Here is a 144,179-nt window from a genome sequence, read left to right as displayed (position 1 = left end):
ATATTCTGCCCTGGACATTTGTTGAGGGGCCAGTGTAAAATGATGTCATGTTCTCATTCTGCTTTCTAGAGTACGGAAGCCTGCAATACTAATACCACTCAGCACAGTCAGCTTTTTTGATGGCAGCCTGAAAGCATACATGGTGACTGAGCTGTCCTTTGATTTTGTGAGCCCAGACTCAAAGCATGGCTGCTGAGTGGTGCAGGGAAGATGGTACTGGTACTGCCTGTGCTGTCAGCCCGGCACCTTTCACCACCTTGTAACACTAAATTCACTTGTTCTGAGGCAGGGGGAAAATGCCTTTCTGAAAGCTTTCCTGCAGTCATACCAGGCAGCTCCACAGAGATCCATGAGTTATATTTCTGCTGATGGAGATGGTTTCAGTCTAGGTGCCTGACAATTTATTTTTTTAATTGTAACAAATGTGGGCTGATAAACAACAATAATTACAATTGCTACAGATTATCGTGGTTGAGCATTTTTCCCAGTCTTTTAAAATAAGAAACGTCTTTTGGAAGAATATTTATACTCAATTTGGTCTAAAACCCCTTTTCCCTCCTTACTGTTACTAACCACTAAAAAGAGGACCTGATAATGGTATCACATGAATTGTGTCACTGGAGATATACATCAAAAAATATTCCAGTTTACAGAAATTATCTACAAGCAGCTGAAGGGTACAAAGCAAAGGAAGGAGAAAAGAAAATGGTATTTTGTAGTTGTATCAGAAAAAGAAGGGGAATAAACAATTAAACATAGATAGGGAAAGAGAGGACTTCCAGGGCACCTATACAAGTGCAGTGAGGCTGCTCCAATGTGCTGTAATTACAGTGCGTTGGAGAAGACTCGATTGAGTCTGCTAAAGCGTGGTAATTACTGCACTCCAGCAGACTCCAGTGTCTTGTGTATCAACATCCCTGCACTGAAAAATGGTGATGGGCATTTTAACTAAAGCTCATTCAACGAGCTCTAGTTAAAGTGCCTCTGCCATCATTTTTCAGTGCAGGGGCACTAATACACATGACGCCCTGGGTGCTTTAATTAGAGCTCATTGAATGAGCTTTAGTTAAAATGCCCCTGTCACCATTTTTCAGTGCAGGGATGTTGATACACGTGCCCAGTTACACAATAGACAGTCCAGTCCTGCAAACTCCTATATAAGTTGTAATGTCCCAGGCTAAAAGTTAAGCACACATGTAGCGTTTGTAGGATTAGTACCCAGGAGACCTTGTAGGGAAAGGTAAGTGCAGAAAGAAGCAGAAAAGGTAGAAGGAGACAAAAGAAACTTCAAGACAGGTGCCAGATTTAAAAGAACAGCTGAAGCTCAGGCACTGAGAAAGAAAGCTAATGGCAGGAGTCTTACTGTGGACAAGGCTCCTGAAGACACTGAATTATTAGCACCTTGTCATTTAAACCTGTACAATCATATCCAGGAGTTTTATCTGCACTTAACCTCTTTATGGTTAAGGGCACTGGTGCTAGTTAGCTAGAGCAGAAATCTTTGTCCAGAAATCCTGCTAGTACAGACAAGACTTTAGTATAAAGTCACTTGTGAGAATGGTGTTCAAACTGCAGCAGAGGTAGCATGCTACTACCTACTGCCAGGGATCACTGAACTCCCATGAAATTAATGTTGCAGCACTTCCTCCTCCTCTGAAACAGTGCTAGGGAAAAAAACTGCAATCCAGGGCTTCCAATCAGCACTGCTTCCAGCAAATCCCAGACACAGGCAGAGACATGGGCCTCCACCCATTTCGTAAGGAGGAGGTGGATTTAAATAAGTCAGAAAGAGGAATTTCTCTGGCAGTGATACGCAGCCACAAGGGCAAGAACTGGAATTTACTTAGCAGCGTGCGAGAGAGAGAGAGAGAGAGTGTGTGTGTGTGTGTGTGTGTGTGTGCGTGCGCGCGCGCACGTGTAAAGCAAGCAATGGAGTTCAGGCTAATACAAAGCACAGCTCATTCTCGCCTGTGATTGACTATAGCAGTCAGTAGGCAGGCTCCTTTTCTCCTCCTCCTTCTTTATGTGTTCTCCTCCTTGCATCAGGAAAGGGGCTCCACAAAATGAGCCAGCAGCAGTGCTTAGAGTAAGGAGCCTCCTCCGCGGGTCCTGCTGCTGTCACTGCTACTGGTTCCACTGCTTCTGCCCGTCACCACTACAGCTGCAAGGAGGGAGTCTCAGGGAGGGATATCATGACGCACCCTATTGGTATTAGAATACTTCACCTTCTATTTATAGACACTGCACCGACCGCAGAACACTCTCTGTCTCTCCCTCGCTGGCTCTGGCTCAGCACGGGAGGGAAAAATAGAAATGCTGTAAAGAAAGCAGTTTTCCAAGTGGATTTCTGAGCCTCTGCTCCCAATTATACAACACAGTTTACCCCAGAGAAATCCCTGAAATGCTCCATCAGGGATGTTCCACTCCCCCCCACCTCCCCCACCCCTTTCCCTTGCTGTAGTTGGTTTTCCTTTTTACAGCTCCATTTCTAGACAGTTTAACTTTCCAGTTCTCAGGCATGAGGGCAAGGTTGTTTGAGTTCTTAAACATGGTGAAATAAAACCGGCGTTACTGAATGTGGGAAGGGGAAATGGAAACCTCTCTGTTTTCAGTTAGGTTTGGTAGCTCTTTTGGATGGCTTCTCTTTTTGATTCCGTCCACCCATCCTCTGTACACGCTCAGGTTTCTTGTCTTCCAGTCAAAGATGCTTCTTTTCATCCTGGGCTTTTCTGGTCTCTTATCACATTGACCCCTGAGTCTCACAGAGGTCAGCCTCAGTTGTGAGCTTCTCACCCTCTCTGCCTTCAGATTCCCTCTCAAAGCCTACCTCTGTTACAACACCCATAAGCTAACTGACAATAGTTAGTCTGGGTTACAGATGAACGTGGACAATACATCAACATTTTATAGTGATTTAACTAAGAATGTGTCTATTAAATGTATAGACCAACTAAATCAAAGATATACAGCCTAAACTTCGTGAGCCAAAGCTCACTTCATCAGATTCTGTGAAAGGACATGAACAAAGGCTCTGAGCTCAGGCTTGGGCTCATGAAAGCTTAGGCTATACATCTCAGATTTAGTTAGTCTACAAAGTGCAAATCTACCCTGCTTTCCACCTGACTTCAGACTAACACAGCGAACTACCAATAAAATTTGTGACACATGTTTATTTCCCCTTTTTTCCACCCAGGTATACATCTCTCTGCTCCCACAGATCCCTGCACTCATGCAAAAATCCAGCGAGGAAAATGGGGCTTGCTTTTTGATAGGTGAATAAAATATTAAAGCAGAAATGTACAATGTGTGTGAAAGAAAAAAAGTGATTAGCATTATCCACCAAAAAGGAGAAGCTAAACAACTTTTAATTACTCAAATGAGGTGAAAAATTGATAATTAAAGGCTTCTGTATTTTTGTTTGTCCTCTATATATTTAAGGAAAGGATACTGATTTTCAAGATATTGTCTATAAGAATCATGGCTGTGTCAGCAGGAGACCCGTCAAATACTAATAATTGTGAAGGAAGACAGCTGTCTTGCCCTTCTACCCAGATTCAGTCTATTGAAAATTGCTAGGCCTTTTTTTGTTATATTTTATTATATTAGCCATTGGTTTACTTGAAACAATTTATGCATCATAGCATCTTTGCCCATGCAGAAGTAAGGCAATCTAAAAGACCAACTTTGGTCTGGGATTTATGATGTCTGCAGTTCTAGCCTTTGCTCAGCCACTATCCCACAGCGTGACCTTAACTAATCATTGCACTTCACTGAAGCAATATTCTGTAGCACTCTTTGTCGTTCCATTTAAATTATAAAGTCCAAGGACTGTCTTTTGCTCTCTGTTTGTACAGTGCCCAGTGCAATGATACTCCAGTGGTAGTCAGAACCACTACTCTCTACTTCGGTAAAAATAACTTTTTTTTTCACATATGCCCCTTCTGAGAAAAAAAAGAGTAAGAATGAATAAATACTACTGTATTTTCTCATACACAACACATGCTGGAATATAATGCACAACTTTGTTTTTGAAAGGGAAAATAGGCTTTTCCAGAGCTATGGCTGCATAGAACAGGGGCAGAATCTATCATTTGTCTCCTCTTATCCAGTCTCCTCTTTTTTAAGAGGAGACTGGATAGGCATCTGGCTGGGGTCTTATGACCCCTCCTACCCCCAGTGCTCCTTCCTGCCCATGGCAGGGGGTTGGACTAGATGATCTGTCTAGGTCCCTTCTGACTCATTGATTCTATGATTTGAGCTAGGGACAGACATTCAAAAAGCCTGATCCTGAATTGATTCAATATTTGCATGTTAGTTTAACCTGGCTAGGCTAAACTGGTTTGTAACCGTACAGACATCCCCCCGGACGGAAGAAATGCAGGCACTAGAGCAGCCCTCCCTTCCATTCAACGGTGCTGAGCTGAGGAGGGCGTGACCAGGTCCCAGGAGGGTGGGCTGATTAGGGAGGGGTTCTCCACCTCACTGTTGATAACAGAGCATTGAGTTACACAGCAGAGAGTTTCATAGTGAATTGTTAGCATTTATCACCCCATCAGCAAACCAACAGGCCCTCTCATTAATTTAATCTCTTCGTAAACAACTTTTTCCGAGTGAGGAAGGCAGGGACATTGTCAGCTACCTGTTGATTAGCTCCAAAAAGCCCTAAGCTGACATTGTCCTGTCTGCCTTTATCCTGTCTCCCACAGCATGAACCATAGCCAGCATGTGGTATGCTAGCTAATGCTGAGAGGTGTCTGTGTATGGCAGAGGGAAAGGGGGAATCCTGTTTCAGCAGGGAGTGGGGCAGAAAGAAGCCAGGCAGATGCTGCTGTACCTGCAGTCTCTGCCAGAGCTACAACCAGGGAGCAGAGGGGAGGGGCTAGCCCTGCTGGGCTAGAGCAGCAAATAGAGCCCCTACCAGAGTTGCAAAGCATTTGTGATGCTGGAGGACTCAGATTTAACTTAAACCAGGAAGGGGTCTGGGACAGACATTGCATAGACTGATTTCATAGATTCATAGACATTAGGGCTGGAAGGGACCTCAGAATATCATTGAGTCCAGGCCCCTGTCCCAGGGGCAGGAAGTCAGCAGGGATCATAGGATCCCAGCAAGATTTCATAGACTTCATAGACATTTGGGCCAGAAGGGGCCTCGGAAGATCATCGAGTCCAGCCCCCCGCCCAAAGGGCAGGAAGTCAGCTGGGGTCATAGGATCCCAGCAAGATAACCATCCAATTTGCTCTTGAAGGTGTTCAACGTAGGTGCTTAAACCATCTCTGGTGGCAGGCTCTTCCAGACCTTGGGGGCTCAGACACTAAAGAAATTCTTCCTTATGTCCAGCCTGAAACAGTTTTGCAGGAGTTTATAACTGTTCGATCTCGTCTTCCCTTGGGGCGCTCTGGTGAACAAACGTTCCCCCAGATCCTGGTGGTCACCCCGATAAACTTATAGGTGGCCATCAGATCACCCCTGAGCCTGCACTTTTGCAGGCTGAAGAGCCCCATGCCTCTCAGCCTGTCATCGTAAGGTTTGTTTTCCTGACCTCTGATCATGTGCGTGGCTCTTCTCTGGACTCTCTCAAGCTTCTCCACATCCTTTTTGAACTGTGGAGCCCAAAACTGGACGCAGACCTCCAGCTGCAGCTTCGCCAAGGCCGAGAACAAGGGGAGAATGACGTCCCAGGATTTGCTTGAGAAGCATCTATGGATGCAAGCCAGTGTTTTGGTCGCTTTACTAGCTGCATCATTACATCGCAGGCTCATGTTCATCTTGTGGTCAAGGATGACCCCCAAGTCTCTTTCTTCTATAGTGCTAGCCAGCGTAGCACTGCTGAGCCTATAAAAATGCTGCAGGTTTTTCTTCCCAAGGTGGAGAACCTTGCATTTTTCGGTGTTAAACACCATCAGGTTCTCATCCGCCCATTTGCTGAGCCTGTCCAGGTCAGCCTGGATCACCCGCCTGACTTCTGGTGTGGATGCTTTGTCCCAAAGTTTGGTATCATCAGTGAACTTGGCCAGTCTGCTCCTGACTCCGATGTTCACATCATTAATGAAGATGTTGAACAATATGGATCCAAGCACAGAGCCTTGGGGGACCCCACTGGTCATAGAACACCATGATGAGTGACTTCCATCAATTACTACCCTCTGGGTCCGACCATGGAGCCAATTTCCGAGCCAGCGGATCATGGTGGACCCAAGGCCACAATTGGCCAGTTTTGCCAAGAGGTGACCATGGGATACCAGATGGAAGGCTTTTTTGAAGTCAAGATATATGACATCAATCTCTTCTCCCTTGTCCAGGTGATAGGTCACCTGGTCGTAGAAGGAAATGAGATTGGTCAAGCAAGACCTACCCGCAACAAACCCGTGCTGGCTATCCCTCAGGATGTTGGCATCAGTCAGTCCATTAAGGATGGCCTCTTTAATAAACTTTTCTAAGATCTTCCCTGGGATAGAAGTCAGGCTGATGGGCCTATGGTTAGCCGGATCCACTTTCCTCCCTTTCTTGAAGATAGGCACCACATTGGCCTTCTTCCAAATAAACATCCAAATGTCTCTTGAAGGCTTTCAATGTAGGTGCTTGAACCACCTCCAGTGGGAGTCTATTCCAAACCTTGGGGGCTCAGCAGTAATGAAATTCTTCCTTATGTCCAGCCTGAAACAGTCATGGAGGAGTTTGTGACTGTTCGACCTTGTCATCCCTTGGGGCACTCTGGTGAACAGACGTTCCCCCAGATCCTGGTGAACAACCCTCATAAACTTATAGGTGGCCACCAGATCACCCCTAAGCCTGTGCCTTTCCAGGCTGAAGAGTCCCATGGCTCTCAGCCTCTCATGATAAGGTCTGTTTTCCTGACTTCTGATCGTGTGTGTGGCTCTTCTCTGGACTCTCTCAAGCTTCTCCACGTCCTTTTTGAATTGTGGAGCCCAAAACTGGATGCAGTACTCCAGCTGCAGCCTCACCAAGGCCGAGTACAAGGGGTGAATGATGTCCCGGGATTTGCTTGAGAAGCATCTATGAATGCAAGCCAGCATTTTGGTCGATTTACTAGCTGCAGCATCGCATTGCAGGCTCATGTTCATCTTGTGGTCAGTCGTGACCCCCAAGTCCCTTTCGTCTCTAGTGCTAGCCAGTGTACCACTGCTGAGCCTATAAGCATGTTGCAGATTTTTCTTCCCAAAGTGGAGAACCTTGCACTTTTCAGTGAGAAACACCACCAGGTTCTCATCCACCCATTTCCTCATCCTGTCCAGGTCAGACTGGATCACAATCCTGTCCTCAGGTGTGGACGCTTTACTCCACAAAATGGTGTCATCAGTGAACTTGGCCAGTCCACTTCTAACACCAATGTTCAACATTAATTAAGGTGTTGAATAGTATCTGTCCAAGGACAGAGTCTTGAGGGACCCCACTGGTCACAGGGCATCACGATGATTGACTTCCATCAACCACCACCCTCTGGGTCAGACCAAGGAGCCAGTTCCCCAGCCAGGAGATCATGGTGAGGCCAAGGCTGCAGTTAGCTAGCTTTGCCAAGAGGTGATCATGGGATACCAGATCGAAGACTTTTTTGAAGTCAAGATATATGATATCAGTCTCTTCCCCCTTGTCCAGGCAATAGGTCACCTGGTCATAAAAGGAAATAAAATTGGTCAAGCAAGACCTACCTGCAACAAACCCATGCTGGCTATCCTTCAGGATGTTGCCATCAGCCAGTCTGTTAAGAATGGCCTCTTTGATAATCTTTTCTAAGACCTTCCCTGGGATAGAGGTCAGGTTGATGGGCCTGTATTTTGCTGGATCCACTTTCCTCTCTTTCTTGAAGATAGGCACCACATTGCCTTCTTCCAGTCTTTGGGCACTTCACCAGAGTGCCAGGAGATCTCAAAGATCCGTGCCAGGGGCTGAGCTATGATGCTTGCCAGCTCCTTGAGTACCCTGGGGTGTAAACTGTCAGGGTCGGCTGACTTTAAGGTATCCAGCTTCCCAAGGTGTTCCTTTATGAGGTCAGCATTGATGGAGGGTAAGGAATCTCCCTCACTCAGGCCTTCCTGTCCTGTAATGGGCAGGGGCATCTCATGGGACTGGTGAAAAACCAACACAAAGTACCCATTTAGCAAGTTGACTTTTTCCTGGATGTTGGTTGTCAGTTGCCCCATCTGGTTTAGCAGGGGTCCAGTATTGCCTTTGCTTTTCCTCCGGCTCCCCACATATCTAAAAAAGGAGTTTTTATTGTCCTTGATATTTGTAGCTAGCTGGAGTTCCATCACAGCCTTGGCTTTCCTGGTTTGCTCCCTGCAGGTCCAGACCAGTGCAGAGTATTCCTCCTTGGAGGTGGACCCAGTCCTCCATCCTTTGTAGGTCTTTCTTTTCAGATGCAGGAGGTCCGCTAGTTCCCTGCAGAGCCAAGCGGGCTGCTGTTCCCTTTTGCTGCCTTTCCTCCAAGACGGAATAGACTTTGCTTGTGCATCCAGGATCACTGCTTCGAGGAACAACCACTTGTTATGAACTCCCCTCCCCTTTGGGTCGTGGCCCTTTAGGGCCTCACTGACAAGCCTCCTGAGCTTGTCAAAGTCAGCTTTCCTGAAGGTGAGAACTTCTGTATTGCTGACTGACTTGCCAGCTTTACGGCGGATGGTGAAGGTGATCAGCTCATGGTCACTGTCGCCCAGCTTCCCCTCAATTATTATGTTGCTGATTAGGTCATCCCCCATTGCCAGAACCAGGTTGAGCAGCACTTTACCTCTCGTCAGCCTGGAGACTTCCTGCATCAGATAGAACTCATCCATGCACAAGAGAAAACTTTGCAACGGCTCAGATTTGGCCAAGGACTCTTCCCATGAGATGTCTGGGTAGCTGAAGACTACCAACCATGCACCAGGAGTGTGCGGCCTCAGCCAATTCTCTGGTAAACTCCTGGTCAAGCTCTTGATCCTAGGTAGGAGGTCTGTTGTAGACTCCCACCCTTGTGTCCCGTGTGCCGTGTCCCCCACAGATTTTGACCCAGAGGTTCTCCAGCCCTCCACCCTGGGCACCAATGTTGGCTTGCAGGGATGCATAGCTTTCCTTGACATACAGCACTATATTCCCACCCCTTTTGTCCATTCGATCCCTCCTGTACAGGGTATTGCCATCTATACCTGTGGTCCAGTCATGGGTGGAGTCCCACCAGATCTCTGTTATCCCTATGACATCATAATAATTTGTGTTAAGTAGGAGGACAAGTTCCTCCTGTTTATGCCCCAAGCTCCTGGCATTTGTGTACAGGCAGGCAAGCGTCCCTTTGGGGGCCTTGCCTTGCCCACAGCACGCTCCAGGGCTGAGGCAGGGGTGGAGTCCCTTAAGTGCCTTGGCCTGCTGGTTTTGCACGGGTTGCTCAGCAGGCCAGCAGTGGCAGCAGCCCCGCCATCCCCCAGCGGACTTAGTTTAAAGCCCAGTGGAGCAGGTCAGCCAGTCTGGCTGAGAAGAGCCTCCTCTCCAGTGGAGAGAGGTGGAGGTCGTCCCTTCCCAGCAGCTCAATGCCTCTCTCACCAAACAGCGGACTGTGGTCATGGAAGCCGAAGCCTTCCCAATGACACCAACGCTGCACTCTTTGGTTTACTACCTCAATCCTCCTCTCCCTCCTCAGCCCATGGCCTGAAACTGGGAGGATCAATAAAAACACCACCTGCACCCCCAACCCCTTAAGCCCCACTTCCAAATCTCTGTGGCACTTCATAACCTGGCTGGGGGCACCCCAAGCCGTGTCACTGGTGCTCACATGGATGAGAAGCATGAGATAATGGTCAGTGGGCTGAAGGAGCTCAGGGATCTTCTCCGCAATGTCTTAGATACAGGCTCCTGGGAAGCAGCAGACTTCCTGGGCTAAGGGATAGGGGTGGCAGATTGCCCCCTCAGTCTCCCTCAGGATGAAGTCTCCTATGACAAACACTTTGCATTTAGTTTTAGGGAGAGCAGGGGCGGTAGCTGCAGTTGAGCCAGCAGGAGCTGGAAACTCAGCAGGCTCTTCTGGGGCTGCAAGGGGTTCATACCTGTTGCAAAGCTCCAGCGGGGTGGGGACCTTGGTGCGGTGGGCCTTGACCACCTTGGCCCAGCCCCTTGGTGCAGCGGGCCTTGATCACCTTGGTCCAGCATGGGAGGTCCCTGAGTCCTCCCTTTTCCTGGAGGGTGACTGTGTTCTACCTTCTGCCTCCAGGGGAAGAAGGGCCTGTCAGGAGGAGTCTATCTCCCACTCACCATCCCTGATGGCACACAGTCTCTGGACTGTGGCCTGGAGCTCCTCCACCTGGCACACCAGAGACCCCAAGAGAGAGCAGATCTCACAAGCCCAGACTCCCAGACCCCAGAGCCTGAAAAAGTGTCAGGCAGCCCCCACAGTTGAGAGCCAGAGGCTCCATCTGCATGGAGCCTGGAACCATGGGCTCCATCTGAGTGGAGGCCTCTGAGGTGCAGGAGGGGGGCCGCAGACCCCGAGGGGACCCTTGGGTTGTGGCACGTGCCCATCCACATTGTGTCGCTGGTAGGCCAGCCACGGCTGGGACTGCCTACCCTAGGGGGCTCACAGGTAGGGCTGCAGGCCCTTCCGCTCATGCCCCTGCACAAACTCCCACACTAACTCATGTGCTGGGCCCAGAAGCACGCCTGTTTGAGCGGCCTGTTCGCGAGGCTCCAGTTGCTCAGCTCCCTGGGGGAATGGGCGAAGTAGGAGCCAGGGGGGCGGGGTGGTGACCGTCCTCGTCTCCACTCATCCGCCTCCCAGCTGGCTACATCCCTCCCACCACAGGCTCCTACTTACCTGCAGGCAGGCCGGGGCTCATCAGGGGTCCTGGGGGTCATGGGGTCTCATCTGGGGGTTCCTGGGCTTATGGGGGCACAGTGGGCTTTCACCCATGTGTCTTGCTCCGGAGCTGGGACCCTATTGCAGCTTCTGCTGTTGAGGCAAATCAGTTAAGCCAGGTTTAGCTCGAGCTGGTTTCAGCCATTTTCAAACTGGTTTATGTGCAGTGAACGTCTACTCTGTTACAGGTTTAAAGCAGTTTCTGATCACTTAAACTGGTTTATGTGTAATGTCTGTCCCCAGCCCAACTGATTCACTCTCCCTCTTCTGCTTAAAGTCAAACCCTAGCTGTTGCTGAAGACTGGTCTCTGAAGGTAGAACTAAGATTTTGAAAAGGGCTAGAGTCTCCAAGGCTGTAAAATAAGAGGAGAAAAGGACATGGCGCAGCTAGCAGGCAGCAAAATTTTCCCCCAAAATCTTGATTAGTGAAACATCACGACCATTGCATAGGAGAGACCATCATTAACATCCTGTAGAGTGAAAAACAAGGAGCCATTAAGTCAATTGACCTCAGCAGCCATAATAGTAATATAACAGTTGCTGCACTGTGTAGCAGGTATCAAAGCAGGGTGCTTCTATCCCAGGCTGAAAATCAGTTTCCCCACTTAATATACACACTCCAATTTTGTTGGCTGTTTTAAGAGGAAAAGCTATATGTTGTATATGAAAAAAATACAGGTATTTTATACAGCACAGAGCTGATGTCCAGATATCATTCCAATGTTTGCTACAGAAGCATAATATCAGCAAAAAGATATTATTTCATTAAGCATAGAATTTAAATCTGGAAACATTTCTTAATCTGTATTCTCAGAAACCAGGCCCCTTTAGCTTTTCTTACAAGCTTTCCTCTTTACAAACTGGTCATCTTTATTTTTAGACTTCCAAGGGTAAGGTCACCTCATAGACAACTTTCCCAGCCTGCTTTTCTCATTACTGGTCCTGTAAATGTATAGACAGACTGCTATAGCCCAAAAAGAGATGATTTAGCTCAGCTTGGTGTCTTTTTTCATTTAAGCTAGTTAGTTTTCTACTGCACTGTACTCTGTTGTTCTATCTTTTTGCATATCACTGAGCAACTGATCCTTGCTATAGGTTGTGTAAAAGGAGAACAGTTAAGGAATTCCCCTTCATTGTTATGCAGCTCTTTGAAGGCCTCTCATAATTATGGTGTCTGCGTTCAGGGAGTGTAGGGCCTGTGGTTGAGTTGCTCACCAAAAATCTGGCTGAAAATGGGTGAGAAGGGCCAAGAGAGAGAGTGAACATATATGGCTAACTGGCTACGTTGAGCGGAATATATTGTAATACTTAAAGAAGTCAGGTAAAATGTAGGGCAGTGTGGCACCTTAAGGTAAAAACAGAGGTTGGGTTTATCCTAGGTCTGATTGTCCAGGCCTTTGATTGATCAAAACAGGGCAAGGGGTAGACAATCATCATCATATCATCGTCATCATCAGTGGCAATCCCTTGCAGTCAGGAAGGATTGTCTTCCATGATTGGCTTATCTGTGGGTCTGAAAATGGCTGACAAGGGCTATCTGGGATTGACAGACTTTAGTAGTGGATGGCTCTGGGTTCTTGATTTGGTCTGCAGCATACTGTTTCTGCTGTTCCCACTTTTCTGTCTCCTGTTGTTGTTGTAAAGTTTCAAAGTACTAAGATCCTTGCAGCAGACTTCCTCCATTTGGAGCAGTCCTGGGCCTTGACTGAGCTAAAACTTGCTTTGGGAATCTGGAGTTGGACATCTGGATGACATGGCCAGCCCAGTGAAGTTGATGTTGGATGATCATTGCCTTGTTGCTCATAGTATTTGCTTGTGAGAGGATGTTAATGTTGGTGCATCTGTCTTCCCACAGGTAGTGTTGTCCTCCAGTGGCTTGTGATGTCTTCTGTATCTTGTCCACATCTCATCTCCATATAGTAAGGTTGGGATCACAACTGCTTGATAAACTATGAGCTTGGTTTCAGATATGATATCACAATCTTCGAATACCCATTTCCTCAGGCATCTGAAAGCTGCACTTGCATATCTGAGGCAATGTTGGATTTCTTCGTTAATGTCAGCCTTCTGCTAGCAATGGCTTCCCAGGTACAGAAATACTCAGTGTTTTCCAGAGTCTCACCATGAATCTGAATTACCAGAGCTGGGGACTTCACATTAAGAGCTTGTTGATGGAGGACCTTAGTTTTTTTTAATGTTAAGCATCAGTCCTATTTTTCTTGTATGCCTCAGTAAAGATGCCAACAATTCCTTGAAAGTCTGCTTCTGAGTGAACACAGACTACAGAATCACCAGCATGCTGAACCTTGATTATTAAGACCAGGGTGGTCTTAGTTTTAGCTCAGAGTCAGCAGAGATTAAACAGTTTACCATCCATATGGCACCTCAGAGACAGCCACCGAGATGGAGCCCATGGTTCTGGGCTGCACATGGACAGAGCCCCTGGCTCTCGGCTGTGGGGGCTGCCAGTCCCCTTTTCAGGCTCTGGGGCCCAGGAGCATGGCTACCTCCCCTTGTGGGGTCTGCTCCCTTTTGGGGTCTCTGGTACGCCAGTTGGAGGAGCTCCAGGCCACAGTCCACAGACTGCATGCCATCAGGAACTGTGAGGAGGAGATAGACACTTACTGCCAGGCCCTTCTCCCCCGGGAACCAGAGGTAGACCAGAGTCTCCCTCTAGGACAAGGGAGGACTTGGGGACCTCCCATTCTGTCCAGTCAAGGGATGGATCGAGGTGGTCAAGGGCCACAGGGACCGCCACACCAAGGCCCCTGCCCCACCAGAGCTTAGCAACAGGTACACACCTCTTGCAGCCCCAGAAGAGCCTGCTGAGTTGCCAGCTCCCTCAGGCATCACAAGCTCAACTGCAGCTACCACCTCCACTCTCCCCAAGACAAAATGTAAAGTGATTGTTGTGGGAGACTCCATCCTGAGGGGGACTGAGCGTGTAATCTGCCGCCCCAGCCCCTTAGCCCAGGAAGTCTGCTGCTTCCCAGAGACCCGCATCCAAGACATTGCAGAGAAGATCCCCAAGTTCAGCCAGCCCACAGACCACTATCCCACGCTCCTTATCTACTTGGGCACCAATGACATGGCTTGGAGCGCTCCCAGTTGGGTCATGAAGCACTACAGGGATTTGGGAGTGCGGCTAACGAGTCTGAGGGCACAGGTGGTGTTTTCTTCAATCCTCCCAATCTCAGGCCATGGGCTGAGGAGCAAGAGGAGGATTGAGGTAGTAAACCAAAGACTGCAGTGCTGGTGTCATTGGGAATGCTTTGGCTTCCATAACCACAGTCTGCTTTTTGGCGAGGGAGGCAGTAAGCTGCTGGGAAGAGATGGCCTCCACCTCTCTCCACTGGAGAGGAGGCTCTTCTCAGCCAGACTGGCTGACCTGCTCCACCAGGCTTTAAACTACGCGTGCTGGGGGATGGGAGGACCACCGCCATTGCTGGCCCACTGAGCAATCCTTGCAAAGCCAGCAGGCCAAGGCACTTAAGGGAGCCCACCCCTGCCCCAGCCCTGGAAAAATCTGTGGGCAAGGCAAGGGCCCCCAAGGAGACACTTGTGTGCCTATACACAAATGCCAGGAGCTTGGGGAATAAACAGGAGGAACTCGTCCTCCTGCATAACACAAATAATTAGGACGTCATAGGGATAACGGAGATCTGGTGGGACTCCACCCACGACTGGACCATGGGTATAGATGGCTATACCCTGTACAGGAACGATTGAGTAGATAAAAGGGGTGAGGATGATAAAAGGTGGACAACTAGAGACCCTCTGGGTTAAAATCCATGGGGAACACGGCACAGGGGACACAACGGTGGGAGTCTACTACAGACCTCCCAGCCAAAGTTAAGAGCTTGACCAGGAGTTCACCTGGGAATTGGCTGAGGATCCATGCTCCAGGACCATGGTTATCACGGGTGACTTCAACTACCCAGACATCTCATGGGAGGATCACTCAGCAAAATCCAAGCAGTTGCAAAGCTTACTCTCGTGCATGGATGACCTCTACCTGACTCAAGAAGTCTACGGGCCAACGAGAGGTAAAGAGACTCAATACGGGCTACTGGGGATGACCTAATTGGTGACCTAGTGATCAATGGGAAGCTGGGTGACAGTGACCATGAGCTGATCACCTTCACCATCTGCCATAAAGCTGGCAAGTCAGTCAGCAACATGGAAGTCCTTGACTTAAGGAAAGCCGACACTGACAAGGCTCAGGAGCCTTGTCAGTGAGGACCTAAGGGACCACGACCCCAGGGGGAGGGGAGTTCAGGAAGACTGGTTGCTCCTCAAGGGAGCGATCCTCAGGGCACAAGCTAATTCTATTCCATCTCAGAGAAAAGGCAGCAAGAGGGCACAGCAGTCCCCCTGGCTCTCCAGGGATCTAGCAGTCCTTCTGAGGCTAAAAAGAAAGACCTACAAAGGACGGAGGCTGGGATTCACCTCCAAGGAGGAATATTCTGCACTGGTCCAGTCCTGCAGGGAGCAAACCAGGAAAGCCAAGGCTGCAACTGAACTCCAACTAGCTTCGAGCATCAAGGACAATAAAAAGTCCTTTTTCAGATATGTGGGGAGCCAGAGGAAAAGCAAGGGCAACAGTGGACCCCTGCTAAACCAGATGGGACAACTGACACCCAGGAAAAAGCCAACCTATTAAATGGGTAATTTGCGTCGTTCTTTCATAAGTCCCATGGGACACCCATGCCCACTATGGGATAGGGAGGTCCGGGTGAGGGAGATCCCGTACCCTCCATCAATGCTGACCTTGTGAAGGAACACCTTGAGAGGCTGGATACCTTCAAGTCAGCCGGCCCTGACAATCTACACCACAGGGTATTCAAGGAGCTGGCAAGCATCATAGCCCAGCCCCTGGCATGGATCTTTGAAAACTCATGGCGCTCTGGTGTAGTGACTAAAGACTGGAAGAAGGTCAATGTGGTGCCTATCTTCAAGAAAGGAAGGAAAGTGGATCTGGCAAACTATAGGCCTATCAGCCTAACTTCTATCCCGGGGAAGATCTTAGAAAAGTTTATTAAAGAGGCCATCCTTAATGGACTGGCCAATACCAACATTCTGAGGGATAGCCAGCACGGGTTTGTTGCAGGTAGATCTTGCTTGACCAATCTCATTTCCTTCTATGACCAGGTGACTTATCACCTGGACAAGGGAGAAGAGACTGATGTCATATATCTTGACTTCAAAAAAGCCTTCGATCTGGTATCCCATGATCACCTCTTGGCGAAACTAGCCAGTTGTGGCCTTGGGTCCACCATGATCCGCTGGCTGGGAAATTGGCTCTGTGGTTGGACCCAGAGGGTGGTAATTGATGGAAGTCAATCACCATGGTGTCCTGTGACCAATAACGCTCTGTCCTTGGACCCATATTGTTCAACATCTTCATTAATGATGTGGACATTAGAGTCAGAAGCAGACTGGCCAAGTTCACCGATGACACCAAACTTTGGGGCAAAGCATCCACACCAGAAGATAGGCAGGTGATCCAGGCTGACCTGGACAGGCTCAGCAAATGGGCGGATGAGAACCTGATGGTGTTTAACACCAAAAAATGCAAGGTTCTCCACCTTGGGAAGAAAAACCTGCAATATCCTTATAGACTCGGCAGTGCTACGCTGACCAGCACTATGGAAGAAAAAGACTTGGAGGTCATCATTGACCACAAGATGAACATGAGCCTTCAATGTAATGCTGCAGCTAGTAAAGTGACCAAAATGCTGGCTTGCATCCATAGATGCTTCTCAAGCAAATCCTGGGACGTCATTCTCCCCTTGTACTCAGCCTTGATGAGGCCACAGCTGGAGGTCTGCGTCCAGTTTTGGGCTCCACAATTCAAAAAGGATGTGGAGAAGCTTGAGAGAGTCCAGAGACAAGCCACGTGCATGATCAGAGGTCAGGAAAACAGACCTTATGATGACAGGCTGAGAGCCATGGGGCTCTTCAGCCTGGAAAAGTGCAGGCTCAGGGGTGATCTGATGGCCACCTGTAAGTTTATTGGGGTGACCATCAGTATCTGGGAAAACATTTGTTCACAAGAGCGCCCCAAGGAATGACGAGGCCCAATGGTTATAAACTCCTGCAAGACCATTTCAGGCTGGACATAAGGAAGAATTTCTTTATTGTCCGAGCCCCCAAGGTCTGGAACAGCCTGCTATCGAAGGTGGTTCAGGCACCTACACTGAACACCTTCAAGAGAAATTTGGATGGTTATCTTGCTGGGATCCTATGACCACAGCTGACTACCGCCTTTGGGCAGGGGGCTGGACTCGATGATCTTCTGAGGTCCCTTCCAGCCCTAATGTCTATGAATCTTAGCTCCACTCTGACTCCACTCTCCAACCTTTTTATGGTGAAGATCACTTTTTGTAAGTAAAGGGCACCCCAGGATCTACCATCCCTGTGCCCCCGCCCCAACAAGTCACCCAGGCTCTGGCCCCACTCACTCAGCCTGGCCCAGGCATGGTGGCTCAGTCCAGCCACATGCATCCTGCCGCTCTTGACTGTGGAACCTTTGACGATTGAGATTGACTGTCGACCGACTGATCAACTGATCCACAATCAACCAGTCGATTGAGATCAATGGGTTGGTGACCACTGGACTAGAAGTTTGTTGGTGGTCAGATGTAGCATCACAGTAAGGAATGTCAAGAAGAGTGTTAGAGTGATGATGCAGCCTTGTATGACTTCTACCTTAACCAAAGGGATCTATGATAGATCCATAATTGAAAATCACCACTCGTATACCATTATGGACCAGACAAAGAATGGTGACAAATTTCAGTGGGCAGCCATACTTCAGAAAGATCCTTTACAGTACTTCTTGGTTGACAAAGTCAAAGGGGAGGACAATCATTTATACATATGGTTTGAATGGCAATTAATTGGAATTTGCTCCAAATGTTGGGGGTTAGGGTGTGTTGGATGTTCCACAGGCACTTAAATTGGGACAATGCACTTGTGTGTCTATAGAAGTAAAAACAGACCTTGGATTTCTCCTGGAACAAAGCCTTTTATTATGGGATCCATCAGAAGTGCAAGCCCACTAGACCACATTAAGTACCTGTTAAGTACCGAGGTAACATATTTTCCTAAAATAATTTGGGTCTTTAAACTGCTTGTTTACAGGGCTGCCCCATGCCTGTTTTGACGCCAGTCAAAGCCCAGGAAAATCAGCCCCATGATAAACCCCATGTCTGCTTTTAGCCCTGCAGACCACAAATCTATTGTCCTATAAATTATCTGAGAACACTTTTTTCCCCAGGGCAATCACAGCTTATTTGAGTTAACTAGCATTCATTCTAGGGACAAACTGTATGCCACTCCCAGCTTTTGACTTTAATCCAGCAGAACCAACTCAAATGTAACTTCTGATTTTAATCAAGGATCCTAGAATAAAAACTTTTGTCCTGGGACAAATCTACCCACTGTTTTCACCCTAACTGGTTCAAAGAGACATGAGCATTTGTAAGTAACAGCTTATTTTGCCAGATGTTATGAATGACTTGCAGAAAGAAGGGGTTTTTAGTAGAAAGTAATTTTAAATATAAGGGAAAGGGAGCGGGGGAGAGGGTGCTGCTGCCAGAGGTCAGGCTGAATAGATCAATAGGGCAGTTAACAAGGTAGTTAACACATTAAGGGACATGGGAGTTAACAGCTAGTCTAGGTAATGGGATAAGAATGCATAGTCCTTGTTGAGACCATGATTAAGACAGTCCAGTCTATGGATGATTTCTTGTTCAAGTTGGTTTTTAAAGTGTATTTGTTTAAGGACAGGTACTCTGAGATCAGTGATTGAATGTCTAGGGAGGTTAAAGGGTTCTGCTATGGGCTTCTACATGCTTCTGGAATTGATTCAAAATTGATGCACAGTCTTTTCTGTAGCGATTTCCTGCACCCTCCGCCGCCACTGTCTTGTGCGCTTGTGTGGGCTCCCCTTCCCCACTGCTACCACAGCCACTTGTGGGTGTTTTCCGCCCCCCCTCCCCCCCTTGTTCCATCCTGCTGAAGCACATGCCCACATGGGCACCCCCACACTGCTGTACTTTGCAGCCCTGGCCTCACCCTGAGTGCCCTGCATGATGCTGCACTACCACCTGGGATGGAGGGGGAACCCAGAGACTCCAGTTGCTGTGGCAGCCAGAGTGATGGCAGAGTCACAGCTGGACGGGAGCCTGGGGGCCACAACTTAACCCCTCAGGGGCCACCAGTTGGAAATGGACAGCCCTGGTGTACATGATGTTGGTGAAGGAGGAGGAGAACAAACTCTGGATGTTATAATTCATGTGGTTAAGTCCAGCAATGATGTGGTCTGTGTGGATGACAGGGCGCAACTAGCATCTGCATCTGTAGCAAAGCCTGTTAGTTTGAGGAGAATTGGAAATTTGGAGAACTGGGGCTTTCCAGCAACTGGTAGTCTGTTGCTGGAGAGACAGCTTTAAGGAGTGTAATACATTGTGCTCAGTCCAGAGAACTGGAAAGCCCCAGCAGGCACTGTTGGAGGCAAAGCAATGCTTCCTCCAGGGGATGACAGTCCTCATCAAGGCCATGACTAAATGCTGAAACTTACACATGCTCACACTCATGTGTGTTTTTACATCTTCATCAAGATGGAGGGTCCCAGTTCTGCAGAGAGAACCGTGTGATTCACCTCTGCAGTTCCCAATGCTGGGTCAGGTCCTAAGCAAGCAGGCATGGGGTTGGAACATAAAAACTTCATAATGTCTTTTTTAAGACTGTTTTAAACCAGATATGGAACCCAGGATCTCTGAAGGAAAGCCTCCTTTTGTTCTTTGAATTCTTAGTTCCTTTGTTTTGGAGAGATTAATATATAAACTATTTATAAAAGCAAATTATCCATCCATCTACACAGATCCAAATTTGACCTTTCCACAACATAATTAAGATAAAAAATGGCTTCACCTAGGCCGACCTATGCTTGATATCATTCCTTTCATTTATGTCCCACTTTCTAATTCCAGTGTATAAGTAATTGGTGGTAGCAGCTCCAGTTAGAGGCCTGATGGCTTTCCTTTTATAAAATCCTGCTTCTGAGGGATTTGTGGTGAAAGCTGAGCAAATAAATTATCTGCTATGAAATATCTCACAAATTTAGCCTGTTTGTTTGTTCACAGACAGCTTACAATTTGCTTGAAATTTTTATATTTGAACATTTTTGCCAAGTATTTTATATATCTAACCCTTTGCCTGTGGATCAAACAAGAGCATCCAAACGATGAATACTCAGTGTTTGAAGAGATGAGGCATGCTAGATGTGCTCATTTATTACCATTCTGTTAGTGTCTTCATTGTGCATAGCACAAGAGGAGCCTCAGCCCCAAATAGCTTGCAGGTAAAATACAGAAAAAAGGGGTGAACATATATGTGATCCAACTGTAACTGGCTACAACTTGGTTAAGATCATGTTGGTTCTTTGTTACAGTTGGATCATGTCCAAGTCTAACCTTGCTATAACCAGGTAATATTTATGGATATCATAATACATGTTGTGTTTCAAACAGAATTTGAATAAAAAGGCTAGAAGGTTTATGTTCCGGGGCTCAGACTGTGATCTGTGGAGGTGGGCTGCTGTAAGTTTAAGGTGAGATCTGGCTCAGCTTGGGGAAGGAATTCCATGCACAGAGGGCAAGGTGGAAAGTGTGAAGTAACAAATAAAGTGTGGAAGCTGGCATTACTGGTTCAGGGGGAGGGGGAGAGAAGTCTTAACCTGCCTAGCTTTCTTCACTCTGGTGGCAGTAGTAGCATGGGCTTGGTCTAGGAGACAGGCAGCACTACAAGCTTCTTGGGGGCTGCTCCTGGTGCCCACTTGCTCCCTCTTCCCTTGCCCCCTTTCCTTCCCCAGGCTGTGCCCCCTGTGGCAAAGCCTCCCAGGTGAAGTATCATTCCACCCCCTGCCACCAAGATACACTACTGAGCTTGGGGTTGTGCCTGTCCAGCTATTATAACTGTGTGGCACAGGGTTTCCCTGCCATGGTAAAGACTTAGGGACAGCTCCTGGGGGAGGGGGGAGACCACGCATCTGTGGGAGATTGGGGGGGATAAGTGAGACAAGTGGAATATGAGCCCTCCACCCCCAGGCTTTGCTGTGGGAGGCTCCACCCTGTATCTGGAAGCATATTGGAGGGAGGAGGAGCTAATGGGCCACGAGGAATGGCCTTCAGGAAGTCTGTGCCAGCTGGGCTGCTGTACTAGGAAGCACATACCTCAGCTCCAGAAGCCAAGCTCTCACTGCTACATCAGGAGCTCCGCCTGTGGCCCGCCCCCCCGCGGTGATTAGCATAATACTCCTCCCACTTCTGCCCCAAGTGCTGAAATATCTCACTATGCCTCCGTCACAAACTACCCTGATTGGAAAGCTGCGCTTCTGTTCACCACTGCCTCCATCCTGCTTTTATACCTTCTGCAGGAGTAAGAATGGAAACTTTGGAGCAAAGAAGCTGGGGGCAGTGAGGCCAAAACTTAGATGTGCAATCTTCCTTCAAAGTTTAAACCACACCCAAGTTGTGGCTAGCAAGTTACTGAGCTTCCAAGTCAGAAATCAGAGCTATCTGTTGAACTGTTTCAAAGTTTTACTGGCTTAATTTAAAACATTTTTTAACTAGCCTAGTAAAACTGATGCAAACCTCAGCACAGTACAAAAATGCTTCTTTTGCTTCAGGAGTAGCTTATTTCAGTTTCCCTTAAGCAAATTCTTAATTGACTTGTTACGCACGCACACCATTTCCAAACCAAAGTAAGAGTGTTTACAAGATGGTTTGTGCTGGTTGAGTACAGTTATGCTGTGGTTTCAAGCTTTTGTCTCTGCCACTATGAGAGAAGATTTTTTTTTTTTAAACTAATCCCCACCCCCCAACCCTGATATTCTCATATAGTCTTTTTCCTCCAGGTACAGGGCTTTAAGGAAAAACGCCACAATTTGTGAGGCTTACAATCAAATCTCCAGAGTTGGCAGTGTTGCAATGATCATGTGTTTATAAGTGCTTAATTTGGGATTATGCATCTGAAACCCACTTGTCAGTGGCAGCATGCAGAATGGCTGCTGAAGGGCTTTCACTCACTGAAGTGATTAGTGAACTGCATTAACTGCTTGTATTCCAGCAGATGTACCTAAGGGGCTTGCTAGGAAAGTACAGAACTAATCATGCTGGAGGATCTGTCCCATGGCTATAACTGCGTGTAATCAATAGTTCACGTTGCTATGTTTTGTTTTAAAAATTTGAATAAAACCAAGATCTTTAAAACAAGAAACGCTGCTGATTCAGCATCTGCTGTTAGTCTTGAGAAGAAAGGAGGTTTGGTTTTCTCCACCAAAGGTATGTAAATATGGAATGGTGTTCTCTGTAATGTACTTGGATTACGTTTGTCTTTTGAACTTGGTTTTCTCTCTCTCTCTCTCTCATTGCAGTTAGTAGAGTTTCACCAGAGTCCAACTGGTACAACCAAATAACCTGACCCCAACTTTCCCTCCTCTAGTTATTTGAAGGGGTTTTTCCATACATGGAGGGTAGTCTTTCGCCTTTATGGTGTTAAGCATGTTTTATGCATCACCCAGAAATGTTTGAGCTTGAAAAGCCATACAAATATTGTTAAAAGTCTTAGTCATGAGGGGGTCAGAATTCTTAATAATATCAAATTCCTTGAAATTGACTTTTATCATTTTATGATTGATTGTATTACAATTTACCAAGAAATTTAGGTTTTTCAAGCTTAAAAGTAAACTTTTTAATCAGTATAAATTGCCCCTTTTTTGAACAAAATGGGCCCGATCCAAGCAAAATGTCTACTAATTTCTGCCCTCCCCCAATACATACACACTCTTTAATGAGAAAAATAGTCATTTAAAAGAGTATCAGAAATGGATGTGGATGAAATTAAATTAAATGAGATAATGATAGGGTGATTTTGATCTAGGATTTTGGTTTTGTTTAATCCTGTATTATCTGAAGCAGTACTTTCCGTACCAGATTGTACAGCTACAGAACTGTTTCATATTTCTTATGTATTACAAAAGAAATAGAAATATTTCTGAATGAACACTAACTTCACTTGGGCTTCACAAGGTTTCACTCAGATGCCAGTTAAGGTTTGTAGGCAAAGATTTGGGGAAAATTCTGCTTTGTGTTGTCAGGTTTTTCCATGCAGGGGTAGAGTGTCATCAGCAAAAGGTCAATGTTACTGGTATAACTGCATCTACATTAGAAATTTTGCTAGGCCAGCCACTAATCACACCTAATTATTCCTGACTGCCACAACTGTGTGGGGAAAACCAGGCACAGGCCTGGCCTTATTGTCTAGCTTTCATGACTATGAAAACTCAAGTGTGAACTGAGTTTAACTAATACAAGGATGCTTTTCAGGATCCACAGACAGATTAATTTGCATATAAAAATGGAAGCGGGGGAGAGATAGAGATCAAGAGTTGTCTTAAGGAAAGAAATGCAATTGGAAGTAAAGAGGGAGACTGTGGCAGGGCGCCCTCTAGGGGTGCCGTGTCCTCCCCTAGCACCCCTACCTACTGTGCCAAATTGGGTCTTGAATGCACCCTCTCTCGCCCGCCACGTCTTGTTGGTATATCATCAATGGGAGGCTGCCTTCCTTGGCACAGGGTCTTACTGTACCGGAGCTGCGCCCTCACAGGTGCCCCCTCGCTTCTCCCGCGGCCCTTGCCGCACCAGGGCCTCCCTCCCGTGTTCTCGTAACCTGGGCTGGGGCCTTGCCCTTCTACCGCCACCCACTCTGGGCCTTGCCTCTATACACGTGCCTTCTTCCCAGGGCCTGCTCAATAGGCTCCCCGCCCGCACTGGGGCCCATGCCTCACGCTTCTCATGCTCCCCGCCCACACTGGGGCCTGTGCCTCACGCTTCTCGCACTCCCCACGGTCAGGACTCAGGCAGCCGCAGCCTTACCTGGCCCCAGATCCCTTCTAGGGTCCTACTCCCACTGGGCTTCTGCCTACACCAAGCTCTTCCCAAAGCTGCCCACACTGGGCTGGGGTCAGGACACCCCCAAAATGCAGCACCCTCTGTGGTGCTAGGAACTCCCTCCTTCTACCAGGGAGCTCCCTTGAGGCCTCTTCCACCCCTACAGCCTCACCCGGTCCTCCGGTCTCTCACTCCAGGGCTTCTCACTGCCCCCTATCAAAGTTGCACCCTCTACGGCACCAGGACCCCCTCCCATGCTACTGCGGGGTCCCTATGAGGCCTCCTCCACCCCTTATAGTCTCACCCAGTCCTCTAGTTGTAACAATAACACAAATCCAAAATCTCCCCTTCCTGGGTTACAACATAACTCCCAAGCAAACCTGGCTCCCTCTCACATCTCCTCATCAGGGTTTCCTCCACCCGGTACTGTCAAGCCAGCACTCTCCAGCCATCAGGCTTCTATATTATGCTCTGCTCTGACAAAACTCCCTCTTCCTCTTAGGCTGCCAGCAGGAAAACTACCTCTGGCCTTAGCCTCCTCTGTTTATAAAGGCCAGGCCCTGCCCCCCGGCAGTCAGCTGACCCACTCTGTTGCCATAGCAACTCCCACCTGCTGCCCTGGTGTGTGGCAGCTAAGCCCATTTACTACTATTCAGTAGCAGGTACCCTAGTGCCCTGCTACAGAGACTAACAAACATAAGTAACTTAAGTTAGCGCTGTATGGGTCTGTGTACCCTTCTGCTTGCTATACTATGTAGAGGAGTTTAATTTGGCTGTTATATTTGAGCTCACAAATCTCATCCTCTAATTCAAACTACAGTGTCTCATTTTTTCATCTCAAAGTTCAGGCTTAATCTTTGAAATGTGCAGTGTTTCAAGTACAGGACTGGCATAAGTTACACAGGGGAGAGGGAAAAACAGTGAGAGAATGATGATACAGAAAAGAAAGCATAAAAATACTAGTGGCCTAAGAAGAATGCATTTTCTCTCACTAAGGCTCCAGATATATGAACGGGTAATCAATAAAATTTAGTTAGGAACATGGGGTGTGTACAGAAGTTGTTTTTTTTCCTCTACCTAAAGTGCTTTATTGCCAAGACTTAACAGACGTGCACAGCTTTACAGCCCTTTAGAAATGGGTACAGTGCTTTAAACTAATCCTTGTTATATGAGGTTTATAACATTTGCAATGCTGTATTTTATAGCACTTTGGCAACCTACAGCACCTCAATAACTTTGTACACTGAAGCCTGCCCAGAGCTGCTTCTCTGCAGAGCGCCCCCTACCCCCTAACCTGGAAAGTGCACTTCTGTCATGTTTAAGAGTGCTGTAACTTTATAATGCTATGAAAACTGCTGTAAATTACAGCACTGTAAAATGTACTTGGAGCACTTCTGTACACACCCATGGTTTGAAAAGTGAGGTTGGGTTGAACTGGGCATTGGAAGGGTGGGATGCTCTTCCTTGTCAGAGGTAAGAGAGTGAAAAGGGGTGTGTCCACACATGCCGGCACATGCGCTTGCAATAGCTGAGATAGGAACAGAACAAATTTGTTCTGGAGATTTGTGCCTCAGCACACATGCCTGAGCATGCACTTTGGTGTGGGGCAAATTGTATCACTTGGGGCAAACTGACCCTGCCCAGCTCCTCCCAGATGTTCAGTCAGGGGGAGCCAGAGGCTGAGGCCAGCACCTGTGAGGTTTGCAGGGGTTAGGTTTGTGGGGCTGATGTGGGGTTTGTGGCTGGGTATGTGAGTGGGGGGGGTTGTGGGGGAGTTTGTGGCTGTGGGGGGACTGTGTGGGGGTGTGTAGGATTGCTCGGCAGGGGTGGAACTTGTCCGACCCCCCACAGCCCGCGTGCCCCACCCCCCCAGCAGGAGCAATACTGGCTGTTGGGGCATTCATGTTTGCTCCTGGAAGGGCCTGCACCTGGCCCACTGGTGCCTGCCCTCAAACAGAACCAGGCCACTCTTGCTGTCACTCAGGGTCCCAGCACTGCAGGCAGAAGCTGCATGTCCTCAAGCTGAGCCAGGTCCTGCCTCCACGTGCCCCGTGTGCCTTCGGGCCAGGCTGGCTCCATGCCAACAGGGATTTTTCAGGATCAAATTTAGAGCCCCCACTGCAAATATGCAGTGCAAGGAACATTATTTCATTCTTAGGGTGCCTCTTGTGGCATTTAAAACTGCTTTGAGGCACTGCAAGAGCCGTGTGCTCACTTGTCTGGATGAGGCCAGGGAGTGTATGATTTCTGAATTTGGGTTTTTTTGTGGGGGGCAAGTTTGTTCTGTGGACTGTGTTTTGTTTTGTTTTTATTGTAAGTTGCCCTGAGCCTTTTTGGGAAGAGCAGCATATAAATGAAATAAGTACTGGTAATATGCTTCCACTGTGGAAACATCCCATTAACATTTGTGTGCATTCCACCATAGACTGAGGAGAGCAAGTTATTGTAAATGCAAAACACAGCTCATAAGTTGCTTTTAAAAATGAAGTTTCACCGTCTCCAAAGAGTCTGATAATGCCAGCTGCTTTGGTTAGTCTAAGAGTGGTTTAAACTCAAGGAACCCCTGGACAGACTTGAGGCACCCCTCAGAAAATGCCAGCTCTTTTTACATTTTTTTTTTTACTGAAGAAACATACAGCAATTTTTCTGTTGCAAAGAACTCAGATCACAACTATGGATTTCTACTTGAAATATCAGGATTTATCTTGTGAAACATGTTTGTAAATGTAACAGTGCTAGCAATGTGTGGCCTCCTGCGTCACCCTGTTTCGAGGCTATGGCACCCTGTTTTGAGAATCACTGGTTTATAAGGTGCCTATCTAACTGCTTTCTGCTTGACTTCAGACTAACCTGGCTAATTACATCTCTACCCCAGGTGGCATGCTTTGTACATACGAACATTTGGGACAAACTCTGAAATGATACTTGACATGGTCAAGGAACCAAAAAACCTCCTAAAATTCTGGAACCAAGAACTGATTCTATAGATCAGCACTATCAGCACTCCACAATGTTAAATGCTGTTGCTAAGAGTGAGGGGAGGTAAGTGAGACTGAAAATATGTAGCAATGGAGTCAAGAGGTTTCTACAATAAGTTCTGAAATAAAATTATAATACTGCCATTCTTTGTGGCTCTTTATTTCTTGTACAATTAAAATGGCCTGAACACACACACGCACAATTTCCTTTTTTTAAAATTTTGCTTACTCTGTGTTTCTTGGAAGGTACTATGAATGACTGGAGAACTAGCAGGTTGATATCTCAAAAACCAAGACACAAAACATTTTGGTTGAAGAGCATTTTGCAGTTCACTGTCTCTGCTCCTTCAGCTGAAATATCCTACTTCAAATACCAGTCCCTAGTAAAAAAGCAAGGAAGAAATCTTATTCCACCTAGAGCTAAGGTAAAAACAAGCAGAATCTATTACAGTGGGTTTTATATTTATCAGACTTCCTTTTATTGTGTTGGAGAAAGGGCAGAAATGCCATATCCTCTCTGGTATATAACAGTTAAGACTCTTTCAGTCTTGAAGCAAGCCAGGATGGTTCCTTGCTGGTTGTCTTGTATAAGATCACATCACAGCTCTAACGGTTGTCTTATACAGCTGCTACAGCCGTAGTTCTCAACCTTTTTTTAGACTCAAGGCACAACTTGTGTGAATTGAGCTGCACCTCAGTTAAAAATCAAACTGATTACAATGCTCACCTCCTTGCAGAGGGGCTGGGAAGTGGGGGTAGGGTAGCAGCCAGGGAGTACAAGCCTAAACCTGATCTTATTCACTTCCTCACGCCTCAGGGGTAACCTTGAATGGATCTTGTAGCACCCTAGGATGCCCCATCACCCTGGCTGAGAATTCCTGACCTACAGAAATGAACCCTCACTGTTTTCCACAATTTCGAGGAGTCCAGGTGAGTGTCTGTGCTCTTTGGGGCTTGAGGAAAATTAGCCCAAGTACCCAGGAATGCCAGCAGCAGTTGATATTACACAGGGACTATTTGCCCGGGATGACCCAGCCATGTACTGGCAACAAGTGAAGCAGGACCAGGTACAGACATTACCCTTTTACTGGTACAAGTGACTGGAAACTGGTCTATACCCATAACAGAACAGAAGTTCGGCACACGGAGTCTGGTTTAAAAATGGTGGAACCCCGTCTAATATTTGCCCAAAAAGGGCAAATGTATGTATGGTTCACTACCAATCAAAACTATGCTGCTTACAGCAAACATTGTAACTTCGATTGCTTCCAACTTGGGCTTTTTGAACGTCTGTACCTAATCCAGGAGAGTGTGCCGTGTGTGGGGAAGGGGAGGGGACCCCTGTAAGAGAAAAACCCCGAGCCCTGGGAAGCCTGAGTCTCCTGGCAGGTGTTGGATGCAATAAAGTGTGTGCATGCGCATGCGCGCGCGCGCACACACACACACACACACACATACACACACACACACGTGTTTCCATGTCCACTACACACACACAAGTGTAAGCGCAATGTGCGCACGCAGATGTGTGAACACGAACAATGCGTGCACACGCAGACACACAGGTGACTGCACACATGCGTGTGCGCCCCCACTCGGGGGTTTGCGTGTGTCCCCCCGCGCGCCAGCGCAGCCTGCGCCCGTCACGCTCTCCCCCCGCTTCAGAGCAGGAAAACACTAGATTCCCCCGCAACCCGCCCCTCCGCCTCCGCCTGGCCTCTGATTGGCTGGCAGCGCTATGCCCATCAACCCCCAAGCCCTCACCGGATTGGCCAGGCTGCCACGGGAGGCTTTTCCCTCTTTCCCCCCACCGAGGGCTCTCCTCTCCCCCTCCGCCTTCACTTCGCGGCAGTGTCCTCAGAAGACTCATTGGGCGAAGGGGCTGCTCCAGCCTTGGGTGAGAGCTGCCCGGGCATTGGCTGGCAGCGCTGTCACTCCATCAAGCCGGCGTGCGCATAGGCTCCCAGGAGCAGGGTGGGCGGGGCGATCCCCCTCCTGTGGCTAACTAAAGTCTGTGAGTCACTGCACAACCCATCAATCCCATTAAATGCCTTGTGCAGGCAGGCGGTGCTGCTGCCTCTGCTGCTCCCCGGGCTGCCCCAGCCCCTGTGCATGGGCTGCCGCCGCCTCCTCCTCCTCCTTCTCCTCCTCCTCCTCTGATACATGGCTGGCTGGCTGTACTTGTTACAGTGTCATATCCTCCCTACCAGCTGCAACACCAACTTCCCCCCCAGCTAGTCTCCTCCTGCCCAGGGCTACTGCCAAGTGATGGGATAGAGCAAAGCCACTCCAGTACCTGGGCGCCTACTCGTTGCAGCCTGTCTCCTCTTTTTTATTATTATTCTTATTATTCATTCTTTTTTCCCCTCCTTCCCCTCTTTCCCTTCCCTCCCCTCCCCCTTTTTTAAAAAATTTTATTCCTGCTTCCTTCCTCCCTCTCCCCTTCCCCTTGTCTCGGAGCCTGGATTATTGAGCCCTTCTGGAAAAGGGTGAGTACAAGACATGGCCTTTCTGCCTTAAGATGCGTGGAGTCATGGGTCACTTTTTGGGGGGTGGTGAAAGAAAAACAAGAAGTCTCCTTTTGGCTTGAGTAGCCCAGGGTACTTCTTCAGTGGGCGAAAGGAGAAAGAAAATGGGGAGAAATGGTGTAATGTGACCAGTGTCCCTTAGTACTGCAACACGCCGAATGGATCATGGATCGGCTGTGTCTGGTGACTGTCAAGTGTCCAGAAGTTGAGCTGGTTTCCTTCACGTGAAGCCTGTCATGAGCAAAGATGATACTTTTTCTTACTCTCTTTTCCATTTTTTCTTTCTTTCCTTTTTTTTTTACTCCACCTCCACCTTGCTTGTCTAGACTTCTACTTTTTTGTTTATCTGATATTGGTGATAACTAAGTGTAAAATTGCTAATGATGCTTCATTCACTGTTTTGGACTAAAACTGCTTCTTTGGACATTGTGGGTTGGGGGGGAATGATTGAATATAAGAGAGCTAATTCTTGAAAGCCTTTTATATTTCTCAATGTATTTTGATGGAGCAGTAGACAAGTCACAAGTCCAAACTATACTGCAGAGCAGCTCTTTGAAAGCTTACCTTCATGTCCTTCTTTTATTAGTATGCAACCCTTAAATAACTTTAGTGTTTGAACCCAAATTCATCTGTTCATCTGATGCTCCATCCTTTAGCACAACCTGCTGTGCCTAGGTATTTCACCACACATGGAATGCAAGACACCCATTACTGAATAACAGGAAAATGAGTATATCAGATGAGAGCTTTAGCCTTCACTTGGAATGTCCTTTTGGTGGACTGAGCATAGATTTGCAATACTAGTGTGACATGGTGATGCCTCTGTCATTCATATTAATTTGTTTCGTAGAGCATTTTAAAAACTAAAAAAAAACAAATATATGGTTTAAATTACATTTTTTGCAATGTATAGTTAAAGCAATTAACATAAAACAAAGAAAACTCCAACAAGTAGTTACATTGTATCTTCTGAAGATGCTTTTACAGTCTCAGTACCATGTCATTTTATAGTCCTTTTCTTTTCAACCTAGTGGGCTATTAAGTCACAGAAGTTAAGTAGGGAAAACAAAGTAGCTCTTTAATTGTGGGCTTTGGTTGTTAACTATGCGCTCTTGCAACATTCCAACCTTGTCTCTTTCTCATCAGTAGCTGAAAAACAGCCAAAAGAAATTTCCACTAAACTTTGGTAAAAGAAATTCTTTGTACCACATCAAGATCTTGCACCTAAATTTCAGCCAAACCTGTATAAAACGTATTTGTAAACAAGATGGAAGGAGCCATGTTTTCTTTAGTCAATGACTATGAAAAGGAAACAGTAATTTTTAAGTGGTTCTCCAGGGAAAATCAAACTTACAGGTGAGAAAAACCTTAGGTTGTCACTGTTGCGTTTAAAAAGGGGGAGAAATTTTAGATGGATGAAATACTAAGTTAAGAAAATGCTTGTTATTCATAGGTAGTAAATGATTTGGTTATTTTATTTTACTTTTCATGTCAATTGGTCCCTTGCTTAAAGCACTATAACCAATGTCCTTGCAATACAGATGAAGTTGCCCAATATATGTTAACTTTTTCTGAATACTTGTTATGGTTGCATTCATGGAACCCCTTTAGCTAAGATTTGTTGAGCCAACATTACACAGGCTACCTCCTCTGTTATTGTAACTCCAAAAAGTTTAATTAAGTTAACTCCTTCGTATCTGTGTGACAAGTGATTAGAATCCCATGATTCCAAAAGCCCCCAGATAGTGACACAACAATCTGTGATTTCAGCCATCATCAGGCCTTTACTCATGCTGAGTGGCATTTAACTACATGAGTAAGCCCTTTGATTTCAGTGTGATTATCCTCATACTAACATACCCACCAATAAGAGAAAGAGAGAGAGGCAGGATCAGGCCTTAAAAATATTTAATATTTTTTCCCCTTGATATAAGAATATGATGGCCAACTATTTTTTTCTTAAAGTCACCAAAAGCTTTTCTGAAAATAAAGGTACACATGCTCTAGTGAATGATAGGAATACATTATTACATCAGAAACAGCTGTTGGAGTTGATAATTTTTATGCAACAATTTTTTTAAATACGTTTTTTGTATGTTTAGGTATCTTCTATTGCTGTGGAAGGCAGAGAGAAGATTGTTGTGAAATTCATTATCTTATACCAAAGTTCTTGTAGACCTAAGGGGAGGCTGGCAATGCTACCTAAATGCAGTGTTCATGGTGTGTGTGCGTGTGTATATTTTGAAACAATATGATATGAAGAATTTAAAGTTAAATTCAGTGGGGGGTAGAATCAGACTCTTAGTCCGTTTCCTAGAGTTGTTCATAGTAGCTCGGATCTGATGTTGTAGGAAGATAGTATTATCTGGAGCGTCCACAGTTCTTGGCCTCTGACTTATTACTGTCTCAGTGGAAAGCTCTGTACTAAACAGACTGTCTAGAAAACATGTCTAGCCAGGTGGTATTGTTCCTTGCCTTAATGTATTAGGTGCACTTTTTGTCTTTTGAAACTTGTTCTTGAAACTCCCTCAGAAAGAGAAACAAGTATTTCATGTTTGTTTCATGTTTTCACTTCCTTGTATGACTGTGTTCATTGCTAAGCTTTTGTGTCACTGATTGAGATGTTGTTGTAATTAACATTAATTATGCAAACTAGACTTGTTTTTAGAGGCTTTCCAATTCTATTGATACTGTCAACTTGTGTGGTATTTATTAAAACAAACATTTCAAGAGTTATATCTGCTCATCACAGAATAGGTACATGTGAGAAACCAAAGCAAAACTTCAGCTTCTAGCTCAAACACTACGTCAGATTTTTATTTAGTAGTGTTGGTGAGTAATATAGTTGGATCTGAAATACCAAGACATAGTAAACAGGAGAACAAAAAAGGGAAGTAGGTAGTCACTCAGGGTATTTAGACTGTAGTGTTCCTCCACATTTTTTCCAGATAGACAGAACTACATTAATTGGTCCAAAATATGTGGGTCTTAATTGAACAAAGTTCCCATTAAAATAAATTTAAAGAATCACAGAATTTGGCTAGTAGTAAATTGTCCAGACAAACTAATGAAATAATCAAATTAAGCAAAAATTGTCTAATACCATTTATTTTGTTTTCAAGAGCAATTGTTTTGGAGGAACTTAAAAGCCCTTCTTAAATTTTTGTTTAAAAAGTGATTATTTGTGTGTGTCTCTTCTGAAGAACGACTGAGAAACAGCAATAGTGAGATCAGATTAATTTCTCCAAATGAATTATGGTGAAATTCTTAGACACTTTCATCTCGGGTTGAATTACCCCTCTAAAATGTTTGATATACGAGGAAGATTTTTTTTCTCTATAGAAATCATAATTGCTGTAGCGTATGGTCTGTTTTTATTTATGTTCACAACATGCTTACGACAGGAAAACCTGGAGGAGGGATTAGTTAATCCGAGATCTTTGACACCATATCAAAATTCTGAAATGTTGGGGTGTCTGCATCTTGTAAGACACTAGGAAATTATTTTGTTCTAAGAAGATTTAAGTCCCTTTGATTTCCTATATGAAAGATACAGGAATTTGTTTGCAATTTTGGGCAGTTAAGTAGTTGGGGGGTGGGGTGACAGCTTTTGTGCCAGACTTTCATTACAGTGGCCCTTTGGAAAGTTAAGAACAGTACCCTCGACAAGGAAGGGCATATAATTAAATGGGAAGATTCCCTAGCATCAGAAAATTACCATTTAGCAATCTAGTGACTTTAAGCCCCAGAGATGATGATTATGAAAATCAATAAAAATGCTGATTTCTTTTTTGCTATTGCAGATTCCATGTTAAAAGAAAAAGAGACTAGTTGGCTGCATTTCATGTTGGCATGCTAAACAGTTGATTTTAAAAAGCCATGTTCTTCAGTTCAGACAACCCATGTATAGATGAAGAAAAACAATTTTTGAATCTATATTAGATTGTCTTCCAGAAATTACACTAGCATCCTGGCTGCAAGTAGGTTCAGTGTCTGTGTTTGTCAGCAGAATCAAGAGTGAAGGTCACTCATTTTTTCTGATGATGTGCTGGTGTAACGTTGTTTCTTATCATCCAAATGCTGTATGTTCTTTACTTCAAATCAAGAGCTGGGATGTAACCCCGGTGTAAGGTTTCCAGTATATTCAGATATATGTCAGACCCAATGGGAAACTTAAAAAAAATTGTGACCTTAACTATTTTAGGGTGGGAGATTATATTGATCTCAGTAGGATCCCTAATACAGGTTAGCCTTCATTTCCTCGTCTCAAAGGGTCATCTGTTCCCTTACGAAACAACTAACTAGACCATCTATCACATTAAGCACTTAGGGAGAAAAAATGATGAATTGACAGCCTCACACTGAGCTCTCTGTAGCATGTGCATAGCAATAAGTGACCTACATGAAACATTTTTTAATTGGAAGAAACTGGGAACTGTTATCTCTTAATTTAGGGGGATTTTGGTTTTTGTTTTGCAGCTGAAATCAAAATTAACTTCATGAAGTAGGGGGATTTGTCTAAAACCTCTATACTGTTATGAATCTTCTTGAGATACTCCAAGACATGTATTCAAGCAAAACAACACCTTAAGCCTTCTTTTTGGGAGCCAGGAAACTTGCCTTTCTTGGTTGGATACTATGTAACTGATGGATACCCATGGGTTCAAGTGGAGCTAAGGAACTCCAAGTTGGCTGCTTCATGAGAAATCTTACTATAAAGTGTACTTCATAACACATGTGAACACTATCCCTACTGAGTTTGGATACTTTGGGGCTTACAAAGCTTGTTCTTGTATGAACAGAAACTGTTCAAAATGCCAGATTTATGATGCATGCACCAGTAAAGGTCACCAACTTGGAAAATTAATAATATGGTTTATGTTGACATTTGAGGGAATGCTGATTGGGGGTGTGGCACCCTCCAATCTGTTCTCATTCCTGTGGTTCCAATGGACATGGAATTTTGATGCATTGAAAAACACAAAACAAGCAGTATTGCCTTTTTTCCTGCCCCAGTCAAATCCTTTTTCCAAGAAAGGAAAAAAATTATTGTAATTTACTCTGTTTTGTTGTCTGTTGTTTATCTCTAATTAAACAGAACCAGCGAGGGTCAGCATGGTAGGGCATGTCTACATGTGTCGCTATAGTGATGTTGTTACTGCACCATGATTTAGTACTTCCTCTTGAAAGTACTCGATCACGATGCAGTAATAGCCCGTACCGCAACATGCATGCGGTGCACAGGTCTTTTTAGCAGCTACTTTGCCGTAGCAGTGCGCTATGCCAGGAGAGCACGTCGCTACGGCAAAGTAGCTGCTGGTCACATGTAGATGCCCCTGGACACTATGTTGCCATAGCATGTTGCTACGTCACTGTAGCGTCGCATGTAGGTGCACCTGTACTCTTAGTCTTTGGATGGATATTGATACTGTTTTTAGAACCTGTGTTTATCTTCTGGTGCCTATGGACATGTTGGATCCCAGAAAGACCAAGGGAGTACAAATTAGTAGATACTAGAAGTAAACTCCAGATTCTCCAAAATACTGTCTGGGGTTATTTTAAAAGGAATAGTGTTATGATTCTGCAGCCTTGGCTACCTTTTTTTTTTTGAGTGCTGTTGGAATCAGCTTAAGGATAATTTTAAGAACAAAGAAGTGAAAACTAAGGATAAAGAAATCCTAAGTGAACCAGGACAAACCTTTTTAACTCTAGCAGCATGAAACTAAAATCTCAAGGGAGCACATCTACACATTCATTAATGCACCTTAATTATGGTGCATTAAGTTAGTACCTGTAATTACTAACTTATTACAGGTACTAACTTAATGCACTGTAATCGGTGCTACTGCGCATTAGCACCAGTGCATGCTTTTTTGGTGACGCCTAATGTGCAATAGATTAATTCTACTGCACATTAGTACAGGTTTTACCTGCTGTGCTAATGCGCAGTAAAATTAGTCTACTGTGCTAGAAGTATCTCGTAGGTGTGCTCAAGCAGTATCACAAGATGTTGGTTTTCCTAATGGAATCATTATAGTAGTGACAATGGTACAAAAACATGAGGCATCTAAATGGAGAGGAAATTGTAGTTACACTGTTGTTCCTGCCTTGTAAACTATTCAGCCATTAACCACTAGGTAAAAGAGAATTAATTTTGAGGTCAAATTGCTTGTGAATTTTCTTTTGCATTTTCATATAGATTTCAAAGCACTTGTGTAATTGGGATTTGGTTTTTCAGGAATTTTCACCCCTTGGTGAAGATCTGAACCCCTGTTTTTATTAAAATAAAATGCAGCACATTCATATATTTTCTTATCTCTCTCTCCTGTCTTGTCTATCTTCAATTTCCTCCTCTTTCTCTTGAACCCTGATTTTTTTCCTTGTGTCTTTTTCTTATCAAGTTCTATTCCTTCCATCCTTCTTTCCTCCATTAGTTTTTATTTCTTTCCCCCTCTTGGTTACATTAATTATTATATGAAGAAGGATGTCTTGCATTTGAAAGCTTTTCTGACTATCCCAACTATACAGCTGATCCAATAAAAGATACCACCCAAAGAAATCCTTGCCTCTCACATAATTCCTGGATAGCCACTGCTACAACATCACTCTTAACACTCACATAATTATTTTTATTAGTATCAGTTATTGAATTATATTAGCATCTGGAGAGTCAGAATTGTGGTCATCTTGGGCTGAGCTCCAAACAAACACATAGTATGGGTGATGCCCCAAAGAGTTTCAATTGAAACGGACAAGATAAGATGCACAAAGGAAGGGAAGCCTAGGCAGAGAGATGGGACGTGACTTGTCCAGGGTCACGTAGGTTAGAACAGATGTGTCAAACTCATCTGGGGTCCCAGCCTGGACTCAGACTGCAAGGCTCCTCATGGGCAATATCCAGCCTGGGGCATGAGGACAGCTGTCATGGCCACCACAGCAGTGTTAGTACTGAGGTTTCCAGCAGCACCTGCAGTAGGTTCGAAGAAAGGGTCTGGGTGAGGGACAAAAATCCATGGCCATCAGCAGCAAACTTGGCCAGTGGGGCAAGTGACCCCCAAATTCTGTGGCTGGACATGCCCCCAATTTTTGGTGGCTTGCTGGTAGCCTGGCAGTTCATATATGGCTTAGGCCATATGTTTAACACCCTTGGACTAGGAGAACTAGGCACAGGACATGGCTACCATACTTCCTGTCCAGTTCAAGTAACTGCCTTACAGCTCTTTTGTATTCTTTCTCTCTTCTCTTTACTTTTATGATTATCTCACCTTTCTGTTCTTAGTACATGGAAGTACTAGCAACTTTTCAGATTGCTTTCTGAGACTCCAAAATTTTAAATAAAAATTATGCTTTCATCTTGCATCTAGTGGTGTAAACATTAGTGATTTCAAATGCCGTGTCACCTCATTTTATAAAAGCCTAAAAGAGATCAAAATGAAGCCCTTCAGCTCTCTATACCAGGGATGACCTCTGTGGGAACTACCAAAATACAAAAGGGTTTGTAGTCAGGGAAAAGGTCCCTATATGGGGCACTGCAGGTTGGAAATTAGGACATGTAAGAAAATAGACTTCTCAGTAATACTTTCAAGGTAGAAGGTATGTCTTCTCCCACTAATCCTTCTTAAAAGAATGCAGGAACCTTTCTGCTGAGCCTAATAGTCTGAAAAATTGAAAGCTAAGCAGTACTTTTCACCATGATGAGTAACATATTTGAGAATAAACTTTCTAAATAGACTTGACACATCTAAGTCTCCTGCTAGTGGTGGTCATCTTTTTTTACAATGACCCTAGTAGTATAGGACTAGGAAGCCACTGCAATAGACAGTTAAATCAGTTATGAAAGCAGGTTGCAAACTGACATTCAGAGAGAGGAAAAATGTAAAATAAGCAGTTTTTTCTTCTTTTCCTCCCTCTGAAACTGAAACAATTTTTTTCATAAAACTCAGAGAATATTTCAACAACTCATTAATTTGAAATGCAATAAATATTTTTCCCTATATTCCAATATTTTTCTGGGAAAGTTCTTTCTTTACCGTTTTCTGATTGCTGGGTGTGGCAAAATGGCACTTAAAAAAAATCCTCCCCCCCCCCCCAAAAAAAAATCACAGGCATTTATTTCCCTCCCTTCTGGTCCCCATTCTGCCTAGTTTATTTGAAATGTAGATGAGATGACGTCTTTTTTCAGGGTTGAGCCCAATTGGATTCCTTGGCCTTCTACATGCCTGGATGAAATGGCTTGTTACTAACATGCTTCATTATTTTGCAGGAGGAGGTTCATGTTATTCAGGCATACTGTTTTACCCCATACACAATTATGCTGCCATGCCATTGAGGCTAGAAGTTTTAACTAACAGTACAGGAAGTGTAGTTATGGCTCTTCTAGCCATTGATAGCTTGTGTGTCTTGTGTACAAACAACAGTAGTCGGTATTACTGTACCTTATGACCATTGCTGTCCATGTACTTTGCTGCCCTGGGCTACCTTGGAGATCTGATAATTTGCCTACATCTAATTGATATCTGCTTCTCGCTTACACTTCAAACTCAGTCATCTTTTCTTTTCTTATCTTAGGTCAAGAAACCCACTTTAGCCTTGTAGAGCGCTACGGCCTCTGTGTGTGTGCTTCCCAAGGTAGCACAGCAATGACTGTCATACAAGTGACTCTCAGAAAGTGCTTGTTTCCCATTGTTACTTGAGGCTTCTTCAGGTACTGCAGGATGGACTCTTGAGCAAGTACTTTTTTCCTTATCGCCTGAGGAGGAGAAGAACCCTAGCTAGTAATTCTGATACTTTTTCCTCCTCTATTTTCTTTTCTCCACTTGCACCTATTGGAATCATGTGGAGCGGGGGGGAGGGATCACCCAGTCTAGCTCTCCTGCTGCTTCCTCAAGACCAGCTGTTGGGATGGTAGACAGTGATCTCTTATGGGATTAGTCAATGAATGTTCGCTTTTGCTCTGAAATCAGATCCCTCTGGTTCCAAGAGGGAGGGGAAGGAGGATTTTACTCCTACATCCCTTCCTCTGGCCTCTGGTGAGAGGACAGTGAAAACTCCTCCTTCGAGGGCATAAGGGGAAAGAAAAAGGATACTAATACCAACCCCTATGCAAGAGCAACCAAAGATGAGGGCCAGAAGGGGTTGGGGTTATGCATCTGGACTAAATTCTCCCAGGTTGTGTGCTTGCCTTTCACACAAGAGGGTTCTCTTTTAAGTAAAGAAACTAGACAGTTTTTGTGTGTGGTTTCCATGTGCCTTTTTTTTTTTTTTTTAAATGGGTATGCTGGATTTTTGCCATGCCACAAAACTGATTAGAATAATTATAATAAAAAGCAGGCAATTGATCACTTTAGAGACTGGTAATGAGGTTGGGGTGGGGAAGGTACTCAGAATGTTGTTTTGGTTTTCTTGGTGTTTTTTATAATCCCTGGATTAAATCAAGTAATGTAGCTTCTTCATCTTGCCTGCTAGAAACTAGCTGTCCCCCTCCTTTTTGTCACATTTGACAGGCATAGAGCTGTCTTCATGTATCTTGGGCATATAAATGTGCTTCTCTAATTTAATTGTAATAGCACTTGGGTCCCCAGCACTCTTCAAACTCATAAGAATTGTTCCTACTCCAGGGAGATCACAGTTTAAAGACAGAGGTTGGGGAAGGAAAATAACAATGGGCAATTTATACACAGCTTGTATACAAATCGACAAGACTTGCTGTAAGCATCATGGCAGAGGTGAACCTCTATTAAGTAGGGTAACCCTACATCCCAGTTTGGCTAGGGCAGTCCCATATTTTGTAGGCCAGTCCCAGCCAGTTAGAGAAAATTAAAACATAAGTCCTGGAATCACAAGGGCGCAGGGCACAGTTTGATAGGAAGGTGGAGCAGCATGGTGAGCCAGGCAGACAGGTGGGCAGACGCTGCAGTACAGTATCACTGATTTGGGGGGTTGGGGGGGAACAACAGGACAGGACACTCTCCCAGATTTTCTTAAAAGTAATATAGTCACCCTAAGAGCCTCTAACTCAGTTACATATACTGAAGGTAAGTGTCACAGAATTGTGATGCAACATGTGTAGGGGGCTAGTGAAAGCACAGATGATATTGTGAAAATCTGATGAAACTGGTAACAAGAATGGTAAATAGAGGCTAAAACAGTGGAGAAGTTGGAGGAAGGTGACGGGAAGCTTACATTTAAATTTTTTATGTTGATTGGGGAGCCAGTGAGAGGATTCAAAAAGAGAGGGGTTGAGTAACAGTGTACAAGCCTCAGTGTAGGTGGATTATTCAATGAGCACTTCTACATTTAACCTTACATTAAAACAAATACTATAACGTTTTCTTTTGTGGCTAATTTACCAGGCTTTCTAGAAGCAGTAAAATGTGGTGATTGGGTGCATGGCATTGTTTATTTCAAATGGCCTTTGGGCTGATAAAAATCATGAGAAACATCTGTACAAAGAGGAACTTTCCCAGAAAAATGTAACTGCCTGTAAACTAGGATTAAGACTGTAAACTCTTTGGGGCAAGAAATGTCTGTCTTGGTTTGTTTCTGTAGCACTTGTGGATCTGTAGCATTACTGCTGTACAAATTTTTTTTTTTAAATCCTCTTCAGCCTTGTTTCTACCATAACTTTTGTGTGTGTGAATCATCTTTCTTCCATCTGGAAGGGTGAGATTTGGAACTTTTTCTACAAAAAGTATCTTGTGGCAGCCAGTATGTTGTAGGGTTACACCAAGGATGTCAAATGTACAGCCACCAGCCAGATGCTGCCCACAGAGCTGGATCATCCAGCCCACAGCCTTGATGGGGGACCTTTCTGCAGTAGCAGCAAAGCGCCTGGGCAAGACGCATGGCTCCGAAGCCCCAGCAGTACTACAGCTCCTTCCCGTGGAGGCAGACAAGTGTCCAGGCAAAGGCCGCATTGCTGGAGCCCCAACAGCACTGTGGGAGAAAGCCCAGCACAGTGGCTTGTTCCCGTGACTGTAGCCAAGCGCCTATGATGCTAGGCTTTGTCCTGCTGGGTCCTGGGCTGGCCAGAGTAGGAGCTGGCTGGATCCAGTGTGGGAAGGGGCATTCTGCGAGTCCAGTATGGCCCTTGGGACTGGCCCTGTGCCATCCGTCTGACCCATGGATTGGTGCTGTGCCATTATTCTGGCCCCCAGAAGCAAAAGAGTTTGGCACTCTTGGGTTACACCAAGTGGCTGGCAGTTTTCCCATGTGTTTTGCCAGTGGAAACCTAATACCTTTGCAACCTGCTTATTCTTCAGGCTGCAGAGCCAATTCTGGAAACGTGTGAACAGTATGGTTGCATATGGCATGCTTTTATTCTGTGCTGCCTTTTCAGCCACTGCAGAATGGGGGATGAAAGCCATAATGAGCTATGGGAGGGGTGGGAACAGGAGGAGTCTCACTTTGGGGCATATGTTGGAATAACCTGGGGTGAGTAAAAAAGGGAACCAGCGTCTGTGATTGTCAGTGACGGGATTGCAGTGGATGTAGAATTGGATCACTTTTAGCCCTATATGACTTGCGTAAAGCAAACTAATACCAAGATATCACCATGTGCATTGATGGAGTGACTTAATTCGAAGTGATTTAGATCACTAGTTTAAATCTCAGTTGTTGTTTGGTTTTTTTAATCATTAATTTCGATCTGGTCATGGGTTTTAAAACTAATGCATTTTGTGCTATAATAGCAGTAGATTATTATTTAACCAATTATACATTCCAGTTGGTGTGGGGGCTTTTTGTTTAGGGTTTTTTTGGGAGGGGGTTATATATAAATGTTGCTACTGCTAACTGCTTTGGTATAATCTTTGACTTACAAAATGACTAGAGGCTAAAATCAGAATATTAGAAATTAAAACCTTGATCCTGAAAATGTGTGAACATGTTGTTTTTTTAGCTTATCCACAGGATTGTTTATCCCATTGAGCAGCTGAAATTGTATTTTTATTATTAAACATTTTTCCATGAGTGGTACAACTCCTCTGTCATCTCAATATTTTTGCTTCAGTGTTAAGAATTAAATGTTGTTTAGACTTCAGTTATCAAATTCTTAAACTTTTTTTATGGACAAGCCAAATCTTTTTTAAAAATATAAGAGCTTCCTATGTAGACAGTTTAGTGACTTATGAGGACAAAATCAATTGATTTCAAACTGCAAACCCTGGTGGAGGCAAAAAGCCTGGTCAAAGCATTTCCTATATATCGAACTTCCACAAGTCAAGAAAGCTGAAGCGAGCCTTAATTACAAATATAATGTGGGCAATTTGCTTATCAATCTGGTACCTGAATATGTAGTGTCTAATGAGACCCTGCACTTGTCTCTTTTTTAGCAGAGATGAATGTGAACCTTCCTAGTAGAGTTTCATAGAATACCTAGCTATTTGTTTCTCTTGGTCATTATAGTTAGCTGAATGCCTTCCAGATAGGAAGTCTTGGATGCCTTTGTCTGATCTCCCAAAAACTTTTATGCTGGAGGCTTTGAGGGGCTATGTTTGATTCTCGTGTCCAAGAGGAATCAAAGTGAGTTAAATTGCTGGGTTTTGATGATCATTTAAATAAACAATCAGGAAATCTTAATTTAAATAATTTAATTTTAATCTTGAGTTTGTCTTTTTTAGTTACTCTCCTAAAGAAATTTTTAATTCTTGCTGGTTGATATAACCATTAAATCATGTTGATTTGTTAAATATTAGCCTTTACATTAAATTTAGTATTTCTTGCCAACCAAAAAGATACACTCCACCTGCATATACGTAAGCAGATGAATGGCTCAAAAAAATTAATTGGATTCTTAATAATGATTTCCTTATAATGCTAAACATTGGTTACTAACACTTCTGATTTTCTTGATTTATGTTTTTTACTCATGATCTGCACCAAATCAGATCCGCCTAATAAAGAATAAATGTGTTGGATGCGCATTACTATATATTAGATATTGTTAGGAAGCAAGCTCATCAAAAAACATTTTGCATTTTAAACTAGCCAATTTTATTTAATAAAGGAAGTGTTATCAACAGTTAGTGAACTAATAGGTGGGTCCATGGTGACCAAGAATAGGCTTTCAGATGTATTTTGGTACTGAAAGTGCTTAAAGCAGAGCAGGTACTTTTGAAAACCTACTTTGAAATCTGCTTGCATCTTTTTTGATTTACTTAAATACCTTTGAACACTTGATTCATATTTAAGTTTTTAGATTTAGTAGATCTTGTTCATTCCCACCACATCTTTGTTCACAGATTGGGAAAAAATTATTTATTCCCCCCCCCCAAAACTATTTCCCCCCTCCCCCTGCAAAATACCAAGTCAGTTTCTCAAACTTGAATGAATTAATCCAAATTAAGAAAATATTCTCTCTGTATCTTCTAGCTAAGATGAAACGAAAGTTATTAGGCAAAAAACTATTCTGCTTAACAGGTTTCTTTTCACTTGGAAGAATATAAATACCAACCTCACTCTACTGAAAAGGCTGAAAACAATATGGGTATGAATGCAATGCATTCGGACTTAACTTGAACAGTTGGAAATTATTTTTTCAGCCAATTGTACATGATAATAATAAAAGTCTTTAACTTGTTAAAATTTGAGAAAACATTAATGAGGCATGTTCTTATTTATTTAAATGACAGATGGATTTCTATTTAGTCCTTTAACATGGGTTGTCATAACACAAATGAGTGCAAGCTGATTTTAAATGCACTTAAATGTAAATACATTTTTCTTTTTCTTTTTTTTTAAATAGAATTCTACCTTTAGCAATTTTTTTAATGTGTTAGATCTTATCCACTCTCCTGCTCACTTGGCCACATTCAGATCTGTTTGCTATGTTTCGTTTCATTCTCAGAGGTCAAGGATTTCACTAAGTTAATAGGAGGTTTGTGAGTTTACATTAGGTAGAGCAGCACTTTTTATCCCTGCTGTATAGGTGAGGAAACTGAGGTATAGGAATGTTGTGATTTGCTCAAGACTACCCAGAACCTGTTGTAACAAGTACTAACAACAAGATCCAATGCTTTTCAATCCTCTGTTTTAATCACAACTCCATCATCTACCCACTTACTAAACAAACTGCTGCTTAAATTGTTAACCTCTTCTTTTTCCTTCTTTTTTTTTTCGAATGCCAGGGCCCTGTGCTGAATACAGTAGGTGATGATACAATAATTTATTTTGTACTTTGGTTACAATGTTTCTTATTTCATAAGCTATACCACATTACAAAAAGGTTTTATTCATCCATCTTTGATCTGATGCACTGTGATTGCATATTTGTTTTCTCACATTGTTTCTAAGCTGTTGAAGGGACTGAATTGTATATGGAGGCAAATCCTCTCTTTTGCTTCTGAGCACGGAAAGAAAGAAATGTGTGCGTCTACCAGAAAAAGGTGGCCCAGAAGCATGTGATGGAAGGAGTAGCTAGTGTGCTTGCTGGAGCTGTGGGATCACTAGGTTTAGTTTCTCTACCACTGCAAACTTTCTGTATAAATCTGATTTGCCTGAGCAAATCATTTAGGACCCAATCCAATAAAAGACTTGCATGGTGTTTAGGTACCTAAACTGAGCTTGAAAACCCCTGCTCAGCTGCTGCCTAATCGTGCAGGTATCTATAGCCCTTGGAGACACCTAAACCCCAGAGGCATAATTTTTGACCTTCTTTTCCAGAGCCTTAATAATGTGTGACCAAAAAGGTCCCAGTCTTTTCTGGGCTGTGCAACTTAGAACCAACATTGCCAAGTCTCGCAAGAAACTCCCCCCAAAAACCAGCACTGCCTTTAAAAACAACCCAGAACAAGTCCACCCATTTTAAAGAGAGGTGAGTGGGGATGTTTATGAACCCGCAACTCAAAAAAATTAACGCAACTTAAAAAAACCCAAACAAGCCCAATTCTGCTTATTAGAAGCTGACTTGGCAACACTGCTTAGAGATTGGCTTATGCATAAGCTGAATTAGATGGAGAAATGCCTGAGTCTGCTGGGAGGTTGATCTAATAGTCCCCATTCTCTGAATGTGCTAAGCATATACAGTGGCAGAATCGGGCTCCTTACAAGATAGAGGGGGGCAGGGGGAGAGGAATCCACTGACTCTTTTTAGAACAGGGGTGGCCAACCTGAGACATGTTGGCACGAGCAGCCTCTATGTGTGGTTTATGGCAGATTGGACAGGCAGCACAGTGGCAGATTGGACAGGGAGCAGAGATCAGGACAGCACATCAGACTGGGGAAGGGGATAAGAGTGGCCCTTGAGAGAGTGCAGGACTAATTTGTGGCATGCCTGCCAAAAAGGTTGGCCTCCAATGTTTTAAAACATGATCGAGGAGTTGATAGTCTGCTAGGGGTGAAAGCCCTGTCCTGCTCAGGAGCAGAGCTTCAATCCAAGTCATTGAAAATGCAGACACCCAGCCTAAGCCCATAGCTTAGTGGTTAAGGCACTGCTGGAAGGTAAACGGTGTTGGTTGAAGTCATTTTGGATCGTCTCCTACATCCCAGGTGAATGTTAGAATTACTTGGCTAATGTATGAGAAGGAAGCAGGGCTCCATCTTTTTGTTTTTTTGTTTTTTAAAGAGCATTACCAAAATCTCCCCTAAGGAGAGGGTTACAGGCTGTGGAGCCCAACTGGATTAAAGTACCTCCTTGAAAGCATTGAGGAAGGGGCAAGATTTAAGAGAAGCCCCTGCCCTCAGCATTTCCTATGGGCTATCCTTGAGGCAGCTGGATGTGCTGCCTGCAGTTGGGTCACTGTGCAGTGTGCCAGCTTTCTTGGATGCCAATTCTGGGGTGCCTGACTGTCCTCCTGGGTTGTCTTAAGAGCCTAGGTGCTTCTCTCCAGAGTCCTGATTCCATTTTGGAAGCAAGGCTTTTCCTTGGGGGACTGGGTTTTAGTTAAAGCCAAGGCTGGAGATTTTGACTGGGCTGTCCCAGTGCCCCTGTTGGGACTTAGAGCTGGAGGTTCCTGGCTGGGGTTCTTGCCTTTTACTCGGGGTCAGACCAGTTGCCATAGTTAGGGTGAGGAAGGAATCTTATCCCATGGTCAGATTAGTACAAACTGTGTGGGGGGGTTTGCTTTCTGTTGTGGGGGGGGGCATGGCCCTCTACTTGGGATCTCTTGAGTGTATATTAACAGCCTTCTATAGTGTATAATATTAACAGTGTATATACTATATATTACAGCATATAATTAACAGCCTTTTTTAGAAGCAGGACATGGGCTGCCCTGGTTCCCCTGCTTTACATGCGTCAGTTTAGGATGTTAGATCGTGTGTTGCGCTGTGTGATGGTAGTTTTACAAAGAGTTAGATTATGGATTTGTATAGGATGGTTTGGATAGCGAGGGAATTGGACTTAATGACCTGTGGAGGTCCCTGCCAGCCCTTTTTCCTTATGATTCTGTGAAAGTCAGATATTCCAGCACCTGACTTTTGGGGACCTAAGTCTTTCTTTGAGTGAGTTGCCCCTTAAGGTCTTTATGCCTGAGAGATGCATTGTGACATGAATAATGTATCTCCAGCTCACAGCACTGTTGCAGAGCTAGACATTGCAAGGCCCTTACATACTGCAGTGATTGAGGGCCAGGACTCTAGCTGGATCATGAAAGTAGAGTCAACAGCAGTCTGTCTTTACACAGAAGCTCCTTTTGTTACTACATACATACATACTATCTGAATATCACTTTCTTGAATAGGTGTGTGGGTGAAAGCACTTGGTGTAGTAGGTCCACAGCAAAACAAATTTGCAAGTTAATACCATGTATTCATTAATTTTCATAATAAAGAACTTCTCCTACTTTGACCTCTTTTGTCGTATAACTGCTCAGAAAATACTCTTGAGGACAGGGACATTGTGCTGTGGTGTTTGTATAGTGCCTAGCATTACAGGGCCTCATTCTTGGTTGGTTCTTAGCCTTACCAAAATAAACATGATTACTGATGTTGATTTATTTTGGTCAGCATATAGATATAGGTAAAGTATTACATATGTGTACTTGAGGAATTGCCCGTCATTGTACCTGTGTTTTTTGAAATGAAATACACTGACAATAAGGAAATGTTTTCCCATGTGCAGACATTTCAGTGAGCTGATTCTGCTTAATGGGAGGGCAGCAACAAGGACAAGGCATGAAGTGCAAACTGGCTTCTTTAAAGCTAACTTCCGGTTGCTGCATGCTGTAGATCGGAGGTTCTCAAACTGTGGTCCGTGGACCACCACTGGTCCGCGAGCTCCATTCAGGTGGTCCGCAGAAAGGTTGCGGAACAATCAAGAATATCTGTACTGGTAAGGTAAGACTACTAATATTAAAATATGAGTTGTGTGCTTTTATATGTAGAACCAAAAAAAATGTATTAAGTGGTCTGCTGAGACCCTGAGCAATTTTTAAGTGGTCAACAGCAACAAAAAGTTTGAGAACCACTGCTCTAGATGGTTGTTCTGGTTCTCATGTATTCCCAGCCAGTCTTAACCCTCCTTATGTTGTGCATGTGTCAAGGCTTGATTTGCAAGAGACACTCCATTTATACGGATTCCATGCTGCATTTCCTATGAGAGGGGTCAGAGTCCAAAGTACCGGCACCTCTGAGGCACAAAGTAGTCTTAAGTACTTCAGATGACATATTGAGTACCCGAGATGCCATATTTCTCATGCGGCATGCTCCACCCCTTTTGGCTTGAATCAGTGTTGCGATCTTTCCGCTTTGGCCTCTGAAAAGCCTGTATCTTCTTTCATAATATTAATTATTGCTTTTTAAGCATCTGAAATTCTGAAGCTTTTGAAGAGCTGCCTAGCCCAGTGCCATAGTTCTTCACTTTTGTCAGATGGTTCCCTTCTATGGCCCTAGTCTTTTGCCAGCCCACGTGGAGTATTTGAAGTCCCAGACCTGTTCTGTTTTAATATTTTGCAAGACCCACAGGCTGAGTGAGGGGTGCTGTCGCTGTATAATTTGGCTAATGAACAGGCCTTTTATTTCATTACTTTTTCACAGTGGTAGGGGAGGGTGAAAGACTGAGGACTATTATGGAGTGTGTACATACCTTCCCCTGCCTTTCCCCCTTTTTTTATATCCCTTCTTCTATTGAAGACTTGCATCTCCACTGCCACCTTTTTAGTTAAGGTAGACTGGACAGAACGCTTTGTAACCTGTCGACGCAAGAAGAATCAGTCTTGAAGAAGCATTTATCTTGGCATGCTTCCTTTGCTGTGTTCCCGGCCTTGTTGGCTTGTAGAGGAAGAAGGCAGGAATGAACCTCTGGTCCTACCCATAGCTGTGAAGAGTCAAATCTCTGTGTCTTCTGGCCCTGGTAATCTCCAGTTCACTATTATACTTGCTTTTCTCCTTTTGGAGGAAATGTGACTTGATAATAATGACGGATACATCAGCTTGAGTAATTTCTGTTTGAAGATATTAAGCACTGTGAATACTGAAGAATATCATATCCTCAGATTTTGAATGGTTCTATCCATAATTCAGTATGCTGTTGGAATGATTTGTTTCAACTGTGGGGCTAGTTTAAATGGAACCATTTAAGCATGTGTAGCTGTTTCTCATACATCAGAAAGTGAAGTTCAGTGAATGAGTTATCACGGGGTGCCGTAATGAGATAAGCACTCATCATAGCTTTGAACTAAATGATAATTTCATTAAAGGCAAGAAAAGGACATTTTGTCTATAAACTTAATAACAAGAACTAAAAGTCCTGAGCAGAGATTTTTTTTTTTAAACATGCATTTAGGTTGGAATGAGTCTTAAAGCAGTGAATTTTGCTGGGGGAGAGATGGTGAAAATTTTGCTCTGTGCTTGAGCCATGTGTGTATGTAATAGACATTTTTCCTACCACATGTACAGTTTTCATATATGTGTTTATAATGCCTGATAATGCTTGTAGCCTAGTCCTCAAGGAAAGAGTTGTCAGATATGTAATGCAATTCCTTATTATTGAACCAATTACAAAAGTGCAGTAATTGTCATTAAAAGTTGACATTTGACAACAGAATTGCTTCTAGCAAAATTTTAATATTTTTCTCTTGGAAATTGCTGTATATTGCTTACAAAATTGATGTTTGCTAAAGACATCTCTAAGGTAGAGTTCAAGGAATAGCCCTAAAAAGCAGAATCTTACTATCATACTCATTTACATTCCATTCCAGTTAATTAACACCCACGAATGAAATTGGTTTCTTTGATTGGAAATCATACTAAATTTAAAGTAATAGTGAGACAAGAGTGTGACATTGAGAACAGGATCATAGGAAAGTAGAGTTGATGGGGACCTTATAAGATCATCTATTCTAGCCCCCCTCCTCAAGACAGGGTCATCCTTGATTAAACCATCCCAGTCAAGTATCTGTCTAACCTGCTGTTAAAATTTTTCAGTGAGGAAGGTTCCACATTAATGTCTCTAGGCAGGCTATTCCAGTGCTTCACCACCCTTATAGCCAGCCTCTTCTCTAGGCTAAATAACCCTAGTTTCAAGATGAGGAAACAGGACCTTTTGAGGTTCAAATGCTCATTCTCTCATTGGCTTCTTCAACCTAACCAAGTTACTTAAACCTAAATATCCCTATCTCTGGAAAGTATGGAAAATAATTACCTACCACAGAGCTGTTTATAAGGGCTGAGCCTTTGACGCTTGTGAAAACATTTTGAAGAAGACCATCCTGGGTCTTAACTGTTGGTGCTAGTAATTGAGAAGCCTCTTTCTGCCCGTCCTTGATAGGTCTGCTGGAAAAGCTATGTTTGCAGATGCCTTTGTGGTATGGCAGGCTCCTGCTGTGAGTGGACAATATGCAATGACCCTTTATGGCAGCAATTGAATACGAAGAGGTGTTCTGGGGTTTTTTGTTTGGTTTAAATTTCTGTTTTCATGAGAGGCATGATCCTCCATGCCCCTGCTGTTCTTACCCTTCCCAAGAACATTGCCTGCTACAGAGATCTGAGCAAGCAATGCTGGCTATAGGAAGGAATCGGGAACAATAGTGTGGGTGGGGGTGAGGGAATATATACATATATGTATTTTGTCAGTTGTTTTAGGGGGCTGGGAGTGAGAGGTGTAACTGTCTTCTCACTGGAAGTTGTTTCTGGTATAGGTATATGGGGAAGTTGTTGCTGGGGTAGTATATGGTGCTTTTCCTCTCTTCCCATAAGCTGGTTAGTACTGACAGAGTTGGGGACCCAGTTATGTGATGATGGGCCTGTTGCATACTTAAAAGTTCAAGGAAGTAGTATCTGGTTTATGGAGAGGATCGGGTGAAACCACCCCCCAGTGCACAGCTGCAGATAAGGCAGAGGATGGACCACAGTTCCAGCACTAACAGCTTGAATCACAACTCCTACTCAGTTAAAAGGCAAAAAACACTGTCTATATCTCTGGAATATTTAGTGCATTAGTGCATTCAACATAACCAGTAATTTGGACTAATTGTTTCCAGTCACTCCTGCTTGTCAGTCATGCAGAATGAACCAGTAGGAATGAAGAGGTTCTGGGACTGGCCTGACTTGTTTCTCTGGCTTTCTCTAGACAGCCCGTTTCTATTCTGCCACCAAGCAGCACAATGGCAACCCGCTCCACCGCTATTGTTCGGTACACCTGAGACTCCTCAACAAAAGCTTCAGTGATAGCTTGGAAAAGAGACAGCAAAGGAGAGTTCTAGCCCTCTGCCAGCTCTTTCTGTACCTCTTTATTATTACGGTTTTCCACGCTGTAAAAAAGATGTAGCAGCTGGGGCTTTCGAATCACCGGGCTTTCCCTCAGCCCTAGAGAATTAAACAGTCTCCAGCCCTGGAAGCCTGACAAGGCCCAGACAGGATAAGCTGTGTGCAAGGCCAACCCTAGCTACGTGCCAAGTGTGCAGCCTGCCACAGGCCCGCAGCTTAGGGCTTCAGCTCCATCCTCCCACCTTCTCCTCTGCCTGTTGGCCCAGTCACCTCGCAACAGCAGGAGCTTGCAAACCCCAGTGCCTTGAATCCCTCTTTCACTGGATATTGATTCAGGTTCCTAAGTCCAAGAGGAACTGGAGCCTCAGAAAGTACCTAGTATACAAATCTCTTTTAACTTAAGGGTGCTCAGACTGGGATTGCCGGCGGGGAGGGCTGGGTTACATTTCCTGCAGCATTTCTTCTTGATTTAAGAGGAAGTCTTAGGAGTGCAGTGGGAAAGGGGGAAGGGAAATCTGCAGGGTTTGTGGACTTGCTGTTTTGTTTCACTTGTTTGTGTCATTGCTCTGAAAAATGCTTAGGGCCTTTTTGTTTCTTAGCCTTTGAGGGCAGGAAAGGCTGTTAGTCTCAGCCCAGACTAAGAAGTCCTGGCAGGCTTTTGGAAACGGCAGGCTAGTTTAAAATGATGTGGAGTCCTTTGGCAACCCTTTGGTTTTGATGCTTGTGTAATGAGGGCTCGGGACTGTTTGGTTTGTGTTCGGTTGTTCTGGTGCTGAGTCTTTATTTTCCTGTTTCCGGATTGAGGTGGGAGGATGAGAGTGCAGAGCCTGAAGTTTGCTGTGGTCATGGGAGGCAGTCTTGTGAGAGGAACCCCCCTGCGTGTTACTGACCTCAGCCCCTCCCCTGCTGTATACGGGCCCTAGAGAATGCAAGGTGTCTTGATGAAGTCCTTTATCCAAGATCTTTTGCCTGTTTCCTCTAGGGCAGGGGGGCAGCCCGCAGAACCATGTCATCTGGCCTATGGGGTTTCCCCCAGGTCTAGAAGTTTTGGAAGTAGGGGAGCAGCAGCCATTGATTTGGCCACCCTCCCCCCTACCAGATTCCTAAGACCTGTGCATACCCTATTCCCCCACCAGACTGATTCATGACTTCCCCTCTGGCTTCTGTATTGGAGCTGGGCAATGCCCCCTTTTCTCTCTGCACAGCTGGAGTAGGGCAGGTCACAGCCCACTTTGCCTAAGGAACCAGATTAGGGCTGGGTCACGTCCCCTCCCCACCCATGTAAAGTTAGGTCAAGCTCCTTTTCACTGTGGGGCCACGTTCAGGCTGACCTGCCCCCCCATGCCTATGCTCACAGCCAGATGGTGCCTGCACACCCATCCCTAGGGGTTGGATCAGAATCGCCAGCTAGATCCGGCTCACAGATAGATCAGTCACTACTGATATGGCCCACTGGGCGAGAAGGTTGGACATTGCTGCTGTAGGGGAAAATTGTTCCTCAGTCTTCCTTGGACTCCCTGATCAGATGTGGACCTGTGGGAGTCTGTCCATGGGTGCTATTCTTGCTTCAGAAACAACAAGGCCTCTAAACCCTTTACACCAACTTTCTAAATGCCAGTGTGTGCCTGACTACAAAGGATATAGTGGTTGTGCTCATCCATTATGGACTTGAGCCCTCACTAGTACTGCTTCAAGTCACTGACTAGCCTTCCTCCATGTTTGAAGGGCTGAGGAATAATTGATACCCTGGTAGCTTGGGTGGCCTACAGGAACCACTTGAAGAGTCTTAAATGCCATCCAGTGCTACCTCCTTGATCCTTGGCATAGGGTAGGAGGATAGTCGCACAAATGCTGGTGTCCTCACTGATACTAACACCACCAGTATGAAAGAGTTGATTATTCAGCATTGGCTACAGTGGACAGGCCACTGTGTCCATATGCCTGATGCATGTTTATCAAATCACCTGTTGTACTCCTAACTTGGCCAAGGGTAAAGGACACACAGGGACCAAAGAAAATGCTTCAGGGACATCCTGGGGGAAAGCTGGGACCTGAGCAGTGCCAGGACTGGGGGAGTTCCCTGTCCCTTGAGGGCCCCTCGTGTTGGGACTGACCAAGAGCAAACTTGCTGCCGATCAGTGTCTACACATCCACTACTGCACAGTGGATATACTGTTTTTAGGCAGTAGACTAACTTACTGCCCAGTAAATGGTGTGCACATGTAGATGGTGATGCTTTACTGTGCAGTAGATTAGTCTACTGCACAATAAAGAGTCTTATATGTTCACATTGTCTGAGTGTTAGATGCTCTTATTACATAGTATTGATTATAAACAAAATGCTTGACAAAAATCAAGCGAATGATGTTGCCTGCATTATCCAGTCTGCAAGGGAGTCTGGCTGAGTGGAGGAGATGAATGCAGCCCTGACAAATTTTTCAGGGACAAGTGGCAACATAGAGGAATTGGAAAGTCACATTGGTTCTGACTCTGTCTCATGTAGAAATTGAGATTTAAAAACCGGTTCCAGTGAGAGCACAGTGGAGGGGCCCATAAACTGTTAGAAAGTCATTAAAATACTTCATTTCATCCTTGAAATCCTACAAGAATGTTACTTGGGAAAGGTAAACTTTACAAGAGCTAGCTGACAAGTGAGACCTATCTACCATAACATTACATACTTCTGTAAAACTAAGCTATGTGAACTTTAAGCATTTAGCAGATGGATGACACTGAATTATTCCTGTTACAACTGATAAGAGCTGTAGGGAAAATTGGTTATTCAGTTCAGCGGCAAAACCAAAAATCTGAAATGGAGGTTTTATTTTGTTGAAATTTTTTTAGTTGTGGATCTATCTGGAACCAACCCTTTCTTGCTTCCTCACACATAGATTGTTTTTTGTTTGTTTGTTTTGGGAGGGGAGTCAAATACTTGGAAAATCTCAGCAAAAGATTTAAATATTTTTGGGGTTTTTTTCTTTCTTGTCTAAAAATATTCACTGAATTACAGTTGGATTCTTGAATAGGTTTTGGTTTCCCCAAACTGAACTGTGATACAACTGTTCACCAAAATATCTTGTCCATGTCTGATTACTAGGTGAAAATTTATTATCATAAGGAATAGGTTAGAAATGGTTGTGTATAGCTAGTGAAAATTATTTTCCCAGTAGAAAATATAATGAAAGACCTTGGTAGCCAAAGAAAAATCTAACCATAAAGACAGAATGGAAAGGTAAATGAATGGCAGAAATCAGAATTGCCTGTAACAAATGCAGAGGCAACTGTAATGTAAAGCCATGGGGTCCAGGATAAGGGTGTGTGTGTGTTGATATGTGACTATTTGGCAAAAGTCTGTCGTCACTCAGCTTAAGCTCCAAGTACCAAAGCAAAATACATACAAGAACATACAACCAGAGAATGCATCTCCACTCAAGATAAGCAGCAGTATTTTGCAGTTAAATAAAATAATTGATCAGAGTTATTCAGCAGATCAGGTACTAATAGGTTCTGGAGCTGAGTGCAATGAAATCCAAGCAAGCAGGAAGATTACAAGCTTGTTAAAATAAGACTAAGCTAGTTTTCATGTGGCTGGCACAAAATGAGTCCATGTGGCAAAGCCACACTGGCATATCTCTAAGAGCAGATTCTGCTCAGCAGTGCTTAGTATAAGAATCTCCTGTGACTGGTTGAAAAACAGGTTGCAAATGAAGATGATCCAGTTGGTGCACTGACCAGGATGTAAAAGATTCTTGGAAGGATGTGATAAAGTGTTTTGTCATCAGGGAGGAAATAAAGGAATGATATTATAAGGCATTAAAAGAAGTCCAAAGTGTAGCACCAATGTACATGCGTCAGGCGACACATTTCTACAATGGGGGGGGAGGTGAAGCACAAGCCGAAAATGGCCAAATAGTAAAATTGATGTTGCTTCTGACTGAATACTGATATCAACTGAGTTAATAGTGCATGATTATAGACAAAATGTGTGATTTATCTGCTTTGTATATGTATATAGAAGACCTGACTAAGGCAGTGGTGGGCAAAGTCTGGCTCGTGGCTGGCAGTGGACTCCATTTCCCAGCAGCCCCTGCCTGCGTGGCTGGGGCCAGTCTTCATGGAGACCCCAGCCGCACCTGTGCTGTGATAGCGCAAGCTGGGGTTGCCATGGAGACCGGCCCCAGCCGCTGGCAAGGCATGCAGCAGGTCAGGTGGCTGTTTCAGAGCCACTGGGATCTTGTGGTGGGGGCAGCTTGGTCTAGGACCAGGGCAGAGCTACGATCTGCAGCCCGCATGCTCCAGGCAGGGGTGCACAAGCGGTGGATTGTGGCTCCGACTCTGCTTGGGACGGCCCCAGCCATGCAGGCAGGGGCTGTTAGGAAACATAGTTTGGTTGCCGGCTGGCTCTGCCATTTTGCCCACCCCTGGACTAAGGCCATCACTCAGGCATGAGAGTTCTGTCCCATGTCATCAGATGAGGAAGTTATAGCTCATGCCAGTTTTCAGTTTTGTTTTGGATGAAAATATTCTGTCCGCAATGTAACATATTAGAGCAGGGGTGCTCAACCTCTGGTTTATGGGCAAATGATTCCTGCAGAGCCTTGGAATCTGGCCCATGGGGTTCCCCATGTGTCAGGGAAATTTTGGCAGCAGGGGAGCAGTGCCCATTCATATGACCAACTTCCCCCTTCTTAAACCCTAAGAGGGATGTGCCACCACCTTCCTGTGGGGCTGGGCCACACCCTGTTTTTTCCCCTGAAGGGCCAAGTCATGCCCTTCTCCCCCATGGGAATGGGTGGAGGCTGGGCTGCCCCCTACCCCTCTCTGGATGGTGCCTACCATTCCTGCCCTGGGTGCCGGATCAGGACCACCGGCAGATTTGGGCAGCATCCCATCTGTCCACAGGCCATCTGGCCCCCAGGGGAAAAAGGTTGAGCGACCACTGTTTTAGAGCATAGCAAAGAAAAGAACCTTTCATTGAACAGAGCAGCACAGACTGAGGTTGAATATAGAGAAGTTTGACCAGGCTCCAAAAAGATGGAAGCATTCATACTATTGGAAAGACCATAAATCAAAGAATCCTGGGCATGCTAATATGACTAAATAAACTGGTTCCTAATCTGAATTAAGTATTCTACTTAGATTGCTGTTTCAAGACTGTACAGAACAGCAATTGCTTTGTTGGTCAGATGAACAACTTTAAATTTTCAGAAGCATAAATATTGAAGTGTTTTGAAACTAACAGACTTAGATTCTGAGTCAATAGAAATTCACCTAGATTAATGGATATCTTTCTGCAAAATGATTACACAGGAGCACACACTTCTAAATCATGGATTTAAACAAAATTTACTAAGTCTGAAAAATAAAACGCAGGCAGTTTGGTTTTAGTCACAAATCTTTATTGGCACAAATCAAGCACATCTAGATTTTGGACAAAGCTAATGAAATTATAATGTATGGGATAGATAAGAAACTTTTGCTAGCAGACAGATGTCAAAGGGTATATAAAATAACGAAAGCAAAAAACTGCAAAAAGTTTTAAAGTAAGTGTGGCTTGAGAATCACCTCTTCTTAACAAAATTTGACCAGCTGAAATGAGACTACGAGTGAGGTAGTTTTGTAAGAGCTTGAATGATTGTGATTTGACAGGAAAAAAACCTTGGATATCTTGGAGTATAAACATACATTGGAGCCATAGATATGAAATTGATGCAGATGATGAATTTCTATATAAAGGAAGTTATAATTCCGCAGTAGGAGGTAGTAAATGCAAACACAATATGGGTACAGAGAAGTGCGAGAACAGAGGCTGGAATGTCCTGTTCTGACCAAGTATTCATGCTGCCATTGAAGATAAGTTTGAAGTCTGAAATAAATGCATGAGGCAAAATGCAAAAACACCGCATTAAAATTTCCAGTTGGATTTGGTCCACAGTTTGCTGAGATCTAGCTGAATTAAAGAGGCAATGTTACTTTGTATGAAGAGAGTGCCACTTTTTTCTTTCTTTTTTTTTGCTTGCTATAGCACAGCAAGTAATAGTGCAGTGACATGCAGACTATGTAACTTGTTCATCATTCATTTCCACCTGAGCTAATGATGGATAATGGCATGCTATTCATGACTGACTCATTTTGGAAATCCTTTTTGAGGTACGTATTCAGTCTCCCACATCATGCCCTGACTATGCACTGTTCAGTGGGTCTGGTCTTTTACCAGAATATCTGGTGTGTTACACATTCATTACGTGGATCTTTTACTGATTGATGCTGCAAGAATTAACTGAAAGGTTCCAAGCAATGAATGGAAGGGATCATTGTCCGGAAACTCCACAGTATTTGATACTTACAGGGCTTGTCTACATGTGTGCTGCCACTTAGTATTTCGTTTTGGAAGTACTAAATAACAGTGTAGTAACAGCCTGTACTGCATCATGGGAGGGAGCGCACTACTACGGCGATGTAGATGTGGCATCACAGTTTGTGCCTGCCAAAGCAACACGCTATGGAGACTTAGCAATGGCAAGGTAGCATCACGTGTCGACATGCCCAGAAAGTTTCACACCTTTCCAGTTGACAGGTGCAAGACCCAGAAGTGGGAATCTTGTCCAGTTGGTATTATTAAAAAGGTAGCATTTGTGGTTGGTGAAAGGGTTTTTGTTAGCCTTCAAAGAAAATCTAATAATTAAATACTTTTTTAAAAGTATATTGGAATCCCTTGTGCTAGCCTATCCAATCTGTTTTGAAGTATTTTGGGGGCAAAAAAGCCATTATTGACTTTTGGGCAATGAGGATGTAGACTCTTGTGGAAGAAAGCTGTTGGGTGGTGTTGTGTTATGGAGATCTGTCCATGCCATCTCCAAACTTTGTGCTAAAGGTTAGACTACTGGTTCTCAACCTTTTTAAACTCAAGGCACCCCTCAGAAAGTGTCAGCTTCTAGTTTTCACTCATTATTTTCTTCTAATTGATGAAAAGTAATAGAGCAATTCTTCTATTGCAAGGAACTCAGAAAGACCAGAGTAGAAGTGTTAATTCTATGGGCTTATCATGTGAATAGGGCTTATCTCTGGGCTTATGTGAATCATGTTTGCATACCTAACAGTGCTAAAATTGTGGGTGCCCTGTGAGACACCCTTGAAAGAATCTCAAGGCACCCCGTGGTGCCATGTCACCCTTATTGAGAATCACTGGGCTAAACATTTTGGGTTTTTTCCCTTGTTGTGTTTTCCCCATAGGCTTGGAAGAGAGATGCTGGTTCTCATTTTGTTTAGACCAGTGGTGCACAACCTTCTGACCTTGTGGGCTGGATAAGTGGCATGGGGTCAGTCTGCAGGCCAGATCCTGTACCAAGTTAGCATGTGGATCAATCTGTGTTCCTAACCCACAAGTGCTGGATCCAGCCATGTACTGGCACAATCTTCTATGCAGAGCCATATTATCTGTCCTGGGGGAGCTCCCCACAGGTCCAGAAACTTGGCAGCTGGGGAGCAGTAATGAATGCTGCTATTGCTCTCCTGCTACCAAACTTCTGGACTTGTGGGAAGCCTTCGGATGACGTGGTTTGTGGACCGGAGGTTGAGTGTCACTGTTTTAGGCCAGTGGTGCTTAACTTTTTCCTCCTGGGGGCCAGATCTAGCTGATCATCTCCTGATCTAGCACCCGGGCAGCAGCGGTAGGCACCACCTGGCCACGGACGTGGGTGGAGGGAATCCTGGCCACAGCCTGGTCCCATGGAGGAAAAGTGGCATGGTTTGGGCCTGCAGGAGAAAAGCTTGGCCTGGGGGGGGCAAGGGAGCAGAAGGGATGGCCTGGCCTCAATCCAGATGTGGAGAGAGGGGATGTGGTCTGGCCCTGAAGGGGAAGGGTGGCCACATTAATGGGTACTGTTCCCCCACCACCAAATTTCCCTACTTGTAGGGAGCCCTGCAGGGTGGATTCAAAGGCTCTGTGAGTCATATTTGACCTGCAGACAAGAGGTTGAACACCCCTGGTTTAGGCAGATTAATAGACCTCTCAAATGTAGAACATTAAGCTTTCTGCTCATCAGCTCCAATTTCATATATTGAAACATGGTCCTTGCCCATGGTTCAGATCTACAGAATTTACAAGACTACCCGTTGTGTCCATTGTATTATAGCTAGTAGGTGGAGAAGCCTGAACTCCAACTTTTCTCCTTCTTTTCAAGAAAATACTGTTGGCTCCCAAACTGCAGCAAAGAGAGATCCCATGGTCCACAGAGCCCTCCTTGATGGTCTTCTTGTTGAAACCCTTTGAGAATATTTGGAAACCTTAAAAGAGAAGATGTATCAGAAGATAAAATAGTGTGGAATTAATACGTATGTGTCTGTGAAAAGGTGCCTTATGAAAGGAGAGGAATGAAAGAATTGGAGAGCCATAAATTTAGGGGGAAACGGTCAAAAGCAAGTTGAAGTGGAACAAAAAATTCTTCAGTGCTGTACATTTGTTTCTGTCAGCCACATGGTAGCATGTTCCTCAGGACTTGAGTGTGAATCCAAGAGATGTCACTTAGAGACAAACAATGGTCACATTTTGACTGTACTGAAACTTTTCTGTTTCTAAGAAGAAACTAAATTATGATAAGGATATCCTGAACCTGATACGGATATCTGAAGCTATGTTTAAAAAAAAAAAGTAGGTATAATAAGAAATAAATGCCTAAAGACTTGGCTTGATATTGTCCCTGTTTTACTCCAGACACATTTTCAGTAGTGCGTTTCTTACTAACAAGATACTTTTTTTTTTTTTCTCTTAACTGTAGATTTGAGAATCAACTTCTCTAGTGAATTCTGCTTGACTGTTAGCACTGGCAAGGGACTTTCCTCATTTTAGAAGAGGAAGGAACTGTAGCTACTCTGAAAATGAGGTGCTTCCTGTAAAGCTTTCCCCTTTGGTGTAAAGTTCTGGATATTCAAATATAATCTTAATACTTGATTAGTGGACAGGCATAGTTTTGGTGAAGTTTCTCTAGCGTCAGTAAGAAGAACCCCAAATTGTCTTGCTTCTCTTTCTGGTTTTGATCTGTTTCTTGTCATACTAATATCTGTCCTGAAGACAGAGCCAAGTTTGTTTTGTTTGGGGGGGGGGGCATTATTTGCAATCTGGCAACAAATCGTTGCTATTGCAGAGAGGAGGCTGTGTGAGAAGTGTGTGCCTGTTTGTTCTTGTGTCCTAGTGGAGGATAAAAACAAGCTGCATTTTTGCTCCGTGTGCACACACATGCATATCTGCATGTGCACTCGCCCTCTCCCACGTGCACGCACACACAAAAGGAGTTTGTTCTTGCTTGTGTTCAGCCAAAAGAGGCCGGACACTGCTGTCTTCAGCTCAGCAAAATTGGCAGGATCCCATCTCCTGTAAACAACAGTCTGACGTCAGCTCAGGCAGTGGTGATAGCCATACAACTTGAGAGATTTTTCAGCTAGCCAAGCTGTTGAAAGCCTGTCATTGGCTTTGATAATCTCTGGCTACACTTTAGAGGACTCTGCAAAAAAATAGATTGGTTAATGACAGAAATAATAAAGCAATAAAGCAATACCTGATAACTTCACAGGCAGTGGAGAGGTGGCTTTAAGTACCATATTATAGGGTATTTTGATTCTGATCTCAGCATACATAGTACTTTCTGTTGTGAATCTAGGCTCTCAAATATTTACTGCTATTTAGAATCCATGTTGTTGGTGTAGAGATTGGAGCACAGTTAAAGTACTGTATAACAATTAATCCAGCAGATGACGAAATTTGACTTTTCCATTGTGTCAAATTAAGCTCTTTCATTATGGCTTTTTTTTTTCTTTTAATGTTTGTTTTACTTAGTCCAGATGTAGTTCAAAGAACTGAGCCTGGCATAACTAAGCTTCTTACTAGGATGTAGATGTTATTTTCTGTTACCAGAATATAAAGACTCTTTCTTCCAGCTTGGATGTTCTGCTTTGCTCGTACCCAAAATTAATACACCAATGCTCTGCTGAGGCTTTAATCTTACATACGTTGAATGAATTAAATGTCAAATAGGCACTAGAGATGTTAAGTTCCAGAGAAACTCCAACTGTATGCAGTATTAAAAAAAAAAAACCCAGATCATCCTACACTTAAATCAGTTCTCTTTAAAATAGAAAAATGTAAATAGTTACCATAGTGTAACACTAAAAATGCTTTTCCCATACAATTAATTGAGCCTCCCTTATACTTCTAATATAAAGCCACTGATTAAAATGTATTACAAGATAGTTCTCCTCATAACCAGATATTTAAAGAGACTTTTCTATTGTTCAGATTTTTACCACTGAAAACACACTTCTATTATGAACTTACAATGTTCCTATGCCAAAATCAACAGTTAAAAATGAATGGTTTGTTGAGCTGGTAACAGCAGGAGAGTCCAAACAAACATGAAAACCTCTGTGCTGGTTGACAGAAAATCAGGACTGTTACAGCAAAAAATTAACAAATCTGCTAAAACAACTTTTCAGGATTAAAATGTTTCCCACCAAATGATTTGCAGAATATGTTTAAGGTATTTGTTTTGTGTAAAATACCAGGTTTCCCTCTCTTCCTTGTGGTGCAGTAGAGACAGATGAAAAGTATGTATTCCTTGCAGGTCCTCTAGTGAGGGATTTGTGGAATCTGTAAAATCCCGGAAGGCAATGAGGATAATGGCCAACGTCATAGTTTTTTGAGCTAAACATGCTTAATCTTTTGGGGGGGGTGGTTTCACAACCATTGGGGCATAGGGTTGTTGATTTAATTCATAAATAAATCACTTGGCATGTACTGAAAACAAACATTTGAGTATATCCATACATTTTATTGAAAGAGTGGAAGATAGGAATAGTTTAGGCCTTGAAGATGGGAGAATAGTGTCTGAAGAGTGGAAGAGTCTGAAGTAGCTATAAGCCAAGTTGTCCCTTCAAACCACTGTGGGTAGAAGATGGTCAGGTCTCACCTGAGGTGCTTGCCATGAGCAGGATATGTCCATTTTTTACACAAGTCAAAACTTCTGATCTTTTAGATACAAGTGGAATAAGCAAAATAGCCTTTGTTGTAGCATGCTGGCAAGCGAAAGGTGGTTGAAAAATACCTAGAAAAATCCACGCTGCTAGCTGTCTAAATCCCAAATATTCAAGTTTTTTGTGACTGGAATATAGAGTATCTTTCCTCCTTTCCATCAACCCAGAGCAAGTGAACTGGCTTTATTTTTTTGCACAGACCCTCTGTCAGCTAAGAAAGGGATGGTGGGGCATGCTGGGTATGAGAGGTCTGCATTAGTTGGATCATGTGGCATCTGCCCTGTTGTATTCTGTAGGGCCAACACCTGGCTCCTTCCTGATGTTTAAGCTGCACAAAGCCCTGTCGGGGCCCTCCCCCACTCTCCATCTTAAACAGTCCAGTTGAATGAGACCGCATTGGTCCCCAGTTGCCAATGTTATAAACGTGTAGGAAAAAGACATTTGGAAGCAGGTTGCCCCATGGTATGAAGCTATCTTTGACATCTGTCAACTCTCTCCCTGAGTTGCCGGGGGGGGGAGGGGAGGGGGAGGTGCAAATGTGTGTTCACTTATGCCCTCCACCTATGCACATCCACAGAGGGTGAAATCCTGACCCTGCTGCAATCAATAAGGGTATTGCTGCCAACACTAGTGGGTTCAGAATACTGCCCAGTGCCTATGTGGGAGACTTAAGCAATGTGAGGAGCCTCGGGGTAGACCCTGTGCACCATGGATAAACTCCTGGCCCCTGGGAAGAACCCCACCAGCTAGCAACCCAGGAGTTTTGGTTCTACATGACAGTCTCGCCAAAGATCAGATCTTGTACTCTGCTTTGTAAGAGTAGGAGAAAGGAAGGATTCTGTCCTTCTCCTTTCCATGGATAAATAAACGATGCTGTCTCTTCATGCCCGAGTAACCGGCCAGTGTGGCACGGTTTTACAGGCATATGGGCTGCTTGCCAAGAAGTGTGCCCAGCCTTCCCTCCCCTCTCTGTGGGTAGATATGGCACGTATGTTGTCAGTGGTGAATGCTGGCCAGTCACCAAATAGCAGTCCTGCTCCAAGGAACACAAAAAGACAGTAAATTCTGTTACTGCTTTAGCAGCAAGGCATAGGAGGATAAAAGTGCCTTTGCATCAGCTGCTGGGGTTTTCTGGAGATTGCTCTGCCCCCTGTTCTGGGAGAGCAGAATAAGGACAGGGCAACTCTCGTGCGGTCTTTGTGGCCTCTTTCTGCCCAACGGCTGCCTCTTTCTGTAATAAAATAATTTGCTTGCAAATATCTAGTTGGTCTAATAAATGAGATCACCTCTTCCACAAGTTTTGATTCCTTTTGCCTCTAGACCAGTACAGCTACAACCTGGATACCTCCCTACCCCTTTCTGCCTGATGACTTGTAGAAAAAGATAATTATTTTGTGGTTTCTTAGTTGGTCTAATAAAAGGTATAATTTCTGAACCAACAGTTCTAGAGTTTTGCATTTCTTTTTATCTCGGACCAACATGGCTACCAAATACATACCTGCCTACCCCTGTGGCCCTTTTAATTGTGCATTTGTCCTTAGTAATTGGGATTGCCTTCGTACTGGGCGACATGCCTTACTGAAGGAGGGCAGCAAAGGAGTCTATTGCACATCTAGGGGACTGTCCTTTCGGCTGGCAGTCAGTCTTGTCCTTGATGTTGCCCTCAATCTGGAAAGGATCTCCTTCTTGCTTGCCTCCTGCTTTATCCTTTTAAGGGCAGTGTCAGGCACAGGAAATATACTGATCTCCCCATGAGGGGAAGCCACAGAAGTCAGACAGGGAGGAAGAAGTCAGGAAGGCACATGAGAGGGTGGGGAAACTCATGAGCTGAAGGGAATGGCATCTTGTGGATTTATGCTGCCTGAACAGGAATGTGGGTGTCATTGACAGCCAGGTGAGTTACGTGGCTGCTCGTACAGCTGTATATGCCTGCTATCCATGGTGCCCTGCGTCTGTCTGTCAGAGTGGACAGAAGGCACTGATTTCAGGCTGACCAGCAGCATGTAAAAAACAAACAAAAAAACCCCTCTTGTTTTCAGCTGAGTCTTGTCACCTTCACAGAGAAGCACTTATTTCTGTTGTAAAAAACCTCAATCGCTTTGATTTTAAAATGGACAAAACCTGTTTTGTTTTGGGGTTTGGTGTTTTTTTTTTTAATAATGAATACATTTGAGTAAAGGCAGGACTTTCAACCAGCGCCTTAACAAAGGCAATTTGCATGAATAATAGATCTGAGGCCAAAAAAAAAAAAAAAGCTTCCACAAAGAAAGCAAGTTGCTGCCTCTTCAACATTTTTCTTTCCCTTTCTGTGAGTGACAGGGAGTAAGCGGCAGTAACAGCTGCTGGCCAAAGCTGACTTCCTTTCCGCAGTACTGGGAGAGGGCCCTGCTGAGGGAGCCAGAAACAGCACATGCATCGTGCCAAGCGGAGGGTGTGGCTTCGCACGACCAAGACTTCAGCAGACAGCAACAGAACTGCATCTGTGATAACAGCACAGCCACGCTGCGCTGCTCCTGGGCCCTTTTATTTTGTCCAGAAGTGGCTTCTTAGCTCTTCCAACATGTTGAACAGAAAGGGGTTAAAAACCTGTCGGACAAACATGGGGATTTTTAAAGAGGGTTTTCAATTTTAAAAAACGCCAAACAAACCAATCTTGGTTGTAAAAAATACTAAAAGTGAAAGATCAGAGGGATTCCCCCCACCCCCAAATGTGTGTTGTGCATTTTGTAAGCACATGGTGTGTAGCTAGTTCCAGTTTTGCTGTGTCCAGTAGCATTGCTTGTGTTTGTTGTTTTTTTTAATGCAGCAATTTACAACCAGATTGTTTGGTTTGTTTGTTTGTTTTTTTATTTAGAAATATTGTGATAGTAAAACCACCAAAATTGACAGGTGACCATCTGGGCAGCTGCAGAACCTAAAAGTAGGGGGGAGGGGGTATGTGACCTACATCTCACCCATTTAACTCCTGGTAAAAAAGTGTCTATTTGTTTTGGCATAAGGATCCAGCCTTTTCAGCTATATCCTGAGGCTTGACTTGCTTTTTTTTTTTTTTTTTAATTGCATTATTTTCCTTTAAAAAAAATAAATATACAGACCTGATCATTTAACGTTGTAAAATTTCAAGCTGGTAGGAGGTAGTAGTGCACATCTGAGGGCAGAATTTATCCCAGGCTTGTTAATCTCCGTACTGGTTTTACTGCCCAGCCTCTTGCATTGAAAATGCCAGGGGAGCATTGTGCTTCAACCCCTGATGTATTAACTTGTATGATCTTGGATGAATTTTTTTGTAAGTGTGTGTGTGCTTGCTTGTTTTTTATCATTTATTGTACAAAGGCAGCTTTTTCTCAAACTGTGCCAGAATTTTAGTCATCTCTCCTCCTGCCCCTATATTTTGCCAAAATTACCTCTGTACAATAATTCAGTTATCCCTTTCTTTCTAAACACGGGCAGACCATGAGTGTGACAATGATTGGGGACCTACAGTTTTATGCAGGAGGGTTGTGGATGAGGGAACTGACTGGGTTTGATTCCGTTTCTGGTTCCTCATCCCCCATCTTACCCCGTCCCCCATATTCTCATGGGTCATGTGTTGTAGCAGGGTAAGTTCTTTGATAGACTGTTTGCTGCACGACCAGTGGAAAGTGAAACTGGAGTTTCTTACAGTGCTCTTTATCACTAGTTCTGATAGTCTAAGAAGGAAAACAAGCCAGCAGACTGAAAAATTGAAAACGTTAATTGATAAAGTCACAGATAATGAAAATCTGAAGTATATCCGCAGGAAATAGTAATGAAGGAGAAGCTAAGTCTTATGTGAATCCCCTCCCTCCCTGCCCCCAAGTGGAACATGAAATATAGTTGCTTTGAGTCATGTAGGAGTAACTCTCTGAACACTGCTGACTAGCTGAAAGTGCAAAGATTAGAAGTCAAGTTGTTATCACTGCTCTGTGTTTCTCTTTGGATGCTCTCTGTAAATGTTTAATGATCAATGTTTAATGTTGCCTCCCTGAGGGAGTCCCATTATTAAAGCTTTGTGACTATGAAATCATTTTGCCTCCATGAGGTAGATGCTTGAGAGTTGTTTGGGGGTTTAGTTATCTGATGCTCAGTAGCTGCTAAAACCCTTGGAAACTTCTTGTAAATGGATTGCAAGTATATATACTGCATCGCAGTTCAAGAAGATTTTACAAGGAATATAGAAATGAACATGTGTACCCTAACATGTTCTATAAGCATGACCATTTTACTAGACACTCAGGACTCCCATAAATAAAATAATTAGCTTTTGCAGCAAGTTTTAGATCTTGTAAACAAACCAGAGCTGGTGAATTACCTTGGATGTTGTATTTGTCTAGTTTACAGCCACCTGATTCTGTTGCTTGTAGGTGAGTTATGTTGGTAACTTTTTAATGCAGGTATCTCAACAGTAGTACACGCTTGTGATTTGAGTTCATCAGGAAGGATCCTATTGCACTTTGTAAACTATTAACATACAGAAAGTTTTGCTTACTGACAAAACGTATTCACATTTAGGCTGGAACATAACTTTTATTTTACAACACAATTACACGAGATTAGGACAGGAAGCGGGAAAGATTACTGTATCTGTTTGAAATGAGGAGGAAAGTAAGTAAATAAGTAATCCAAAATGGAAGGCAGTCAGAATACCAGAGCTCACTCTTCTGCAAAGACCCTTCAATGGTCAGATGGTTGAGACATATATATTTTAAAATGAGATATAAAAAAAAGACTGTCAGTCGCTGAATAATAATGACTTGGGTTTTGGCTATAGAGGGAGAGTTCACGTGCAGAAGCCAGAGTGTGAATTGACAGTGTTCTGATTACAGTGTGCCTTCACTAATTCCCCATGTGGATGCATTTAGTGGGTAGTAAGGGCGAGATAGCTAACTCCCCACTTCAAAAAGGGAAGCAAGGCCTTTGAGTGAACGTTGAGTGTCCATATGGAGAGCTGTTGCAGGTTCCCTAATGTCCTGTAAATTCACACCCTAGCTTACTGTGCGGTGATGTCCCTTGAAGACAAGTTGGCAAAGAGGAACGTGTTACTACTGTATCACTATTAGTTCCACTTCCTGCAACACCTGAAATTTTTCCCTGGGGTCTCTCCCTGGTGTATTGACTCAATCTGACCCTGTTTAGCTTGCAGAGCTGACTAGATCATAGCCCAAGATGGTATGACTGTAGGCCACAAAATGTACGGTCTGATTTGATTGTATCAGTGAGTGAGCGAGGTTTTATATGTTACATGCACTTTTAATAAATGCTGCAGCCAAACCTTCCCCCTTCCCTTTTCATCTATTATCAGTAAAACATATTTATTTTGAATGCAGTTGGTTTTTAAATGACTGTGAAAGGAGCCAGATTAACCAACTGCTCTGAGCCTGAAGCCCTCTGCTTACTCACAGAAGAGGTGTGACAGCCCGCAGTTGTGCAGACTGCCCCATGGTGTTTTGCCAGCAGACCTCTACCTTGAACTGAAGCAGCTGTCTCTAGGGATGAGAGTAGCTTAGCCTTCAAATCCATTCATGCCTTGGTCCCTCTGTTGTTTACAGAGCTGGCAAGACTGGCTGTTACTGCCAATTGGAAAAGTAAATTTTGAAAAGCTCATGGGGACCAAAGTTTACTTTGAATATCCAAAGATAAAGCCAGCATCTAGTGTTTGTCCTGAGTCTGTCTTGGATTTAAACAGGTGATGCAGTGCTCTGTAATGCATCCTGGTCCCCTGACTTAGATAACCCCTTGGGCTTAGTTTACGTTTCAGCTTTGTAGTTGTTTGAACTTTGCAGATTGGATCAAATTCTACTCTTGGTTAAAGCTGTGCTATATTGGTGGGGCTGTTTTGGATGTAACCGAAGGCACAGGTTGGTCCTTTTGATTTCCATTTAGACATGGTCCAAACCAGGGGTGTCGGACCTTCAGCCCATGGTCCCGATCTGATCTGCGGAACCCTGCCATCTGGCCCGTGGAGCTGCCCCTGGGTCTGGTCAGACACGCATGGATCACGGTGCAGAGCTGATCCACGGGCCAGATTGGGCCCACTGAACACCTTCCCCTCTGCCTCCCGCAGCATGCCTTTCCTGGAGGCTGCTTCAGCAAGTCTGGAACCTGTGCTGCCTCCAGCATGGATTGTGGAGTGGTCAGAATGAGTGTCCCATGTGGTGCAGTCCAGATGCAGCAGCAGCCATGCTGCATTATGGAGGCCACCCCAACCAGACTGTGCAGCACAGACTGCCTGCTCATGGATGTTCTACATGGTGCCCCCTCCAGCCTGTCCAGGACCTGTACTGTATGTGGCGCTCACAGGTGCTGCCTGCAGTGCAGGCCCCAGACTGGCTGGAGCAGGTGCTGTGTGGCACAGATTCTGGAGTGGCTGAAACAAGTTTTGTGTGCAGTGCAATCTGGTCTGGGCAGCCTCTGTATATGGCAGCTGCCACTCCAGCCAGACTGCCATGCTTGGCACCTATTCCAGCTACTCCAGGATCTGTGCCATACATGATGTGGGTCCCAGACCAGCTGGAGTGGCCACCAGATCCAGTATGCTGGGGGATGCAGAAGGGAAGGAGGTCTGTGGATTGGCCCCATGCCACGCCACACCAGTCGTCTGGCCTGCACTGCTAGATGTTTGACACCCCAGTGTAGATCTGTGGTTTTCAAGCAGGGTGCAATGAATGCCTTAAGATTCTTTCAAGGGTGTTGTGGGGTGCCACACAGTGTTAGCTCAGTTAAGTTTGCAAATATGTTTCACAAGATTTCAAATAAGAATCCATAGTGTTAAAAACATTCTGACCTTTTGCAGTTGATGACCCAAACTGCTTTGTAAAATTCCAGCCTCATGAATGCTTCTTTGCAACAGAAAAAATTGCTTCATTATCTTTTTTTGACTAAAGAGAGTGAAAGCTAAGGGTTAGCATCTAATGAGGGGTGCCTTGAGTCCAAAAAGCTTGAGAACTACTGATGCAGACACAAGAATATTTTTAGTGATCTATATGCCCACTTGAAAAGGCACAGTCTCTATAAAACACTTAATTGAAGATTAAGTGTTTTATAGATTTTAACAAAACCTAAATGGAACACATTCTGTTGCAAAACCTTTTGCTTCTCTTGGAGTTAGAGAGTGACATGGGGAGCTTTGGCAGTGACTTGAGTGAACCTGTGGTTAAACAGTGTCCAGTGTCAGACCAAAACCAAGCAAAATTCAGCTCTGCATTCAGGTTTTGGCTCCTCTGAGCTTGCAGGCCAAAGCAATCTTTGGTTTTTCCTGAAATTTTAGTGCATTTTGGGCAACCTTTGAAATATGAGCTTCCCCTAAACATGATGAAATGTATAGCAATGTTTCTGGGGGTGGGTCAAAGACAGGGTGAAATCCAGTCCCCTTAGAAATCTGTTTGACTGTTTCACTGAAGCCAGGATTTCACTCAATTTTTGCAATGCCTGGAAAGGTGCACTCCTTTAGGGGTGTCTGACTGCAGTGCTGCTGCTTCCTGAAGGCAGTGACTTGGGATAATTATCCAGGAATGCCAAGACGGAGAGAGAACATTGAGGCCCTACCTATACAGAATAGTATGCAAACAATATTGCAATGAACTGGTAATTCTTGTTACAGGTAGTGACTCTGCTGGTTTTGCATGGTAGAAACCAAGTTTACCGAGGTGTGTTAAGTTACAACTCCAATCCATAGTTTTCCATGCACCTTCCAGATAAATAGGAAAACAATAAATTTTACGTATTAAATAGCAGATTTTAAGGAGGGGGTTAAACTGGATTCTTCTATCCTTGAGTTGCTTTGAAACCACAGCATAAAGGGTGCTTTTACTGTGTGCCTGTGAAGGCAATTTTACAATTTTATAAGACTGTCACCAAGTACCTGCATTCTGCTAATTCTTGTCAAAGGGTATTCACTTAGTTGGAAAGTTAGAGAAGCAAGTGAAATCCTACATGTGTTGCATCTGATAGTCAAACCTGCTGTGTAAGCAGCAACTTGTAGTAGCCTTTTGCATTAAGACTATGTTATTGTTTCCAAGAAACTCCCGTAAGAAACAAATCTCTGAAAAATAGCACTTCTTCATTAGGGGGTGCTCTAAGGGGTATTAAACTCAGCAGACACCATGGGCCACATAAGACGCGTGGTGCTGGAGTGGGCCCACAGACTGACCCTGTGTGCTGGATCCAGCATGGGCATCGCATGCAGTGCGTGTTCTGGATCCACTCTATGCACCACATGCAGCGCATATGCCAGTTCCAGTACCATGTGTAGCATGTGCCAGGATGGCTCCATGTGCTATGTGCAGGGCTGAGGCCAGCACTTGCTGCATGTGGCATGCAGGGCTGGTCCAGGGTGCACTCATTGTATAGTCCAGAATCTCAAGCAGCGCTGTGGGCTAGATGATAGAGCTCTGGTGGCTGGATCCAGCCAGTGGGCCATATCGTTGACACCCTTGCCCTAAGATATACCCACAGCATCCTTTTATAATTGTAAATTCTTGATGGATGGATTTATCCTGGGGTTAAAGGACCCCTAGGTTGAAGAGCCTAATTACTTGGTAAAATTCCAGCCTCGTGAATGCTTCCAGGCCTACCTGTCTGTGAGCTAACCTCTGACCTGGCTGGCCCACTAACCTCACTAATGGTAATTGCTTTCTGTATGGTATTTTGCACAAACTGTTGTGCAGTATTTAAAGTTGCTGGTCTCTCAGCAAGAAGCACTGGGTGTTGATTACAATATGCCTTCAGATCTGAGACGTTCTTAGGCTTGTTTTAAACTAAACATACAATATTTAATGCTTAGTATGTAAGTTTGTTTCTACAAAGGGCAGTGTCCTTTTGATGTTCCACATCGTACTGAATTGTAGATTACTCTCCATGAGTTGCTTTCTCTTCAACACTGTATATGCTGACATCTTTATTTTTATTGTCTAAAACATATATATCTTGATAGATAATAATAGTTATGTAGGCAGAAGGCTGGGAAGTACAGTTTCTTTGCTTTCAAGTAAGACTCTTTTAAGGGAGAAATTACCTTTTGTTAGTTTTTACAACATCCAGAACAGGCACCTCACAGCAGAAATGAGAGAATTGGCCCTTGCCTACAGGAACATATGTAATCTGACTGAGAAAATAGAGAGGAATGATGGTCATTTACTTGCTGGCAAAGGGACTATCCTTGGTCTGGGTCTCTAATGACTTGAAGTCAATTCCTGCCCTGCAACGTATTTGCTGGATGTTCTTGAGCAAATTATTCAATTTCTCTATTTCAGTTTTTCTACATTAACGTTCCCTTTTTCTGATCCTTGGCCTTAAACACACGGATTAAGTTGTTTGGGGTAGGGCTTGTGCTTCAGCCTGTGTCTGTACCGAGCTCTGTATAGTAAATAAGACACTGAATCTGAGAAATATGAGGGAGGATGGGGAGAAGACGAATGCAATGAGAACAGGATTCTGCAGATACTGCGATTGTGTTTGCATGTTGGACATTCCACGGTATGCTGCCTGCCTGCCTGCCTTTAAGATAACCGCTCATTTTGGGAACTAGAAAATACACTCCATGATAAGTTGCTGCAAAAATATATTCTTGGATTGCGTAGCTTCCTTTTATCTTCCTTTTACTCCTTGGGTGCTCTGTGTCTTGTTTCTGGCTGCTATTACACATGCATTTGAACTTAGGAGGGGGTGATCTCTGTGTGTAGTAAATACTGGGCCTCAGAGGTACTTTCTGGATTGCAGCTTTCTGATGGGAGTTCTCGGGACGTGCTGAGGCACCAGAATCAAAATAGCACAATGTCCACCACCCTCCTCTGCTTTATTGCTTTCTCAAAAAATACTTTCCCCTTTTGAGGTGAGGTGTTACTTCATTCTCCCTTGCTAAAGGGCTGTTTAGTAGGTAACTTGCTTGCTGCAATACTTTACTGGTTGCTGTCTTTTCTGGAAAACTAAACCTCTACTGGACATCCACTATTTCCAATGTATTGCTGTTAGCAGGGTGTTTTCTTTTTTCCTTTCTCATCTTTTCTGTCTCTCTCTTTCTTAACTTCCAGAGTTCTGTATATATCAACAATATGTACCTTTTAGTTCTCATTTTCCTTTACCCACTGTCACCAAAACCCATATTACATGATACCTAAGCATGAGGTGCGGTGAAGCGACACTAGTCCCAGCCTTGGTAGCTGGCAATTGTCCCCTTTTTACAGCTCTGATAATGAGAACAGATTAGCATGGGAAGTAGACTGCACACCGCTTTGTGTCGGTTTACTCTTATGCACTTCTGTTTTCCACGAGCCTTGCCAAGAGAGTTTCCTGGCGGTGGCCATGTCATTCACCGTTCTCCCCCTTCCCATCCCCACCCATTTCCTGACATCACTTTTATTTTAAGTCCCTTGGTAGTACTGGTCAACTTCTGTTGGGCATGCTCCACCCAGGGTCCCCAAGTGTTCTTCCGAATCCAGTTAATCTTTTTGACCAATGTGGATTTGTAGGCTGTGAAGGCCTATGACATCTCCATAACTTTGTGTTGTGCTTTTTTTGTTTCTTTTAGGTATTTTTCCTAATGAACTGTGATTGAAATGACACATTTGAACAGTGTTCTCAAATCCTGTAGCCTTCACATAGTGGTGTTTGGTTTTAAAAAAATATATATGACTTTTTGTTAGTTTTGGGTTCCTTCAGTATTCCTCTCCCCATCCCCTGTCCTAAACGGTGTAGCATAAATGGAATTCACATTGTTTTAAAGGTGGTCTGCTTGTGGTTACTATCTCCATGACTTCTGCAGTGCTTTCTCTGTCAGGCCTCTGATGTGGAAGGTGCCTCATTCCAATATTAGAGTTGTTCAAGTGCGTGCATTTGGTGTGTGACACCTGTGATTATACTGACAATCTTCACCCTGTCTCTCCCAGGCTTTATATGCCAGTTACTAGAGCTGGGGGCCACTACTGTTGTCACCAAGACCCAGTGACCTGAGTTCTCGTGACTTTCATGTCAGTCATAGGGTGCTCTCTCATGTGCGACTGATTTCTAATCATATAAGCAAATATAGTTTGGATCTGATTTTCCTGTGGGTGCTGGGAATATCAAGAAATGTAACACTTCTTCCAGCTTAGGGTAAATGCCTTCCCATCCTTCTGATCAGGCAAAGAATTTACAGGGGTGTTCTGCAGTTGGAAATGGATGGATCCTATGGCATTAGATCTGGTTGTATTGTCTGGCCCAGTGCATCTATTAATCTATTAATCTATTAATCCTGGAGCATCTATTGTCCACAACTATTCCTTGTCTCCAATGGGCCTCTTGCTCCTTTATCATCTTATCAGCTCCAAACAAGTTACCAATTAATGGTGACAGATGAAGGGGAAAAAAAAGAATGGTTGGAGGCCAGGTATTGCAGACCAGGATACTTTTGCTATCATGTGTCATGAAAGTATGCTTGTTTGAAAAGTTCTGCAGGATTCAGCTTTGCCATCTCTGTTATACATACATGAGGCTCTTATGAGAGAGAGAGAGAGAGAGAGAGAGAGCGAGCACAAGTAGTGAGGTCTGTGTTGTTTCTATACTGATGATATTCATCTGTCTCCTTCCCATCAGACTCAAGTTCAGTTTTTCTTTGTTCCCCTAATGTCTGTCTGGAGCACCTGCCATAATAGTGTGGTATCACAATGCTGGGAATAATGCTGAAGATCTGGTGGGAGTTGACTTGCATAAACCCAGTTGGCTTTGGCGTGTCCTGGAAAAAGGGAATTGAGGACTGTTGGCAGTGGAAGAAGTGTTGAAGAATCTGCAGGGTCATTTGAGGGAGGCCTATTCCTACAGGTGAGGTCTTTGCCTGCCTGCAGAGTAGATCAATTTTGTTCTTTTGGTTTTACCCTCCATAGTGACCTGCAAAACATCCCTTTTCATCTTTGGTTTGCCAAGGTTTTACCTCTCTTCTGTCACACACAGTCACCACTTCCTTTTTCAAGACTAGCCAGAGTTAAATCTAGCCCTGAATTATCATTCTTATTGTAGAACACACCTGTCCACCTTGAAAAGAGGGCATATTGGCTAGAGCATGTTATACCTGTCTTCTGTGCTTTCCTTTGGCTGCCAAATTACTTCTGGGGGAGAAATGCAAGGTAGGGTTGTTCATGGTCAGCAAAGTGTTAGTAGTTTATAACCTAGCTGTCTCACAGACAGTCTTTCCCACTGTCCCTATCCCAGAACCTGTGCTTAGGGATATTTCTGCTGTGTCCGTTCCAAGATAAATGCTCACAGAAGCTGGGCACGGGGTGTTCTCAGCAGTAGGCTCTTATTAGAAATCCATTTGAAGCCAATTTTGACTGCATTTAAAGAGTGGCAGTGTCCTGCATAGGAATTTTGTGATTGCTGTCTATCCCCTCCTCTCCTTTTGTCTTGTGGTGTCTGGCCCTGTAAGTACAGATGGACATGAAAAAGGGAGTACATGCTCTGTTATGGTGGGAATGTCTCCTTGGTCTAAATGATGTAAAATGGGTCTGGATACCATGGTGATGGGCATACCTTTTTATCATTCTGTGTAATAGCAATAGTCTCATCACACACACTCATGCTGAATAACCTTGAGAGCAGCCTCTCTAGCTGCTCCATGAATGTTCACTTTAGAAGAGCAGTGTTTGCTCTAATAGGAGATTAGATTCCTGGCTACTGATGCAGGGAAGTGCAAGATGCAGATTCAAATCACACTAGGAGGTAAGTCTATTTCCTTCACATCCTTGCAGGCAGGGAACAAGAGCATTTGGGTGACTCTGTGCTAGAGGCAACCGTTCTGTTTCAGACTTACTTGGGCCTTACTGCAAAGATGTAAGGGGCCTTACTGCCCCTTCAGTGTAATCAGGAGCTCTGGAGAGCTCTCGTCCCATACTCCTAGTGAAAAAGCTTTTGCACAGTTTGGAACACATCTTTTAAGAGTTTGCTTTCTGGACTATCTCTCCCCTGTCCCCCTGTTCATGTCGTGACTACAGTACTTGTCCAAGTGGTAAAGTACGATAATGTAGGAAAGGGTATTTCTTTAGTAGCTGTAACAAGGGGTCTGCCTAAGGCCGACTCTTTTTTTTTTTTTTTTTTTTTCCCCTGCGGCCCGCCCACCTGTTTCTGGGCTAACCGCCCACTTCACCTGGCATGCCTTACTGTTAATTAATTAATGTTAATTAAGTGGGAGGCTGCTTATTTCTTGCCCTGATGTCAAGGGGTGCTATTTGCGGCTCTGTTCCTCCCTTACACCGCAGCCCAAGCCTCACAGATGGCATCCAGTTGTGGTCAGTATCACTGGCCCCCACTCTGGGCCCCAGAATCCTGCTCTTTGAACCCCACCTGGATCCCTCCATTCAGGCAGCCTATTCCGCCTTCATTCTGGGCAGCAGAGCTCCCTGAACCGCTTCCCCTTTGGGTGTGGTTCCCCTGGGATCTTTGGCTCACTAGCCCTGGCCCCCCTTCAGGCCAGTCGGAGCCCCAGGCCCTCGGCTCTGGGTGTTGCTTGCGGTGGGCCCCGGCCCTTCAACCCTTCCAGTCCTGGCCCCAGCATGGACCAGTCAGAGGATGTCAAGACAGGTTGAGTCTATGGCCCCGCTCTCTCTCTGGGGTCCCGTTTCCAGACCCTACAAGGGGGTATCCCACCCAGTTGTGGGAGTTAGGGGTTAAGGTGCCCCGACCCACCTTTCACCAGGGCGGTAACTGGGCTGGCATTTCCTGGGGGCTGCTGCGCCACTGGGAGCCCCACTCCCAGCAGGGTGCAGTTCTAGGTCATGCCCAGGATGAGGAGCCTCCTGACCATCCCCTACAACTCCTCCCTTAGCTCCAGATGATACCAGCAGCCAGGCAATGTTGTTTCCTGGACTCCAGCAGCAAAATGCCCTGATTTATATGGGCAGCCCTAGCTTCAAAATGGCTGCCCTCATCAGGCACCTACGGGCTGCTGTCTTCAGGCCCTTAAAGTGGCAGGCACCCGCAGTGCCCTGCCACAGTAGCCTTCAACATGGTAAATCTGTAAGGTGGGAGTTTTGCTCTTGCTATCAGCTAATGGTCTCTCCTCACCTCCTCTCATCTGTTCTGTTGTCTCTCCTCTCCTGTATATACTTCTCTGCTGCTTGATCATTTTCTTCTTTTGGTTCCCTTCTTCCCCATCTTCCTTGAGAAGCTGCCTGGCTTTATCAAGTTGCCCAGATCTAAAGGGCATCATTTCCTCTAGTTCCTCTAAATAGATATGGGATTTGTTGGGCCCTTTTCCCCCTGCATGTTATTCCTTTACTGGTGACTGACAGTTTTGGGTAGGGCTTAAGGGCAATACCTACTTCCTGTCCATCTCCTTCCTCACTGGAGGCAGCTAGTCTAGCTTCTCCTCCTTTTTCTCCAGCTGCTTTTACTGCTTTCCCAGCTCTTTCTTGGCACTGGAGAACCTTGACATCTGTAGAAGCAGCTGGAAGCAAGATGGGAGAGCCAGCACTCTGTGACCAGCCAGCTCTCCACAAACAGCAGTTTGGGCACCAACAGCCGAGAAGGATTCCTCCCCTTCAGTGTTTAATTCAGCAGGCAGGCCTTTATTGCTTATGATTAGTTTGTATCAGGAGCTCCCTGTTTCTCACCATACTGACAAGTATAGGCGTTTGTGCTGATCCGGGCAGATCTCACTGAAGTAAGTCTGACATGCAAAGCACCTACAGTGATGCTAAAGTCCCCTGACTGATCAGAAGAATGCATGCTTTTAAAAGTTTGTAGGGGAAGAGGAGGTTAAACCAGTTTTAGCCCCCTTCTGATTTTTGGCCCTCGTTCTTTAACTGCCTGCATTTTCTAATGGCTTGGGAAAGCTGTCACCATTAACCAGTCATTGGCCTTTATCAAATGATCATTGCCCAATTGTGCCACTAATTCATTTTGTCTCACTGAGGACCAAGCAGAAATAATTTGTCTCCTCCCCTTCATTTACTGCCTGATGTAGATGTAAGCCTCCTTCTCTAAAGCAGCAGTTCCTGATCTGTGGTATGTGTACCACTAGTGGTACACGTTAACAGATTTATTATAATTACTTTATATGGCAAAAATTTGCTGGTAGTGCTTAAGGTTGTATCATTTTAAATTGGTGGTGGACAGTCTGTCAGAGTTTGCGAGCCTGCTGTAAAGGAAAGTGACTTGATAGGCTTCAGATGAGCAAACAAGTTCTTCTCCCATAATGACTATTCTTTTGTTCTCCTGCAGTCCTTGAGCATAAAGGGATGGGCCTTGCAAAACCACAGAAGGGAAGAAAGGTGCAGGAAACTTGCTGCTTCTCCTAAATCTGCCTTGCATTATGACACTGAAATCAGCAGGATGGTGAAGATGAGCCCCTGAATGAAAGCCTGTAAGTTAGGTTGCCATCAAAAGCCTTCCAGCGTGTGTTACAGGATGCAAAATGCTTGGCAAATAGTATAATTGTTTAATTGAAATCACTTATAGACAACGCTCCGCTAGAATGTTTCTCCTCACAACCATGTGAATATGCTTGTACACTTCACCGATGCAAAATAACCCTGTGGAAGCCAAGCAGTTGAGAATTATATTGCAAAGTACAGTGACTGTTTTGTTTATAGGTAGCTACCTCTACTTTCTTAGGACATTAAAGTTGTCAGTCATGTGATGGAGGCTGCATAACAAGGCAGTAGGTACAAAGATGCCTTGATTTGCTTTAAAACATATATATTGAAGGGATTTAAAAAAAAAAGATTAGGGGACAGTGTTTTAATAGGGACTTTAATGCAACCTCCCATTTTGCTCTTGCCATCAACTGCAAGGAAAAGTTTGCAGAAGCTTCTCTTGGCAATGAAATTGGCAGACTCCCTGATTTGCAAGAGTAAACAGCTGGTGGAAACTGTTTCTTGAAATGCCATTATTTGCACCCACAAAATTATAGCTTGTTGATGCAAAATGGGGAAGCCAGTTTTAAAAGTGTGGCAATGCAGGGAAGTTCAGGCTTCAAACCATTATCTTTCATAAAATTGAACCATGGCCAATGTGGTTCCCATTTTCAAAAAAAAGGGAGGAAGGAGGACACAGGAAACTATAGGCCAGTTAGTCTTACCTCAGTCCTGGGTAAGCTTTTTGAGAGAATTATCTTGGTGCATGTCTGTGAGGGGCCAGCAGGGGAGATTATGCTTTGGGGCAACCAACACGGGTTCATTAGAGGCAGGTTCTGTCAGACCAACCTGGTGGCCTTCTATGACCAGGTCACCAAATCCTTAGATGCAGATGTTGCGGTGGACATAGTCTTTCTGGACTTTAGGAAGGCCTTCAACACTGTCTCTCATCCCGTTCTCATTAAAAAACTAGGGGACTGTGGTGTTTATACCTACACAGTCAAATGGGTCACTAGTTGGCTGGAGGGCTGCACCCAGAGTGGTGGTAGTTGGGTCATTTTCAACCTGGAAGGATGTGGGCAGTGGGGTCCCCCAGAGCTTGGTCCTCAGGCCTGCACTGTTCAACATCTTCATCAGCCACTTGGATGAGGGGGTAAATAGCACCCTGTTCAAATTCGCAGATGACACTAAGATGTGGGGAGAAGTGGGCACACTAGAAGGGAGGAATAGGCTGCAATCGGACCTAGACAGGTTACAGGGGTGGGCAGACGAGAATAGGATGGGATTCAACACTGACAAGTGCAAGGTGATGCACCTGGGGAGAAACAATCAGCACCATACCTACAGGCTGGGGAACTCCCTTCTCATCAGTGCAGAGGCAGAAAAGGATCTTGGAGTCATCATTGATGCCAAGATGAACATGGGCCGGCAGTGTGGGGACACAGCCAGGAAGGCCAACTGCACCTTGTCATGCATCCACAGATGCATCTCAAGCAGGTCCAAGGAGGTGATCCTCCCCCTCTATGCAGCACTGGTCAGGCCCCAGTTGCAGTACTCCCCCAGTTGCAGGAGGGATGTGGACAACATGGAGAGGGTCCAGAGGAGGGCCACCCACATGATCGGGGGCAGCAGGGCAGGCCTTATGAGGAGAGGCTATGGGACCTGAACCTGTTCAGCCTCCACAAGAGAAGGCTGAGGTGGGACCTAGTGGCCTGTTACAAACTAGTCAGAGGGGACCAGCAGGCATTGGGGGAGTCCCTGTTCCCCCAAGCACTGCCAGGAGTGTCAGGAAATAACGGTCACAAGCTGGCAGAGGGTAATTCAGATCAGGAGGCGCTACTTCACGGTCAGGGCGGCTAGGATCTGGAACCAACTTCCAAGAGAAGTGGTGCTGGCTCCTACCCTGGAGGTCTTTAAAAGGAGGCTAGATGAATGTCTTGCTGGGGTCATTTGACCCCAGTACTCTTTCCTGCCATGGCAGGGGGTCGAACTTGATGATCTGCTCAGGCCCCTTCTGACCCTAGAATCTATGAAACTGGTAGGAGAGAGCACTGGGCAACCTCTCTGCACCATAGAGCTGTGTGTATACACACACCACTTCTGTCAGGGGTTAAAGTCCACTGTAAAACAAATATCATAAGAAAGTAGCCCAGATACTTTTTTTTTTTCATCCCTAGACCTTTTCTGTAAAAGAGAAGCTCTCACATTTTCCATTCCTAATTCAAGAGCTGGAGCGATCACTGAGGCCAGGTATCATATTACAACAGAAAGAGTGAAGACATTTGCTTGCAGCTTCATCTGCACGCAGTACAGCTACACAGCCATTTTTGTCAGCCCCAGAGCCCACATACAAATGATGAAAGGAAAATAGCGCATCTTTCCTCTAAGTCTGCCCTTGGGAAGCCTGGGACCTGAGCTGGAAGTTCACACCAGACTTCCATGGAGTTTTGAGGCCCAGCACAATGGCAGCGTGTGAGTGTGTGTGCGTGCGGGGGGGCAGCTTTTTTTTTTCATTTACACGGGCAGCGCAATGCTTTCTGGAGTCGATGCTTCTGCAGCATCCAGACTACCAATAAGAGTACGTTCGGTGAGTAAAAATGATCAGTTGAAATATTTTGACCTGGTAATGTGTGTAGTTTGAAGCAAGTCAGTTGGTCTGTAATACTATTCCTTTTTTTTTTTTTTTTTTTTTTTTTTAAATCAGCCAGCTATGTTGCATGCCCTTCATAGTGCTGGATGGTTTCTCAGGGGCATTGTTAAAATATCTGTTTTGGAGGGAGAGGGCCACCAATCTTGATCTGAATGTATCTGCTGAAGCTCTCATTTTGGGCCCTGTATTTGTCATGTTGTAGCCACGAACTTGAATGGGAGTGCACCTGTGTAAGAGAAGGCAAAAATATCTGATTCTGCCTCCTACTCTCCTCTTCCTCTTCTCTGAACAGGGGTGTATTTTCTTTTCTTTTTTTTGTCTAGCTAAACTTTATTTCCTTTTTGTTCTTCTTTTCTTTTTCTATCGAACCTTTTCTCTTATTCTTCACTTCACCATGTTTTCTCTTTCACTCTACTCTCATCTCTTTTCAAACCCTTCACCTGGTAGGTTTACCTTACCTTCGTTTTCATCTCTTTTGCCTCCTTTTGGTCTTTCCTCCACAGTCTGGCTCTTTGCAACCCTCCCTTTCCTCTGCATTTTTGGCAGTATTGAAAGACTAGAAAGGGCAGTAGCTTTCCCTGGATTGCAGTGTTCTTGTAGGGAATGCAGAGCTCTCTACAGACCTGAATCTTTTCCCCTCTGTACCTTGCTTTGAGGGAGATGATGGCAAAGTCCTCTTTCTGTGTATAGGTGGGCGAAGGGAAAAAAATATGTAATACAGCCATGACAGCTTTGATAAGAGCAGACTGGTAAAGTCTAGCTACTTATCTATGTGTATTGTGTACAGCCTACATTTATTTCTGCAAGTGGGCATTCTCTGCACAACTGAATTTGCTGCTAGATGTATTATGGGAACCCAGTGAAGATTTTCTGGAAGGGTTCTGGGACCCAAAGTTCATTAACTAACTGTTAACTGACCCTTAGCCTTGGGGTCAAGACCCTCAATGACTTGGGAAGGAGGAAAGGAGTTTGGTTGTTTTCACAAGAAAAGATGTCGGGACATTTTGGTTGTTTTTTTTTTTTTTAAATGAAAGTTCAGATTAATGTAAAATATTTAGAGCCCCAAAAGCCATGAGACTCATGGCCTAGTACCTCAAAGACCAACCTTGTGCATGGCTGGGTACCCAAGATACCCAGGGGGGTTTCAGATCTAAAACTGCATGTTTTAATGTCATGCTCTGTTGGTGCTTAGTTGCACACCTTTTTATGTGGCAGTTATTAGCATGTCCCTACGCTACCGTGGTTCACCATGCCTGACCTGTGTATTGAGATACTTTGTAAACCACATTAACCTTGAATATGAAATAAACACGCATAATGTGTATAAAAATGTAACCTTGATGACTAGGACAGGTTTTTTTGGCTCTTACCTCATCAGCCTTTACTTCTCTTTCGAGTAACAGAGACCTGTTTTATGTACGTACTGGATGTGCAATATGTAGTATGCACAAACTATATTATTTCACAAAAAATGAAGATGTACTTGTGCTGCTTCTGTTTTTCTGAGGGACCCTGGCTGCTAGTGTGGTCAAGGGCTGAATGAAGCATACAGCACTCCCCAGAAGAAAAATCAAGGGTGAGGTGGCATTCTGCCCTCCAGGACTAATTGGATAGATTTGTATCTGTATCTGGATTGAAGCAGAAACAGATTGGACCTCTCAACTACCTTTTAGTCTTTAGTGGAATGGATTAAAGTTTGGAGAAGTTTGATAAACTTGCCTAAGAGTGTGTTTATCTTTATGCATATCTGTAATCCCTAATTCCTAGTGGCAGCAATGGTGATTAAATACCAAGTAGAGGGGCTCCTCTTGTGGGACCTGTGGTCTGAGTGAAATCCAGGAAATACCAGAAAGCCCATGAGAGAATCTCTTATTGGGAAACTTCCTTTATAGCCTGGCCGAGAATAATCTTTAGTAAAGAATATGTTGAGGATGGGTCTCTTACTAAGAGTTATGCTTCAGTGAAACATAACTTACAGGCATATGACATTCAGGATGTCCTATTAAATGACCATTATGGTCCCTCTTGGCCCATCTATGACTGATGCAGGAAAGCCAGACTGTGATGGGTCTGTACAATGAAGGGAAGCACAAATGGTCTTCCCACTTTATCCACATCCCTATTCCACTGCAGCCCTTTTTGTTCTGTAGATGATGTGTCTCCCCAATCCCATATGATCCTGGGGTCTAGAAGAGGTGAAACCGTGACCCTTATACACTGGACTATTGGGGGAAGAACTGTGTCTTGGATACATGGGCTACATTGTGTTTCCCGTTGTGCCTGGATGGCACACAAGCAGTTACATAGCTGCAGTTTTTGGCACTTCCGCAAAGTTTGGGATTCAGTTCTGTGTATGAGCCGGCATGTGCTCACTGAGCATGCTTGCTAGGGCTTCATAGTGGCTAGGTATCTGCATGGCAAAACATGTGTAGGTTCTAACATTTTAGTTGCAGAAAAATCTGGAGCAGTTAGTAGTGAGAAGGAGTAAGGCCTTCCCACCACTTACCCAACAGCTGAGTGGTTAGGGCACTTGCCCAGGGGCAGGAGACCCAGGTTCTAGCTCTACCCCACCCAAAGGGTGAGAATCTGTAATGCCTGTTTCCTTGCCAAGTGCTGCAGCCCTCCTCTTGAAGTAGGTCCCCCAGACAGCCAAGACAGAGTGAGAGATGCATGGGCCAGTTTTGCAAGTAGGACTGGTGCAGGAACTGGGCACTGTCTAGCCCATTGCCTTGGTGGTTACAGCCCCTTTCTAGGAAATGATGATACAGGTTCAAACCTCCTCTGGGTCAGGAAGGGTTTTAGATCTTAGGGCTCCTGCTTCGTAGGCAAGTGCTTATCTATTGGGTGAAGAGGTGGCAAGGACAACTTTCTCCTCCTCACTTCTGCTAGCAAATATACTTGAAGGGTAAGTTATAATTCACCACAGGACAAAACAGAATCCCAAACTACCTGTATATTACAAAAACTGCAGTTAAACAGCTGTATGCATTTCTTTAGGGCCATAAAACAATATTATTTAGCCCTCCCCCCACATCTTTTGCTCTTTTTCTAGGCAGAGTTGCTGTGCAAGAGTCTGGGGCAATAACTAAAAGATAGTTTGGTCCCAGACTAGTGAATGGAGCTGGTATTGTGAGGTTCACGGTTTATTTCTCTCTTATTTCAGTATCCAGGTGTGCTCAGTTTACAAGAAAATAGCCCTACCCTAAGCATTTAGAGCAGGGGCAGGCAATTATTTTGGGCGGAGGGCTGCTTACTGAGTGTTGGCAAGCCATCAAGGGCTGCATGATAGGCAGTCAGGGGTAGATAAATATTTCCTAAACTTTTAGGGGCCCCGTGGGCCAGATAATCCAGCCTGCCAGGCCATTCTTTGGCCACCCTGATTTAGAGAACCACTATTCTGCCAAGTGGCAGTAGTGATTTCAAACTGCCAGCCCTTACACTTTCACCATAGGCTCTGAAAGCCATAGTAAGCTCAGTCTCTTGCCAAATAGGTCCTCCATTGTGTCTTGTTTCTGTTGGGGTATATAATAAAGACAAGATAAAAGCACTTGAGTTGGTATAGTCTGTTGATGATGTATATTCATTATAGAGTCCAGCTTATTTTCCTATAGCTGTCTTGGCTGGGCAGCGATAGCAAAAAGCCTACCATTGTTGAAGTGATCAGATATGACACATGCAGCAGACCCATCTGTTGAGTAAGAAGGTGCCATTCTTCCATAGTCACTTTTTCCATGGCAGAACTGTGTTGTTTTTTTTTTTAGAATTCAAAAATAATTTTGTGCATTATCCTGACATGGCTTCCAGAACATTGTTTACTTAAGACACCTTTAAAACAACAGCACTGCGGTCACAGTCTTACTGTCACAAACAGCCATTATTAGTCTGTGCTCATCAGGAAATTGTAAAGAACACACAGTGCCTGGACTTGGTCTGGGGGCAGTAGTTCTGAAACAAACTGCTGAAATTTATCTGGGGTTTAACTCTCTGGAATTTAATGCATATGTGTGTGTATGCATACATACGTACACACACAGACACACATATATAGATATATAATTTAAATCTCTAGACAATAGTTCACTGGGTTGCAGGGAACAAAGCCCTCTAATGAATAGTCCATTGTTTGCACACATTTGAGTCAGTGTTTCTTAGCTGAAATAATGCCATGAAACATGGCTTGCAACTTTGACTCCCCTCTCTCCTCCCCACTTTGCCCTCCCCTCTACAATAGCGTTGTTGCTAAATCCTGATGCAGTTTCTCTACAGTTTCCAAACTCCCTTCATTCCTTTCTATTCCCTCTGCTAAACTTCACGTCCAAACTTGATCATCTCTTGCTTCCACTAGTACAACCTCCCCCATCTCTGGCCTCTCAGACTCTCTCACCTCGGCCCCTTTTTAATCCATCCACAGCACTGCTGCAAAAATCATCTCTTGTTTCCTGATGCTCTAATCATGTCTAGCCCCTCTTCAAATCCTTTCACTGGCTTTACCTCCCCTTACATGCAGCCTTGAGCTGCATGCTCTGGCCTTCAAGCCCCTGCCCTGCTTAGCCCCTGCCTACCTCAGTTCTCAATAGTTTGCTTCCTCCTTCTGCTTGCTTCTCTTGGTGTGCACAATGCACCTCTCTCTGCTCTGCACCTTCTTCCACGTGACCTCAGAGTCCAGAGTCTTTGATCTGGGTTAAAGTTGGATATTTCCTTGTAGTAGGAGGCCTGTAAAATTCTTGTACTCCCCTCAGTGAGGTGTTAAAATAAACTCAAATAATCAATCAAACACAAACGCGGGAGAATACTCTTGTACAGTATCTCTCTCTCTCTCTAGATTATAAACTCTCTGCCACAGAAACTTTGGCCTCCTATTTGTCTGAAAAGTGCCTGCTGATTGCATGTCTTCCCCCCTGCATAAATAAACTCAAGTCAGTCTGTTGCTGCATTAGAGTTTGTTTCTGCATGTTAACACTGCGGAGGAGGCCCTTTCCACTGTTGTTGGGGTCTCTTAGCTGTTTGCCTGCGTGGCTTGTTTTAGCAATCTCTTGACCTGAAACATACCGCTATGGGACCACATTCCCCTTCTCTGCAACCCTGATTTATAGATAACTAGATAAGAGAGTTGTTGGCTGCCCTGGTTGAGAACTATTCTGCTACAGGAAAGCTTACCTAACAAACACCCGATAAGGGAACAGTTCCATCCAGTTCAAAAGCCTTCTGGCTTTTCTCTTAAAAAATGCTTTCCCTTTGAACACCAGCGCCCTCAAATTCTGGATCTAATTTCCAAGCGAAGTGGTGCTGGCTCCTACCCTGGGGGTCTTTAAGAGGAGGCTTGATGAACACCTTGCTGGGGTCGTTTGACCCCAGTACTCTGTCCTGCCATGGCGGGGGGTCGGACTAGATGATCTGCTCAGGTCTCTTCCGACCCTACCAGCTATGAAACTATGAAATTCTTCCTTGAGGGACACAGCACCCATTTCTTCAGCAGCCTCTTAGACACAGAACCGGTACAGTTCCTCTGTGCAGAGGAGGCAAGGAAGAGATGGGTATTCTGGCCCCTACAATGTAGCACACACTTACCACATGGTGCAGGTTACAGCTCTAGGGCAGCAGTGCCCAAACTCTGACAGATTGCACATCACCAGTTTAAAATGAGACAACCTTAAGCACCACCAGCAAATTTTTGTCCTATAAAGTAATTTATAATAAGTCTAGTAATGCATACCACTGAGAGGTTGTCTACGTACCGCTGGTGGTACACATACCAGATTGGGAACTGCTGCTCTAGGGTTTCCCTGGGCAGATGAGCAGATTGGGATAGGCCATTTACTGGGTGGTGAGGATAACACCCTGCAGATTCCCCATGTAAAAGCTACAGAGCAGTGGGCTGAGCAGTCGGGAGGCCAGTTTAGATCTTCTGTCTCAACTCCTGCCCTTCTTGCCCATGAAGATGCAGTGGGACCAAGACAGACTTCTTCTGCTGCCTAGTTGTTGCGTCCCTTCATGTGACAACCTTTGACAGTGGTTGTGTCCCACAACACTCTAGCACTGTTATGGAGATGCCTAGTTGGATATGAGATCCTGGCTTTGGACAGAAGTCTGGCCTCACACATGCGGGTGTAACTTAAACACTCTACAGACATGACTATTGCCTGGCTCCCTACCTCTGGCAACAAGAGTCGCTCTAAGAAGCTGTGCAAAATTGGCAACAAACAGCAGGGGAATGAAGGATGCTTTGATCCATGCCAAAGAAAATCCCATAAAAGATGCTGAAAATTATCTGTCAAATTTTCCCACCTTGCATTTGCCAGGAAACTAATTTTGTTGTGCCCATCAGATGTTTGGAGTGGGAGGGGGTAGGAGTGAGAGAGAGAGAGAGGGCTATTTAAACAAATACGCTACCTGTCAAAGAAATCAAGCTGCACATGCCGTAAATTTGTTGTTTATACCGGATTGTCAACATGGGGTTCCAGGATCATGTCTGTTGAGTTAATAATATGCCCTGGGATAGCTCATAGCAGTGCTGATCATAGCTTCACCAAATAATGGCCAGTTGGGGAAAATATATTTTAGAAAAAAAATTGACTTTTCAGAAGGCACTTGCACTGATGGAAGAAAAGCCCCAACTTGTGGCATTAACCCTTACACCACTGACTTCACAGGCTGGTTATGAAACCACAGTCTGGGTGGGCCTGGGAGCAAAGGCAACTATACAAATGCACCAGGCTTGTGTGGCACATTCCACTTTTAGCATCCATTCAAATTGGAATGGAACATTTGTTATGCGTAAGGGGGCTACCCTTGTCCCTGTCATAATGTCAGATAATCATCCCAGATGGAGTTCCCAGGATGAACTGGCTATGCATCCTTGATTTTGGATTTCATCTGCATAAACTAACTTGAGACTTTTTCTTTGCTTTGGTTGTGGCATATTTATATTGCAAGGGAAGCTTGTGCACTAGTATTAAATTGAAGACCCGTTTATTTTATCTTGAAGGCCTATCCAGTTTAACTTTTGATTCCTGTTCCACTCTTGTGTAGCATGGGTGGAGCAAAAGGAAACCATGTTTTTGTTTCCTTCACTTGCATCACAGGATCACTTTCAGCTGAGTCCCTTATTATGCTTGGTTCCTCCCCGTCCCCCCACTCCTGAGCCTGAAGGCACATCTACACGTGCACTTTAATGTGTGTTAGTCTATTTAAATTTGCATTAAAGCATCACTAAAAAAGTGCTTTTTATTTAATGCACGTTAGAATAAGCTAACGCGCACTGAGTGACACTTGAAAAGCATGTTTTTTAGTTTATTGTGCATTAAGCCAAGCTAATGCTCAGTTCACAACAGGGGGTATTTATACACATACATTTGTCTGCTCTGACATACCAGAAATCCAGTGCATTGGAGCAGACTCGATTAATCAAGTCTGTTCCGCATGCAAGTTGATTCTCCAGCGCTGCATCATATGCATTTGTATAAACTGCAAAATGTGCATCAGTGCTGAGAAAATGACGATGGTGCGCTTTTGAACTAAAACACCTTTTTTGGGTGAAAAGTGCACTGCTGCCATTTTTCTCAGTGCTGGTGTGCGTTTCATCATTTATACAAATGCATGTGATGCAGCGCTGGGTGCTCTTAAAAGCACCTGGTGCTGTGGCACAAACATATGTATAAATACCCAGAATTACTATATTTAATGTGCATTAACTAAAGCACATTAATGCATGTGTAGACACTCCTTGAGTATGCTGTGCTTTCAGCATGGTCTTTTATTCCCTCCTGAATATATATTTTTCTACAAGGCCTATTAAAATGTTGGTAGCATTAGAATTATGTTGTAGCTGTGACAGCTGAGAAATTATATGCAAGGAGCAAGGACTTCTTTGGGTAATATCTTTTATTGGACCAAGTGCATAGTTGGGGTACAGTTAAGACAAGCTGTCAAATGCAAGACATTCATTTGTCTTTAGGTGTTGCATTTGAAAGCTTGTCTTAACTCTATCTAAACTATGCACATGATCCAATAAAAAATATCACCCAAATCAATCCTCGCCTCTCTATTAAAATGTTGTAATTAATGTGACTTTGTTTCTTGTTACCCATTCAGTACTCCGCCCTTTGTTAGTATGTAATATTTCTAGATTGTACATTCTTTGGGGTGGAGACTTGGGGTTGTCATCTGAATTACGTCTAGCTAAATTAAAGAAAACAAGAGTGGGGAGGAAATCCCTGAGAGATTGAGGCAACATAAAATTAACCTTGCTCAGATAGATACCAAATTAATGCTGTTGTCCAAAGCAAATGGATTTGGGAACAAGCATTGTCAATTCTATACCAGTTGTTTATTTGTTTCTGTGACATGCAGTGGAGGACTGAAATGTTCTGCAGGTTCTTAGTGGAGCAGCAGCGTGTGAGAATGCTGCTTGTCACAGTGCCTGCTGTAAATGCATGCAGAAATGGGGGAGAGGAGAAAACCCTGTAAAAAATTTAAGTATCATATAGCTCCACTGGTGCATGTATTTTTCCAATGGATGGCTCAGATGATTGATAATAGCATCCGGAGGTTGGCCATCCCTAGGCTTGCTGGTTCAGATGCAGCCCCGGGTCAGCTCACTGATGTGCATAAAATGAGTTGTTGGTCTCAAGTCTTTTCCAAATGGACAGCTGTCCACACCACTAAAGGCCACCATCACAGTTGGCAAACTTATTGTGAGACTCAGCTGAGGTGCTGTCGGCTTGCATAGCAGGGAGACCACATTAATAATATTTAGCCCTGAAACAGCATTTTTCATCTTCAAAGTGCCTCACAAGCCTTAATCCATGTGCTCTTGTGTAGTGAGTAAGAATATATCCTGGTTTTGCAGATGGAGGAGGAGGGAGGCTATGAAACAAAGTACCACATTTTTTAGCCAGTTGTACCACTAGTGTAAATCCTTACATGGACACTTTGCTTGAGAAGCAAGCAGGAGAGGGGCATAAAAAGCGGGGTGAGGGACTGTGCCCAGGATGGAGTTTAGATGTGCCACAAGTAGGCACAGTATAAAACATCTGGATAGAAAGATGAGTTTCAATTTACCCAGTTCCTCTCCTGTTCATTTCACAGCCTACAACTTATCACATTCAGCCTACAGCTCCATAAAAACTTGGTTTCATCCACTGTTGCCCAGTAATATAATGACACTCTGACCTACAAGTAGCCTCAGAAAGGAAAGGACAGTTCAGCTGGGTGACACTATTGCACATGCAGCAGTTATCTCTGTATATCTACAAGTTTTCTGAATGCTTTTTCAGCCTTCCTCAATGCCAATGTATATCTCTGAAAACCAATGCCTGCTTCCCCCCGCCCCCCGCCCCCCCCCCCAAAAAAAGTGGTTCTCAGCATGGAAGATGACACCAAAGCCAGGATTACAATTTAGTGAGTTCCTCGCCCCCAAGTCTGTGTTCAGACTGCTAGCCCACTGGTTCTCAGACTTTTTGGGTTACAGCCCTCAGAAAATGCTAGGTCCTTGTTTTTCACTTATTTTGTTGATTATGGAAAAATACTATAGCATTTTTTCTATTGCAAGCAACTCAGAAAGATTACAACAGGTCAGAGTTTTTTTTAACCCTGTGGATTCTTTTTTTTAATTATTGGGTTCATCTAGTGAAGCATGTTTGCACACCTAACAGTGCTAACATTACGTGGTATCCTGTGGCACACCTGAAAGCATCTCGAGGCATCCCAGGGTACCATGACCCCCTGGTTGAGAATCACTGTACTAGCCTTGTGCTTTTTGTAGATGTGCTGTAACTTGGGCTTTGTGATGACACTTGTACTGCCGCTGTACCTGACTTGTCTGCTACTCTTGTAAGCAGTAAAGTCAGTTTTGTCTTGAACAGCAGCTGAGAAATATACCCTGTTCCGGGGAGAAAAAACAAGTTTCATTTTTACTCATTACTCTGTTTTAGTTAGCAACTTGTGGCTTTATTATGGCACCATTTCACACAACCTTCCTTCAGCCTTACAAGCCTTACGCCCTGAAGGCGGTGTATCTGTGTGCTCTCTGGACAGAAAGTATCCTCCCAAACATTAAAGGACATTCTGTCAGCTTCACACTACAGATATGCCACCTATTTTTAAATTTACAAAATGTTAATGCCAAAAAATTGGGGGGGAGGGCTTAATTATGCTTTTACAACTTAATCTTCTATTCAGTGTTTGTATAACTGTAAATTACCTGCTACTTAATACCAGTATTTTGGATAACTCTCCAGAGCCAATACACTGAAAACCTTCAACCCTAGTGGGTATTTGTACTACAGCATATTTAACAGCCGTGACAACAATTCAAGAATTGTATGGCAGTCTCCCCTCCCTGTCTGAGTGTTACAGGCACCAGAGTGTCTCCATTGGAAAACCCCTAAACATACAGTTTCAGCCAAAACTGGTTTAATGATAGTCTACCAGAGCTTGACAGGACTTTGGAAAAAAAGGCTTTATTTTCTCCTGCTCCCTCTTCCTCCCCCCCCTTTTTTTTTTTTAACTTCTCCCCTTCCTTTGAAAAGCTGCCACTGTAAAATACGAGGCAAATTAAAAAATAAATTGCTTTAAATTGCTTAACAGGCTTGATGAGACAAAGACTGGTGTGTTGGAGCGGCTGCAGGGAGCTCTGCGGCTGCTTTTGTATGATTTCAGAGGTGAATTTAGATGGCTGGAAGATAGATGGGTGCCAGATGCAGTCTGACATAGATTCAGGCAGCTGCTCCTGTGCTAGGTTTCATTAGCTTGTGAGCTAGCCAGCAGAAGAACTCCGGGGAGGCCTCCGAATGACAGCAAGAACAGTGAAACAATACAATATTCGCTAAGTGATTTAATCTAGGAGATTAAATGACACCCAGTCATTTCTAGACTTTAAAACCAACATGGTATAAAGCTGTTAATGGGGTAAAATCCAGCCAGGTCCTTGTCACATATATTTAAATTGTAAACCATTTTCTGTGGGGTGGTGGATTCTGTGTCGAGTCAGTCTGTACCTCTGCACCCTCTGTTTTTTCCTTGTAATCTTATAATATTTCTTGTTACAGTTCAGAAGACATTGCCCCCCAGTTCTGCTTCAACTGAACTACTCACCTGCTCGTGTTAAGCATGTGCACAAGTGTTTACACACTACAGCCCTAATCTTGTAAAGAAAATCTCTTTAAATATAAGATGTGACAAGAGCCTTTTACAAATCAGGTAGTCACAAGTGCTTATTCTTTTTCTTTTCTTTTTTTATTTAAAGAAGTAGATAACTTTCACCACAAGGGATTAGTTATTAAAAATGCTAACGGATTGCAGCCTAACAGTCTATGTGATGCTCCCGTATTCAGAAGCCTATAGAGGGCTCAGCACTACATCACCCTGGATGCTGCCATGTTTGGCCCTGGGTGTAAAAATAATTTTTAGGGGTGTAGGTTGTAGCCGTGTTGGTCTAAGGACATAGGCAGACAAGGTTCTTTGGGTAAATCCAATATTTTTTATTAGAACAATTCAAATACAATTCTTTTGTACATTTCTGATGATTGTAACAAATAGGCTTCACTTGAAACAGGGAGGAGGGGCTCTGCTGCTTTCTTATTTTTTTTGGGGGGGGTTATCTTTTTGTTTGTTTATTCCATATTCCCTTTACATTTATTTCTGTTCCACAGATGGACTACCTCTCTGCCTGCAATATAGAGCTGTTATGTAACTGCTGTAACTCTTTAGGAGTCATTCCAATTTGCTCAGCTAGAAAGCAAGATTAACCAAATGCACAGGTTTTGGGTTTTTTTTAATTAATGTACAAGGAGATGGTATGTAGTTTCTCTTACAGGCGCTAACATTATTTGTGAATGTTACACTTCTGTATCTTGATTGCTTGGATAAGTACCACTTAGTTTCTGTGCATGACTTCAATTAAGTTGCTTTCTATATTGAGAAAGTGTGCCTTTATTTAGCTGGGTAAAGATATCTCCCTTACATCAGTTTGTTCACCAGTGTGTTGTGACCTAATCAAGTAGGGATGCAAATGATTTCATGAAGAGTAATTACCAAAAAAATAATAATAATAAAAAAATCTTTGAAAATAGCCACTAGTAAGTTGGCTAATTAGACTCCATTTTGAAAGTGGCAGATCAGCAGATGGGAGCTTGACTTCCCTTGCCGACTCCGGGTGAAGGAAGCATGCACTGTTTAGGACCGCAGAACACTGGGCTACAATCTTCTCCATGCCTCTGTGCAAACTTGACTCCCATTCATGTGAATGGGATATGCACGTGCATAGAGAGAAGAATAGACTCCATTGTGGTGCAATACTCGTAGTGCTTTGCTTAGCAGTAAAGCTATGACATTCCCTATTCAGAAGTCTTTGCTGAAAATGTTGTGGCAACAGTTTGAATGGGTTTGAGGCTGCATGCGCCTTTCTTTGGGGTTAGTCCTCACTAATGATCAAACTGATTTTTCGTGGTTTGTCATGTGAGAAGTCTCTCGTAGCTTGGTTAGACCCTGGGCAAGACATAATGCAAAGTTTGGCAGGGGTGCGTGGGGGAGAATTTGTTTTATCTCTACTGGGGATAACTTGCGACACTGACTGAGCAATTCTTTTTCTCTGCCTGGGCACTTCTTGTGGGCACAGACTGATGATCCTGCCATATTTAGCTAAGCACTGAGGCATCTCCTTCATTCTCCAGAGTAGCCCAGTTGAGAACTGTAAACCCCATTATTAGGGAAATAGGGGGCTAATCAACACGGCCCCACTTTGTCAGCTCAACCCAGGGAGGCTGAACAGAGGCTTGTTTTGATTTTTCTGATCTCTAACACTTGAGGAAGGAGGGGGAGAGAGGGGAAGGAAAATCCCCATGAATTAACATTATTTCCCTGGTGGGTTTTGCTGCCATCTTATCTAATTACAACTGCTGTTTTCCAGATCGCATTGTAAGCCTCAGTACAAAGAGGTCTTCCACTTTACCTTCTTGAGTAAATTAAATAACAAAGACTCCTTAGGCTGGGCTGACAGCACAATGCATTACCATACCAGAGAGCAACAGCTCCCATACCTTGATACAGGAAGAGCTAAAATAATGAGGAAGCAATGCTGTTTAGTTCCTAAGGGCGCTATCCACACTTTGGGCCACTTTAAGAGCGTCTCCCAATGAGTCTCTGTGTACATAACAGTCACGCAGTACAAGGGAGGGACATGTGGGCTCTTGCAGAGCCCGCAGGGTGTATTACACGGAGTAAAGCAAGTGAAAGACATGATCCTTGTCCTGAGCATCTTTAAAATCTGGTTTATAGACACGGAAGGATGGACTGTATGAGGCGGCTCTGGAATACTAGAGAAGTCTGAGCTTCACTGCCAATTCTGCTACAGGCTTGTGTGGCTGAAGGCAAGTCAGCTAATTCCTCTGTATTTTCATTCTCCTGCCTGTAAAATAAGGCTAGCATGTCCTGTTGTCTCTTGGGAAATGGCCTGTTTGCTTCTGTGTTTGTTCAGGGTCTGGTGCAGTTATTCCCAGTTGTTGTGGGGGCTGTTCTTCCATTCCTGTTGCCGCCATTTTCTGAAGCCACCTTGGCCTAAGCAGCATTTGCAGAGCCCAGAGCATGTCAGACTCCAGCTACCTCCTTTCACCTACCATCATGTGGTATCTAACCAAGACAACTGAAGGTTGCTACCAAGGCAGCTATGGACATTCTTCCACTTGCTTTAAGGATTTCCAAGGGAGGGATAAAGGGAGCTAGGACAAATGAACATCAGAAATAAAGAGCATTTTCTTATAGCATCGGAGCGTTGTCGTAGCCGTGATTGTCCAGGAAACATGTGAGAGGCAAGGATTTTTGGGGGCGATATCTTTTGTGGGACCAGCTGCATAGCTGTGAGAGATCTTGGACAAACTTCAGGGCAAAAGTTGCCCTTCATGTGAGGAAGGGTATGTATGCTGGGTCAGTCCGACAAGAAGCCGTTTGTTGGGGGAACAAGGGAAAGTTAATGCCCAGTAGCAGGCTAGTTGTTGGTCCCAAGCGGTGCAATAGGAAACATGGGAAGAAAATAAGTCAGACTCTCGCCAGTCTGGGGGCTTCGGCAGAAGCAGGTAGAGGTAGTGGAGGGGGAAAGCAAGGCTTGTGATTCCTCTGATCAGCTCCCTGTCTGGTTTGAACTGAACCGGGCTGCTGTGAGCGGCCGCACAATTTTGGCTCTGCTTCTGGGACACAGTGTTGCAGGCTTGGATGGCTCTGCCTGCCTTGCAAGCTTTCTGTGTTGGGTCTTGGCACGTTGGCCAGCTTGCTCATCCCAGCAGGCATTGCACTCATGCCTGTCAATCACGTGCCCAGCGGAAGCAAGCAGGCTGACAAACTGGGAGGCAGAGCTGAATGACAACTTAGTAAGCAGGGAGAGGAAGAGGGCCCCTGGGCAGGTAGGGAACCTAATCTCTGCTTTGGCTGACTAGTATGCAGCCCCTTAGATCACGGATGGGAAAGCAGCAATGTGAGGTTTTGTGAGTGGTGTGGACACCTGCATGGATACTCGCATATGCATGTACACACGTGCATACTCTGACACTGACATGCAGCGTCCCTGTAAATGGAGGGCCTAATTTGTGTCATCTTAGTTTGCTGCAGTTGTTTTTTCAAATATAGATCTGCCCAGTCATCTCCGTGGTCCCCAGCTCCATAGCATTCAAGCACCTTCTCTCTGATACATTTTTTGCTGCTAATTGCCCCTTCTTCCCAGTTTCCTAACAGCTGGGGGAAGGAAGGAAATCGTGCAGCCCATCTAAATCAATATTAAGGAAGGTGAGGTGACTCATTCTGTCGGGGGGCCTCCTGCTGCTGCAGAGAACATGACTGACCTTTTCTTTTTTTCTCTCTCCCTCTTTTCTTCCTTTTTTTATAAATGAAAAACAGTTGTTTATTTCCCTTCAAAAGTGGGTGGCAAGAGGGATGAGAGAAATGGGAAATGTTGGCACAGGGTATAAACGGTTTCTAAATCGCACATTTATTATTGTGCTTAAGCATCTCCATTCTTGTGTAATTCTAGAGGTATGTTGTAATGCATTTCTGCATCTGAGGTATATTTCAAATGTCAGTGAGATAATGAGTTTTATCAAATAAAAAGCTTGTCTTTTACTTCTGTTCAAGCTTGGCTTGATGCCTCAAAAGAGTGGAATTGTAGTTCAGAAGTGGTCTGTAATCTATATCACAATGCCACCATATGTGATGCATAGTGGCTGGCAGCATCTGGATGCAAGCAGCCTATGTCTGAACTAGTAGGGGGGTTGCAAAAACTCCTGTTCTTAGAACAGTCCATCTAGGGCAGAGGGCTGCAGTGAGTGCTCACTGCAAGGCTGTTGTGGGAGAGGGCGATTGTGACAAAAAAAAAAAAAAAAGTAAAATCTTTCAATATAAACACTCACGTAAAGTCTGGGTCATAGTGCATGTTTCAGATTGTATATGTTAAGTGAGAGAGAGATGAGCACAATATGGCTGTAATAATAGTATACTATGGAGTGACTATTTACATTAGCATTTTTAGCTCCAGAAAGGTGTTAGAAAGCATTTTAACAACTCGCTGCACCTTTATAATCATCATATGTAAAAAAGATTATGCATATTTTATTCATCAAAATCTTCCTTCATGCATCCTTCAAGCAGGTAGGAGGGTAAGTTGGAGGTGGATGACTCTGCTTTGTGGGAGCTTCACTTAATGCAAGGTGGGGGCAGAGAAAATGAAGCTAAATTACGCACATTGTGAAGGCACATATAGCATGCCACATCACTTGTGAGCATGACTTAGAGCTGAAGATGAATCACAGCCATTTTAGACCTTGTATGTGTCAATGCATGTGGGCTGAAATATCACTGGAATATAGTACTTCAGAAGAAAAATAACCCACTAAAATACTTATAGTATTTCATCCAGAAACGCAGAGTTTGTAAGCTTTTGTGCATTTTCTGTTTGATAATTGTTTGTTCATTTTTTTTTTCCCTTTGGAAAGTGTAGAAGTGGAGACCTGTCCCTACAGCAGTGACTATCAGTGCTGCTCTACCATAGCAACTCCTCTATCATCTCCTTTGTTACTATACCTGCTTTTGGAAGGGTTTGCAACACTGCCATAAAATCTATGTTGAGATTAGGTTATAATGTGGTATAATCATGCTGGGTATTTCGAAAGAGAAATGTTTAAGATATTTAATTGTGAAAAATGGTTTCTAATTGTATACAGTATCTTATTCCAGAAAGATGGTTACTGCAAATTATAACTATGTCCAAAAGCCTAAATGCTTTGCTAGGGGAGAGCTGATACATGATTGCATATGCCTTTTAAAACGATCAACATGTTTGCACAGTAGAACTATTGGTGCCAATTGATCATTCCATTTTTCTTTCTCTTTTTAATTTTTGGAGTAGGTCTATATTCATTTTTGTGCCAAAGCTACAACTTTGCTCATCTCTGTTATTCTGAATTACATGAATAGTTCTGGGAAAGTAAATGGGACTAGTCATTGAGTAAAGATTAGATTGCAGGAGTGGCTCTTTAAATGTCTGATCCTGCCATTCTCATAAGTGAGTACTACCTTGTTCTGTGAGTAATCTAATGGATTTCTCACAGAGTAATGTACCACTGCATGTGAATAAATGTGGTGGAGTCAGCTCCTCCATCCATAATACACATGTGTGTTTTAAGGTCATGTGTTGGGTTTACAGTCTAGAGGCTCCTATAGACATGTGGGGAGCCTGCTCCAACATGCTGGAAATCCATTGGGTCAGAGCAGACTTGTTTAACTGAGTCTGCTGGAGCACGGAAATTGTGCACTGGCAGCCTTCTGTGTCATGTGTCCCTGTGCGTCCCCACGCTGAAAAAATGGCGGTGGGACGCTGAAATAAAATACGTTGGATGAGTTTTAGTTCAAAGTGCCACACCACCATTTTTTCAGTGTGGGGATGCTGATGCATGTGACACATGGGTGCTTTTAATTAGCACGACTCACTAATTAAAGCACCCAGTGCCATGTTCCAAAGCACATGTAAAAATGCCCTAACTCTTCTGAAAAGAAATTTTAGCTTAAAACGTCTTCCAGGGAGTGCAAACTTTTCTTCCTTTTTGGAGGCTAATATTATACCCTCACAATTTACACTGAGTAAGATATGCGCTTATGCCCATATCACAGCAAATACCACAGCCAGACCTAAACAATATTAGACTCAGTAAATGAAAAAGTAAAGACTTTTTAAAGTGTGAATTGTTGATCCAGTTTTCTTTCATGTTATAGAAGTTGATAGCTTTGGATGTGTATTGTTCCATACATTTCCTAGATACTGTAGACTAGACACAGGGAACTCTTGCAACCTTGGGCCGTACTTTTTTCATAGCGCTATGATTTGTTATAATAAGAAGCTTGTTATGCTGAATCCACCCGTATGCATTGGTGGAGTAGCAGAGTTGTGCCCTCCCTTGATTCCTCTTTTCAGGAGCATAAGTAAAGGTGGGTGAATGGGACACAAGCCTCAGATGCAAAGGAATGGAAGCACAGGGGGTTGAGGTTCCAGCTGAACAGATTGGAGCTGGGTTAGGAGTCCCGTCCTCAGTTTCCTGCCTCCCCTCCTGTGGGAGACACCTTCTGTGGTGAGAGATGTTAGGTCGATAACGTTTTTGGGCAGAGTGCCAAAAACACCCACAACTCTGATTTGTAAGATGTTGGCATTCCAGGGGCAGACAGCAGAGGAGCTGTGATGGGCCTGATCTTTTGTGGCAGCGTGACCGTGGCCCCTTCCCCAAGGTGTGAGTGCCAAGCAAAATGCCTTTGCATGCCATGCTGTGGCACACGTGCTGGGGGTTACCTACCCCAATTTAGATTAACCCTTCCCTGGCTCTGCAAATTTAGGGCTTTGGATCTTTGCTTGCCACATGAAATTTTGGCAGTTGCAAGGCCAAGGAAGGAATAACCTGGTTGTTGCTAGCAACATCTCTCTTGCATCAGTGTCCTGCCAAAGTCTTGAGCCCTCTGCCTCCACTGTGGCGCCCAGGTACAAACCACATAAGGTAAGAATCTGCTGTCCCACATGCAAATTTGGCCACACTATCTGCACACACATCTCTCCTCTCTTGGCCCCTTTTTGAAATACTAGATCCTCTGGTGGTAATCTCCACCTTTATGTGATGTGTGAAGATTTTCCTTTCTGAGCCCGTCAAAACAGACAGTAACTGTTGGGCATGGAAAGGTACGTCCTTCCCTTACTCTGTCCTAAAGGAACTGAGCGTTAGATGAGCAGCACACCCCATTCCAGGCAGGGTTGGAAACAGCAGATCTCAAACCAAGGTCTTTTATGTAGTAATACTCGCCACTGTTGCTATTGGATAACTGGGCTAAGCTAAATTGGATTTCTTTCACTTGGTCCCTCACAAAGAACTCTTCTATTTCAGTGGACTCATTTAAACAGGATCACTTTGTCTGTGTTGTTTTACAGAGTGGCTGAAGTGGAGCCTGGATTGAGTGGGAACCTGGAGGAATAGTGTCAATGTGAAAAGCTTTCATTCCTGTGTACATGTCTGACTTGTGGAGTGAAAGCAGGAGTAGCTCTTCAATCCAGACTGGCTAATCTGATTTACGGGAATCCTGTGTTTTATTTGGAAATGTTTCCTTTTTTCCCCAGAACATATAGACTGTGCTTTCTTTGTACTGTTGCTGGTGTTACTTGTCCTATTGTAGAGCCAGATGTTGGAAACATGTCATCCTGTTGACTTCAATCATGCAAAAGTGAGCAAATGCCTAGAAGCATGAACAGTGTTGGGCCTATAGTATTTAGTATGATTTAAAAGTGGATCAGTCTGGATATCAGCCTGAGTGCGTGGTTCGTTATGCCTCATTTTTAAAGGGCAGGTGCTCTCTCAGCACTCTTTGCAAATCAGGTGCTTTTAAAACATTGCAGGCTGAGAATCTAAAAACCAAAGCATCCAAAATGACTAGTCCCTTTCAGAAACATTCTTTGTAATATTTGAATTGTGCCACATCGTCCTCTATTAAATGAAAGATTAGGCATAGTTTTATCATTTCCTAATTCTTAAGTGTGCCTATTTTTGGAGGAAGGAGAGCAAGAAAACTGTTTTGCAGCAAGAAAAAGGTTTAATTGCTTTGAAAGAGCAAGAACATGTTCTGAAAAGTAAAAATTTTAGACTTAATGTGCATGGAACAAAAGGCCGTTGTGAACTATGTACAAGAGTTGGTGAGAGTTTGTATTCTGCCCTTTTTTCTGTGGGAGTTATTTCCTGTTGTTGACTAGAGTTCTTTATTTAGAACCACCTAGCTACTGAACGACTGCTAGCTAGCAAAAATGGTGTGATTAAAACTTTTTAAGGCTTATTTCAAGCAAATTCCTTTACTTCAATTTATTTAAGATGAAGCTTCACTCAATAAAAAGTTCAAAACAACAAATGCATTTTCTTCTCATTATTCCTCCCACGTCAAGAGAGGCAGCAAACAAAAGGCAAATAAAATGTGTTGGAGTTTGAGGGTGTTCACCTGAACATCTTGTTGAAGACAAATATATATATATATATATATATATATTTTTTTTTTTTTTGAAAGCAAAAAAAATAAATAGCATTAAAAAAACAAGAGCATTAAAAAGAATAAAACAACAACAATTGCTACGTTGCCCTTTTCAATTATAAATAAGCTGTCTGGAACATTAAGGGACCAGCGAGTACCACCTGACATTCTTTGGAGACAGCACTTCGATTGACAGCACAACTACTTAGGGTAGAAATACAGCACTTGCACTTTCTGAATCTCAGTAGGTCAGCTGAGAGATGGCTTTCCTGTGGAGGAGCTGCCATTGAAGAAAGAGGTTTTTGACCACTGACCTGTGTCTGCGTGTCGGCATGTGTGCCCACATTGAGAGGTGGATTATCAGTACTACAAGGTCTGCACTGTGTCTATCATTATCACTATGACCAGGGTTGAACATTTGATCTGTAGAAGAGAATAGTGACAAAATATTTAGGCGAAAGGGACTTAAAAAGCATAGCTACGTGAAGGATTGACTATGCTGTGGCAAGGAGTTCCACATATCGCTGAATCCAGGAGTTTTTAGGAGGATTTGTATAGAGTTTATACCGGAGTATGTAGATGTGTTGCTAATTAGAACATCCACGTTCTGTGGGATAGGACATGGATTGACTTGCATTGGGGCATTAACTAGGTGCTGAGTGACATGGTGCCAGAAAGAAAAGGTCCTGTAGGGCCAAGTTTACTCTATTACCTATATGCCAACACCTTGCTAAGAATGAATTGGTCTGTGGTACTCAATTAACAACTTCCCCCACCCCCAAACCCTGCACCACTGAGCAGGGCAGATCTCATTTCCCCACTAAAAATATTCACGGGTAGAAATTGGCTTGTAACATTAATGTACCAAAAGGCAAACAAAAATAGTTGATGAGCTTATGAAAAAATAAAGGTTTAAGGGTCCAATCATGCATTTCGGTTGGAAAAGTCCAAGCTAGAAGTCAAAGAAACTTGCTCTACGACTCCCCTGGCATAAGTGCCTTCCCTTGTCATTGGCTTTTTTGCCCTATGCGTTTAAGTTTCTATATTCTTTCCCAAACACAGGTGAAAAACAAAAGGAGGCAGCGAATACTGTTTGAAAGCTATGTGGGTTTCAGCTCAGAAAGTCACAGGGCTCAAAGAGGAGTGTACCACTTGCAGCAGCTGCCTTCTAGCGCTATGCTGTCCTGCTTCCAACGGATCGCCTTTCCTTCCTGCGAATCCCCAGTCACATGCTGTGAATGAAGTAGGGTGGGGACAGCCAGGCTGCTTCACGCCACTTCCCCAGATTCTGGTGGCCTTCACCTCGGTCATTTAGCACAGATGAGCAGAAAGGAGTACAGGGCCCTTTGGGATGAGTTTTTGGTTCTCTGCATCTTTTTTTCAGTTTTGTATTGTATTCCTGCCGTGCCTGAAATACCTGTGATCTTTAGGAGTAGTGATTGGTGGAGCCCTCAGTCTTAGTCTTATTCTCTGACTGCTATTACTGTAAATGAAGAGTTGGTCCCTTTCTCTTAAAGTGAGGGAGAGGAAGAAATTCTTAAGAGAAACTATACAGAGGATCTCTACATAATCTTTTTTTTCTCTCCATAATGTAGTCTTTAACATACTTATGCTGATTTTAAGTAGTTCTGGGAGTACAGAGATCACTCACACTGTCTTATTTAACTGCATTTATACTACTGAATTTGGCTTATTCTCCCTCCCTAACACAGCTAAATCTAACAAGGTCAAATGAGTCATTACTAGGCCATAATAGGTAGAAGAATCCTGACATGTTTCAGTCATGTTTTGTGTTCTCATACAGGTTTTCATAGCATTTTACTGTCAGAGACTGGACATTTTCTTTTCTTTTCTTTTCTTTTCTTTTTTTTTAAAGGAATGAGAATGAAACATTTGCAAATGGGTTATTGCATTAACTCAATGAATTTGGTTTCTATATGCTGTGCATTTATTTGTAATGAAACAGAATGGAAGTGGGAGTTTATGCTACTTCTGATGTTCTTGTGCTACTTACTGCCAGCTTTTTTTTTTTTCTTTTAAATTTGGTAATGTAGATTCAACTTCTGTTTTTTTGGGGTTTTTTTGTAAAAGGAGAAGTTGTATAGGTCACTCACTGTTTACTTAAAATCAGACCCTCAGATAACTGCATGTTTGAATGAAGGGTATAATTTAACCTGGACAGATGTTTTGTGTGTGGTTTTTGTTTGTTTTCTTTTTCTGGGTGGATACAGAAGGATTTTATGGTTGCTAATTTGTATTAATAAAATTCCCATATTTTATTTGCCTGGCACCACTTGCAACTGTACATTTATATAGCTATAGACACTATTTTTAATCAAATGTTAAAAACTCAGAATCACTGTGGAAGCTTAACCTGGTGTAACTTTTGGTATTCTTAATAGTAGAAGAGAGACTTTCTTCCCTGGGAATATTTTTATTCTCAACAATGTCAATGGCAAAATTTTTGCTGACTTCAGTCGCATCAGGCCTATAAAACATTACAATAAGGATATATATATCAGTGAACATGCTGCTGGGCAGTACCGGATATCTGAAAATTTTGCATTGTGAGTGAAACTTTCAAGATTAGTGTTCTAATCAAGTCAAGTAAAATTTTCAAAAGTTGCTGAGCCCTGTGTTCAAATTAAAGGGTTAGGGTTGGCAAGCCGGCTAACTGACTTGTCAAAAATATGCAGCCATTTGACAGGTCAAAGATTGTAGCAATTTTATAAAAAATAACCCCAACATTTTTTTAAACGGTTTTCCTGACAGAAATATGTTTTTCTTATTGTTTGTTGACACATTTCTTAATGGAAAACTTGTGCTTTTTCTGTGTGTTACTTGAAGCTGTTGCCAATTCTTTATAATTTTTGATCGATAATTTGACCGGTCAATTGACCAAACTTTATTTGACTGGTCAAATGGATCCCTGGTCACATAAATTGCCAAGGCAGTGGATATGAGACAATTATCAGGAAAGAAAAATGCAGTATACATGAGATGGATTATTAGTTGCTGAAGGCTTATGTATACTCATGTTCACACAAATGTGAGTGCAATATATTCTTGGGCACTCACACCGTGTTGTCTTTTAGCAGATCTAAATAAGAGCACGTTGCATTTGTCTACATTGATGCTTTGTCCCTGTCATCACTATGACCAAAACTATTTTACTAGTAATAGTGTTTAAGCTGCTCTTAAAGCTAGCAAATCTGTGCAGTAACATTCTCCCTATGAACCATGCTAGAAAAATCTTGTTTATGGCTATTTATCTGGTGCTATCAGTGCTACAAAATCTATGGCATTTGAACACCATTTAAGGGTAATGGCTTAACTATGTTATAATGTGTTGGGGCTTGCCTGTGTAGACCAGACCAAACTGGGTTAAAGAATGGTGGGAAGTACATCTACAGAACAAAAACCATATATATCTTACAGAAATGTTGAATTGACTTTAGTGCAGATTTGTCTTTCCAAAGGGAGCTGCACTGCATACAGGGACTATTGTAAGCTGCATTACCAAAGTTAGTTTCCTATGATTTTGAACCAAAAGTAGATAGTGAATCAACAGACCTGAATAGCAATGACCCTTTTATATGCATGTGTGTGGCTTTCTCATATAGTCCAACACTGTTATGTTTTCAGCACACCCTGGGTACATCTACATCTACATCTACACACGTGCTTTACTGTGGAGTTGAGTAATTAGCTCCGCAGTAGAGTGTCACCATCTATGTGTGCACCTATATTAGGGTGCAGTAATTTAATTAACTCCACTGTAGGCTAGTACTGTCCAGGACAAGTACTAACCTACCATGGAGTCATTTAGTATGCTGAAATGCATGTGTAGACAATGACTGCTACTGGCTGGGCATGAGGGTGCTACAGTGTGGGGGCTGGTTGCCAGCCGGCCCCACGCTGTAGTACCCTCAGGACCCAGCCAGCTTCTCCATTGCCTGGCACCACCACCCGGAGCCTGGGGCTGACCCCCAGACCACTGCCAGCCTGGGGCTCCTCTGCCCTGGCTCTAACTGGTGCTGTTGCAGGTGCACATATATAGACTGTGCCCGGGAGCCATTAACTCCAGCCCAAACTGCTCTGGAGTTTATTTCTGCATGCTAATTGTACATGTAGATGCACCCACTGGGTCTAAACGCAGAACTACAGTTAGTGGCTCAACCCTGCTAGCTTTAGTGAAGTTACACTTATTAATTGGTCCCACAGACTGACTGCTTTCTTTGGTGTTTTTCTACCATGTCTATGTTTTTAGCAAACATTCTTTGCTTCTGCCATAGCAAAACAGTTTTCAGTTATGTTCTCTGAAGCCTTTTTTTTTTCTGCTGACCTACCCCTAGACTCATTGCTGAATTGATTTTTCTTTCACTTTTTTCAAAAACAGAAAAGAAGCATTTCTTAAACTTTGTGTTTTTAATATTGTCTAAAATCCTGTGAACTGAGAAAGATGATGTCATATTCAGCTCCATAAATGAGGCTTGCTTGTTCTAGGGAAGCAAAAAGGGGTTAGTTTTGTTGAGGTGTTTTAGGCGTCTATTGGCTACACCTTGGCGATGGCTTGGTGAGCAGCTTGGTGTTGGCTACACCTTGGTGTGAGCAGCATGAACTGCATAAAAGATTAATCATGTCTTGTGGGAAATGGGGCCTTAATGGGATCTGGGACAGCAGGGGTGTGTAAGGACAGGAAAATCTGATATCGGTGTTGGTGGGCAGTGATAGCTGCTGGTAGAGGATGGATTGTTTTAGTTGGAGTGAGGATGTTGCACATCAGTAGCCTCAAGAGGACTGAGAGAGCACTGGGAATTTTAAGGAGAGGGAAATGTCTCTGTGAATAACGGTTGCAGCAAGCCTATAGGTAAACTATTCTGTGGATAGTGCATTGCATTTCCTGATGATAGGTAACAAGTGATCAATATCCAAAGTGCCACTTCCAGGTGAGAATCAGATACCCAAGTGACTTTTGAATATGTTACATGATACAACAATTAGAATACTAATCTTCTAAATGTATTTGGGATGTAATATTTTCAGACAACGAATTCATCATCTTGTGATACTTTCTAGTAGCTTGTCCTGCAGTACAGGTGTCCTCCTTGCTAGGTTTTTCTGGGTATGATCCTGCATTACTGAAGGCAGTAGAAGTTTTCTGTCGATATGAGCGAGAACAGGTCTTAGATTAGAAGTTACAGGAAATATTTAACACAAGTACACAGCAGAGTTTAATTTTGCTTAGAATATTGATTTACAAGTCTCCCTGTTTTTTTCTTTGCATCTCATTTTACCTAGAGGAGGCCAACTGGACACAATGATTCTGAATAAGGATTTAAGGCGGTGTTTGGTTGTAATAATTCAAACAATTTCCCACTTGTTTTCTCCTTTAAAAAAACCTAAGAGTTCATGAGTAATAATTTTATGTGTTCTGGAGAATTTGTTTTTCTTCCAGTTTCCCAAAAACATTAAGGAAGAAATAAATTTAAGGAAAAAATGTAAGTTGAAATTGGAGCACAAGAGGGCCAGCCTTGTCCTCTGGTTTTGACAAATACTTTCTATATGTTAGGAAATTCATACTAGCTGAACTGCATTGAGGCACATACACCAGCACAGAAACATAATGGAAATGCCAAGCACCAACGCAAAAGCCGCAGTTTTCACTGGCATAGATATTAATACAGTGGCATCCTGGTATCAGTTGCTCTAGTGACCTCTGCATTTAGCGTTTGTGCCAGTGTAATGAGACCCTATTCTTCAGAGATATGTCTTTCTTTAGTTTTCCCCATTACCACTTCAGTGTCTCATGAGCCCAGGGATTTCTATTTGTGAATAGTTGCTTGCTAAGCAGTTAGCATTAATGATGTGTACATACAAAACTTAAGACTAGTATGAACACATCTGAAGAGGGAGCCAAAAAGTATAGCAGTGCTTTGTAACGACATAATACCTAGTGAAATCTTACAAAATACTGAAAGTGGTTACCGTTAAAAAAATAAAATAAAAACACAGCTAAAAACATAACCTGTTATTTTTACTGTTCCTTTTTGAAAATATAAAAGATGCAGATGTTCGACCTCATATTCCAGCTTGAGTGTTGCTATTGTTTCCTAATTGACACACATCTTGATATTCAAATGTCATCTGCCAGGTTGCAATGTATTTAATTCATTACTTGGAGAAAACCAAAAAATCTTCCCTTTAACATACAGAGATCAGCTTGAATTCTGAATGGCATACGAGTGATGGTCCTGCTCCTACAGAGCTCTCCCAGGCAAGTATTGTCTACAAATGGGAGTTCAAAGGTGAGCGTTATGATAGTATAATCATAGTAATACTTTGCTATTAAATATGTTAAGCCTAAGACAGCGTATTCCTTTCTGCAGAAGTGTTTATTGTTTCAGACCATGGAGTAAGGCTGTGTTTAGGCTACCTTGCTCACTCAATTGTATGCAATCTGTGTTATTTAACTTAGTTGCAGAAAACACATTCAGCTCCCTTCACACAGTCTTAGATTTATTGTCATGTCCTGCATCCTGTGCTTGGTCAGGTTAGTAGAATTACCTTCAGGGCATGCTGTGCTTGCACCGTTCCAAACTGCGGTGGGTAGCAGGTGATTGCAGGTGGCTCTCAGGGAGAAACTCTGTGTGCCTAGGAGAATTTGGAGTGTAGAGGTCAAATTTCCCAAATACTTACAGATTCTGAAAGTCTCAGTCAACAAATTCCTCTGGACATCAATACGTGGTCAGATGCAAGTTGTTTCTGTACTTCCCAACAGGTTTGGGTAAACTGCTTTTTGAGCTTGTAGGCACTTTTGGATCAGACCTATCTTGGAGCAGCAGAGTTTGTTTGTTTTTTAGTTACATGGCCTGAAGAGGCCCCATTTATATAGCACGCAGGACAATGTGAGAAATGGCTAATGTCATGCTCATCTGACTTGTCCAGCATAACTTGTGTCCTGACAGGACAGAACATCAGTTGTGTTGAAGTATAGGGAAGTGCCCAATGTTACATACCATGATTTGTTGCAAAATTAGGGAGGTAGTTATCTGTGTTAATCTGAAGCCAGGCAGCGGGCAGGGTAGATACGCACCTTACGGATTAACTAAATATGATACATGAAATAAACTCAAATTCCTGAAAGCTTCTGCTCTGTATATGTCTTATTTAGTTAGTCTGTAAGGTGCATATCTTCTACCCTCCCTTCTTGTTGCAAGATCTATAGTCAACTGAATGACTTCTGTGTATGGATGCAGATGGTACTAAAGTCACCATAGAAGGGAGAACTGAGTTACAACATGACCACAAAATTGCTGTAGAGAAAGACTAAGCAAGGTTACTCTTAGTAGTTCGCAAAGGGAGAAATGGTTTATACCAGTATAAAATGAGAGTAACATTGAAGTCAGTAGCATTTTACCAGTTTGAAATTAATCTGATGCAGACTCAGGCCGTATATTCCATAAATGCAAGATGTAGATATCAGTACCAAACCCAGCTGCTTATTTAGTAAACATTTGGTTGTGCCTGTAATAATGTTAGTAGCGTCCACGCTGAAGTGCAGAGACTGTAAGTTAATTGTGGGCTTAGAATTCAGTGATGCAGGCCTTTACAGACTGAATGCATAATATAGACAGTGCAGTCAGGGCCAGATTCTGCCATGTTATGCCAGTCTCCATGCATCAGTAAGGAGTAAATTCACTAACTAATGGATTTTCTCCAGATTTTCATTGGCATAGCTAAGAATTTGGCCCAGTGGAATTATTTCAAATGTACACAAATCCAGCGCATATCAGTCTGGTCTCTCATTTTATAAGGAAGGCGTTAACCACCTGGTGTAGGAGGGGTATCAGCAGCTGTGGAGGCACCCAATAACTATATGCCTTGGGTTTTTTGTAGGAAAGACATTAGACAAATATATATTTCCAACAGCGAACAGATAAGTTAGATTTAACAACACTGCAATTACTTGAGGATCAAATTCAACTTGGAAAGACATTGATTCAAATCCACTGAATTGCAGAGTTATTCAGAAAATATCTACGGTCGCATCCAGACAAGCGGGAATGTGCGTTTCCCCAGGCACAAGTAGCAGTGGTACATCTTGTGCTGCTGGTGCTTGTCCCTGGGGAATGCCCATGCCATGCACGCTCTGGTGTGCAGCAGGTTACCCTGGGTGCGGTAGGGGAGGCTGGGGCCAGCAACTGTGCTGGCCTCAGCAGCCTTATCTGTGGTTCTGGAGGGTATCGGGGCCGGTGCTCCTGCTGCAGGGAGCCTGGCTGGCACTTGGAGCATGGCTGTAGCCAGCCAGGCTCTGGTTTTGTGCAGTGCATGCTACTACCATCTGAGCTGCCACACTTTTTTTGGCATGGATTTATTTTTCACCCTGGGATCTCCCAGGGTTAAATCCTTGGGTTAACACCCTCCCCCCGTGCTGCAAAGTAGCAGCCTGGGGAGTGCCTTCATGGGGAATGCCTTCGGTGTGGCACCTACACATACCACACATTTGCACTTGTTTGGATGTGGCCTATGGGTGTAAGTGGGAGAAAAGTATATCCTGAAAATTGAGTAGACAAAGCAAGCGTGAAATTTATTTTAAAATGTGTGTAAAAAAAAATTGAGGCTTTGGAGAACACTAACAATTGCCAGAGTCTCTTCTACAGCGCAGTTCAGGCCTGCAATAAAATGAAACTCACATTTTAATTTCAAGAAGGGACTTATTTCCTTCAAGCATGCAGAAGGACCTGCTTTTGGTACCCTATATGCCAGAAAGAATCCAGTCACCAGAAAGGCTACTATTAATTTTTGCCAGGTTCTGATCAATTCACAAGCCACTTATCAAAATTCCATAAAGTGTTCATGAATTGCTTTGCATATCTTGCCTGGGCAACTTTTGTATCACAATAGATACAATTAGAGCTCTTATTTCATGTATGTCCTAAAATGAGTGGCTGATAATGAAAGCAGAAGGGGAAATGGAGCTTAAGATAGGCTGAGGCCGCAAAAATACGCAACTCTGGTAGAATTGGACCAAAATCAATGCTTTGTCGGGGGTGGGGGGGAGATTTTTTAAAGATAGCGAAATAAAGCACCAATCTAAAACTATAACAAAGATGAGAAATTTAAAATATAAAATAGACCATTTCTTTTATATGGTAATTTAAACATTCATGAAAGCATTGCGTTAATGTAATCAATGTGATAAGAAATACATTATGAAAATGCCCTGACTTCTTAAATTTCAGGGGTTTATTGCTTCTGGGACTTTTTCAAAAGTATACTTTTTTTTTTTTTTTAAACAGTGTGATTTGAAGATGGGATTTAATTGCAATAAGACTATCTATTTGATTAATTACAGATCATTACAGAACATGTTGAACATAGTAGCTAGAGGTGTCACAATATTAATGACTAATAATCACCTCTGTTAAGTCTTAAAGCTTTATTGTCCCTCTGTTACAACTAATTTGGCGGACCATTAAAAGCCAAAATGATCTGAGATGTTTTTTGGGGCTGCAGCCAAACTGTTAAATTTCCTAGTACTGCCTGGGATTGCACTCCATTTTAAAATGCAATCATTTAGGTAACTTAAAATAATAACACTCTTCCCTTCAGATAACACATGGCTCAAAGCTTTTCCTCCCCCTCAAGTCTTTAAGGCACTAGAACACAATCCATGTGGCCTAATTTTGTGCCTGGGTTTATGTCTGGGAAGCCAAAATTAGAATCGAGGCTTCTGTGGAGGGGAGAGAGATTCCTGTCAAAACTGATTTTCTAAGTAAGAGAGTAATTTTGTGCCGGAGGGGGAGAGGATGAGGGTGCCCAACATTTTCCCCCTACCCTGCTACTGGAAGCAGGAAGGACAGTCTTTTCTTGGAAAGCTGGCCAGCGAAGGTAGAGGGGAGGAAAGCTGGACTGGAGCTGGGCTGTCACTGGAGAATGAACCCCTGCTAGCCCTGCTGCCTGCTGTTGCCTTCACCTCACTGAAGTGTCTCCTTCTGTAAAATGGGTACAGGAATCCTAGAAAATGAGGGTTAGAAGGGACCCCAGGAGGTCATCTGGTCCAGTGCTCATGGTGACCCAAAAGCAGGCCAGATGGATATACGAAAGGGTCTTAAACAAACTTGAAACATGGATGGGCAGACTTTAAAAATGGGTTCTCCTTTAAAGGAGAAAAACGTAGCTTTTTCTCTTGCAGGGTGGCAGAGCCCTAGCCTGCAAGGGGCTGCTTGGGGGGCCCCTATGCCCCACACACTGGGGAGGGGGGCACGGGGTCGGGACTGGCCAGCAAAGTTGACAAATGGGTCCTGGTGCAAAAATAAAAAGCTGAGAACCACTGATGTAATTCCCACCCCCCCTTCCCCGAAGCAGGACCATCCTCATCCCTGCAGGGTCTTAACCCCTCCGCAGCCTGTCCCCTTGTGAGGTTGAGGAAGTTTTGCCTCGTGCCTAACCTCCACTTCCCTCGTCCTGCCATCCCAAGAAGTCCCTGCCGCGTGTGCGTGTGGCAGGGAAGGAGGGAGGCGGGCGAGTCCCGGGCTCCCCGCGCCGGGCAGGACGAGGTGGTGTCGCCCGCCCCCTCCCAGCCTTACGCAAGCGCCCGGAGGGCGGCAGGGCGGGCGGGCTGCACCTGGCGGGGGCGCTGCCCCACGCGGGCATAGCTGGCATAGCTGCGGGCGGGGAGGGGCGGGCGCCCGCCTGCAGCTGCCCCACTGCCGGCCCGCGTCCCCCGGGACAAAGGCGCCGGCCGGGCCCCGCCCCGGCGCTGGGGCAAGCGGGGCGGGGCGGGGCCTTGACTTGCGCGGAGGGGCCGGGGCGCTCCCCGCGTCACTCTGGTGCATGGCCAGCGCTGGGCGCACGGGCCGCCCCCGCCTCCACCTTCACCTCCACCTCCATTGTATCGTGTATAATGCTGCGTGAGCGCCGCCGCCGGACGGACGCCCGGGCTTCAGCGTGCCCAGCCCCGGCCATGGAGCGGGCGTAGAGCCGGAGCTGGCGCCCGGCGGGGTCTCTCATGCTGTAGCGGCTCCGGTGCAGCTGCATGTGGTGAGCGCAACTCCGTGCCCGGGCGAGGGGGGTCTGTCTGTCTGTCTGTGTCTGTCTGTGTCTGTCTCTGGTGCGTGTGTGTGGGTCTGCGTGGTGTATGCATGTTGTGTGTGTGGGTCTGTATCTGGGTCTGCGTCTGTGTGGGTCTATCATCGTGGTGTGCGTCTGTGTTGGGGGTGCGCTGCACACCCTGCTGCCCCCAGGAGTTGCCCGCCCCCCCCCCCCCAGCAGCCTGCCTGGCAGCACGGGCAAGGTTGGGGGTGCGGAGGAAGCAGAAGAGGCGCTGCCTTGCCCTGCTGCAGGCTGCAAGTGTGTCCACTGGTGGGGGAGGCCATGGCTTGCGGGGGAGCAGCCAGCTGCTGCTGTTTTGGCTTGGGTGGGAATGGCGGGGGTCGGACAGCAGAGCTGGACTCCTCTTGGAGGCAGTAGTCAGCAGCGAGGAGGCTTAGCTGCTGCGGGGCTGAAGGAGAGCAAGTGTTTTGAGGCTCTGTCAGGGGGCTCTCAGCTTCTCAGAGGGGCTGGAGTCTCCTTGGTGCCCCTGGGCTGGGGAGCACAGGAACTCCCAGCAAGCTGGGAGGAGGGGAGGCATCTTGTCTAGAAATAGGGAAAGTGGCAGGCTGGAGGTGCCCAGGAGATGCTGCCATGCCTGCCCATGGGCAGGCGGAGGGTGGTACACCGTGGCATTGGGATGAAGAGCATGGGGGTGCCAGGGGACCCAAGAGGAGCTCCTCCTTGTAGGGGGTCCAGTTACAGAGCAGCTGATGACACAGGCACTGCGTTTTTGCACCAGTCTTGCCTGTGCCCTGAGGGGTGACAGGCTGCCCTTGCAAAGCTGTCACCCCAAAACTGCAAGCCATTGTATGCATCAGAAAGGTCCAGGATTGTCCAAGTCAAGGGCCTCCATGTGCCTCTCATCTAGGGCTGGATTCAGCAAAGTCCTTTTCCATGGTCACTGCAGGCCACTTGGCTTTGGACTCCCCAGAATCCTTCTGAGGCTCACAAGGTGGAAGGAAAGGGCTCCATTCTTCCTTTGCACCAGTTTGACTTTCCTGGATCTCCAATTAAGTAAATAGAGTTACCTCTGATTTGCATGGGTTAAAGTGACAGAAGAGTCAGGTTCATAGTTTCCTTTTCCGCATGCACAGATTTACCTGCATAAGCCCTCTGTACTCACGTGAAGTTGTATATCTTGGAACTGAATGCACTGAGCTCTTGGGGGAAGGTGTAAAAATGACTGGAGTGTTGTGGTGCTTACTTAGCTTTCCATTCCACAGCTAGCAGGTCTTTCACATGGTAAAGTACCTGCTTAATTAACTTGCTTTTTAATATACATATATGGCTTTAGAAATTAAGCATTTGATTAGATAGGCCAGTTTCAAGTAGCTTTTCCTGTTCCAAATCAAAAGAGAAAATTTGCCTAATAGTAAGGCATGATGGGTACCTTGTGAACCTGAATTAACTTTATGAGCTAGTATTAACACTGTCACTCTGTTTATTAGAGATGGAAGGAGGATTAACAGCTTGTGGTGCCAGACAGGTACATTAGAACATGTATCCTAGGGAACATTTCCATTGTCCAGGCAAGTATTGCAGCATATAACGTAACAGCTGCCGAGTTTCCTCCTTCAGAGGGCGATCTGACTTCCATTTAAGTCAGTAGCAGAACCCCCAATTGTTCTCAGTAGAAACCGCATTGGACGCTTAGGAAATGAAGTTATTCTTTGAGCTTATTAATAATATTCCTACAGTTTTCCTTGTCAAGCTGCTTTCTTGTTCACTCTGAAGCTGATTAAAAAACAAACAGAAGAAACTTGCTAGCCTGAAGGTACTTAGGTTTGTCTTATTTAAAGCAGTCCTACACAGCATTAAGTAGACACATATGCTGATTTATTATGAAATCTAATTGTGTTCCTTACATACCTGTTATTCTTAGCCTGATTTATGGAGAAGATGAAACAGTGAGACTGTTTGACAGGGTTTTTTTGTGGAAAATAATATAAATAATCCAGAAGACTCGGGTATTGAAACTGACTGCCTGAAAAGACATCAAGCAATTGAAAATAAGGTATCAAAAGCAATCGGCATGCAAATTCAAACTTTGTTGTAGGTTGGTGTTTTCTTTTAGTGAAGTTTCAGCGCCATCAAATCCAGCAGATCTTATGTAATATCTATTTAAATTACTTTGCCAGCAATTAATGGGCTGCTTTTCTTTTCTGTGAATCATTTATTTGAAAAACGGCTTAGAGCTTTGATATTTTTCACATTTATGCTCAACACTTTGGCACAGTTCAGAATGAGTTGTTAACACAAGGTAGGCAATTGTAGGGGTAACCATTTTTTGCCTTTATTTGTCTGAGGGTAGCTTGTGAGGAAAGAAATGCACCACTTTTTAAAGAAACCCTCGGTAATCCACTACTTTATTATGAGGTATGTTTAGTGCAGTTATGCTTTCTTGTAACTTGTAGTCCTGGTACAAGAGGAGACAGCTCCAGCTGAAACAGTTTCTTCAGCAAAAAAAAAAAAAATCTGTGCCAGAAACAGCAGACTCTGATTACTGAGTCCAAAGATCATGAATGCACTGAGGAAAAGAGAGAGCAAGGTCCAGTTTAAATTGCCTAATGGCAGTAGGTGCAGATCCCAGTGTACCTGATCCTCCCACTAATTAGTAGTTTATAGAAAATGGCATCTACAAATCCAAGAATGAGGGGTGGCTTCTGGTTTTTGTTTTTTGCTTGTTTTGTATAGAAGTTACTTCTATATTTTATGCCAGTAAGTTGTTTTAAAAGTACACAAAGTGAATAGCAACTGGATTTAGCTGCTGCTGAAAGAAGTGCCTGCTTCCCTTAGATGGAGTGAGACCTTTCTCATGTGTTTTAGGTTTTACTTTTTAGTAAATTAAGTCAGCTTTAATATTTGCCAGGGCTGAGGTTTTCACTTATTTTTTCCCCTTATTTGTTCATCATTAGTAATGTGAGAACCAGAAGTGGGAAGTGGGGGAGAGGGGAAAAATCTGTTAATTCTGTCAAAGTTGCAGTTAGCTGCTCAAAAGTTGAGAGAAGCCAAATTCTAAGTGAACATGCAGCCTATATACGTTGCAAGTGTTTTGGGGCCTGTTGTTCTCTGTGCAGCACCTTGCAAAAGGGGCCCTGATCCATGCGAAGGCTTGGTAACAATGCAAAGAAATAATGTTCTCGTAAGCACATTACCTGACTAGAGTCTGATCTCTCTTGCACCATTGTAAGTTTAGTGTAACCCGCTGAAGTCTCTGGACCAAATCCTCTGCTTTATGCCACTTTGGCCAAAGCTGGGAGCTCTAAAGCTGATTTGATTTGGGGCAGGGAGATTCCACCAGCACAGGGGATTGCCTGTGTGGTATGGAGTTGGCCTGGGGACATTCCCAGGGGAAAACTGGAATGGTGTCTGGGGGCTTCAGGCCACTGCATAAAGTCAGCATTTGTTGTAAAACTGTCTGAAAGCTCCAATGGAGGCCAAGCTGGCCCCTGGATGAGGGGTCCACAGAGGCCCCCAATGAAAAGGCAACTTTTGCTTTCTCCACCTCAGAGTGGATTGTTGCTCAGCAGCTCAGAGAAGTCAGTGCAGAAACTCCTTGTCTTTGGAGTTACTCCAGATTTACCCTGGTGTAATGGACTCATGCCTGCAGTCTTGAGTTACGTGACCAAACAAAGGGCCAAATTCTGCCTCGTGCTGCAGGCACAGCACACAGACATTATGTGCATTCACAACTGAGGGCATAATTTTGGTTCTGTAATGCCTAAAATCCTTGTCTGCAACCTAGCTGAATTTTTGGAGAATAAAGGTGGATGGGGGCTGGGAGAAGTTTCTCATTTTGGAGGGTGGTTTTTATATGGCTTTGAGTGACAGATGTCACAATCTGAGTCATCAGTAGGAGTTGGATCCTACTTACCTTCTTCCTGTATCAGTAAAATGAGCTAGATTTGATCCTATAGCCTCTGCATTCAAAGTGGGCATCAGCACAGGAAACGTGTTAAGATTTATTTAGGATATGAAAAAGGTATTTTAATGTTAATTTAAAAATCAATGCCATTAATAAGCAGTACAGTGTAACACTGGTCTTTCTTCAAAGAACATATGGATGCGATCATTTAGACCTTCCCTCCATTTGGTATGCATTCAGTGCTGCAGTATTTAAGTAAAGGATTTCATTTGCTCAGATTTAATACCTGCCAGGATTATCTGTAACAAACAAAACATTTTTCTTTTGATCCAGGATTTTCAATCCACTGCAAACAGTTGTGTCCTAGGATCCAAACAAGCTTTCTGCAGAATGGTGGTTCCTACTTACCACACTATTTGCTTCCTACATACTAGCTTTTTCTTATTAGCTTTTCACATTGGTCTTCTAAAACTCCTTCCCTCGCCAGGGAGGCAATAAGTCTGTTGAGTAAACTGCGCTATAGAAAGAAACGCCCATGGTTGGAGGTAAACTATGCGGATATGTGTTGGGGTGGGGGTTGGAAGAACTGCGAGGGCATATTTGAAGCAGACTGTGCAACTGCTACAGCAGGTCTGACTAGTTTTAAATACCTAGAGGCGGCTTTGTCTTAACTTCAGGTAGCTGCAAAATGAAGTTCTTAAATTAATTCATAAAGTACAGCAACGTTTTTCTGTCTTCATAAACTCCATATTTTTCATGTATTTGTAAGGGAATTACTACCCTCCCTCAGCATGCGCATACACTCATTTCCCCCCCCCCCATATTAGATTTTGCATTTTTACAAATAAACATTTTTATTTGACTAGTGTAAGTCAACTTAATGTATCATTGGCTTGTCTGTGGATTCCAATTGAGTGTTTTGAGTGGTAGTAACATTTTCTTCCTTATCGCCCTGAAAGGGGTGGAGGGGCGGGGGAGAGAGAGAGGGAGAGACAATAGCATTTAAGCATTTATTATAGTGTGATTTGCTGCAAATCAACCCTTATCCCTTTGCCCCTTCTCAGGAGCAGTGACCTAAGTTATGTCATGCAATACTACAGTCAGAAGGACTTTGAGCTGAGCCTTTTAATACCTCACCATCCCATGGGTACAATAACTTGGCTTCTGTCTCTTCCTGTGACTACATGCATGGCCTCTGTTAAACTCCTCCTCTATCTGCTTGGGAAGCTGGTGCTTCTAAGATAACTATCCCCTTAAATACACACCCCTCCTCTAATCAGAGTGTTTATTGCATAAAGTACTGTGAATGAATAGGAGGGATAATATTATATTCCCTTTTACCTTTTCTTTTCTTTTTTTAAAAGCCATGTGTTGTTTGGTTTGTTCCCCTCAGTTATGAGCACAAAAAGGCATACATGATGCACATGCTGCCTTGGGTTAGATTTTTCTCCCCCCTAGTCACTGTAACTGCAGGAAAACTAATATAGAACTTGGCTGTGGTATATGATTTGTCTGGTTTAAAGGAGAAATTAAGTTTAGAATGCTTCCTTCTGTTCTGATCAGTTTTGGGGAGGGGGTCATGAAATGTAGATTGACTTTTCCACCAACACAAATGTACTTACTGTGTCTTGGTTTAAATTAAATTTTTTATGTTAATTGACTGTGCCACACAGCCTTTTAAATATGGAATTGAGATGATATATATACACACAGATGGATAACTGAGCGGTGGAATTAAAGAGCATGTCTGAAAAACAGGACAGTTGGTTAAAACTGCATGTCTAACATGACAGATTTGAGGATATTAGCACTTCAGGTATTGGACATTACAAATTATGCAGCTTTAGTGGTTAATATTCTTAATTATACTATTTTTATAAGTCTGCTTGGTTGTTTTGATTGTGGTATCAGATACCATGAAAATTAAATCTCTCTACCTCTTGCTTGTAGTTATGGGTTCACTGTAGTTCAGTGCCAGCCAAGGTTCCCTTTATCAGCTTTCAGAAGTCTCCTTCAGGAAACAGGAAAACATGCACTGCATTTCAACACTTAGATAACGTTAGAACGCTGGATTGAAAGACCCAACAGTTGTCCATTTACCAAACATCACATAACTGTCTTAGCAAACTTTCATGGTACATCTTCACTATTTTCCTGTTCTTACATGTGCTGGGGGCAGGTTAAAACTTTATCTTCCCCTTGGAATAATTGATAAATCCTACATTTCTCCCTGTGTAGTATGAGAATTCCTAATAAAGAAGCCGTGCATTTTTGCACTTATCAAGAGTCCTCCATTAGTGGTACCTGTTCTTGCCAGTTACTTCTGAGTTGATAATGTGTGTACTAGAGCACCCTGGCAGAACACATAAGGCATCTTGGAGAGCTTGACTTGCACCCAGGGTTACCGTCAACTGACCCAGCTGTGTTTAGGTACCTGTTCATTCAGGCTGGGGAGTCAAGTTGGACAGATGTGATGCTGTCGCTCCCCTACAGGCTACAAAAGCTGTAAAACCAGCAATTCTGAGGACTGCCTTGTGGCATGTCTGTTTAAGGTTCTTGGTACTGTGTTCATTACCTTCATGCTGAAAAAAGCTAAAAACTACTCATAAGTATACAAGGACAATTGCTTTATAAAGAATGCCATGGAAACGCTTCCTGTGAGTTTGCTCAGGTTTTTTTCCCCTTAACTTTCAGTGGCAAGAAACTGGTTAATAAACACAACCTACAAGACTAACTAGAATGATTTGCCATGGCTGAGATGTAGTTTGCATTTTTCATTGTGCTTTTCTTTAGGAAAAAAGTCTAGTCGCTGCTTTTCAGTTAGACTGCGGTAATTTTATTCAGTCCTCTGTTTTCAGAGCAGTGGTGTGCTTTTTTGGCAGCCTGTACATACAGCTCTGTTCTCTGTAACATGTTGTTTTGGGGTTGGGTTTTTTTCCCAGTGTGTTTATTAAGGGTCTATAACGTGAGGGGAAAAACAAGGTCTCTTTGGGGAAAAGGCATTACAAAAGGGTTGAGAACAAGAACTCCATCCAAGCAATTATAAAATACCTGAGAAAAACTGTCTTCTGTTATACACAGGGGGGTCTGGGGATGGGAATGCCTACTCTCCCTTTGATGCACACATAGCTCCGATTAACCTTTATGCGAACTGCCTGCATCCAGGAAAGAAGAGACTCTGAAAACTTCGGAGCCTTAAATATGCTAAATATATCAACCAGACCATGATATGTATGTGCCACTAAAGACGTCTTGTTTAACCAGCTGAATATGACACAACACGGCGACAATGTTTTGTTTAGCACAATAACAAAATTGCAGAAGAAGAGAGAAGTTGGTAGGTGTGTAATATTTCACCTTCACTTTTAGATGGTGGCATCTTGCCATTGCAGGTTCTCTTGACTGTGAAGGCTTTATGTTTATTTGTTAGTGCATGTCACTTGCACTCCTGTCTCTACTAGCACTTTCAGATGGCTTTGTATTCAGATTACAATTGAACTGCCCCTTCCCAGCAGGCTCTGAAGCCAGTGGAACAGAGGGAAGTCAGCTCTTCACTGTATAGGGCCCCAAAGCAGTACACAGCCATCTTAATTGTTGCTGCTTCACTGCTTGAAGAGATTATGCCCTGACTTTTCATGGTAGAAATGTGTGAGCAGACTCCTGCACTGTGCCTCATTGATTTCAGTGGGCAATCTGTGCAGTGGTTCTACTAGCAGGATTTGGGCCTAAATCAAGGATTGACTCCCACTTATTCTCTGACTTGCTGAAATAATGGTCTATGGCAGTGGTTTTCAACTTTTTTTCATTTGCAGACCTCTGGAAATGTTGATGAGAGTTGCGGACCCCTTGATTTGTAAGTGTGGGTATTCACATGCTCTTAATTGATCATAGTTCTCTTTCACGTTCCCCTTAGCCATAGTCTGTGGGCTCCCAGGGGTCTGCAGACTACAGATTGAAAACCACTGGTGTAGAGGCTTCTTGACTAACTTCAGCCCCAGAGGCCCTCTCATGACTAGGCCCTGTAGCATATCTTCAGGTAACAGCAAGCATCATTTGTTGGTTTGTTCAAATAGATAGATTTTTTTTTTACTCCCTAACATCCATGGAAGTGAACTGGGGATTGTGTGGTTGCTGCAGTTCTGTTTCTCTACTTCATCAGATGTGTAAGGTTCCAGACCATAGACCCTGAGGTACTGGATTGGCAGCAGGTTACTGGATATTGGCAGCAGAATTGCTGTACCATATGTCTGAACCATGTGTACACAGCATAATATAATTTGACTTGTGCTTGGCAGGTCTGACAACTTCCTTAACGCTGCCACGTGGAGACCTAAGTTTTGGAATAACCTTGGTGTCTCCCTCTTTGGGTTGGCTGAAATGGGAATCTTTGTAAAACTGACCCTTATTCAGCCAGGGGACAGAAAACCCTCTTGCTTACTCTAAGGTGCTCCCTGCTGACTTGGCAGATTCTGGAAGCAAAGGCCTCTGTCTGCATAGCTTGCGAGAGCAGTGGTTCTCAGCTAGGGCGCTGGAATGCTCCGCTTGCCTTTTAAGGGTGCTGCAGGGTGCTTTGCAGTTTTAGCAATGTTAGGTGCCCAAATACCTACACATGATTCACAAGATAAACCCAGAATAAGAAAAAATAAGAATCTATAGTGTCCAAAACATTTTGCCCTGTTATGGGCTTTCTGAATTCTTTGCAACTGAAGACTTCCTCTGTTTTTTTTCCTGTAGTCAAAAAATGAGTGACAGCTAAGAGCTGGCATTTTCCAAGGATGCCTGGAGTCTGACAAGGTTGAGAACCATTGGTACAGAGCAGTGATTTCTCAACATTTTTTGGACTCTAGGAACACCTCCTTAGCTTTAAGCCACACACTTTGTCTTGTAAATCCTGTTTGCAATGCCTAACAGTGCAGACATGTGGCACTCCAATGCACCCTTGAAAGGATCTCCAGGTACCCCAGAGTGCCACAGCACAGTGGTTGACAATCATTGGCATAGAGTGGCACAGCTGTTCTATGGAAGAGGGTAGTGAGGAGTCTAGACAAAGGTGACATGGGATTAAAGCTTTGTCTATGTTCTGGCCCTCCCTCTCCTTGCCTTTCCCCCAATATTAGTGCACTGGTAGCAAGGGTGTAGCCTGGCTCTGTAGCACAGGCTTGTCTGATCTCACTCAGAACAGGTCTAAATGATGTCAGTGATTAAGGTGGATCCATAAACACTAGTGTTTTGGTGAGTGGGGTTGAGGCTGTGCCAGGAATGCCAGGGTGCTTCTTTCTGCATGGTGACACCCCTCCCCACCTCTCCCACACACTGGGTAAACAGGACCAAAAAGGGACAGACAGGACTCCTGTGACCCTGGTCACACCTGACTGATGCCTTTGGTCACTGTTGCAAGGAGGCAAAAGGGAAGTTCTTTGCCCAAAGTTGAAATTGGGAGTAGTGAGTTTGGCTAGCTAGGCCTCTGACATAAACCAAATGCACACTGCCCCCCAAAGTTCATTCTTGCCTGGAAAGGAGCAGGTTTGAATGCTTCCCCATAAGCAAATGCTGTCTTGTTTCAGTAACTGTTTTGTGCAGATTCATCCTGTATTCTAAGAACACATTGTTTGTCCTTTGTATCAAGGAAGAGAAGGTCCTCTTTCTAATTCACTCACCTGTCCTGTCCTGTCCTGTCTGTGCTATTGGATTTTGATTTCTTCTTAAGAGGGCATTTGAAAAATACCCAGACTGCCTTCCATGTGGCACCTATGTAGTTGCCAAGACCTTCCAATTTTTTAGGGTAGTTTTTAATGGTTTAATAAACTACCTCTGGTTAAGTCCAATTTAAGCTTGTATTAGTGTGAGAGAACTTCACAGAATTTTTAATATAAACTTGTTCTTCCTTTGAAATGATTATTTAACAAGGTAGCAATTTATTCTAACTGATATTTAGTGGAGCCCATTCCTGCTTTATCTGACAGTTCTGTTTGCTGGGTGCCATTTGTCAAAAACATTGAGGTTCTCTTCTTCCAAGAGAAAAGGTTATACTTAGTAAACTGACAGCATTAGAAACTGTTTCTAATTCAATAGAAGGGTATGCTTCCTGAAAGAGTTAGCAGACTTCAAGTAAAGAGACTGAGTTAGAATGTGGCTTTTTCTTTTTCTTTTTTTTAACCCAGTAAAAACTTGTTGGAGTTTTAAATTGAGAGGAGGGTGGGTTTTGTGTGTTCGTTTTGTTTTGTTTCTGCTTGCTTCAGTATTTCAAGAAGTATGCCGCCTGCTTGGGTTTCAGTAGTCTGCAAGTTTAAGAAACTATCGAGAAAGCGGAGTGGGCGGCACACATGCAGCTCTCAGTTGAAATGCAGTTTCTGATCATTAACAAACAGCAAGAGCTTGCTTTGCCCTCTGGGCCTCAAATAGTACAGTATGCAACAAGGGAGTGCAGGCGAGGCACGAGGATGGAAACAGTAGTATCAGATTACAGCTTCAAAATATCGCTGGAACACGTTAGCTGGCTTTACACTATTGACTTGCTTTATAATTGCATTGCTTATTTGTTAGGGAAAGGCTTCACCTTACTTTCCAATTAACATGGATGTTTCTGTGGGGACCTCAGAATACCGGGATGTGTTTTTGGGCACGAAGTAAAGCCACCTAGGTAGCTCTGAGTGTTCTTCAGCTGAGACTCTAAACTTCCTCTGGTGTCCCATCTGCAATTGCTGTAGCCTTCACTATGCTGCTCCTACACTAAAATCTACTTAGGACAGCTACTGAAAATTTCCCCTTGTGGTTTTTGGGTTGGCTTCAGTTTATTTTGAATTTAACTGTTGTTGTTTTATTTACTGGGTACCTGGGCTCCATCAGTTAAGCCTGAATGCTCAAAGTTGGGTGCCTCAAGTTGAGGGCATTAACACAGCGGGGTTTTTGGTGGCTAAATGCCTACCACTGCCATTCATGTCTATGGCAGGAGTGTGCGTGCTTTGCCCCTCTGAATGTTCTGGTCCCGTTGGCCTCCGTGGGGTGAATTTTATTGGCTTTTCCAGTTTTAGAGTTAGACCTGATTTTAATCCTTCCCCAAAAGCAAATGGGGAGCCTAGGTTCATATAAAATATGTGCCGGAAATGCCTGCCATTCGCTAGCCTTGCTGGCACTGAGGGCTTTGGAGAGCAGGTTGGCAAAGCCGAAGTGATTCCCTGTGCTCTCAGACGGGAGAGCTGCACAGGAGGTTGAGGTTTTATAGCATTCAAAAGAGAGTTTTGTAAAAGCTGCTTTAAAATTATTCCATTAAAAAAAAAAAAACAGAATGCATGTAAAAATAACTGCTGGTGTTTGGAAAGAACAAACCCTGTAAGTGAGAGAGTTTAGTTACCTTAGCTGAGAGGAGCCTTCAGACTGTCCCTTTCTGAACACCTCTTCCAGTCTTCTGTCTTTTCTTGTACCCTTCACTTGTATGTCATCCTTGGGCTTGATTGTTCAACAGCAAGTTTGCAAATCAAGAGCAACTCCTTGGGAGTCAGCCGGGTCAGGCTCATATGAAATCTACAGACGAGAGATCAGAATCATGCACCAAGAAGCCTTGCAAAAGCAGCTAACGTCCAAATCCTGAGCCAGCTGCAGCATATCAAATCTAGTCGTGCAGAACATGCTGTACTGGCTTCCTACCATGACACTGCTATACCACGATCTAAAGGCTCCATTGTACTAACAAACGCAAATCTTTAAATGAGGGTGTGCACATGCCTGTGTGCGCATGTATTTGGGGAGCTTTGGTTTAGGTTTTTTAAGTGAGGTATTTTTCTCTCTCCTTTTTTTTTTTTAATTTTTTATTAACTCAGTTTATTCTGTCAGATATTTGGGGCTAAAACCAAACAGTCCTTTTTAAAATGGACACTAGACTGACATTCATTTTCCCCAGCCAGAGCAGAGCAACCTCTTTTCGACCTCTGGGAATTACTCTTCCTTTTCCAGCTTCAAGTCATTGCAGAAAAAGGGATGCATTGCTCCTGGAGGGGGTTGGAGGGCTGCTCTACATAGGCCAGTTCAGTCTTCACTCAAGGACTGGTACCACCAGATGTTGACTTTGAGTCTGTCAGGAATATTAAAGGCCAGATCCTAGACCCTGCTCTGAGGGCACACAGCTGGTAGGTGCTTTCCAATAGCTTAAAGGTGCCATGTAGCTTTCAGTTTCTATCTCCCATGCCCCTGCTAGACTGACCAAGGCAGAGGCAGGTTGAGGGGTGCCACTGCCTCCCTTGAAGTCACAGGTGATTGGCTATAATTTAAGGTTAGCCCTTAAGCTGTTCTGACCAGCCCTGTGTGGGAGTTGTAAGTATAGAAATGGCTTCTAGTCCTTGTATTGAATGCAGCTCAGGTGGGTCTAGAGCAGGGGTTGGCAATGTTTTTGGGCAGAGTGCCAAAAACACCTGCAACCGCAATTTGTAAAATGTTGGAGTGCCAGGGGCAGACAGAGGAGGAGCTACAAGGGGCCCAATCCTTGCTGTGGCAGTGCAACCCTGGTCCCTTCTCTGCCATCTGCTGAGTGCATGCCACTCAAAATGCCAAGCAAAATGCCTTCACATGCCATTCTGGCACCCATGTCAGGGGTTGCCTACCCCTGGTCTAGAGACTGGGGCCATGATGTTGCCAGCTGGCATAAGATACCTTTTCATTATGGTTTTGTGGCAGTCCATATCAAATCCTGGCCTCTCTGAAGTCAGTAACCAACCTCCCATTGGCTCCATTGGAACCTAAATTTGGTCCTAGGAGACATGGTATTGGGGGGCAGGGAAAGGAAAATATTTCATGTGACAGGCAATGCAGGAAGTGCTTGAAAAACGTACAGGATACAATCTCAGAGGAGCCGAGCAGAGGCATGGTTATACATGAGGGTTGGAAAAGCCATGGTTCCAGAGATAAATGGCCATATTACCCTGGATTCCCTTTCTACTCAGCTGTGTTTGAGCTTTAATATTTTTCCAGGAAAAAGAAAGTGAAATAATGCGGTGTTTTGTTTTGTGCTGTTTTGTTTTGCTTTCTTCCCCCCCCACTTTAATTTTTATTTAAGTGCTGTGGTTTCAGTTACCCAGGATTTCAGTCAGGAAGCAGCCATTGCCAGCTCTACTTTAAGCTACACTTCGCACAGCAGCCCCTCCTAGATTCTTATTTCCTTAAAACTCTAGATCCACAGGGACAGCTTGTTGCCTGTGGATGGTTGAGGTTGATGCTAGTGCCTTTTAGAAAAACAAAACAAAACAAAACGGTGTTTGTTCTCTAACAGGGTCTCAGACCATTTGGCCTTTAAAATGGAGTGGTGTAAATCAGTCCTTCTCACCCCTTTTAGACCTAGGTCACCCCTCATTAGACTCAGAGCATGGCTTGGAAAATGCCAGTTCTTAACTTTCATTCAGTTTTTGACTACAGAAAAATAATAGAGCTTTTTTCTGTTGCATGGAACTCAGAAAGACCATACTGGGTGGAACGTTTTTGACACTCTGGATTCCTGCTTGAAATCTCAGGGTTTATCTTATGGATCTCTTGTAAATGTTTGAACACCTGACATTGCTAATATTCTGCGGCACCTCATGGCGTCCCGGTTGAGAGTCCTTGGCATAGATGAAAGGAGTAGGGATGTGGCTTCTTGGATTTATCCAGTTCTGTAGATTCTGTATGGGCACTCCGTCTTGTGCTGCTAAACTGCTTTTTTGACAAGCTATTTCTGGCTTCTCATTTAGCAGCAATGCCTTCTAACCTCTGGAATAAACTTTCAAGAAAGGTACCTATGCATAAGATGTATTTAACACTAAACTGGACATAGAACTGCTTTCTATTCTATCTAGGGGCAAAATGACCCAACTCCCTTCTTCCCTCTTCCTTCCCACACACACATTGTTATGAATTCAGTCAATAAAGACTTCAGCAGAGGGACTAGTAATAGGAAATACCGCTGTAAGCAGGACTGAGAAGTAGTTTTTCAATGATGTGTATGTGTGGGTCTTTGTTCCCTGGAAAGTAAAGGGCTTGTTTCTCTAACCAGGACCAGGAATCTTGTAGGCGGACATTGTACAACCTTTCCTGCTCATGCTGATCATCTTACTGTTAGCTTTAGAGAACCACTTTTGGTTGGTTTCTTTTCTGTGAAACTGTCCAAAGCTGCCAGAGCTGAGGAGAAGGCAGAGCCAATAAATGCATGTACAATGAAGTGCAGAAAAATGGATAAACATCATGTTCTTCTTTTTAATTTTAAAACAAACAATCTACACATCAAATGACACCAACATTGCCCTTGTATTTCCTAATCATGCTAATGGTCAGAGGGCTAGAAAAGAATTAAGTCTTCATGAATCAGAATGGAATGAGAGGCTTTTGTGTCTGGTCTTCCAAATCTGGAGCCAAAACAGTTTGCTTTGTGGGTGAAATCTGGAAAATCTCAAAGTTGCTTTTCTACTCTGAATGAATTGGTCAATTTTGCTTTATCTCTCTTTAACTCCAGTTCAGTTATGCATCCAGCCATAGCAAACGGGACCCTGACAAACAAGCCCTAGGCTTGATATAACACATAGCTAAAGAAATATATTGAAAAGGATGACTAGAAATGAGATATACATACCGTGTTTCCCCGAAAATAAGACACTGTCTTATATTTATTTTTCCTCAAGAAGACACACTATGGCTTATTTTCAGGGGATGTCTTATTTTCGGGGAAACACGGAGGTGCCGCCTGTGGCAAGGGAGCGCGGGCGGGGGCGGGGCGGGGCCGGGGCCGGGGCCGGGCAGTCCAGCTCCACGGACAGGCTCCGCACGCGCTCCCACAGCATGGCCGCGCGGGGGCGGGGGCGGTCTTATTTACCGCTTCGCGCCGGTACGCTTAGCCACGCCCATCACTATGGCTTATTTTCGGGGTATGGCTTATATTGCGCAAAACCGTAGAAATCCTGCTACGGCTTATTTTATGGGTATGTCTTATTTTCAGGGAAACACGGTACTTGTAGAAGAGGTCCTGCGGTCACTGTAGGCTAGTCCATAATAAACTTAGTAAGTCAGCAAGTTGTCATAAAGCAGTACCCTGCTGGCCTTGTCACAGCCCTGAGTCTATCCCTGGAGCTGTTTATTGCATCCCACCAAAGCTGTCTGATTCCATAGGCTTCCTTCATTTGGAGGGTAGGAATATATTCTGTGTTATATTAATTTTTGCCCTTTGCTTAACCTGCTTTGTAAGTTACACTTCCCATCAGACATCTCACTGAAAAAATAAAGAAGGTGTGAGAATTGTCCTTACCAGGATGAGTAGGATTGAGTTGGAGCAAGTTTCTGAGGTAGTACAAACTGCCCAAATAACTCCTAAGTTGGTCAACACCTTAACAAGGTAAGATGCACAATACTGAACTCTCAGATACAGGGATGAAATTACCAAATCATTTTTGTACTATGCAGAACAAAAAAATCTCTTTTGTGCCAAGAGAAAACAAGGTCTTAGAAAGTTAATGTTTTAATGCTGTTCATTCTAGCCCCCTTGTCAAAGGCATATAGGAACCCTTTTATTTGGACTCAAAGTATCTGCTTTGCAGATTTAGGCGTGCTTGATAAAGGGGGACAGACAGGAGTATGTTTGTAAAGTAGCAAGTGAAAGGATGAGTTACCTGATAGATCTTTAAAAAGGACCCCACTATCACTCTGTTTGAACTGAACTACACAGAGCCTGCATGATACATGAAAGCTAGACAGTCATGTGTGCAGGAAGCCTTGAGTCATTTCTGAGCTTCCTGGAAAACAGTGTATAGGAGTTCTCATTTTGTTTACTGGTGATGAGCCTGTCATTACTGTTGGTCAATTTTAAAAACCTAACTCAGGTCCCGCAGTCCTTGTTCTTGAATGAACCAGATCAGCCAGCTCAATTGTGGGGGGGGGGGAAAGAAATCAACCGTAACTTGCTGGTCAGCCACCCAAACTGCCTGCTTTCTGGTTAGTGGGAAAAAGAGTTTGTTTTGTACAATAAATACTCTCTAATTTCAAACCCTTCTCCATAGGAGAAGACTTTTAACACTTTTCTTAGTCCACAAGGTATGAAAAAACAACACAGTTTCTAAAATTGCCAAGCTTAAGGATACATATTTAATATACCCTGTGTCTGTTAGCCTTGCCTTTTTGTTCCTGGCTTTTTCCATTTGAAGGGAAAGAAAGCGTGTCACTACAGAATATGTAAAAATAAAATTAAGAAAAAAGGCAGAGCAACTGAGCGTGAGCACATTCCATGAAATCGGCACTAGGGAGCAGAGAAAAAGCAGACTTCCATGGGGTAGTGCTAAATTTCAGAGTTCTCGTTCACCCGAGATTCCAGGCACAGGGGTTCTTGGTAGCCAGCCAAGAAACTTGGATTATAGCCTACTGGTTCCTCAGTTCCTCTGCGTTTGTTCCCCCCGCTTCTGTTTAAGAGAAAAAAAAATATTACTCAAAGATCTGGATTTGGTATTTATTTCTAACCAAAAAGATTAACTTCCCTAAATTGGTTTTAGGCTTCACGTTAAGCAAACTTCAGAAACGTGTTGCGGTGCTCTTGGCACTGTTGGCTAGACCTCTGTAGCCTTTTTGCTTTTCGAACTGTTTGTGGAACGAGTATGGGCGTAAGGAGAGAGGTCGTATTGGTGGTATCAGTTGGTATGTGGGATGCACAGCTGATTAGTGAGCAGGCACATGTGGGGCAATGTTCCTCAGGCCTCACTCCCATTGGGTGAGCTGGGAATCATGCTCCAGCGAGGACAGCTGGTTTCGTCTCTCCGACATGTCTGGCTGCACAGTAAATATCGTGTGAGGAATCGGGTTTGGGGTTAAAAATCTATTTAGACTTCTGTTGTGATTTCCCTGCTGTGCATGTTGAGCTGATCTCATCTATCACTCCATTTTATTGTGCAGACTGAAATTTTCACCCCTTCTTAAATATGTTCTTTAATAGAAATGACAAAACTAGAGGAAGGGCTGAGCTGGTCCTACTTAAATGAGGTGCTTGCGAGGCTTCAACAATCCCATTACTGTTGTTGAGGGAGGGGATGAAGGGAAGAAATATCCCCCCCAGGCCCCTTCCCTCCACCCCAGCAGCTGTGGTGATGTTGGATTGGAGAAGCAGTGCTTGGCCCAACCTCCCAGGAAAACCCTCCAGCTGAACTTGCTGGAGGGAGGGGAGTGGGCAGGAAGCTCATTGCTGCACTACAGGGCTGTCTTTTTTGCCTTTCTGTCTTACCCTTCGCTCCCGACATCTGTTGTCAGTTGGAGGCTGGTGCTCTTACAGAAGGAGAAAGGCAGACTCCAACCCCTTCATTGTTATCCCCATGTAAAACAATGGAGGGTCCCTGGGGAGTTTGCCGCTCTGCATGTTCTGCTTAATCCCCCTCCCCCTCTCCCAGCAAGTGGGGAAGTGTGGCAGGGAGCCAGTGGCTGCACAGCTTCTGGGTGTGAAGTGTGCTGCCTCTGGATGATGGGAGCCTATTGGAGGCTTTTCTGTGCTGATCTGGCTCCCCCTCCCCTCCCCCCTGGGACCCATATGCTTGCCCCCTCTGAGTTTGCATGGTTCCCGCCCCCTCCACAAGGAGCTGGTGTGTTGGGAATGACATGCAGCAAGCAGCATAGTTCCTCCCTCCTGTAGGATTACCCCAGGCTGTATTGATGGAGCCCATGGGACAGGCAAGTGAAGTGTACTAATGGCCTCTATTCTCTCCAGCTTAGATTAGATACGATAAAACATCTCGTCTAGTAAATTTGCTCCATGCAACCTAATGGCGGGGGTGGGGGAATAACAGAGAGACCGAAATCTCACAAGCACCGAAAGAATATCTGGAGGCCATCTGTAGCAGAAAAACACATTCTGCAGCAGGGATTGGAATCTGTTCTTCTGAGTTAATTAAGACTCCAATAAAACCCAGACAAAATAAATTCTACGTTTGCTTTCAGAACTTATGCAAGATGCGCATTAAGAGGGAGGTAACCTTTTTTGTTTGTTTGTTCCTTGACCCCGGTTATACACGCCAGTGTATAGTATGGGGCATTGCTCGTCACAACCTGAGAATTTGCTCACTGGCGTAGTGCTACGCATCTCTGGTGTGGTAATTTTTCTGCCACATGAGTATTGCCGATAGTAGTTTGGTTGTACTTGTACTAGACTAGCTAGTTTGAGGAGCACTTCAAAGCCTTTTTCAGGTGTTCGTTAACTTTCTGGAAGAGAACGTCTGGACCAGAAGAACACGAGGTTTTATTTTTCGTAGCGCAATGATTTATATTCAGGAGAAAGCTTGATAACATTCTTTGTTTCCTTTCTTACTGTTTATCTAAAGCATTTATGTTCATGTTGACCACTTAAAAAAACAAACCAAACACACTTTAACTGGTATCTCAGAAGTGCCTTTAAAGCACTTCTGCTTTAAAGCATGGATGTGTTTGTTCCTCAGTGAAGAAACTGCTTTCGGATATTGCTTTTCTATTGATAAAGATACCCAGACAGTGGTCAGTTATCAATCTACTGAAACAAAGGCAGTTAGTATTACTTCAAATAAGCAAGGTGCAGTTGAATAAAGAACTAATGACAGCATTGCTAGGAAGTATTTTTGGTTGTTGGGCTGAAAGTGACGCACAGTACTGTAAGCTCCAGTGGTTAATATGAAATGGAAATTCAAGGCTGAGACCATCCGAAGGATTTAGGTGTCATGACTATTCAGCATTAGGTTTAGGCATCTGAGTCTTACTGACTTTCAACACCTTTCAGAAACTCAGGCTTGAGAGCACGGTGATGCAAACAGGTAGACACATCAGCTGTGGTTCTGGTTGTCTGCCACATGTGGGCATGAAATACTTCTCAGAGCTTGGAAGTGGTACAGACTGGCTCTCTGGCCACAGCAGCGCTCATATTGACATGGTGACTATCTTATCTATATATTTGCCATCGCCTGTTTGAGATGCTGAAGTATCTAGAGATAAATACTCTGGCAGACACAGGCTACATTATTCAAGTGGCTTCCAGATGCTGGATTTGCCTGATTATCAGAGGGCAGGGGCTCAGCGATTTTTATTTATTATTTTTATTTATTTATTTATTTTTTTGACAGTTGGATTGTTTTAAAGCATCTCAAAAGTAAGAGATCCAGAGTGACTAGTCCTCTCACAAATCTTGGCTGTTGCTCTTCAGCCATGCTAAACAGCGGATTGTGCTCCAGAAATTGCCATTGGCAAGAAGATGGAGTGAATGACTGGAAAGTTTTAGCTTCATCCAGAATGTATCTGTGTTTGAGATGTGAGACTATTGTTAAAACTGCATTTCCTGCTCTGGTAGCTTTTTTCACATTTGATCATTTAAATAAAACCACAGGTTGCCGTATAGAATAATTGAAAATGAGGGTTGGAAAGGACTTCAGGAGGGCATCTAGTCCAACCCCCTGCTCAAAGCAGGACCAACCCCAACTAGATCATCCCAGCCAAGGCTTTGTCTAGCCAGGCCAAAAATCCTCCAAGGATGGAGAGTCCACAACCTCTCTGGGTAATGGAGAGTCCACAACTGCTCTGCATGTATCTGGAATGCCAGAGAGTTAAATCTACAGGCTTAAGGCAGGATTTTCTTTCAGTGTAGAGTTGCTTGGGTCCACTCCCCACCCCTTCCCCCCCCTCCCCAGTTTAAAATAATCAGGGAAATTTAGTACAAAACTCCCCAGACTACTACAGCGTTACTGTCAGGAACATAAATGCAAAGGTCAGGAAATTCAAGTAAATTGTTAATACAGCACCTGTACCAAGCATTGTCTATTTATGTGTAGATATATGAAAGCATACAAACGTAAGAGTGCAAGACACTACAGAGTTTTGACTGCTAGTTGCTGTTGTAGTCTTACCTGGAACTTAAAACTCAATTTTATTTTCAGTGGCAGCCTGGTGGTGTTAGGGTTGGTGTTCTCTTTACCCCATTTTCATTTCTAATCACACCATTGTAAACCAGGAGCAGTTTCACTGATGCAAATGGAGTTTTACTGGTATGAAACAGCACCAGTGCAGTCTGAATAAGATCCGTCTGCCTTGCTGTTATGTTGAGCAGCTAGTATGTGCAAACTGAGATGCCTGTGTGAAGACAGGCAGGCATTTTGCTGTAAGATAAGTATTTTCACTTGGCGCTCTTTTTTAATGACTTCCCCATCTCTTTTCCAGATATATGTTGGGGAAAGGAGGAAAGCGGAAGTTTGACGAGCATGAAGATGGGCTGGAAGGCAAAGTGGTGTCTCCTACTGACGGTCCATCTAAGGTGTCTTACACCTTACAGCGCCAGACTATCTTCAACATTTCCCTTATGAAACTTTATAACCACAGGCCATTAACAGAGCCAAGCTTGCAAAAGACTGTTTTAATTAACAACATGTTGAGACGAATCCAGGAGGAACTCAAACAAGAAGGCAGCTTGAGGCCTGTGTTCATCACCACTTCTCAGCCTACTGACCCTCTTGGGGACAACTTCAGAGAGGCCCAGCCTGCGTTCAGCCACCTTGCCTCTCCGTCAATTCACCCCACTGACTTTGTAAGCACTACACCATTGGAGTCTTGCCTCACCCCAGCCTCTTTGCTTGAGGATGACACTTTTTGCACTTCCCAGACTGTTCAACATGATGGTCCTACAAAACTACCACCTCCAGCTATCCAACCTGTAAAGGACAGTTTCTCCTCAGCCTTGGATGAAATTGAGGAACTCTGTCCAACACCTACCTCTACCGAGGCAGTCGCAGTAGCAGCAGCAGCAGCAGCAGCAGAGGACTCTAAAGAAAACTCCAGCGAGTCTAACATTCAAAAGCCCGAGGGAGTCCAGGAGAGCAGAACAAGTGAATCTAAACTAATGGACTCCCTACCTGGCAATTTTGAGATAACAACTTCCACAGGTTTCCTCACAGACTTGACCTTGGATGATATTCTGTTTGCTGACATTGATACTTCTATGTATGATTTTGACCCTTGCACGTCTGCTACAGGGACTGCCTCAAAAATGGCTCCTGTCTCAGCAGATGATCTCCTAAAAACTCTAGCCCCTTATAGCAGTCAACCAGTAACCCCTAATCAGCCTTTCAAAATGGACCTCACAGAACTGGATCACATAATGGAGGTGCTTGTTGGGTCTTAAAACAGAGTGACTTTCTGTACCAGTATATTCACTTGGTAGTATTTTCACAGTCCCTGCCCACCCACTGACCTACCCTGCTGCCCCCGATTCACAGCACTGTGCATGCGTCCTTGCTTGCCTTTTTTTAAAAGAAAAAATCACACTAGATTTTGCTTCAAGCAGAGTTGGAGTGCCTTCATCCACGTATGACCACTTTTAATGTATTTTTTTTTAAAGTGGTTCCTCAAGGAAGACCGAATATCCCGGTGTAGAAAAGAATACGTATTGTAGACAATATTACTATGTTATTACAACAAAAAAAATTAAATTGTAAAAGCTAAGCACAAGGATTATGTTGGGAAAAGCTGTAAATTGCATGTGCATATTTGTCTATTTTTTCTATAAGTTTTATTGCAAGAGGTAAAAATTTTATTATTTAGATAATCTCAGTACCATTTTAGCCCTGTATAGGTTGACTTAGCAATTCAGCCTTTTGGAGGCATTAACTATTCCTCTTTAAGTGTTGCATTTACATGGCTGTTTAGAAACTGCTGCCCAAATTTATTTTATATTTTTGTACAGATTCTGCAGTTTATGATATTGTTTTTTCTAAAAACAAATGCTGTTTATACACACAAAAAATAGCTATTTTGATAGGATTTGCTCACATAGTTCCTGCATAATTCAGATGTACAAGAACCACTTGTACTTTTATACAGAGTTGTAATGTTTTATATGTGTATGGTGCAAAGAGAAAATTGGATCAAATAAACCTGCAGTTGGTCTCCTGAATGCAAACAAAAGTGCTTTGAGAGAGGGCCGGGGGCTGTTTCACAAGTTTCACAAATGTTTGCTCCCTGCTGTAACCACCTGTGCACTACTGTGATTTCTAAAACTTAGAGCCATGTCTGTTCCAACACCTATGTTAAACAGTTGGCAGGAAATAGTTGTGAAACTTCATTGGAAGTGGTGTCTTGTGAGATCAAGGCTACTGGGAGCTTAATCTTAATGCCAGTATGCCAAGCAAATGTCTGTTCCTTTTTAGAAAGTTTTATTTGGAACATAACGTTTTTCTTTGTTCCTTGAACTGCGTAAGCATTTTAGCAGTCCTGCGACTCCTTAGCAGAAATGACTGCAAACAATTTTAAGGGGGAACACATACACTGGTTACAAAAAAGATTTTGCAGTTTTTATTGCATCCGTGCTCTTTGCTCTAATTCATTTGCATTCAAGATTCCACTTGCCCTTTCTTGGAGCATTTTTCCCCTCACTGTGTTGATAAGTGCTGAAAAAGGCAAGTTCAGTATTACTGCAGTGAAGCTCATCTCTTATCTGCACTGGATGGACTTAATTTTAATATCCATTGCTGTTGAAACTGGAGCCAGTTGCATTACATCACTTGGCATCTCCTGTAGGGTTGGTTTCTTGTATCAACTGTGTTACCTGCTTTACACTTTATAGACCTGTTATACAATGAATATACAGACACAGCTTTCTATGCATGTTTCCTTCCCCTGTAACACCTGAGAAGTCTTCTCATTACTGCACCAATAGCATTTTTTAACTCATTGTGGTGTACATTTAATTTAAAAACGATTTGCAATGTATCATGCCTGTTGCTGAAGTTGCTATGGCATTTTAGTTTTCCAATGGTACTTTAGCTGTTGAGTGCAGGTTACAACCTATATTGTCGACATGCCTATGGCTTCTTTAGGAATATCTTTTATATTTATTTAAGAAATTTTAAATTATGTTTTATGTCATTTGGCAATATTCAGCCAGTTCTGCTCACTTCTTGTCATGGATAAAATTGGGTCTTATCTGCCTTTTAAGGAGGCAGCTTTATAAATTGGCACTTTAAAACAGGCCATATATATTTACTAGTAAATGAATAATGCATACAAATGCAATACAAAGCAATGAATTTCAGATATTGCAATGAAGGAACTGCTAATCTGAATTAAATGCGTTGTGTACAATTATGGAATCCTTTGGATTCTAATTAATCAGCCAGCTACAGTTTGTTTTTAAAGACTAACTCAATGAAGCAACAAAATGTTGATGAACTTGCAGTTGTTTGCTTACAAGGACTGTAATAGTATTTACCACTTCGCACAGAATGCCATCAACCAAGTGTAGAATTGGGGGCCACTTTTAACAGGGGGAGGTGTAAGGAATAATTGTTCCATTTTTTTGCGTTCAGGAGCTTGTGGTTATTGTTCATCCTGCAGCTTCCATACCTTGTAAGAGAATACTAGATGATCTCTTGAGGTCCCTTCCAGCCTTATTTCTCTGTGATGATAACCCTGGCACAGACTCTGCAACTTTTAGAACTGGAGGAACCAGGAAAATTATGGCCCTGGTGTGTAACTGTGTGTGTGTGCACGCAAAAATCATGTAGCCACACAAGCATGTTAATTTTTGTTTTTTTGTTTTAATTCTTCCCCCAGAACAATAATTTGGTAAGTGTACTGATTTACCATTGTGCAGAACTGATTTACAATAACTTAGAAATGCCCCCCCCTTTTTATTAGTTAACGGTGTGTTTAAACCAATACCATATGTTAGGCAACAGTTCAAATAAGCACCATTTTTGGAGCAGTGAACTGTAGCTCTGAAAGGAGTAATTTTGAAGTCTCTTGGTATTTGCAAAATAGGAGAGAGAATTTCAAAATGTTTTACCAGTCAAGAAATCTGTATCCTTGGTGCTGAAGTCAAAGTCTTACAGTACTTGAAGGCAATCGATAGCACAGAGATGCACCTAACTTGTAAAATTAGGCAAAAGGTCAGGAATTCTTATTCTGAGCTGTAACCTCTTGCTCTGTAGATGGAAATGCTTGCTGGAATCTCACTCTTTGCAGCAGCTTTCTGTCTGTAGTGTGATCTTTGCAATGGTTGTAGAATAACAGTCAGGTTAAGTATTCTTTATGCAAGAGGTATGCCAGAGGATGTATATTGACACTGATGTGCAATGAAATGACAAGATGGGAGCAGAATGAAAGAGCTTTGGATTTGAAGTGATTTTTTTTTTGTTGTTTTTTTCATAAGTTATTTATTCCTTTTTTTCCTTTGTAAATATATTTATTTTATTGTGAAGCTAACAACATCTGGATTGTAACATGTACAGAATGTATGGTAGGAATGTATTCTCTTGTAGGAATGTAAATCTGTATGAAAAGGGGATGGGAGCTACATTCAGAGAGAATGATTTGGGTTTGATTCGGGATACGCATGGTTCACATGATTTCCTCCCCTCCTTTCCCCCCTTGCCTCTTTCTTCTAATATGGGTCGGGTCTGTGAAATATGCATGAGGTATGGATGAGGAATAGTTCAGTATGCAGAACCAGCCATCGCTATCAGCCTCCTGATGCGTCAGTTCCTTCCGAAGAGGACTCCCATTTGACCCTGGGAAGTCTGCTGGGAGCACACTTGATTTGATCCACCTCTTCCTCTGGGGGCTGATTTTGTAGATGCACAAGCAAACTCCACGTATGCAAGGAGCCCCATCAAAGCCCCTGGGGCTGTGCAAACAAGTACATTTGCAGGACGGTACTCTTTCCCTAGGAAACAGAGTGGAACCAATGCCACCTTTGCGCATGGTAAGATATAGCGTAGCAGTTGTAAATGCACTTTCTAAGTGCAACGTGTTAATTGCATGGATTTAAACGTATTGCTTACCAGGCCTGATCAGGCAGTCCTGGTTTGTATGCAACTCACGTTGTACTCCGCTGGAACTGGGCTTGCAATAGGGACTGCAAGATTGTGGCACCTACTAATACAGTCCCTTCTCAGAGCCTTAGTGGACTGTACAGCCTTGTATGCAAAGGAAGAAGCACATCCTTTGAAAAGAGAGATAGTGTTCAACAAAAAGCCAAAGTGTGATCTATTCGCATTCCCTGCTGCAAGCTAGAAAATAAGAACCACTTCTGAAATGACCATTGTGAGAACAAACTACCTTGCGCTGCAGCCGGTTTCTCCCTGTTGTGTGTTAATAGCCCAGATGATTTAAAACTCAATGTTGTGAACCGAAAGTTTTACACTTTTTCAGAAATGAAGAGAGCAAATTGCAGTGAGTCCTGTCTGACAAACGGTCTAATTCACTCCAAAGTGTTGTGAACTTTGATTTGTTTTTCTTTTCCAAACAGGCTTCGGCATCCTGCTTCTGTGAAAGTTGCTTTCAGTGATTATATTAATGGGACTGAACATTTCTTAGAAGTTAGCTCTTTTTAAGCTTGCTCTCTCTTTTGCTGAAAATAAGCCTAGTGCAAGTCCTGGAACCTTTTAAAGAAAAGAAAAGAAAGAAAAAAAATCACCACCTACAAGTTGAGAGGGATAAGTGTAATCCGTACTAGTGTCTGAAAAGGCAGAGATTCTAGAAAAGGTGTAAATAGTGTGACATGTTCAGTGCATGGTTGTTGAACAGGGCTTGTTATTGTCAAAAAGAAGGCTGTATTTCTCCCCCTCCCTCCCCCCACAGACCTTAGAGCTGTGCCTTTTCTATGCAATATTACAGACATATACATCTGAAACCAGATTACTGTATTCACATGTAGGTATGGGCTGTAATCAAAACAATTGGACAAATGTACATGGAAATGAGCAGTCTTACTTTTGTAGTTTTATATTATACAATAAACAATTAAAAGATACACTTGTTGAAGGGTTGTTGTTTTTTTAATCACTCATTTTTGTGACCAAACTGCAGTTCATGCTGGAGTTTATTGCTCCCGGGCGCAGTGTTTACATGTGCACCTGGGATTATAGCACATTGAGCCCAGGCAGAGCAGCCCTGGCTGGCAGGGAGCACTGTGGGTCAGTCTGCCAGCTCAGAGCTGCTCTGCTCCAGCTTCACGTGTTGTGGAAGCATTGGCTGGGGCACAAGGGTGCTACAGTGTGGGGCTTGCTGGCAGGCAGCCCTTGCACTATAGCTCCCTTGTGCCCCAGCTACAGCCTACATGTGCTTTGTGGCAGAGCAAATAACTCTGCCATAATGTCAGGCACTTTCTTATGGCAGAGTGAGTTAGTTTTAGTGTGGCCATCATAGAGGACAGTCCGGTTGTCCTCTTGATATGAAACCTGGATGCCTTTATGTCCTCTCTTTTTTCTTTTGAAGAGAAAAATAGAGGGCATTAAAGGTGTCCAGGTTTTGTATCAATAGAGGACAGAGTAGCAGAAAACCAGAATGTCCTCTGTTCTGGTCACCCTAATTAGTTTATTCCAGCCTAATACAGCCACATATGTAGACGGTGATGCTTTACTGCAGAGCTAACTAGTCAACTCTGCATTAAAGCACGCATATAGATGCCCCCACAGTGACCTAGAGAAGGCGTCTTGCCCTCCCATTCAGGGATAATTACCTGTGTTCATGAGGGGGAGGGTATCCCACCTATCCACAGTAGGACACTACAAGGAGGTTAGGAGTGACGTGAGTGGGAGGTAGGTCTTGGGGAAATGGCACTGTCCTCAAATTCCCTGGAAGATTCCCCAGGGAAGAGAAATCTGGCCTCAGCTCTTGGGCACATTCTGGTGAGCACACTGTAAGGGCCCTAGGAATCCACAGTTGTGTTGGTGCCACATGCTGCTCCCGACTCCCAAGGATTGGTCCCGGGGTAGGATTTGGGTGGGTTTCAAGCTTCTTGCAAAGAACAGACCCAATTCGTTTTTCCCCTGACGGAGTATGAGAACATACTCTAAATGAATCCTGGGGTGATGTTCCTTCCTCTGAGCTTCTTTCTTCGGCATTCTGCCATGCGCAGTCTCTGAGGTCTTAGGATCTGGGCTTACCCCTGCAGCATTAGCTGGGGGGAGGGGAGAGAGGGAGCAGCAGTGGCTGCTGTTCTAATTTGCAAACAGTGGGAGATGAGTTGTGCTCTCTGGACCTGCCGTGAGCCCTGTGGCAGTCCAGGGAGCTCGCGCCCTGGGTAGCTCAGAATAGTAGCCAGGCCAGTTTTAATAGGCACAGAGCACTGTCAGTTCTGGCTTCAAATCACAACTGGAAGCATTTGATGCTTAATTTCAGACCTTGCCCTCTGTCCTTCTTGATGACTGTACTTGCTTTCTAGGAGGGCAGGGAGGGCAATGGCCTGTCCTTCTGGAAGCCCTGTTAGGCAATAAAATACTGGGTCTTGCCAATACAGTTTTCTTCACTAACTAACTCCTGGGGTGGTGCTGGGGGCAGAGAGGAGTTGCCCAAAATCCCAGCTCACTTCAGCCTCTTCCAAAGCGAGAAAACAACGGTACTTCTCCAGCCAATCTTTACAAAAGGGCCAAGGGTCCAAAGCTTGCTAGCACCACTTGAGCTGGGGATTCAGAGTCTTCAAGAAGCAGTGAGTTTTCCTGTCTTAACATGCCACGCATAGCATCGACAACGAACTGGCTCACGTTACCCGAGTTGCAGCCGGCAACGGGAGGGCTCTGCATTTAGAAAGCTTGTGGTAGCGCTGGAGACCAGCTGCTGCTAATGTCTGTTGCTCGGCAATAGCAACAAATGGCTGCAGGGATAGAGGGCACAAGACAGATGAGACAAGAAGTGGGAGGATTAACGACCCGCTGATGATTATGTATCTGGGGAACTTGTTTTCGGATTTCTTTTGGAAAACTGTGGAAAAATGCAGCCGTGAGACTGTGAAGCCAAACAGTTTCCCCTTGGCAACCTTTCCAGTTGTGTAGTACACATACGCTGCTTTGCACACGTAGTGGTAGTGTGAGTTCCTCATCAAATGTTACCATAGTAGCGCATGCACCTGGCTAGGAAATGTTTGTAAAAGTGAAAAGCAGTTTCATTGACATGTCACTGCTCCAGAAATCCTGGTGGTTCATTCCTGAGGATCTTTTGTTCCGCAGAGCGGGGTATGGACGGAGGCTAGTCAAGGCTGCAAGTGAAACGCAGGTTGTATCCTGCCTAGATTAGTGGGTTTATTTATTTAACAGCTCAGCTTTCCAATTCAGTAAGCCAAGAGCATTTTCTTGGGGCTTTTCTGTGGTAACCTGCGCCAACAGAACACGATCTTTGTCTCTGTCCCTTTAAGTGGACAAGAGTCTCCTACAGCTGCTTGCTTAAATGCTCAGTGCTGTAGTTTTAGTTCCAAAGGTCCCAAGTGAGGGAAGCAAAGGAGTTGTGAGTTATAAGGATTGATTTATGCTACTGCTGTTTGTCCCTGGGCACATCCCTGCATGTGCACTCTGGCCGCAGGACAATTGCCCTGGGTGGGGCAGCAGCCCCAGCAGCCTTACTGTAGCGGAGGGCCTCCCCGAGGCAGCAGTGCCAGTGATCCAGGTGCTCACAACCTGGCTAGTAGCCAGACTATGGTTTAGCTGGCTGGGCTCCCATGCCACTTTTTTTGAGTGGCAGATTTTTTTTTTATTTTTTGACACCAGGCTCTCCCAGTGTCAAAACCGCTCCCTGTTGCACTGGTAACTAGCAGCGTGACAAACGCGTGCATGTATGCCACATGCAGCTTGTGGTGCTGCAAGGTGCATGTGTGCATACAGGGGGATGTACCCAGGGGCTGCATGTCAGACCTTACCCTGCTTAGGTGTCATCACATTTGAATCAGACAGCTGTCATCCCTTAGGAAGGACTGAGACTGGTCTGGAAATATCACCAGAGCTCTTTTGCATTAGAAGCAGCAACCGTTAGGCATCCCTAAAACTCAGACTATTTCCACAATTAAGTATGCAGCTAAGTACTATTTCTACCACCTTTCTATTCCGAATCCAGGTTGATTTTGCCCCTGTGGCTGTTTGATGCTAACAATTAAGGCCAGGAGTCAAGCAGTGTTTCCTGTTCATACCATAGACACCAATTCTCTCATTCCCACCTGCTCACCAGCGTCTCAGGAGGAATGTGTTTTGGGCTGCACAGCAACACCCTCGGGCTGGAAGAACAGGAGCCAACTATTGTTAGAGCCTGTTGGTGTGGGCTCCCTGATGGTTTCAAGGCTGGTGGAAAGAGGGGACAGTTTATCAGGATGTCTATATTACAACGTTCAGGTCTGTGCCTTTACTGGAGGAGTACATGCGTGGGAATCATCAACATGGCTGCAAGCAGCAAGTGCCAGGGCTAAGGGTGTGGACAGAAGGTGCTGTCAATTTTTTTGTTTTTTGGCTCTTGCTTTAACCCATGCTCAATCTGGTGGGCACACCCACCCAGGCCCCAAGCTATACTTCTCAGCCCCTGGCTTGACACCAGCAAAGCAAAATCACCTAACCACCTTGGAGGTGTCGGAGCAGCTGGGCTCCTCTGCCTCCTCCTCACTTTGCTGGACCAAGAGTGAAAGTCCTGATGTTTGCAGCCCCAGTTAGCCACACTGTTCCCCTTTAGGGTGGGGAACTATATTTACTTGGAGTTCTTGGGTTTGTCACTGGAGTAAAAGGTTGCATCTTTAATGCTCCTGATGTAGGTAAAATGGTTTAGATTCCAGTCATCCGGATGCTGCTGGCATAGCAGAAGGAGGCTTCTGCCTCCATAAGGGAAAGGGAAGACCTTTGTAGGTTTGGGGTACTTCTGTGTGGGCACACCCATGCTCATTAGAAACACACATGCCTCCCCCCTCTCATTGTGCTCATACGTGAATCAGGCCTGAGCACTGTGGTCTTTCCAAGGGGGTCACCTGAGACACCATTACCTTCATGTGGACAAGACAGGCTACCTTCAGCAGGTGTCCAGTGTTGTTCAGAGATGGGAGCCTAGGTGCAGTCAGACAGCATCACACGTGGTCTGGCTCAGGCTGGGAGGAGGTGATGATCCGACTCAGCTAGACAGAGGTGTGGAGGGACACCAGGTTTGGTCAAGCCCCAAGAGGCTTTCCAGACCCGGGAGCAGCACCTCCATCCAGCACCACCTGCGCTTCAAGGGGAAAGCCTCCCTGGCTCTGTGCGTTTTGTCTTCACACTCCTCTTCCCTGCTTTACGAACCTGTCTCTGCCTCCCCTCTCCTGGGAGTCATTTTTCCTTTTTGGCTCCAAGTCCCGTTTTCCACTCTTAAGGCTCTCGCTCCATCTGCTTCTCTTCCATTTTCCTCCCCTCAGCCCCACCCTCATCTCCTTCCCTCTCCTGTTTCTTGCAGGCTCCTTGTTGTGTTTCCCTTCCATTCACAGGCTGCCTTTCTCCCTGCCTGCTCCCTCTTTTCATGGTTTCTCTTCCTGCCGAGGGGCAGCCTCAACAGCTGGCAGGAGGCCAGCAAGATCGCATTCGCCCCCATACCCACTCACTGATGATTAATGGTAGGCGGCTGGGGACTGGGAAGGGGCCTGCAGCTGAAGAGGAGCCCAGCCTGCAGTGCTGGGCCAGGCAGGGTTGCCAGCATCTGAAATGCTTTTTCAAGGCGTCATTCTCCAGCTACGGCAGGGTGCCTGGGGCTGCTGGCTCCATGGGGTTGATCACGCGTGCTGGGAGACTTTTTTTTGTTTTTTCCCCTGAACAGGAAGGGCCAAAGGAATCAGCTCGTTTCTCCTAAAGCTCATCAAGCTGTAGAGCATCTGCCAAGCCACATGTATATCCCCCCCAGAAGCAGGGGGATGGGAGGTGGCCTCTGGACTTGAGCCTGTCATCTCCCACCTGTTCATTCTGTTCTCTTCCCTACCATCTCGGGCTTGCTCTTTCACCTCACCCCAGCTTCCCTCTGCTTTTTTTCTCCCTGGCTCCTTTCTCTCCTAGTCACTTATTTTCTTCCTTCTTGCATGTCTCTTCTACCCAATTTCTTGTGGCCACTTCCTGTGGCAGCTGGGCTCAGCCTCTGCTATTTGTCCCTTTGCTTCTGCATTTTCATCTCCTGCTACCTTCCCCCTCCTCCTCCCCCTCCCCCTGATGCTCCCGCTGCGTGATGAAGCTGTGGTGACAATGAGTTGTTTGCTCATTGTGCCCAGAGGTCTGCATTTCAACCTCAATACCAGGGGCCGGAAGTACGGTCCAGGGGTTAGGGCTCCTGCCTTAGTGAGGCAGCCAATAGCTGGCTCCTTGGTTCAGAAACTCCCTGAGTAACCTTGACTTTAAAGTGCCTGCTCTGAGCACCCTGGGAGGCACTCAGCTACTAGGGTGACAAGGGACCCTATCAGGCCTGGAAGTGCTCCAGCAGCATGGCTGAAATGGGCCCTTAGGGCATGCTGTGGCTTTGACTCAATGCCCAGATGTAACAGAACAAACTCTTGCTTTGATACTGCTAGTCCCGAACAAGGCCCTTCCATCACACTTCCAGGCAAAGGCTCAGACTATGCTCCATGCTCACCCTGGCTGGAGGAATGCATTCCTGCCCCCATTCTACAGATGGAAAACCTGAGTCCCATGGCAGTTTCTACAGTGAGCCAGTTCAGTTCAAAATTTTCTTTTCTTTTCGATGGAGTCCTTTTCTTTCCTGTGTCTTTGGCCTGGAAACTGGAAGGCCAAAGGCTTCTCATGCAATGTATCCCATATGTTCTTCAGAGGCACCTACCCTACAGAAAAGCAAACCATCTAGGCTGTCTAGACTAAATGACCCTGTTTTTTGGCTCTGGGGCAAGCCCTTCTGCTGGATTTCAGACCTGATCTAACAGCAACATCCTGGGTGAAGAGGCAAAGGCAGCTGTGGGCTGAATGTCTCCGCACCTTCTGCCATTACCAGGAGCTCAGTATAGCAGCTTGGTCCTAAACAGCCATAAACTCCAGGTCAGCCTCTGAGATTACCTTCTCAAGGATTATCCTAAAACCACATGACTCCACGAGCCGGGGCTTTAAGACAGCACACCAAAGACGACAGTCATACAAAAATGACAATGCTGGCAAATCTGCAGCCCGCAGGTTCTGCGATCTGTTTTAAAGACTAGCCGTCTGCCAGGGCTTTTGCAATCCTTTTTATCTGGGCAGCAAAAAGAAGAGGTAAAGAAAAGGTGATGCTGAACATTTCCACCTGTTTTCCCTGTGTGCTCCTCTACCATGTGGGAGAACAAGGAAGGGCAGCTCTACCCAGTTCAGGGTAAGTTTAGCCCCATTGCTCCAGGGGAGCTGATGGATCCAGCAAGCTCTTGTTGTCAGAATCTCATTCTTTTCCTGTCTCTACCAGCTGCGGGAGGAAATAGATTGACTTGTCTGGGCTGGTGTGGGAGGATAGATAATTCTCTCCCGAACCAGGAAGACACCATTTTCTTCTGCTTAACATTCATCAGCTTGCATTGTGTTTTTCAAAATAACTTGCCTTGTAAACAAGAATGGGCTAATGATGTTGAACCCAGCTTGTATGTTATTTAACAGAATATCTTTGTAGGCCCTTATGTGTTAGCATTTCAAACTGGCTTTAACCTCTCCCCTCCTCGCACACAGACCTTACTTATATTCTGTCAGTTCTAACAAGGAAAAGTCCCATCCTTGAATATTTTAAATGAGTCCAGCCATCCTTCCAAGCTAAACCTTTGCCTTCCCTTTCTCTGGGTTTGAATGCCAGAGATTGGATTCCACTTCTAAGTTGGGCCAAGGAAAGAAGTCATTGGTACATGGGCTGCACAAAGCATCCTGTGCATAATATTGTGCGTCTTTGTTATCTTCCTTGGGTGCAGGAAACCAAATGGGAAATTCTCTGTTGTGGGAATAGGAGGGGTTAGTACCCATCTATATTAGCGATAGCATCTGACTTTCTGACCTACCGGGTCTTCATTCAGACCACACATTTGCTTTTCCAACCATTTAACTCCAGTGAATGGAAAGGAGACGCTCCTGATTCGTATCAACATAAACAAGAGTCAGTGCAGGCCTCTCTACTCTTTAGCTCACACGTCACCTACACAGAGGTGTCTGGTCCTCTGTCTTCAGGACTGATGGTCATCTTTTTCCCAGCAAAGAAAAGTCATGTCACATACTTCCACTTTTAAAGGCGATACCATTTCAGGGCTGGGTGGGTTACAACGCCTCCTTCTCCCCCAGTGGACAAACCAAACCAAATGGGAATCTATGTACATTAGTGTCCATGAACCCATCGTTTAAGGAACCTGAAGAATTCAACATTATTGGTACTTCTGAAACCCCCAGTTCTGCGCTCTGGCCCCTTTTAACCCAATAAAGTCAGCAGCATTGCACCACATGAAAACCTGGCCCTCAAGCTGCATGTCTGTGCCCACCCGCATGAGACACTGTGGACAAAGAACTAATGACATTGTGAGAGTTATTTAAAAACAGGTTTGTCAGAGCATATGGGGACACTTGTGTGGTGGTAGCAGGCGGCCGGGTGATTTAATCCTGGTTCTGGAACTTTGATTCTTTGCCTGTTTAGCAGGGGATTTCCTGCCAGGCCATCACTTTAACTGAGGTCTGGTAATGTGGACAGGACAGGTGCAATTTTAAGTCTTCAAGGCTGAAGATCTGCCAATACAGAGTCCCACCTCAGCTCATGCAATTCCACTGCCACATCTATGTGGACACAGAGTGGTTTCCTTCTCATATCCCAGGATGATATTTCCAAACTGAGCAAAAAGAAGGGAGAAGAGACGGTGGAAGCCTGAAGATAAAAGAAAGAAATAACAAGAGTTGAAGATCAATGTGCTCAAGTTGTGCCCTGATAAAAGACGGATGAACCCAGCCTCCTTCCGAGCGTAGGGAATGACTATCGGCTAAACCTTAGTCAAGCCATGGAACGTAGCAAATGAATCCCCAGGAATATCTGCCACCATGAATGCAATCCACTTGTGCATGTTCTCCTCATGCAGTCTAACAACTGAGAAACGTTTGCAGACAAAAAGAGCCTGGAGCAAACACTATAGAATAGTCCCAGAGCTATGCTGATCTCATCAATGTGAGTATTGGCATGAAACACCTGATTGGATGATGTGCCTCCACCCAAAGAGAAACGGCACCAGGAAACCAATCAAAAGTAACCAACCTGCTCATGGTTGACATATTGAATAGTTACACTTCAACAGCTGATGGACAATGCATAGACCAGGAATTCTCTGAGGAAATGAATGCAATTATTCAGAAGGGCTATTTAAAATGCCTGAGTGGCTGAGTAGCTAGTGCCTGGTGCTCCTGGGATGTAAATAATAAATAATGACAGCTAACACCTTTGTGAGAATTGCAGACTGCTGACAGACATTCTGGAAGCAAACAAAACAAAAAAAAAGAGCAGCTGAAACGTGTCCACTGTTAACTATTCAACTACTTTTATTTGCACACCTAACAGGGAGGCAAGGCACCAAGGCACTGACTAATTTCCAGAGACCTGTACCTGGCACAACGGATGGTTTCTGAGCACCTGGTTGACGGACTTGGAATGGGCCCTACAAGCTACTCAGTTCTATGCTACTTCTTCTGCGAGAAAAGACTCAGTCTTCTCCCATCTGGTGCTCCCTCTTCTCCCTGCTGTTGCCTCCCAGCTACTTCCTGAAAGCAGGTACTGGTGTTAAGAGAGCAGCAGGGATGGGAAAGAACCAGGGAGCAACCTAGAGAGCAGGTAGTGCAGGGGACTGGGAGCACGCAGCCAATGACGCAAGGCTACAAGTGGTCCAGAACTAGCTTGGGGAAAACAGCAGAGAGACAGTGGAGCCTGTTTCCTTTGGGAGAGAACAGAAGTCAGGAGAACACAACTCCTTCATAGGCAGAGGGCAAAAGCATATCAGACAATGAATATCTGGGAGATATCAAGTACCCTCAATTCTTTCTGACTTCACTAGTAGA

The 144,179-nt window shown here is 44.1% G+C and overlaps 1 protein-coding gene across 8 annotated transcripts; it reads left to right on the top strand.

Moving 5' to 3' along the window:
- The first annotated feature begins 28,716 nt into the window (after positions 1-28,716).
- On the top strand, positions 28,717-135,193 carry SERTAD2 (SERTA domain containing 2). 8 transcript variants are annotated; one of them, XR_016442864.1, is made up of 3 exons: positions 28,717-29,267; positions 76,179-76,320; positions 97,408-98,227. XR_016442864.1 is itself a non-coding variant. In XM_090050616.1 (3 exons), the coding sequence occupies exons 2-3, from the start codon at positions 104,738-104,740 to the stop codon at positions 130,562-130,564; spliced, it is 987 nt and encodes a 328-aa protein (XP_089906742.1). In that variant the 5' UTR covers positions 28,807-29,267; positions 104,705-104,737; the 3' UTR covers positions 130,565-135,193. The 8 variants fall into 8 exon arrangements, 7 of the variants coding, with proteins under 7 accessions (XP_089906742.1, XP_089906788.1, XP_089906769.1 ...); XM_090050616.1 differs by lacking the exons at positions 76,179-76,320; positions 97,408-98,227 and adding exons at positions 104,705-104,766; positions 129,607-135,193 and having other exon boundaries at positions 28,807-29,267; XM_090050662.1 differs by lacking the exon at positions 97,408-98,227 and adding an exon at positions 129,607-135,193 and having other exon boundaries at positions 28,807-29,267.
- Positions 135,194-144,179: the final 8,986 nt, after the last annotated feature.

The sequence above is a fragment of the Crocodylus siamensis genome, chromosome 1 (genome assembly GCF_052110815.1).
Source record: "Crocodylus siamensis isolate JL-2025a chromosome 1, ASM5211081v1, whole genome shotgun sequence".
In the NCBI taxonomy this organism is placed as follows: Eukaryota; Metazoa; Chordata; order Crocodylia; family Crocodylidae; genus Crocodylus; species Crocodylus siamensis.
Note: the sequence above shows the minus strand (reverse complement) of the source record. Positions and strands in the feature narration are given on the sequence as shown.

Bases quoted from the DNA above. Each gene is read 5' to 3' on its own strand.
- SERTAD2 (XM_090050616.1), top strand. From the start codon at position 104,738: ATGGTCCTGCTCCTACAGAGCTCTCCCAG. The intron at 104,767-129,606 runs GCAAGTATTGTC...TCTCTTTTCCAG, and splicing joins CTCCTACAGAGCTCTCCCAG to ATATATGTTGGGGAAAGGAG.